Genomic DNA, 125,532 nt, shown 5'->3' with positions numbered 1-125,532 from the left:
CATAAACCTCATAAATAGGCTCACTAAATTGGTTTTATGGCAGGGGCAGAGAACCTGTGTCTTGAGAGATGTTTTTAGTCCGCAGCTCCAATCCCCCTTGACCATTGGTAGAGGCCAATGGGAACCGGGGTCCAACAACCTTTGGAGAGACATGGGTTCCCCATGCCTGCTTTAAAACAACCACACCGGTGGCTTATATGGCTTGTGGCTCTTAGGTCCCAAGGTCCTGTGACTGTTCAGAGACTGGCTTGTGCCAAGGGAGCCACAGCAACATCCTGCACAAGCCTCTTTCTGCTATGCTGCCTCTCAGTTTGCCCTCTCACTTTACGCACCTTCTAGATTGTTCCATGTGAGTAGAGATAAACCAATGGGAAGAATCATGCATAGCTAAGTTGTCTCAGGTCCATCCCTTCATCTTTCTTACTTACTGAAACCTATGTAACAGTTTGGCAAAACACTGATGCGCTCCTCCCGCCCTGCCACAAAAAAACTCCCTCAGGTAGGTGAACGTCAACTGTTTGTGAAGAAAACCTCCTCCTCCTCCTCCTCCTCCTCCTTTGCAGTCCACCTTCTTAATATGCTAAATGTAGTTCAAGTATAATCTAGCCACTTTGTGTTTATTGAGTATGTGGGAGAGCTTAGGTACTTTTGGCAGGAGCAACGTAATTGCCTCCACTTTTGCACTCTACCTTCTTTTGACGTGTTTCCCATTGGGGCACCCACTGTTATGCCCCAGCAAGCAAGCAATGCCGGATGCAATGGTGGATGCAGTAATGGCAAGGAGATTGATGTAAAAACAGATGCTTCTGTATTAGTTCACTTTCAGTGGAATTTATAGGAAGACAAAGATAGAAACCATTTTCCATTGTAAAACACTGAGCTGTTATGCTGGTGCTCATCTGGGAAAAGGTCCTGGAAATTAAATACTGTATTTTTCCGTGTAAGACTATATTTCCCCCCAAATTTTTTAAGCTTTAAATTGGGGGTCGTCTTATACACGGAATGTTGCAATTATTTATTTCTTAATTTTGGGCTCAAAAAATAGGGGTCATCTTATACATGGGGCGTCTTATACAGTGGTACCTCGGGTTAAGTACTTAATTTGTTCCCGAGGTCCATACTTAACCTGAAACTGTTCTTAACCTGAAACACCACTTTAGCTAATGGGGCCTCCTGCTGCTGCCACACTGCCGGAGCCCAATTTCTGTTCTCATCCTGAAGCAAAGTTCTTAACCTGAAGCACTATTTCTGGGTTAGCGGAGTCTTTAACCTGAAGCGTATGTAACCTGAGGTACCACTGTACACGGAAAAATACGGTAGCTAGGCAGAATCAGTTCTGTCTAGAGCTGATGTATGATCTTTCCCATTCCTAGTGATATCCCATATCTTTCATAGCTATTGAACATGCTGGGATCACTACTAGCAGGAAATGCCTCCTAGCTCCCCCTTGTTTGGAGAGCCATCTCCATCATCCATATTTAGCAGAAATACAGTGGGTATACAATGCTAATTTCTTACCTCCAGTGGTATGTAAACACCCTTGGGTCAGGAATTCATTCTTGGATTCAAGGCAGTAGTTTTCATTACTGCTGTGGGGCACAGAGAGAACGTTGCAATCGCTCACTGCCTCTCAGACGAAAATATCAGAGGGTTTTTGTGAAAATTCACTGCGGACAAATACACTGTGAGCTCTTGGAGGAAGAGTAATATACAAATTAACAAATACAAATAACAGTGGTGCATTGCTGTGTCTATATTTCCAAAGTGATCTCAAATAGTATTGTTTTTAGTTGCATTTCTGTAAATCCGTCAGCTGGATTTGCCACGGAATTCACAGGAAAAACAATCTCCTTGTTAGCAAATCTTTACAACTGTACAAGAACAGGAACAAGGGGTCAAAATTCTGCTTTTGTTCACCCTACACTGACGGTCACTGGCCATCAGTGGAAATGCTTTGTATTGATACCCTTGTATCAGTTGGCTCCTTCTAGTATAGCATTTCATTTTCCAGGCTGTTACTCGCCTCTCTCGGTGACTGTGACATTTTCTCTGGAGACACACATAATCCATATTAATAGCCGAAGACTTCGTGGTGATCAAGGCTGAATTAATTAATTGTCTGTCGCTTTAACAAACAAAACCTAGACTGGTTGTAGTCAATTATATGTGTTATTGGTGTACGCATGAGGAACATGAGCATGGTTTGCGCTTTCAGCACATTGGTCATAGTGACCCTGACATCTGGGCCCAGATTTGGGACAGAGGCATAATGCAAAGTGCAGGTGGAAGCTCTATTTGTTTCTGAGAAAACACAGTACAGTCCCATTTGTAAACAGGGGTGTTAATTTGCATTGTGGACAAGGATTCTTCCTGCTCTGCTGCCAATCTCCTTGCTGTTTCTCCAGTCGATCCTTCTTGGACCTGATGCTTACTGCTTGCTAGAGATCAGGCTTGTTAAACAAATATAAGCATCACCTTCAAGAGTACACCAGGATTCTCAACGCTGGACTTTCCCACCCTGTCTTCTCGGCAGATCGTTTAAATGGCAAGAGCTGCCCAGACTGCAGTAACGTCAGCAGTCTCGACAGTCCCCTTGATCCAGCTGGTGATAAGCAACAGCAGAGCCTCCACATGGCCCCTGCTGGCACGTTGGAAGAGGACATGATGAACTCAGGTGTCTGCCAGACGCAGAGGTGGATGCCGAGAGAGGGGCCCCGCATCTGATTCTGCTCGTCCAGTGTTCCATTAAAGAGCTTTGCAAACATCCGAATGGTGGAGCGCGGGCCAGGGGGGTTGGCTCAGCCGGCTAATTAGTGTCTCGAACCTTCTGCTGCCCTGGAAGTCCCAGCGTTGCTGGACAGAGCTGTCTGTTGTGTTCCTGGTGTCAAATGGCCTGGTTCCACATCTGTGGTGCCGGCATTTGGTCAGCTGGGCTCTCATTTGGCCTATAAATGCAAGCATCTGCTGGGGTGATGCTGGCTCCTTGGCAGATTTCAGCAGGGCTGGTGACCTGCTGTGGCACTTGCTAGTCAATCAGCTCTAATCTGGAGGTGTGCAAGAGAACAGGGAAATGATTTCTATTGCCCAAGTAAGTGCCTTAAAGAACAAGGCATATTGTGAAGTTAAAAAGCAGGGAGGCAGAAGGGTGATGGGATGCAACGAATATAGGAACTAGTTTGGGCAGCTGCCTTATGGGGAGTCGGCCCCATCTTGTTCAATATTGTCTGGCAGTGGCCCTCCAGGATTTCAGACAGAGGCCTCACGCACACCTGCCCAGAGATGCTGGAGACAGCCCCTGGGACCTTCTGCGTGTGAGCTAGTGTTCTGCTACTGAGCTAGGGCCCTTTCCAGGACCAGGAGCTCAACAAGAGCAGCTCCAAGTCCTCAGGCAGAACCGTCCACATGTTAATCCTTCAACAGGTGGGAAGCCAGAGAACCCAGAACACAACGGGACGCAAGCACATTGTAGATGGTGAGCAGCCTGCAGAGAAGCCAGATGAAGGAAATAAATGAACCAAGAGGCAGGATGAAATATTTGTTATGTCCTGTTTGAAATTAAATAAAACGTTGCCATCTGATGCATCCTCTTAGCGTGAAGAAAATGAGTATGTTGTGTGCTGGAGCAAAGCAGGGCTTCTGAAGAATGGCTACTATGATAATGGTGCACTGCACAGTGGACATCATCTCGAGGGTAGGAGTTCATTGGCTACCTCTGGGGATTCCTTCCCCAAGAAAGTGCACATTCCCAGGACAGTGTATTTCATTGCTAGCACAGCTTTCTAGGTGGTACCCACCTCAAGAGCCACCCAAAGATGAGGAAGGGGCTGGGGAAAGGGACTGAAGGAGCCGGGCTATGGAAGGTGGAGAAGGAAATAATGTGCATCCATTTTGACAGGTGTTGCACTTGCAGTTCTAGTATAAAAGGCATGGATACTGACATTTACATTCAGCTGTCTTTTTAAGCACAGCCAAGGATAAAGCATTAAATAGAGCAACCGAGCTGACCCAAAACATTTTGTCACCCGGAAAGGAGATCAAACGGTGGCCCTCCTTTCCACCAGGATCGTCGCTGAATTTTGCCACACCATTCAGACACCAACAGTGATCTTCATCGATCGTCACCACGCGTAAGTGCCAGAAAGGGTCACTTCAACCTGCTGTGTGGCAAAACTAGTTTCATATCGCACGCCTGCACTTCAGCAAGGCTTGTTGTTCACCACAAGTGTATTTCAGTCTGGTGCCTGCACTCACAAGGGGCTGCTGAGAAATGCTTCCATGCAGGTGGGAGTGTTTCAGGTAGGGGACATTGTCCGCACAGAACTGCATGGGAGGAGCTTCTTCAGCTAATGCCAGCTGCTCTCAAGAATGTGCAGAGCTTCCATGGAGGGTCTTCAGAAGGTGCCAGAGGCATTTAAGGCTGTGTGGTAAAGAAACAGCCAATCTGAGGAGATTTGGAGATTTAAAAAAGCTACAGTATGTACTGCAAGTGAATAATTCAATAGGGAAGAGAGTTCAGCTAGTCATTCATTCTGAGCAGAAATGTCAATGGCTCAGGTGTTAAACAAATGTGTGAGACTTTGGTTCTAACGCACACATTTTTTTGGCTGCAGCAGCAAAGTGTTTCGAGGCACCTTAAATACATTTATTATGACATAAGCTTTCATGGACTGTAATCCATAACATCAGTAGATGCATTAAGTATTATCCTGAGTCACAGTATTTACATACATGGCAATGGGGGGGGGGGGTAATTGTAAATGCTGAGGGTCAAAGTGAAATGAAACACAGGAACTGCAGAGAGTGATGATTACATTATTGACAGCAGCCAGCCATTCCTCTGAAACAAACAGAGAGCCAGTTCACATGTGCTCTAAATGTGTCACTCCAAGCCTGTATATTCAGAAGCAAGAACCTGTGATTTCGGTGGGCATCTGCAGAGAATTGGATCAAATCCCATTCTATACATATTTATTTATTCATATTTCTATACAAATGTATTTCTAATGCACATATGTTTCACCAGGCGGCTTCCATTGACTGCGCTTTGTAAGTGGATTTGATGGGGTGGCAGCAAAACACACAGAGTCTCAATCCAGACAAGAAGGCTACACTGGTTGTTGGTGGCAGGTGCATTGTCTGTTCTTTAGGTGTCGTTCAGTCTGCTTTGGGTGGAGTGGGACTCCCTCTAAAGGCAGCAGCCTTGCAGCAACCATTGACTCTATTGTTTATCATTTGGACTGCTTTGTATTTGCAATGGGCCTGTGAAACTCCCGGAGAGCTAGGTTGCTGTGGGTTGTTGTGATTTATATAGGTCCTTGTGGTTTATAAACACAACAAGTGAATATAAAAGTACAAGGACATCATCTGCAGTCTTTATTGCTTCATTGGCAAATACTGAGAGCAGTGTGGTTAAATATAAAGTAGTCTGTTTTTAATGTATCATTTAGCAGTGGCACTGCAAAAGGTACATTTTGATTTCCTCACTTTTACCTGAGACATTTCCGTCTGCCTGTCTACAATTTCTTAACGAAAACTGCAAAAATATGAAACATTTTGGAGTTCCTGTGTCTCACCCGTAGACTTTAGCATATGAAACATGTCATATCCAGCACTGCATATGTCCCTGCAGCAGTGATGTCCCTTCAAATCTTTTTCTTTTATCCACCAGCTGTGGCCAGCATGACCAATGGTCAGGGACGAGCCAGCACTCAATGGTAGAGCACTTGCTCTGCATGCAAGTCCCAGCTTCAACCCCCAATATCTCCAGGTTGGGCTGGGAGGGAAGCCTAACTGAAACACTTGAGAGGCACTGCCTGTCAGTGTAGGTAATATGGAGCTAGATGGGCCAATGCTTTGACTTATGTTTGTCTACTCCTATGCTGGGAGGAGGGGACGCGGGTGGCGCTGTGGGTAAAAGCCTCAGTGGCTAGGGCTTGCCGATCGAAAGGTCGGTGGTTTTGAATCCCCGCGGCGGGGTGCGCTCCTGTTGTTCGGTCCCAGCGCCTGCCAACCTAGCAGTTCGAAAGCACCCCTGGGTGCAAGTAGATAAATAGGGACCGCTTACTAGCGGGAAGGTGAACGCCGTTTCCGTGTGCGGCTCTGGCTCGCCAGATGCAGCTTGTCACGCTGGCCACGTGACCCGGAAGTGTCTTCGGACAGCCCTGGCTCCCGGCCTCTTGAGTGAGATGGGCGCACAACCCTAGAGTCTGTCAAGACTGGCCCGTACGGGCAGGGGTACCTTTACCTTTACCTTTATGCTGGGAGGAGTCCAAAAACATCTGGAAGGCTACAAATTTTCCCGTCTGTATTCTGCAAGAGATGCTCTGGAATAACAATTCATGGGCACCTTATTATGACCTCTCTCACTGAAAATTTAATCAGGAAATAATTCAGCCTTCTAATGCTCCGTGGACGACTGCAACACTATAATAAAAAAATACTGCACAATGATTATGGTGATTATAGACAGATACCTATTAGAATTGGGTTTCCCCCACCTTATCCTTAAAATCAGTGGGAAAACACAGTTCAGTGAGCAAAGGTGGAAAGAAACAGAAGTGTAATTTGTCTCAAATGGACACTGTCCTCTTTTTTCAATCTTGGGGGGGAAAGGCTTTTCTTTCCGTCATCAGTACAGTGAGTAACTGCAAATGCCTTTGGCTCTATGCCACCACCTAGTGGAACTTCTGAGAACCTGCCGCTGTGCGACTATGAGAGAACATTTCCACTGCCGATGGAAAATGCACACAGACAAACTGAATGCAGTAGCAATCAGCCAAGGAGTCTATATTTAGTTCTGAATTAAGCTAGGTCTGGCTTTTGCTTTCTCAGTCCCGCAGTGTTTTGAAGTGTTTTGCTTGAATTGTGGGAAAGGACAAGGAAAGTTCAATTCACAACCACAAGGTGGCAGCAGTGTGCTTGTGAGATGGAGTTGGAGAGAGAGAAAAATCTGTGTGATAATCTACGTTTCCCTCCCGGAATTCCTGGTGAACAGATTCCTGCTTGGTGAATGTGATTCAATCTGCTTGCTGTTGCTGTTTTGCATACTCCTGGACAAGATTTCCTAAAGTGGTCAATACTGACTCCGTGGGGGTGATGAATAAAGACCAAGGGGTCCAAAGGGGTCCAAAAGGAACTAGATGTGGGAAAGATATTTATAAGGAATAGTACAAAAATAATAATAAGGAATGATGAGCCTCAGAAGTAAAGGGCACACACATGTAAAGGGTAAACCTCCCTCATCAATGAGAAACCTCTGTATTTAGCAAGATAATTCCACAATACAACAGAATTTCTTATTCTTGGTGATTAATAGATGCTACTTATATATTGATTGTTTTTACTTTGTTTCATTTACATTCCTAAGAATTTGGGATGGAGTCGATGACAACTTGCCTGGAGAACTGCACTGGGAAATTCAGAGAAGCTCAGATTTCAAAGGATGACTATGTTTTCATTCACATATTGTTTTTGAAAACATGAATTGGGCAGGTAGGCTTTAAATGTGAACTATTTCGTATTTATCTCCCATCCCTAAAACCCTCTCCATGTTATGCAGTTTATTATACAGCCGTCGCTGGCACAGGTTCCCTGTTCTGTGTTTGGAGGGAAGAAGAAGAAGAATATTGACAGCCCTTTTATTAGCTGATTAAGGAAAATGTCAGCTCAAATGGAATAATCTGCCTAGAGCAACTTTGGGTGCCCAGAAGTTGTTGGCCTCCAACACCCATCAACCCCAGCAAGTTTAGCCAACAGCCAGGGATTATGGGCATTGTAGTTCATTAATATCTGTGGACGCAAGTTTGAAGAATACTGGTTAACTAAGCTGTAGCTTGTAGAACATTGATTTATTCCTTGATGCCAAGAGAGATAAGGCAAGGCACATTCTCTGGCATGTGCTCTTCCTTTTCCTGTTGCCCAGTACTCTTCTGCATATGCTGTGTGGTGATCAGGACTTCAGCTGTGCCCCAGAGCAGGCAGGATTAGGGAGAAGGCAGGCAATGACCACCTTGTTTCCCTCTGCATCAATATATCTGAAAAGGTTTCTATGTTGCAACTTGGCAATGCTGCAACTTTTCTAACTGAGTTCACATGCAATTTGGAAAAGAGCAGGGTTTGAATTATAAAGCTGCTTTACAGCAGATAGTAAGATCCAGGTCTGAGGTATGGGTGGGTCTGCTTTGCTTTGAACATTTTTATTATCCCTAAATCTATATGCTGCCCTTCCTCCCAAAGGTGGCCGGGACAGCAAGCAACAAGCAATAAAACAATCTTAAAAACCAATTCCAATACAGATGCAGGCTGGGAAAGGTCTCTGCTTAAAGTACTTGTTGAATATTGTTATGCTCACCCCCCAAGTTCCCCTGATTTTGTTTCTCCACATTACTGGTGACTTGTGGTGTTTTGTAATCCCTGAATTTATCTTTGAATTGACGAGTTGAGCATAGCTGGATGCATGTTGGGCAAAAGATTCCTGAATTGCAGGGGGCTGAGGACCTTCATGTTCCCTTCCAACTCTACAGTTCTAAGTAATTTAACTCATATTTCAATGTACCCACATGGAATGCAGGGGTGTAGGTTCTTTATGGATAATCCCACAGATTGAGGGTAACACAAACAACTCAGGGTTTGCTTAGCCATGAGAACTTACCTGTAAGAAGCATCCTGCAGCCCCAGCCACTGTGCTTTTGGAGCAGGTCTAGAACTTATATCCATGAGAGAAGAACAGCAAAGTGTCCCAGCCAGCCAACCCCACTGGAGGAAACCTGCTGATGAGGACAAGAGCAGACAAAGGGTCACATGGAACATTCTGGGGGAGGGGAGTGTATTGACGGATAACCAAGTCTCATTAAAACCAGAATGACTATACAGATTGCAGATTTTTCAATGAGAGTCTCTTAGGTCTGGGCACAAATACAAGCATTTCAAGTCACGTTGAGGGAATGCTAAAGATCAGAAGTTCAGATTTGTGCTGGCTCTCTACCTGCTGTGCCTAACCTCTGCTCCTGCAGCCGCGATTACTGCTTCCCATTGCCCTAAAAACCTTTTAGGTTCTTTGTGTGTATATAGAATACAATATTGCTATAGTGATATGCAAACCATGCTAGAATATGGACTGGTGATCCACCCTGCCTGTGTAGCTGGCTCAGTTAGGTTGTCCCAATCACAAAATACTCTTTTTCGGCAATAAATGTTCGGCCTCAGAGTTATGAAGCAAAGTGAAGCTAACGAATTCAGTTTGAATATTATACCGTGCACATGACAGTCAATAAAGGCCCAAGTGAGAAGTTCATTTTTAATGGAACCCATTACATGTCAGGATTCTCACAGCACACTCAAGAGATGTACACCCCAGGGCTTTTTATTGCCATTCTCAAGTGAATATAGCCATTGCCCTTCTGAGGCCTTGACCTAGCATTCCTCAGGGAGATGCAAATGAACCCACAAAGTATTGCTTAGTCTCTGGTGTGATTTGTGGAGTTACAGGTAGGGATGTTATACAAGCTAGTGTGGTGTGACTCTGGATGAGGCCATGGCTTGCATTAGCTCTCCTTGTTGTTCAAAGGATCCATGTGATTTCTTTTTTTAAAAAAAAAATAAGTTGGGTTTTAGAGAAGATGTACTTTGTAGCGAAACCCTATACTTCCCTGAGAGAAAGTCTCATTGAACTCCATTGAATAAATCCACATAGGCTTACTCTGCTAATGGTGCTGTTTTTATTTTAAATACTTTATTGAAAAATAAAAAGTACAAAAATTACAAGTGCACAGAGTAAGATAAGAAACAAAAAGAAGGAAAAAAACAAGAAATAGTACCCATGTAGAAAACAAAAGTGAACTAAAGATATTAACTGCTAATTCTGTTAAAAATTGTGAATTTCAGAGAGAAAGAAGCTAAAGCACATCATTTTCTTCTGCCATCATAAGTGAGTAAGGCACAATTTGGGGGGATATTTTAAAAATCCAATGATTATCTTAAGATATCAACTCTAATTAAGCTGTTCAGTTCATTTCCGCTGAAAGGCACTTTGTAGAAACCAAGGGAAGTCAATTGATTTAAGGATGCTGCAGAAAGAAGGAGCATCTAATTTTACAAGAACATATGAGATAAAAATATTGTGCATTTCTCTGTGTGTATATGCATGTACATGACTTTATATAAAGTCTTTCTCTTGATGTAATATTTATACTTCATCTTGCTGGGCATAAAATAACCACTGCTTTTCAAAGCTAATAAAGTTAATCTATAATTAATCTAGAATGGTCTCCTAGGGAAATTTTTGGGTATTGTTTCCCCATCAGAAACAGGAGACAGGATTCAATGAGCAATGCAGTTTTCATGTACCAAAGTAATCCCAGTGAAGCTATTGGGGGTAGGGGTAGGAGATGCTATTCATCTGAGCAGCTTTGAAATACTGTGATGGCTATGAAAATGTTTACATTCTCCCCAGCAGCCTCCTCTGGGCCTTCTTGCGTCCCTATGCACTTATATTTTTCAACTCATCAGTGAATGAACGGTGTTCCTGACAGTGAATGGTAGAGGAGCAATTATTCCCTTGGGTGACAGTAAAACCATCATAACTCACTTGCGGCCCATAAATGTATCAGGAACTACTCCGCAGAGAAAGACTGCTTGAGATAGATCACTGGTCTAATAATAAAATAGAAATCCATTTGGACTGTGAGCTAAGAAGAGCATTAATAACTTTTACGCCAAATGGCATGCCGCATTCTGCAAGGTTTTTGTTTTGTTTTAAAGAAAAAACTTCCTTCGGGGGGGGGGGAATCTGATTCTGGAAAGTATAATTCATCTTAACATTTCATCTGAGAAACTCAATTTCATCCAAGGATTATAATTTTTACAACAGTCCCAGCCATTCCTACTTAATTTAAGGCTGGACTACAAGTTACAAGTCAAATAGGAGATTCCCAACCCCCTGGATTCTCATAATGCTGATGTGATGAGGTGGGGAGGGAGGGGGTAACTGCAGGGAAGAATTGCTGGTCAGGAGGGAGGGGGCTTAATCCTTTGATTGCCTGCTAGGAGGGATGGAAGAATATGCCAGTTTCCACTCTCTCAGAGTTTACCCATGCTTACCTTTTGCCCTACACTTTCCAGGCATAGGTATGCGCATTATTGTTTAAACATTTCTACATTTCATTGGATGTCAAGGCTGGATAGCCAGCCTCTCTTCCATACTGAACAGGGAAGAGATGCAGAGAGCTTCTCTCTGTGAGTGAGCATGGCAGTGGCTGATGCAGCTGCCTTTTCCCACCTTTGATGGGGTGTGTGTGTGATGAGGGGCATAGCTTAACCATGTTGCGGATCGGTCTCTCTTTCTGCTCTTTTAGAGAAAGCAGCCATTTTGTGTTACGCCATGTCCCTGAGGCTGCCATTTTGTGATTGGTGCCACGGTACTTTGTCAACATTACAAAGGTGCCTACTGATCCCAAAAGGCTGGCAACCCCTGGCTTGACTTGTATATTTGTGAACAAACAGATCTGACAAGAAGTTCCTCCCGAAAGGAAATTTAACCTGCCATCTTCCAGTGGTTCATTTTTGGGTGGTCGGAGGGCAGGAGGAAGGACAGAAAATGGAAACAACCCATCCAGTGCTCTGAAGCATGGGCCATGCAGGAAGAAAAGACATGAAGAAGCACCTAGATCTTAAAAACAGAAAATTGCCCTCAAGCCCAAGAATGGGTGTAGATTTGGAATGAATTCTCTGATGGCTGTTGGACTGTTGTTTCTTAAACGGAGTTACTGAATGGAAATGTGTTGTTTGCCTTGCATGGCTTTATGAAAGCTTTTGTTAGAGCTGCAGATGCAGTTGAAGCCTGACGTTAATGTTTCTATGATATTGTATTTCCCAGTTACTGATCATTTACATTTTCCAGTCTTGTTTGAAACTCAGACCAGAAATCCTGTTTAAGTCAAAACCAGAAATTGTGCAGCTGTTTCAAAGGGATCCCTTTTTCTCTTTGAAATTTGATCAAGCATTACCATGAGTCCTCATCTGAAGACAGGGTGGAGAACCTCAGGCTGAAGGCAGCCCTCTGGGCCTCTCCAGCTGGCCAATGGACCTCTCCTCTGCCCCCCTCCCTCACTGGCCTGGTTTTACTCCCTGAACATTCCCCCCTCCCCAGATTCCCACTCCTGATCTGACACCAACCACTGCACCATACTGGCTCTTTCATATCTGATATAAGGTGCTCCGGGGACCTTTTTTGTCCAAAACACCACAACTTTAAACAAAGCAAAACAAACTCTTCAACTCTTGTTGAAAGCAATGGAATGGAACCCGTGGTGACTAAGTTAAATATCACTGATGTTATGACGTACTTTTGCTGTGCACACTCACTCTTTCAAAAGGCTAGAACTATTAGAAATATTGTTTTGTAATATGGATTTGCAGTGTTAAGCTCTTGGCAGTAAATTCACAATGCAAAAATTAATTTGCATCATACAGCTTTCATTAGCACCAGTTGCAGAGTGCCTTCAATGTCCTTATTGATATGCAGAGCAGCGAAATCAGCAGATCAGCAAGCTGCAGGAATTAATATATTTCTGTTGAACTTGTTTTATTTCTTACACCGGGGAATTAATCTGTTAACTGGGGGTGCTCATTTGGAAATATAATTATGACTAAATAAATGTGCTTCTCTATAATGTGAAAACTTTTACCAGTGCTCAGTTGATCTATTACATATTCAAAATAGTTATGCACACACCCTAACATTTGGAACAAATCCAAACAGGCTTTTGCCAAAAAAGATTTTATTTAATGAGACTTCTTGGAAACATAATCTAATAATGGTCCAGTGTACCTGTGATGACACCTTCTCCCATATGAGCCTCATTGGCACTAAAGTCTTTAGGAGAAGCTGGACTTCCATTTTTCAGGAAACGAAATCTTTCAACAACAGCAAGGTCTTCTTAGTGGTAGTACCACAGCTACGGTAGGCCTACTATTACCACATTACTTAGATGTGTTATGAGGACTTTTGTTTTGTTTTGTTTATACAGACATTTAGATTTTAATTGTAAGCTGCCTTGGAAGCCAATCTTTGTGGGAGCTGAATGAATGGATTTTGAAATAATCCTGGAGTGGATTTTTGCCAGCATGGTATATTATAATTGTATTGTATGAATTAGATCATTAATTGTTCTTAATCTTATTTTGTACACCACCTGCAGCATTTGTTGATAAAAACAAGTAATAGCTATTAGAAATATTCTAGATAGATACTGATACCCAGAGAAAGCAGTGTTCATCGAGCATCAGCACATTCAGGAAGTGACAAATCTGAGGTGATACACTTGAAGACAAGGACTGTGTCCTCAGAGACACTTCACTCAGCGCCTCCTCCTGCCATTTTGTTTAAACCAGCGGTCATCAATGGTTTGAGGCACATTTGCAAAGCAGAGAAACTATCATAGAGATCACAGTTGTACCACATCCACATTGAAGCCACTGCCTACAATGGCTTTTTCCAGCCTAATTTGAGCTTGGTGAGGGGACCCTCTGGGTGCCAGGAAAGACCCCTGAGAGCAAATGTGCCTCTGTGAGTATCATCTTGGTGACCCCTGGTGAAGAGCCTTTCCTCAAATTGTTTATCTCGGCGAGTCTTTATTCCTTCCTTCATTTCCCTTTCCCATGATATAAATCCTAGTTCTTGTGTCCCTCCCTTATTCTGTTAGGTTGCCTACCAGTTTCCTACGTACATTTTGGGCACAACATGCATTTGTTTTAGGGCCTTGGCATTTTTTCCTTCTTCATCCATGTAATTGCTTTTCAAACCAAAGTCTTAAAGTTCTCTCCACAAGGGATTACTGGTAGCAAAGTTTTGTTACTGGTGTAAGTGAAAGTCCCAGGGACTCTTTCCCTCAGAAGGGAAGCCACTTTGAAAGGGAATGATTCTGAGCAGAGAAGCAGCACTAAAGGAGAGGGTGAGTGCTTAACCCTTTTCTTGCTTCTGTGCTGCTCTCGCCAGCCACCCGACTCCCCATGGGTTTCCAAATGTGTCTTTATTTTCACAAGCATGAATTTGGAGTCCCACAGAGGAAAGGAGGGAAGGTTATTGGATGCAGAAAGAGAAGTGCAAAGAATCAAAGAGGCTCTGAAGCCATCTGCCTCAGGAGACAGGCAAGATGACAGTATCGCCAACAGTAATAGAGAAGTGTGAGAAAGGAAAACATGTTACAAAGTGGGGGTGGGTGGGGGTCGCATAGCATGAAAATCAAGGCTCCAGTAAGTTCTGTGTTAATTTGGCACAGCATGTCATAGAGAATAATATTGGTGTAATAATAATATTACAATTGTCTGCAAAAGGAAGCTGTAGATGTGACAGTGATCCTTTGGCAATGACATTTTTTTCACAGGTAAAGCTGTGAAAAATTCTGAAGCCATCTTCACTGGGCAATTTCTGGAGGGTTCACACATCTTGGTAAGAAAAGCAGGGGGAGGGAGGGGGAGAGAGAGAGAGAGAGAGAGAGAGAGAGAGAGAGAGAATACCTTTATGCTAAAACCTATTAGTATGTTAGCGGTTCATTGTATTATCTGTATACAAGACTTTTGTTTATCGTAGCATCTGTCTTACTTTTACATGGGGAAAGGAAAGATATCTGCTTTTTTATTTACTCAGAGCTGTTCAGCGACTATTCCTAGACACCAAACAATCACTTCATGAAGAGAGTGTGCCTTATTGCTGTGGCAACTGTAATTAGAATAGCAACGCCAGCCAGAGGTCTTTGGCAACAGCATTTAAGTACTTCCCTAACTTGCGATATGAGAGATGGAAGCTGACACATTTTGTGAATTCCCTAGGTGCAATTCAACATAGTTGCTGACCCAGTGGAACAAACTCTCCCCTCTTCTCCCCATATATTGTTCTGCTTCTCCCAACCCTCTAGAGTAGATTTGGGAGAGGTCTGTAGGGGCACATTGGGGGAGAAGAGGGGAGGAAACCCCACTGTGTTAGTAGGAGTCCTTCTGCTGGCTTCCACTGTCAGAACAGGTTAATTGTGAATCCTCTCACAAAATATTAGGGCAGTGCACCACAATGTAAAAATATAATAATTGGTTAAAAGCTGTACAGAACACTCATAAAAGCCTCCGGCTACTCAATAAATTTGGGGACAACTGCATAGGCTTGTCAGGATAAACCAGTGGCACCTGGTAGCCCCTGGACTTGTGGCAGGGTCAATGAGGTCACATGGGCAGGGCCAAGTCACTCTGGTTTTCTTCCCATCCTCCTCTCTTGTAATGGGGCAGACATCAAAGCGTTGCAGTTATAAAACTACTTTCTCCTAACTCAACTGAAAAGTGTCTAACCTTGTTTTAGAAGGGGATCCCTGCTGTCACAATTGCTGGTATGGCTTAATGTAACAATAGCCATGCATTACTCAGTATATTTAACGGGACTGGCTCCCAAATAGGACTAGAGCCTGAATTGTGCTACACAGAACTGTTAGTGAGTTCCTCCCTAAACTTTCTGCCCTATGGAAAAATATTTTTCACCACTCAAATTTATACACTTCTTTCCTGAATGTTGGGGGGATAGCAAATGGAGTAGGGCGTAAGAGACTAGGCTTAAGATCACCAGGCATCTATTCAGCTTCCAGCATGATCTCGGATTATTTACTGTGAGCCTATGAAGATAAAATGTGGAAGAGAAAAATCATGAATGCCACAAAAGGAAACCAGAAGGAAGACTGGACTATGGTTTTGAAGATTATGGGGAGGCTCAGAATCTTGGAAGGGTTAAGCCCCATTTTGCCCAAGAGAGGAGCTTTCACTCGTATAAATACCATAAGTATTCAAGAGATGCCTGAAAGTCAAAAGGGAGCATGCTCTTATCAACCAATCCAGCACCAGTAGTTTGCATGTGGGCTGAATGGATGCTGTGCTCAGGGCAGTGGTAGAGCAGGGAGGGGTGGGATGACACGTGATGAACTGTATCCTTCATCCCTATCCATGTGTGGAAGTATAAGTACAGCACTAGGTGTGTAGCATGTTTCCTTTTGTGGGATATATGTATGTTATGTATTCCCAAGTTGATGTAAAAACAATCCATGCATTGTCTATATTCAAGGGAGGAAGGCTAGAGAGATGTGACTAGAAGTGTGAATGAAAGGAGAGGAAATAAATCTGCATACATTTACAATGAGATCTCGGCCAAAAGAACCCCAAGCTCCCCCCAAGGTGGAATTTGTAAGCAGCTCTTACAGCAAGGAAATCAAAACACTTGCTAACCAGCAACAAGAAGAGGAAAAGCAAGCACAAGATAACATCAGCTGGCAACAATGCCAACATCTTAACTGAAAACATATGATCAATTATTCTGGATTGCTAAATTCTGAGAAAATCCAGTCCTGCTGGGACTTTACAAAGACTGTCTGGAAAGAATTCCTTACTGTGACCTTTTCCTTCCAGGCTACAAGCATCACTTTTTTGGGAAGAGAGAAGTTTTAGCACACAGAACATGTTGTCAGCCCTCTTGGGTGACTTATGCTTCTCCTTCTAAACAATGGTTGTCTTGCAGCTCTTTCCCACTGGGAGTATAAGCTTCCCTTGGCCCTTGTACAACAATTCCTGTCTGCTGCTTTCATCTCTTTCCACAGGGAAAGGTGGTACTGTATGTAAACGCCAAAGGAGGACTGTTCGGAGCTGAAATCCTGGCGCAACAGAGCATTCCTTCCAGTCTTTGGTATGGCAGAACACAACCAAATATGCAATTCATGTAGCCAGAGATGTATTTATTGACTCATATAATACAGACTATAGCTCAAAAAATTCAGGAGCCTTTTTTTTAAGTCCCTGTAACTCTGTGTATAAGTGGAACACACACACACACACACACACACACACACACACACACACACACTGTATACTGAGTGTTTTTATTATTATTTTAAAAATGATACTCACCACTATGAGGTGTTTTTTTTTGCTGACCATAAAAGCTATTTGTGTTGGCACCCACAATACTTTTATCAAGAGTATTATGAGCACCTCATTATTACTTTTATTTGATTTGGGGATAGATGAATCTGCCAGTTTTGGTTTCTCTGATTTTATAATATTACTAGTTTTAAGTTCCATTATCCAGTTTCATATCAATTTAAAGCCCTTATAAAATTTCATCAGGATTGCATGGCAAACCATTTTTACCATGTACACATTTTTGAATGCATTTTTGCCTAATATGCACATTTATGCAAAGCAATTTATCCAAATAGAATGTATTTTCATGCTACTTTCACTCGTGTATGTATTGATATGCACCCCTTACAGTAGTATGTGAACTTTTTTCATTTTAATTGGCTGGAGAAATGCATTGAAGAATTCAGAGCAGTGTGAATGTCAAAGTCTAGCTGTGCTTTGGTTTGGTTATTGTTCCACAAAGTGTGAATTAGGTCAACTCGCCTTTAGTTTCATAAAAAATAATGATAATAACTGACTTGAATTTCTCCCCAATTCCAACCTAAGAGAAGCCACTGTATTCTCAGCCTCAGCTCCCTGCCTGTAATTTTGGAATAACAATACTTCCCTACTTCCTGCTGCTGTTGCCCTGAGATATAGTACGCAAAGTACTTGGGGAGACAAGGGGCAGGATTTTCAGCTTCCATATGATGTGTTGAATGAGATGCTCTGTGTGGCATTTCCCATCTTGATGTACCGCTGAGCTTCTTTCAAGTGAGGAAGTTAAGTTTTGTGTGTTTGGCTGAACATGCAAAGAGTTTCCCACAACCAGTGTGGGAAAAATGAAGGGCAGAGCTGGCAAATGTGGGGAAGTTTTGTTGGGAAGAGGCTAGCGTGCATGAATTATAACATGGAAAGTAGCTTGGAAATGATAATAAGCCATCACATTTCAAGACAAGAAACAAGTAAATTGATCAAATAGTTGATGTATAATTTTACAAATGGATGCTGACCATCAATGACATTTTTCAGTTGTTCTCAGGTTACTTTTACCAGACTTTACTTTTTACCAGCCCTGAGAAATCTAGCAGGTAATGTGTGGCTCTAGCCAGGAGTGATGGTCTTATTAGCGAAGGGAATTTACTGATTAACTACTGTTAACAAAACATCCTCTCTGAGCGCATTTTGTTTGAAACTGGCAGATAGCTTGCTGGCTGCAGCTCTCTTTATTCCTCTCGGGAGAATAGTAGAGAAATATTTCTCATTTCAACAGCTTTAGCCTTGGCCTTTCAATAATTTTTACGGCCTCAACTAATAGGTTAACAATTAGTTAAGAGAAACTACCAGACAAATGTCAAGTCGTTCACAGGAAGGAAGGAAGAAGGAGAAAGTTCAAGGGGGAAAGTATGAGGTCTTTAAAAAGATGTGGCTCATTTTCTTTCCAACAAAGAGCTTCGATTAGTTTTAAAGGCCATGGAGATATAAATGAACACAAACTGTAAATCAGTGGAGGAAGTGGAAAGACCCACTTGCTTTCCACTTTACATGTATCCCACAAGAAAATGTCACATGAGCTGATGGAAAGGGAGGCTAATATGGAGCCATAAAAATAAGAAAATTGAGGGGCACTTTTTTCTGTCAGCATCACACTGACCAGGCCATGGTAGAAAGGACAGCAGCTGCACACACACACACACCATACATAATCATAGGAATTGTAGTTTGTAAAGAGTGCTGGAAATATATCTCTGTGAGGTGAACAGTTCTTGGGTTTGCGTTTTTTTTTAAATGTGTGTGCATCAAAAGTGTTCTTGTCAAAAGGGTTGCCAGCCAGTGAATCCTGCATTATTCAGGAAGTGCTGCCTACAGCTGGTCATACTCTTTTCATGAAGACTTGGAAGCAGGGCCGGATTTAGATGAAGAGAGGCCCTAGGCTACTCCACTTGTGAGGCCCCTCCCCACCCCCACCCTCACAACTAGAAGAAAATGGAAGTGTGTTGTAAACAAAATTGAGTGAAGCCAAGGATGGTGACGGGTATTTACAATTCTGCAATTCACAAATTCTCTCTAAAGGACATAAGATACTATTGTTAAATACCATGCATAAAATTAACACAAAAACTTTTGCAATAACTGAACTTTGTAAACCTTTTGTGGAATAAGCATTATTTTTTTAGGAAAATGAAGTTGTAATATTATTCTTAAAAATAACGGGCAAAGGCCTGGCCAGGGCAAAGGCAGTCATCCTCTTATATACCTGCTGGGATTGACAAGGCATCTGATCCTCACCTGAATCTCATAACTCTCCTGACAGGTGATTTGCTCTGCAGCCACAGTGTGGAAATAAAGGATGAGATTGCCCACCAGATACCAGGCACTCTACTATTCAAATTAGGCTCCAGTGTTTTTGTTACAATCCCCTTCTCAATGAAGTAATGCATTTTAATTTAGAATTTAAATTCTCAAAACTTTCTTATTTGTTAATTTGAACAAGTAAACTACTGCTCTCACTTCATTACAAACAGTATTTCTACCTGCAACACACTTGAGCAAACTTGCTCCTCTTCTTTTCACAGATATTTTGTTGCCATTTGCAGCTGTAGCTGCCTCTGATTAGTTATCATTTAACTCTTTGGGGAAATAATTAGCATCACACGTCATGTACATGGAAATTGCCGAACCAATTAACCAACTAGAAGGATTACAGTTAATAGCGCCAGTTTTCCTATAACTTGATATTGCTGGATAGTTTCAATGAACTGCAAAAGCATTTTTAGTTTGCTTTCTCTTGCCACCCTGGAACTTTTCTTTATTAGTGCCTCTTTGTTTTGCACGATTTCTTGCAAATGAAGGAAAACAACTTTTCTGCTTGTATATGTTGATAATATAATTTTGGTTACTGAGAACAAACAAGATTGTACAAAAACAAGATTGGGCGCAGGCCTGGCCAGGACATAGGCGTCCTGACTGTGACAAAGGTGACCTGTGTGCGTGCTTGCTTGGTTGCTTGGTTGCTTGCTTGATTAACAGCTGTTGGGAACTTCAAGGTCCCTGCTCTCCCTTCTTATGGTCTTTGTACTGGACCTGGAGACTCCAATAGAGAGTATTCCATGTCAAGTGGGCACCCTATCAAATGACAGGGCAGAGCAGGGCCTTTTCATTGGTGGTGCCCATTGGATGCCTCACTCTTCCCAGACCTGTTCTCTTTTGGCCTGTATTTTGGAGCTTTATAATTTAGGAAGACTTTGGAAGAACTGGTTGACAAGTCTTATCAGTCGCTGACGTATGAGCGGATTTTATTTGCTGCTATTCTGTACTTCTTGTGCACCAGGGTTTACACCAGTGTAATAGAGTTGGCCAGGATGCCAGAAGGGATACAATTTATGAGCTTTCTCCATTATCTGCACAGCAGGGGTTGTTCAGACAACAGTTGACTGAACACCCCCTGCCCTGCCCTTGCATGAAGTCTTGGGTTTGCAGTTTTGGGAGAGGGGAAGTTGCCTGCTGGGGAGCTGGCAGGTTGGCAAACCCCCCTAGATTTAGAGGCCCTAGGCGTCAGTCTACTTAGCCTATACATAAATCTGGCACTGCTTGGAAGGGACACTGAGTGTCACCTAGTCCCACCCTCTGCAATGCAGGAATCTCAACTAAAGCATCCATTACACAGTTTAGATGCCATTGCCTGCCTGCCTACCAACAGAATGAGTGCAGGGTATCTCTATTTTTGTTCCAGCCAAGTCAGAACTGCTTCTAGGAGTTTTAACAGGGTCACTGTAGAGGTATAGTAGTTTGAGGCGGGTGAGCTTGCTGCATCTTAATGGCAGAGCACATGCTCTGCATACAAAAGGTACAGGGTTCAGGCCTCAGCATCTCCAAGCAGGACTGGGAATCTTCCTGCATAAAAGAAGAAGAAAAAGACCCTGGTGACATACAACAGTCAGTGTTGATTAAGGATGTGGGAGACATCTGTTTGCATTTAAAACCAAATTGATGAAATTTGGGCTTTCTGAAATATTATGGAAGTCGAAACACAGCTATCCTTCAAAACTCTCACTTATCTGAGATTTGTGATGCACTACTCCAACCAAATAATGCTTACAAAAATGCATATATTAAGGGGAAAGGTGCATATAAATGAAGATAATAGTGAAAATAAGGTGCAGAAATGCGTTATATTATGAGAAATTGCTTGCAAAAATGTGTACATTTGTCAAATCTTCAGATAGATAGATAGATGATAGATAGATAGATAGATTCACACTAAAATGCTCAAGAATTTTCATGGGGATTTAAAAAGAGAAAATGTACTAATTGCTGCAGAAACGTGGAGAGCTGAAATGGAGTTTGGACAAAAGACAACCAGAGAAAGCTGCTCTGGGTAGCTCCTTCCATCCCTGATGTTGGTAATTCTCTAAGCTAGATGGTCCCATGGTATTACTTGGCATCAAACAGCTTCCCTAAATTCCTGTGTGGCAATGCATGGCTGAAAATTATAGGGATACAGAAGCAACGATGCCATTTTCAAATTAGCAAGCCTGCCAAAGAAAGACTGCTTGGCTTCTCTTCACCACTTCATGTTTGATGAATTGTGACTCAGAGGAGATTTATCAGGAAGATGACATTATAGATTCCTTGCATCCCAAAGGAGCAAAGATGAAAATAGCGCTGCCTGCTACTCCATCTTAACCACCAAGGTAAGCTTTTCCCTCTTGGAGAGCAAGATGGGCTGCCAGGTGCAGGTGGGTGAGCAGAATCAGGGTAGATTGCCTGCTCACCTCTATGTCAGCATCTCTGTGCAGTTTCTCAGATAGTCCCTAAGGTGACTTGTCTACTTATGGCATTCTCTTGCATATGGCTTCCTCACAGGTGAGCACCATGAACTCGGCACCTAGAACTCTCTACTGGCAAGATGCATGTGAATGGCCTATTTTCCTAAAAACCTTTTCAAGAGTCTGTGTGCACAGGAATCTACCCAGGAGCTTTTAAATGGACACTAAATGTTGCAGAGGAATGGGCCCTTTGGTGCAGTCTCGAAGGATATTGAACTAGTGGTGCTGTTGCCCATACATCACTGTCATGCTGTTTCTAGTTTTCCAGACGTTTTATCTCCGTGTTCTTTTCACCCTTTGGAGCAGTTAAACACTTCCCTCCCCACCCCCAGCTACCATCCCTCTGCATATTTATAGCAGGAATACAAAGAGAAATATTCAGTAGGATAGAATTCTCTGCGGTATGATAAGTGATGATTGTTAAACATGAATATCTCGGATGTTTTTATTATCTGAGATTACAATGAAGAATTAAAGTGTCTGAGCAATGCTTCCAAGGAAGAGTAAGATGGCTCTGCTTCACAATCAGCTGGAACCATACTTTAATGGCATGCCATAGACACTATAAATTATCTTTAATGAGTTCTCCTATTGCAAAACAGGAGAGCGCATGCATCCAAAAGGCACAGCCCTCTAACCTTCTGCTACTTCCTCAAAAGTTCAGTGAGCGATGCCCTAAAGAAAGCTTTGGATTGAATAAAACCCATCAAAACCATCAAGCATGAACAGAGCAGAAATCTCTTTTCACAAATGGAGCAAATACGCAGGATACAAGGCCATCAATGAAATGATAGCTAAAATAAGAGGATGCACACCGTCATATTGGAGAAATAAAACTTTGGTTCCAGACATCTGAGACCCCATTTACACTAGTCATTTGAAGCAGTATCATACCATTTTAAACAGTCATGGCTTCTCCCAAGGAATTGTGGGAATCATCGATTGTTAAAGTTGTTGAGAGCAGTTGGAAACCCTATTCCCCTCTCAGAGGGATTGATGGTTAAACCACTCTGAGAATTGTGGCTTGGGGGGTGGGGTGGGGTAGAATTGAGGTGCCCTAAAACCATGGGTCTCCTAACAGCTCTCAGCATCCATAACAAACTACACTTCCCATGAGTCTTTGGGGAAGCTATGACTGCTTAAAGTGGCGTGATATAGCTTTAAATGTACAGTGCAGACAGCGGCTGAGCCAGCGCCAAATCATACGTGATAAACTTCCGTTCCATTATTGTTAATGGAGCCTGAATATCTGACTGAAAGAGATGTGAAAGTTGAACTTTGGACACTACAAAGATACATAGAGAAATGAAAGAAAGGGCCATTTATACTGCCTGTTCCCCTGCTCCATTCTCCTGAATGTTGTTATATCTGAAGAAACTCTTAATTCAAGATTGATGGAATTAACCTTGCGATATACAAACGATAAAGATGAAATCAGCCTCCAAGTGTTGAAAAGTCAACGCATCATGAGCCAGAGAGGCTAAGAAGCTGCCCTCTGACGCAAGGAGGCCAGGAGGAGCTGAGTGGGTGATATCATCCAGAAAGACTGCTGGGTGAAGGGCTGGGGGAAAGGCTGACATCTTTCATATCATGGTGTGGAAACACTTCAGCTGAGGCATTTTCCTTGCGCGATGTTGCTAGAGTAAGCCTGGTTTTATAATGAAATTAGCCTTCTGGAGAAATAATCCTAGGCTGTGTACACACTACTTTAAATCACATTCGAAGCACATTCTCCCATCCAAAGAACTGTAACTCTGTGAGGGGTAAAACTTCAGTGGCCATAATTCTTTGAGGAGGAAAATGTGCTTTGAATGTGCTTTATAGGTATAGTGTATACGCAACCCCAAAGAACCCCAAAGTTCTTCAAATACACAAAGGCGCTGTCCGGGTCAACATATAAAAGTTGGGATGGAATTTTTCAGCCAAAGTCTGAACACAGTCAGAAGACAGAAGAATCAATCATTTGTTTAAAAATAAAACCAAAATTATACACACTTTACCTTAAGCCACAACTATTTTAGCCATTTGGGATCATAGTCCCACTATTACAGCACATCTGTATTAAAAAGAAAACCTCATTTATTTACATTTTAATATACACTTGGCAGTAAACACTACAAAACAACCCAACATGTAATTAATTATTATCCAATATAAATGCACACTAAATCCAAAAGCAAGGTTGCTGGAATTGTTGGCTTCATTGGACTTTGATTCATAAATATCAGTTCCCCTTAATAACTTGAGAAAACTTATTTTGTTTGTCCACAGATTGAATTGATGACTATGGGTTTATCCACACCCCTGTTTGCCCCACCACTCTCCCTAGTGATGAATTGGAACAAAGGGCAATTGGGCTTCCCAAGGATGACTGTTTGTTCTGATTTAGCACTAAAGAGCATGTTTTCCAGGGGAAAGCAGTGGAGCAACGGCAAAACCACTTGGACCCATGTCTAGAAACTGTGGGTGGAGCGGAAAACCACTGAGACTTGTGCTTTCTATGCACAGAAAAAGTGGAAGTGTGGATGAGCCCTAAGCCAGAGTAGCTCTGTTGAAATTCCATCATTTCAGGACTGCCATCACAGAATATTTAAAACTGGAGTAAACTCATTTTTTACAAAATAGTTTTTACTTGGTCGAGTTATAATGCTAGGCTGAGATAACACAGATTAATTTGTAAATATTGCATTTTGTTGTGAAAATGCTTGAACATACAACCCACAGAGCTTTGGTTGTATTTTAATATACTGTATAAAGAACCAATTAAAAGATGGTCTAGGGATTAACCACACATTACGTGCAACATGAGTAACTGAGTCCTGAATCCTGCTCCAGAGTTCCCCACTAAGTGAAGTGAAGTCGGTGATTACCTTTTCAGTACTGGCACCTTGAGTATGGATTACCCTCCCCAAAGAGATTATTCTGGTGCCTTCTCTGTGGTATTTTTGGCACCTAATTCAGTCAGACTTTCTAGATTAAACTGTTAAAAATCAAGGCTATAAATTTTATGCCTTCTCTGTTGCTGGTGTTTTTGGGAGGGAAGGGGGGTTGTTGTTTTTACTATCTTTGATTATTGACTTTAATTACTATATTATAGATGGCATTTTTTAATTTTATGGTAAGCTATCTAGGGAATATTTAATGATGTGCAACCATATATACATTTTATTGTCAACATCAACAACAACGATGCATTCTTCATAATATAGTGTCAGCATGGTGATGGAAAAGACCAGTTGTGCACAGACATTCACCAGATGTTGATCACACTTGTTATTTGTGCAACCACATGAGTAATGAAAACACCATCTAGCATTGCATTGCACTTGGCCAGGTACAAAGTACTGCTCTTTAAAATAAGGATTTGGTAAAGGCAGATAAGCCCCACAATAATGGCAAAACCTTGGGGGAAGACTATGAGGACTGTGCAAAACAAAATGTGTGTATGTGGGGGATATTCTATTGCACAATAACCTACTACTTGATCATATACAAAGGGGCCAAATTAGCACCACCAATGTCAGGTGGGCGAGTTCCCTTGCATCAGGTAGATTCTCTCATCCAGATCTGATTAAAAAGAAAGAGAATGCATTCATGTTTATTTTGCAACCAGCAACTCCTTGCTTAAGTTCTTCTTCTCTCGAAGACCACTTCCCTTCTTTCCGTTAGAAGAAAATGGCTGCAAGGGTCATTAACATACATCTGTGACTGAGAGAATCTGCATGTGGGAGAAGACTTTGGAAGTGCATCTTTTCTTGGCAGGAAATGTATGGCGGTTTGTAGCAGACTGCACTACTCAGGGGAAATCTGGGTGCGTGCACTCAGGCGTTCTAAAAGGAATGCTGGGAAGAGGGAGGCTGCCAAGAATTCCAGCCAGGCATATGCACTCTGGTTTCTCTTTCATGTACTCCTGGAAGGATTCTGGAGCCAAAATTACATCGGGGGTTCTTGCAGATAAGTAACTGATGCATAAACTATGGTTGGAGTTCTAAAAACACTTAATCAGTGAAGTTTGCCTGCAAGTAAATGAGCTGCGGGAACAGGGATAGGGGCAGTGCTTCCCCCTGGGGGTACTCAAGGATACGCAGTACTGGCACCCTTTTCTAGAATAAAAACACTGCTTAAAAGTGTGGCATTCACTGTAGCAACTTCATGGTGAGTACCGATACCCTTTTTCTAGTAGAAAAGCACTTGATAGGGTTATGTGCTCAGAAGCTAAAATGAATTCTGGTTGCTTCAGGTGCCTGGTTTGGAGGTGTTTGCTATCTCTTCCGCTTAAGCAATGAATGTGATACTTGAAGACACATAGCTAATGTGCTGTATCTGGAATTGCTGAAGCCAAGCCAAACAGAAAAGACTCTATAAGGATTTGCGGTGTGAGGAGATGCCCCAGCCCTGCAAACTCTAAGCTGCACACATATGTGTGAAGGTTTGTGTTGTGTATGAGACAGGGCAAAGAAACATTTCTCCTATGACCAACTTTGCCTACCTAATGCTGCCTTCTCCCTAACCCCACCCCACCCTCTCTCTCACACACAAAAATACATTCATGTACACACACAGTTTGTTTCTTATTCCTCTTAGGGGTTGGGGACCTGTGGCCCTCCAAATGTTGGCGGACTCCAACAACTATCTGTCCCAGATAGCATGGCCAATGGCTAGGGATGCTGGGAGTTGTAGTCCAGCAACATCTGGTGGGCCTCACCTGTGTTGTCCTCCCACACTATCTGCTTTCCCCCTCCACCATGGTTTTCCTCCTCTCTGACACTTCAGAGAAACCAGAACAAGCAAACACCAGAGCCTACTGTTTTTTGTAAGCCTAAATACATGAGAACACTTTTGATTTCAATGGGCCTTACATATTAATACCAATTGCAGTCTAAAGGAGTTCTTGATTCCCAAAGGCTTCTACTGAAGCACCACAGTCTCCTGCAGTTTGCTGGAGACCATCTGAATTAATGGAAATCGTCAAGATGGAGTAAGGTGCATGGACATACCAAGCACAGAATTTAGCCCATTACATCCAAAAAAGCAAACCTAGTTTTTACTGTTATGTGCTTTTTCACGCACACCTTCCTTTAATATACACATTTTTGTCATTTTTGTTGCTGTTGGAAAACTGCATCACAACATTAGTAGAAGTGCAAATTTCAAAGGGATAGCTCTATTTTGGTTCATATATTGCTTTGGGATGTGTGCAGGCTCACATTAAAATGCAAATAGAGCTGAATTTCTCCACCCCCGCTATTGCTGTGAAACAGGGACGCTTGGCCAATATGCTAGGTACATATTTTTGGACATTTCTCCTCCTTATCATTGTTGGCAGTTGTATGCTTAAGTATTGTTGGAGTTCATTGAGGGCAATGTTGCTTTTTGTTCAGTATTCATCCGACTGAGTAATGCTTTAAAAAACACTTTAAAAGGCATAATATACACAATATACCAAATACTTGCTTATTCTCAACATCTAAGAGTCAAGCGTATACTTTGCTTCTGAGAAGTGCAGTTTGTGCTTTTGGTTGTCATAAGCAGTTGTAATCACTGATGATCCATTCTTTTTGTATGCAAACTAATTTTTAAAGGCATTTATGCAAATGGCCATTTCAGCAATCTGTGGCAAACAAATCATCATCATAACCATCGGCTGATCAGGTACTGTACAAAGTAGTTGCATCTACTTGTGCCAAATTTGATGCTTATGAATATTAGTGATTCGTCCCTAATTTTTGTGTTGAGAGAGCACACACACACATAGCTGTTGGCTGCAGACTGGAGCCTACATAGATAGCATCTAAAGTCAGAAGGAGTTCCTTCCTAATCAACTATATTGTCAAGTATGTGGACCAGAAAAGAACATCCATCTTCTAAATTGAACATTTCCTAAATCTGATTTGGAGCTGAATGAATCTGTGGAATCCACACAGAGCCATCGGGGCTGTGGAGGAGAGAGAATCTCTCATATTTGCTCAGAACATGTGTGATAATACCACTGCAGCCACAAAAGAACTTGTAAGAGGAAGTCTCACAGCTGCTGCTTATTAGCATTAGCACAAATCTTACAAAGCAAATTGTAAGCAGACATGTTTCCATAATATTTAACTTATGCCAATGAATAAGAGTTGTGTGTTTTTTCTGTTAGGCAAAAATTTCTGGTTTCCAAAAGAATCAGTTTCCAATTGCCCGTGAACAAATCAGTATTACTCAGCAACATGTTGCCATTGCAGGGAATTTTGAAGGCTGCCTGGGCTGCCTTTTGCAAACGTCCTCAAGAAAACGAAATGGATTGACAAAACACTGTATTTCTTGTCATAGAACATAGAATTGCAGAGTTTGAAAAGACCATGAGGATCATCTAGTCCAACCACCTGCATGATAGGAATCTTTCACCCAGGGCGAGGCTCAAACCCATGACCCTGAGATTAACAGTCTCGTGCATTACTGCCTGAGCTGACCCTCAGGGGTTGTCATTAGCAAAAGAATTCAAAGAGCTGACCCTCTTTCTTCCTAAGAATTCCTTCCAACCAGAGGCATAGCACAGGGGGCAGGGGAGCTATGGCCCCAGGCACACATTTTTGAGGGGGCCCAATTACGTGCCTCCACAAACAGAGCCCTGGCAGCTGAGGCAAGATGGCAGGTGGGTTAGTCTAGATGGAGCCAGTGGGTGAGGAGCCTGTTGGAGGTAGGCTCTTTTCACCCTCTGCATGCTCCTCCCTTGGCTCTGCTTAGGATTTGTCAAGGACTTTGTCTTTCCATAGCAGTAAGCAGCTTGATGCAGCTACTGCCATTTTCACAATTCCAGAACCTAAATTTAAATGCCAGAACTTAAAATTTGGGAGCCTGTGAAACCAAAACCAAAAGCCAGCCATTTCTGTATTTCCCTGCCTGCTGCTAAGAAGAAGAAGAAGAAGAAGAAGAAGAAGAAGAAGAAGAAGAAGAAGAAGAAGAGGAGTTTGGATTTGATATCCCGCCTTTCACTCCCTTTAAGGAGTCTCAAAGCGGCTAACATTCTCCTTTCCCTTCCTCCACCACAACAAACACTCTGTGAGGTGAGTGGGGCTGAGAGACTTCAAAGAAGTGTGACTAGCCCAAGGTCACCCGGCAGGTGACATCATGAAGGCATTAAGCAGTGTTTGAATGGTGCAGAAAAACAAGTGCTGTCCCTATAATGTGTGTGTGTGTGTGTGTGTGTGTGTGCGCACACACACACACACACACACACACACACACACACAGAGGCTATGCTTCTAGCAGCAAACTGCATTGGGCTGGCACTACAGCTTAAATTAAAATTCACCTTCATTAACATATTGAATTCTCATCTCAGAAGCTTATCTGGTTGACTTTTCAAGAGTCCAGCCCCTTGATGTCTCTGCAATGCGTAAAATATTGATCTGTTGACATTGCAGGAGGTGAGTAGTTTCTGTTTCTGCAATTCTTGAGTGGTTCTGCCTACTGAAGTTGGTGATGGATTCAGGACTAAACAAGTAGTGTGCATGCACCGGGTGATGAGCCGAGGAGGCACCATCTCAAAGTCCTGTAAACAAGTCCAGTCCTAGAGTCCTCCACCATCCTTCCCAAAGCCTAGTTAGAGCTTCCCTAGCTTTGGGGAGGAGGTGGAAGGACTGCAGGACCCTGCCAGAGCCCTTGTGCTTCCTTTCCAAAGCCAGGTGCTTCCTTACCCATTATTGGCACAGGGGCTGGGGGGTGGGCAACTAATTTTTGCCTTGCACAGGGCGTCATAGTACCCAAGTCTGCCACATGGTTGGGTTTCTATGTTTCCTAGAAGATTCGTATTCCTTCCATTCTTATGCTTGCATAAGGCACACCTGGCTGAGCTAGAACTGCTCTAAGCTAGGAGTGGTCTAGAGGCCATGTGGTTAGAGTCATATCGGACTGGGTGAACTAAAAAAAATACAAAATACTTTTTGAAATCTGTAAGTTTAAAGAGCATAACTTGATAATCCAACATTTGTCTAAGCAATTCATACTTCTCTATTTCTATGCTGCTTTTGTCTGGTTCTTTTTTGTGACAAATAAATTGCTTTTTTGAACTAAATGGCTTATAACCAAGCAAAACATGGCAAATATTGTAATGAGAGTTCTGTCTATGAACGAATCAGTTTTACACACACATCTGATTAAACTGGTTTCTTGTGATATGCTTCTTCTTCCTTTAAATGATCTCTTTTTGAGACTCTATATCCCCTCCCCCACTGATAGAACTAAGAAATTCTGTAGACAGCAATTGAGAAAAAGTCCTTGCTAAAAGCTTCAGTTGCCTATAAAGGGCTTGGATGGATGTTTTACTTCAATGCAAATTCACCCAGGCGTTTAAAAGCACAAGAAGGGGGCAGGGGGAGGAAAAACCCTTACACTTACATGATTCCTTCTAGGCTAATGATGGGCAAGGAGATTTCCCATAAATCAAAAGCCACAAGAGAAGGGAGAGTGGGGTCCACACTGTGTAAGCACCCCATTTTACACCACTGTTGATCCTTGAAGCATAGACTGGAGGCTTCTGTTTGGACTTCCATTCATCAGTTGCCCATCCCTTCATTGGACAGAACAAAGATAAACAGCCCAAGCTTCTAAGACATGGGGGGGGGGGGGGGCAAACTAATCTCTCTTTTACCTGCAATGCCACAGATAGCTCACATAGCCGGCCCTGCTTCCCTCTGTACTAAAGTCCTAAATTGTATAGGAAATGGAATGTTCATAACATTTTAAATTTTGCTGCAAGCAACAGCTTTTGATCTAGCAGAGCTCTTTCATAAAAGAAAACAGGCACGTATAATTGCGTTGGAGGGCATATAGCTCTTTGGAACTAGTAAGAAAAAGAGAGAACTTGATTGGCTGCAGTCTGAAGTGAAAGTGAAGGGATGCCCTAACAAGCAATGTAATTTGTACAAACCATGTCTGAAATAGCACCTAATTTAGAAATGAATGGCAGGCCTTTCCCGACTCTTCAGCATCTGTTCAGAAGAAACGGTCTGACACAGTTTTTACACAACAGCAATTTAGCAAACGCTTGCGAAAGGAAAAATTGTGATAATTGTTACATTGCTACTAGAATTTTTGGTTCCTAAATGTCTATCAGTTCGGAACATACAACAAGGTGGATTCTGATTGCAGGAAAATCCATTAAAGGGCCTGACGTTTTCTTACCACCCCCTCTGCAGGACAAATATCATCTTAGCTGTTATAGTTCCACAGACCTTCACCGGAGATTAAAAAATAGCGCCATTAAATGTCTTTACAAAAGCAATTAAGGTGTGTAAAAAAATTGTGTACACAGTTATAAACTTTACTCGTTCCTTGTAACTCAGAAATCTTGTGTTGTTATTTTCCATTACCCTGCATGCAGGTTAGTTAGGGTGAAGAAAAGCAGATAGAAAAAGAAAGGAAAGAGTTTATAGGAGTATGAAAGACCGTATACCAAAGTTAATTAAATATGGACTAGTCACCTCTTAGCTCATTTCAACTACCCTTTTGTGCATACAAATTGGAAGGATTTGTTTCCCCTACTCTTTCAGTGCATTTGAGTGGAGCATTGTTTTATTCTGCACTGCTGATCATACCAAATCAGCAGTGCTGGGTATCCAGGATTTATTCATCCATAATAAAAGGTCGTGGCCTCATGATTGTTTCTTTAGTTAACACCCAAGAGAGCAGATGAATGGAAGTCTCAGGGTCAAGCTACATATTACATTTAACACGTAGTTACATCTTGTTTTTCTTAAATTAATTGCAGTCAGAGGAGAATTGTTCCCGGGATTGCAGCATATAGGGAGAGGCGGTTTATCCCTCCCCTCTGCAGTTGCAACCCCTCCTGAAAGTCTGCTCAGACTGTGAGATTGAGCAGATAGATTGTGGGAGGGTGTGTGCTTTGCAGACCAAGGCCCCAGCTTCAATTCCCAGAATCTCCAGGTATGACTGGGAATGTCCTCTCTGAAATCCGGGGGGGGGGGGGAGCTGCTGGTCCTTGTGGACAGTATGATGAGAGATAGACCAATGTTCTGAGAGACTGAGGCTGCATTTAAATCACATGACTTCCCCTAAAGCAGAGGTTTTTGAGTCCATGGCTCCCTTGACCAACTACACTCTTTCTGTGGCACTCCTGTGGGGCTCAGGAGCCCAGTTATGTCACCCCTTGCCTGCAGAGCTGGTAGCCTCTCACCCTTTTTCAAACACCCTCCCTTGGGGAGTGTTCCCTCAGCCTCCTTTCCTCTTCCCTCTCCTTGGGAGTCCTCCAAGCATCCACTGCTGCTGCCCCTGGTCTCTGAGCTGTCCCCCTTGCCCCAAGGAGAGGTGCCCCCTCATACTGTCCCACAGGGGCATAGGACATGTCTGTCCATTCCCAACAGCAAGGGCTGGTGGACTGGCTGACTGGGCTCCCTCACCCACTTGCTTGCTTGCTCCGAGACCACCTCAGCTCCTGGCAATCAGCACCGCCTGGCCAGCCCCAGGGACACCATTTGCCTGGGGAGCTTGTAGGCAGGGCTGCTGCAACAGCCGCACAAGCCTTTTGGAGGCAGAGAGGACATCAGAAGAAAGAGGGAAGGAAAAGAACAGAGATCAGCGTTGCCTGGGCCACCCCTGACCACCATTCAAGGCACCCTGGGGTGCCACAGCACACTGGTTGAAAACCACTGCCCTAAAGAATCCTGGGAGTGGTGATTGACCTTCCACAGAGGCACAATTCCCAGCACCCTTAAGAAATGACACTCCTGTGGATTTTGTGCCTTCAATGCATGGTGGGCATGCATCTTGTCTCAGTATAAGGTAGCATCTGATCTCCCTAGACATCCACTTAACTTGCAGCTTCACAGGGGGGTGGGTTTCACTTTCTATTTGTGTCATGGCTGGGATGGAAAGGGATCAACCTTCTCCCAGCTTATTGCTGAAATCCTGGTATCACTCTTATCTCTTTTGTGGTTGTAATTAATTAAAGAGAGAGAGGAAGAGAGAGGGGGAGAGGGAGGGAGAGAGAGAGGGAGAGAGGGAGAGAGGGAGAGAGAGATGTAGCTGCATACTATGGCCAGACCCATTTCATACATTCAAAACACATTATTCTGCCCCCACCAAGAGCCTTAGCCCACAGCAGCCCATGGAGCAAAAGAAAAACGCCCTTCTGAGGCATGATTGTAATCTCAAATTCTCAGAAAGTAATTGTTACTCTTACAGGAGAAAATGCCCACCCCTTTTCTAGAAGGACCTCACCTTACTCCTCCCTTCCAGATACTGCTATGAGGACAAATTCTTACAAAACACACTCTGCCAGACCTTTTCCTACATACATGTATTATATTCCATCTTTCTTACAGCTGCAGGACATGCGACCAAGAAGCTCTGAAGTAAAGGATTTGATTGCCTACTTTTCTCCTCATTGTGGTCATGCTTAGAGCAGCTGTACAACAGAGCTTGTGAGCCCCATGAGCTGGAAATCACAGGGGAACTTTAGGCATGGAATTCCTGGCCCAAGCTTCTGGTTGTGACTTCTACACACACATTACATCACTGCTAATCTACAGCTGTGAGAGCTCCTTGGGGTGAAGTGTAGGTAAACCTTTTTCCTGTCTTCTGGGGTTTCGTGCCAAATCGACATGCTCCTACCCCTTTCCTGCTTCACTTTTGTAGTACTGTATAGCTTTCTCTCACGCTCTTCTGAGAATTGATTCTCTCCTTAAGGTTGTGGATGTGGTTGAGTATTAGGTGGGATGCACAAGGGAATTTATGTTTTTTATATGCTGCACTGTCCTGCTGTTAACAAAGCAGATGCTCTAGTATTCAAACCTGAGTTTTGTTGGTGTGGGTGCGAATTCCTGGATTCTGAATTTCCTAGACACGGTCTCAGGTTGGCATGCAGTTGACCCATGTAAAAGATTCCTCCCTGATACTCCTGCCTTTCAGCTACAGTTAATTAAAATAGGGAAACGTTTCGAAATCCAAGGGTTGGTGGGCAGTAAGAATATTGACTTAGGGTTATTACTGAAGCAGGGTTGAGTTGTGCCCCTCACAAACACTTTGGAAGAATGCATGGAGCACCAAGTTGTGCACTCCTGGAGCTTCTCCACACACTGGCTGAATGTGCAGGTGCTGGGGTGGGGTAAGGTGGCTGCAAATGTGGCGACGGAGAGCAGCAGAGGGCAGGGCAGACCACCTGGGTCCTTCACCCATGGGGCTTCACTGAAGGCAAGAAGTGCACTGGCATTTGAGATCACAGGTGGCCTGCTGTTCTTCAGGAGAAACAGAAAACCCCCACAAGCAAGATAGTCTACATTGAAGAACATGTTGAAGACAAGATTGTCATAGGGTTTTCAAAGTACAATATTACAGCTGTATTAAACTCTATATACACCCAGGCTTTAAGAAGACAAGATACAGAACACCTTTGTTTTACAACAAACGATTCAGCTCTTTAAAAGCAACAATTTCAGATAACTGTACAAACATCCTGCTCATGTGGAGAAACTTAGCGCATTTTCAGTTGAAATGAATTGCCCCAATGTGCCTCCTTTGACACCGTGCGCTGCAATTTGACCTTAGTAATTTTCCAGTCATTTGTATTGTGATAACTTCATACACACATGTATTCTGGTTCAATTGACCAGACATAGGAGACCTTAACCTGGCAAACATGGGTTCACAATAATAACTTCAGCTCTGGGTATAATGGCATATGGCCCTAACCCAATGAGGAGGTGATCAGAACATGATCAATAGTTTCTGCATGGCAATTTCTTCCTTCCACTTATAGGATGTGTGGAACGCATCCAGCACTCATGCTGACAGAGGATAGATCCACATGCAGCAGTCTGTAGATGCTGCCTCCCTCCCCCCCAATGTTCTGCCTGTAGCACACTCCAAACACTCTTGTTTCCTTCTCCTGTAGAGAATCTGTTTAGCACCAAGGAGGAAGTTAGGTAGATCCAAGGGGACCTATAGATTGCAGCATAAAGGTGTAAAGCTTTTCATAGTTATAGTCAGGGTAAGACCGTGCATGAATTTGAATGCGAAGCTCATTCTACTACTGTACACCAATACTTTGTATAATCTCCAAGACATCTGGTATCACATTAATCTACACAGAAAGAGTGGAACGGTACAATGTAAAGGTTCAGGACTACATTCTCCAGATTATGACAAAAAACCACTTTCTTGTGAAAGTTACTTAGATACAAAATTTGAAACAAGAAAAGAAAACAAAGATAATATACATCTACCCCCAATAAATCTTTTAAAGATTTGCCGCCTGTCTTCCTCCAACCATGGCTTTGTTAGATGTAGGGTATCTTATATGGATTGGCAGAGGTTGTGCATTTCATTTTAATTGGATAAGATGCCATTTGAAATTTTTTTCCAGATTTTCTGCCAGTGCAGCTTCAGTTGCAAGAAAAACCTAGCAAAACCTTATGCATCGCCTAGATTTAATGTCATTGTGAATCTACAATGCAGCATTTAATGTTGTTGTGGGTTTTTTTTAAAAAAAATCCTTCCTAGAGCATTCTGCTTCCCACGTCCCCCACCCCCAAATGCATTACAAAAGATCTTCCAAACTGGACTGAATTAAGAAGAAAGGGGGAATAAAGAAAGTAATAGGTGTGGTCATGATTCTTGTTTACGTCTCTGTTCTTTACTCTCAAATCCTGGCAATGGGGCTCCTTATTTGTTGTGGCATGAAACCTGAAATGTTTGATTAGAGTCAGAGCTGCAATTCTGTAATTGACTGAAAGCAAGATATAGCTCAAGGGGAAGTTGCTATTGGAGAAAGCAACGATGCCACCATCACAGCTCAAGACTGGAGTTCATTAGCACCAGTCCCTCTAGTGGGGAGAAAAGGTACTTGAGCTTGCAAAAATCCCAATTTCTTATTTCTGTTGAAAGAATTCAAGTTTTCCAGATAGTGCATGTAAGGCATGGGACCTGTTTCCCCTGAAGATAGCAATGGCTTCTTGCCTCCGATCTCACCATACAACTGTTTCTGTGGCCCAAATATGTAGGGGAGGTATAAAGGTAAAGGGACCCCTGACCATTAGGTCCAGTCATGGCCAACTCTGGGGTTGCAGCGCTCATCTCGCTTTATTGGCCGAGGGAGCCGGCGTACAGCTTCCAGGTCATGTGGCCAGCATGACTAAGACGCTTCTGGCGAACCAGAGCAGCACACGGAAACGCTGTTTACCTTCCCGCTGGAGCAGTACCTATTTATCTACTTGCACTTTGACGTGCTTTTGAAATGCTAGGTGAGCAGGAGCAGGGACCAAGCAACGGGAGTGCACCCCATCGCGGGGATTCGAACCGCCGACCTTCTGATCGGCAAGTCCTAGGCTCTATGGTTTAACCCACAGCGCCACCTGCGTCCCTCCAGGGGAGGTATAAGCTTAGCCAAATAGCAACAAGGGCCACCCAGATGACATATAGCTAAAGGAAGGATGCTATTAACAATGGGCCACACTCAGATCTCCCCAAATGCAGTTGCCAAGCTCCCCACTCCCCAGAGTTCTTCACATATTGCAGAGAACATGGGGAAGGACTCTTCTGTCGCACTGAGCTTTAGAAGAGGCATACATTGATGTGTATCCCAAAGCTTTGCACAACTTGTGACTTCCTGCTCCCTCTCCCAAGTCTTCTGCATGTCCCAGAGGGCTTTGTGGGAATGGAAAGATTGGAGACAACCACAAAGAATGGCTAGCTACTAAGCCAAGCCAAAACCTGTGAGCCCCTGGTTCCAGTGATGCCACATTGAGGCACTGAGTCAAGCAACATGGAGCTTGCAACCAACCAGTTGACTTGAGTTGTTTGGCAGTGACCTTTCTTCTGCATCCAGCTTGAATGGTCTTTTAGTGTCTGATTTTCCATATGTGATACAAAAACAGGACAACAACAATAATATTAACAATAATAACCATATGAATAATACAAAATAATTATCATTATATTCTTTTTTGGAAAATTATTAACACAAACCAGCAAAACAGATTTCGCTCCCCACCACCCTCTGCATTGGATTTAAAAAATGTGAAGATGTACACTTGTAGAAAGTTCTCAGTACAAAAAGAGGGAGAGACAGCTGGCAAAACGGATAGCTTTCTGTAAGGCAACACGTTACCTTTCTCCTACTTTCTCAAGTTACATTGGGATTGTTTGGTGTTTTTAGGAAATGTCAGAACTTGGCTTGCTTCAGTTTATCGATGTGGTAACAGAGTTTCAGTGCCGGTCCCAGCTTCAGGCCCAAATATTTCATGATCATGTCGCTTTTCAGTAGCAACAAAGCATTGCCGTCAATCTCCTAGTTTAAAAAGAAATGAGGAAGGAATCAAAAACGTGATGTGATTTTGACCTGTGTTGAATGGTGGGGAAGCTACTATCCCAATGAGCTCAAAAGGAATGCCCAGCAGCAGCTTGGATGGTGTTGAGTTGCTTGAAAATTAGGTAATTTAAGATTTCTTTGAAAATCTGGAGAAATCAGGTGAACTGCAGCCTTCAAAATCCTTACTGTTTCACCTGGCATCTATCCAACTGAAGTACGGGGAATTTGTATTCTCCTAACTTTATCTGTTCTTTAAATACTGTAAGTCTAAAGTTAACAATGAGATGAGAAAGTGACACAAGTGTCCTTGCCTAGTAGTATATCAGAACTCTTATTCATGACTTGGTCAGTATTTGGTGACATTTTGAGTGGTTCTAATAAAAGCACAGCCCAACTATGGATTTTGGAGGCCCCCCCCACCTTGTAAACCAACCTGGCTGCCTTTGGTTTGTGTGAATTAATATCACTTAGGGCCACTTCAATGACTGCATGCACATCACTCTTGATGCAGGTTGACTACAGCCATCTTCCTCAACCTGGTACCCTTCAGATGACTTGGACTACAACTCCCACCATCCCACTCAGTACACACACACACACACACACACAGAGAGAGAGAGAACCTGGAAATAAGTCACCATATGCATTTGTTCTAAAAGAAATCACCAGTTGGCTCTTCACCAATGAGCCATCAAATGCTTATGTAATTCTTAGGAATGATGTTAATGCAGCTTTTTGTAGTTCTGTTATTCTGTATGCTGCATAGTGTCAATTATACTGATGAAGCTATATAAATAAAGACAACAACACATAGTACACGGGTGCACATATCAGGATTCAAAACATCCATGTGCCCGCATTAAGTAAGAAATCCATGTATTTCTTGATAGGTTATTTTGAACTCAGGAATTAACACTCAACTATAGAAAGTATGAGAGGTGCACCATATTATATTATAATAATTTCCTGATTGCTGCTCACATTTATTCAAAATGCTTCTATGCAGCTTTCCTCAGCTGAGCTCAAGGAGGCTAGCAACAATGAATTAGAACTATTTTAACAATTATAAAACAAAGGTAAAACATTAATAGCAGCAGTAAAACACTAGAATAGCTGTAAAGCGATAAGAACAACCTATTTAAAAAGGCCAGGAACCATTAACAATTTTAACCTAACAGACAGGTTCTAGTAAAGCTTTCTAATGAAGCCCACATAAGTTACTAGCCTTTGTTTTGTTTTGTTTTACTAAATACAGGGTTAGTAGCTTGCATTTCCATGTTGACAGCAGATGAAAGGAAGCCCCCCCCCTCCATAGCCAGCATAAAAATCCAGGATAATAGCAGCCTAGTTAAGCACAATGAAAGAAAGGCTCTTTTGACCAAGTGGACTGGCAGAGCGGGGTTTGTGTCTGTGTGTGACAGGACCAAGAGATCCATCCCTTCTTTGGGATCCTGCTCAGTCACCTGCATGGAAATCCTGGCTGCTTTTTGCTCCCAGGCATACTTGTGAAGTAGAATGATGACACAATTTTGTGATGAGGCGGCAACTAATAGTTTTCTAATCACCCGATGGAAGGCCAACAAAGAAGGGGAAAACCAAGCCACTCGTAAGAAGGAGCTCCAGAGCTTGGGCACAGACACGGAAAAGACCCACTCCCATTTCCCAGCTTAAATGTACTTCTAGAGATCCTGGGACTCAGGCAGGGCGGAGGGGAGGGCTCTTGTATTTTACAGAGAACCACATATTTTAAAGGAATGTGTGACCCAAAATACATTTATGTACAATTCTCTCATGAATAGGGTTGCCATGTCAGGAGCATCCTGGACCCTGCAATTTCACAGCCTGAATCTGAGGCCAAAGACCATTCCCTGGTTGGGCCCTGGAAATGGAGGTTAATTGGAAGAGGGGAGCAGAAGAAGACAGACCTCACCCCACCCCACCCCACCAATAGTGCCTTTGCTCCTGCTGGGCTGAAGTTTGCAAGCTACAGCCATAGCCTTCTTAAAAAAATGTTGTTGTTGTTGTTGTTGTTGTTATTAAAGACGCTCATCCATCTGGAGATTCAAGCCCTCCACCTGCCCCCTTGAGGGGGCAGGCAAACCTGGAGACTTCAGGTCAGTCCTGGAGGTCTGGTAACCCTACTCTTGAAGGGAGAACTCATGTGTTTTGCATTTAGGTATATATCTAAACCTACAAAAGCTAGAGGAAGTTGTAGTCCTAAATCTGGCTGTGTAGCATGCTCCCAATCCAGAATTTTGAGGTTAGGAAGCACCTTGTGAAACAGAAACAGCATGACATTTAACGACCTGCTGTGACTCCTCTGTCATAGGCCTGGTTCAATTATAGATCTGATCTGTAGTAATAATTTCTGTTGTGGTTTATAGCTGCTAAGGCTTATGACCTAGACTAGCTTCTCGCAGTCTGCTGGAAGGCTTCAAAAGTATACAGCATCTGGAAGTATTTCATGCTGCTTTATTAAGATCTAATCCTGTGAACACTGACTGTCAAGCTTAATATTTCAGGCTTAGTGCTGAACACTATGATAAGCCCACTGACCAATGCAAACGGATGCTAAATCTGGAGGCTTGGCTGCAGCGTGATGCCTTGGCATACAACACTGCGCTTGGTAATGAAAAATCCTTTCTTTTTGTTGCTACTGTTTTCAAAGAAGCAAAAAAGATGGACTTTGCCTGGCAGTAAAATCACTATTCAAGAAATACTGTAAAGGGAGGTAAGCTAATTGGAAGAAAGCTGAAATAATCAATACCAAGACGTATCAGGTCTATGAAACAATATGCGCTCTCAGTGATAATATCCATCATTGGAAGAGTCAGGATATAATTCTGAAAGAGCAAGTTTAATTGGCCTAACTCAAAAGCTTTACTCTCCCTTCAATACTCATTTTTCCAGTTACAGATCAGAGCAGCCCGTTGCATTACTTTGCTCACTCATCTTGGACTGGCATTCCTGCTGGCTAGTTCTCCTTATTCTGAATCTGAATCCCACATTGCTTCCCTTCACATTCATTCACGCTCCTTTCTAGGTCCAATCTCTCCTGAAATTCTTCTGCACCCTCCTCAGAAATGCCAAGAGGGGAGCTGGCTAGCCAAGAAATCACAACTACAATTTGGGCAAGTGCCAGTCACCTTCTTTTACATCTGGCCATCCTGGAGGAATGAGCCACAATTTACTCAAAAGTTTTTCTACTGACATGAACTAGGATTCCCTGCAGACAGTACACATGTTGTTGGTCTCTCTCAAGGCAAGCTGTTTCTGTCTTAGTATGAAAAGCACCGGGAAGTTAAACGAACAAAGGTCATCACCACCTCATTCTGCAACCCTGCGCTTGTCATCGGCTGCAAAAGCAAGGATTTGAGGTGCTGGTTGGGAATGTCAGCAGCATTCAAAGCTTCCGACTAAATTATGCACCTGCTCCTTAGAATCATTTAACTCACAGGAAGACATGGCTAAGGTTAAAGGAGTAATCACTTGTCTCTCACCTCTGGGGTCTTCATGCTAATCCAGTTTAGAAATGAAGGTTAAACAATTTCAGGGAAATGGGTTATTCAAAGGCATAATTGAGCAGGATTGGGTGATGGCCTTAATCAAGCATCAGACCTCTTGTATATATCTCTGTGAAGCTGACTGAATATAAGCAGCAGGTTAGTGGGTGCTTTGATATGGAAAATTTAGAGCCCATATTATGTTTAAACCACATCACCGTTATCAAGGACTGCAGCATTGCACAGAATGCTAAGTTGTCAGCTACTGAGCTGAGAACATAAGAAGCTTCCTGGGTCAGATCACAGATCCAAATGTCCAACACTGTATTTCCCAAAGTAGCCAATGAGATATTCCTAAGGAAGTCCACAAAAGGAGCATAGATACTCCTGTTGCAACTGGAATTCAGTGGCCATGGAACCCTGAGGTTCTCTTTAGCTACCATGGCTTAATCGCCATTGTTAAATCGATCATCAAGGATGCATCCAACCCCCTTTCAAAGGCTACCATGTCTGCTGAAAGCTTTTCTATTCCACTAGGACTAGGGCAGGTAATTAAGAATACATCCTTTCACAATGGTTTGTTGATGCCTGTATTTGACATTTTGTGGTTTTTATGGCATGGTTTTATTGTTGTAAACCCCTTTGCTATGTTTTTAATGGCACAGTGGTATACAAATATTTTAATCAGTACATAAATAGTAAGAAGCGTCTCTACACCTATCTTCCTGGGAAGGTCACTGTCAGGAAGTGACCTAGGTGGCCTCAGTCCCGGGTTTCTTGACATTTTGTGTCCTTAAAAAACATTTTTTAAGCATTGCTTACAAGGCAGCTGGACACACTGCAATGCACAGTGCAAGTGAGACCCTGCCCACTCAGAGGCATCTCTGCTCATAAATTAGCATATGGAAATTTTAAGGATGTGTGCCATGGACCTGTGCTCCAAGCCATTTAAGTACCAGGCAACACGTCTCATGTATCACGTAACAATTTCCCTAGCATTAGTGAGTGCAACCAACCATGATCTCTGGCTTAGGGCTAAACCATGATTCCTGGTTGGGATGCTTTTCATTCCAAACAAACCTCAAGCCAAGATTTGTTCTTGGCTGACCAATTATAGGATTTTTAGGGGGAGGGAAACTAACCACGATCATTGGTTTGGATAGATCATTAAGCTAGGGATTGTGGTTTGTTGCTCTCAGTTAGGGCCGGATTTAGGTTTGATGAGGCCCTAAGCTGCTGAAGGTAATGGGGCCCTTTATATGTCCAGTTGTCCTTTGTCAACAACAAATTGTCACTGTTTTTTGTGTTGAATATATGCTATATCAGGCTTCCTCAACCTCGGTCCTCTAGATGTTTTGGCCTACAACTCCCATGATCTCTAGCTAGCAGGACCAGTGGTCAGGGATGATGGGAATTGTAGTCTCAAAACATCTGGAGGGCCGAGGTTGAAGAAGCCTGTGCTATATGGTAATTTATGGACCTAATAGGTATCTAAAGCCATTTGCACATAACAAAATTTGTCTTTTATCAAAGTAATTGTTGAACTGAAATACAATTAAGAAGAAGCCTACATTGTATGTAGGTTTTATTTTATTTGTTTTTTATCTTAATTTTGGAAATGTACCGGTACATCCAGATTTTTTTCTTTAATTTTTTGGTTGGCCCCCAAGAGAGTGGGGCCCTAAGCTTGTTTAGCTTATATGTAAATCCAGCACTGCTCTCAGTCATGCTGGAGAAGGCGGGAAGCAAAAGAGGAGCAAACCATTAATTGTGATGTGCAAACTGCTTCTTTAGTTTATTACTAGCCTGTGCAAGATGTGTCTCAGGAAGCCAAATGCAGGCCATTGGACACATAAGGTAGCGTGCCAGGCACTTCACAATCCCGTTTTCACAGTCCCAGGTAAATAGCACACAATGTTCTGGTGGGCTTCATTGGCTTTGTGCAAATCGTGTTTATTCACTTGAACATTAGTCCTGGATAATGTAATTCCATCACAGACAAGTTCCTACATACGTGTTTTCTGAAGAGCTCCACGTGGGGTCCCAAAGCGTGAGGGTCGGCATCCTTTACAAACCAAACCACATCATCAACGGTCCAGGTCAAAGGATTCTTGCTTATGGGCCGAGCTGCATCTTGCCTTTCTGGTGAAGGACTTGAGGCTATTTGAGGAGGAAAGAAGCAAACGAAAGAACCCGGTTACAAATAAACACTGATTAACTTGTTTCTTCAGCAGTAGCATGGCAGTCATTACTTGCAAAACCAGCGTATTTGTAATACAAATGACCTGGGCTGCATTTGCATGGCTAGTAAGTTTCATAAATGTACTTTGTGCCATCTGCTAATCCTTGAACCATTCACATGAAGGGAGCAGTGAATGCCAGGAAGGGAGTATGTGACTGTCAAAGTGCATCCGCAGAGAGGATTTCTTATGCTGCAAGAAGCGGACCCAGGAAGAGCTCAGAGGATATCCATACATGACATCTTTGAATGGGCTTCTCCTGGTAGGGTGTGGGGAAAGAGCCATCATTACAAAGTGCATCTCTTTGGCCTCCAAGCAAAGAACAGTAACCTTTAAATTAGGTCAAACTACTGGTTTTGCCATGCTATTGACCATTCCTATTTAGGTTAACTTGGAATTAAGTCCTCCTATTAAGTCCAATGGGACTTACTCCCAACGTGCATAAGACAGCCACCTAGTATCTGAGCCTTTTATGGAAGCAAGCCTAAGGCAGCCTTCCCAGCCTGATACAGTGGTACCTCTGGTTAAGAACTTAATTCACTCTGGAGGTCCGTTCTTAACCTGAAACCGTTCTTAACCTGAGGTACCACTTTAGCTAATGGGGCCTCCTGCTTCCGCCACGCCGCCAGTGCACGATTTCTGTTCTTATCCTGAGGTAAGGTTCTTAACCCGAGGTACTACTTCTGGGTTAGCAGAGTCTGTAACCCGAAGTATCTGTAACCCGAGGTGTTTGTAACCTGAGGTACCACTGTACTATCTAGATATTTTGGACTACAACTTCCATCAGGTCAGTCAGCCTGACGAGAGTTATAGTAAAAAACAACATCAGCCACACACACACAGAAGGGCATCAGGTTGGGAAAGGCTGGCCTAAGAAGTGAGAAAGCAGAGAGAACTTTGGACATTTTGGATTTGATTGCTCAGCAGAAGGCATGATGGTTAACCCTGGGTTGTAAAAATGCAAAGGACTCGCTTTCCTGCTGGGAGAGAGAAAATATGCCAGCTGCCACAGTCTGAAGGGAACAACCGCTGCTATCATAACCACAGGCAGCAGAGATAGTGGCTCAAGTAAGCACCATCTTCCCATCTGGAATTAAAAATGTGAAGCTGCTAATGGAACAAAAGAAAAGGTAGGCAGGGACAAGGCAGGGCTTTGGCAAATGTCTCCTCTGAAAGCCTTAGACTGAGGGCTGCTTCACAGGAGATATACTTTACAGGAGTGTACAGTACCACCACCAAGGCCTAAACAGAAAGGACATGGGATGGACTGATTAGGTAGGCCTGGAAGCTGGAGCACCTGGCAATGTCTAGGTTCATGCCATCAGGGGAAAGGAGGCACTTTCCCTGTTTTCCATGCACAATGGGTGGACACTTTCCCCTACATTCCCACATCTGCATGCACACTTGCCCTACTTTTAAGAACACAGGAAGCTGCCTTATAGCGAGTCTGACCATTGGTCCATCTAGCAGAAGATTGCTTTCATTGACTGGCAATGGCTCTTTCTTGGGTTTCAGGGGTGTGTGTGTGGGGGGGGTGTTCTCCCAGCTCTCCCTGGAAATGTCCAGGATTGAACCTGGGAACTTCTATAGGCAAAGCAGATGCTCTACCACTGACCGAACAGCCCACCTGTAAATTTGCATTTGCTCTGTGTAGCAAAAACACATATTGCATGTGGGGCAGCCCTAACACTTTCCACAGGATCAGGATATCTTCCTGCTCAGTATCCTCCTAATCACCAGCTTTTATGAAGCAGTGTCCCCAAAGAACACCTATTTGGAGAGCTACTAAAATTGCACAAAGATGAACGTTGTGCATGTGACTTCTTAATGGCATCAAGGCTGAGATGATTTAAGGTCACATCAGCTCCTTTCAACATTAAATCAAGGCAATAAAGCACACTGGGATGAAAGTGCATTTATGTTTTTTATTCTTTAGTCTCTGCAGAATTATAAATCTCAGTCGCTATCTCTGTGCCGTTTCCTGCCCAAACTTAACCCCCTTTATTTGCTCCTCTCTCTCCTTGGCAGTGCTGCATTATGGCTGAACAAACAGAGCCTGTTTGGCTTTTAGCTATATCGCTGGTGTGTGTATTAAAGTGAGTGTGCACACATGGAGAAGCAAAGGCAAATGAGCTTAGAAGAGGCGGCACAATGTGAAATGAAGTTAGCCTTGATTTGACACTGGTTGCTCTATCACTCCTTGCTATAGTGCCATTAAGAAGCTGCTGAAAACAGCAAAAGCCGTTTGCACAGGAGGAGCTTCCCAGTTTGGTGTCTTGGCATGCAATTGAAAGTGCAGGAATGGAGCAGGGGAAAGATGCCACCACTGCATGGCCTTCTGCTGCGTCAACATCTTATAGTAGCTCTGCACTTTCTTTGGTCTGCTAGGTGGACTATAAAGAGCCCAAGAGATCAGAATATGTGGTATGTGGCTTATCAGATGCAGTGGAGCACCCAGTATCAGTGCTCTCTCATATGTAGATGTCTGACAGACATCTTTAGGATAAATTGGGACAGCAAGATTGAGGATGTCAGTGGCACGGAACACTTAAGTTGCAGAGTGTTTAAGACAGAGGTGGGCAGACTTCAGGCTTGGGAGATTCCCTTTGTGTTTTACTAGAACCACAGGATCCACTGAGTTGAATCAGTGCAAAAGGCACCCACCTAGAATTAAAAGAACATGGTGCCTCTGAGCTGCTGCTAAACACAGGGATATGTTCTGAGTATCAGAACTTAGCCAAGTTCATAGTCCTCCCACACACAAATCCATTACCCCCCAGCTTCCTTTACTTTGGCAGTCTAACTGAAGTGTGAGTATTTTGATTGCCACTGTTGTTAAACAATTGGGAATCAGAGATCCTTGCTCATCTACTACAAACTACCTAGAGATCAACCAATAGATCCAGATCAAACTTCTGCCCATCCCTGGTTTTGGAAAAGAGGAGCTAAGAGGTTCAAAGAGACTGGGAAGCCAGAATTCAAAGAGACTGGAAGCCAGAGGACCATGGAAGCATCTGAACAGGCTTGGTCTTCAGCCTGTTTATTGAACATTCTTGGTTTTCTTGCACATAAGTTAGACTCTATTGTCTTTATTGAGCAGTCACTGTGATTTGTGTAGGAGGCTGTTATAACAGTACTTTGATAGTGATCCTCAGGTATGAGAGCCAACGCAAAGAAGTCCCTACGATGTTCCATACTGGATGGTGCTGCATGCAAAAACGGGACTTTAAGCAGGGCCTTCCCAGCCAATCCTGAAGAGACGCACTCTGTCAGATACATTAGACCCACACATAACATAAGAGACTTAATAAATTAAAGCCAGCACTTTGAATTGGGCTCAGAAGCTAATTGGTAGTCAACAAAGCTGTTGCAAAATTGCTTGACTCCTCAGGTCTTGCATGCTTTGTTGGAGGAGCCCTACCTGTATATAAATCCTGCATTAATGCATCTGAAATTTATTCACACCAGGGATTAAATACATTAATAACTATCTCATCTCCCTCATGTCAAAGGTATCCTAGGGCATTGTGTCATCAGAATTAATCAAGATGATAAAGAATGCTCAGATTACAAAGAGAGAGGAGTCTTCGGTACCAATAATTATCCTTAAAGATCATAATTTAGGTAAAATCCAATTTCCTGGCTTTGGCAGGTGGCAAGAAAATATGTAAATGAACTGCGCTTAAAAACTCGTGACGCAGCTCAGAGGGATAATCAACCTATTTTATTTTATTTGTACTTATTTTTAGAAAGATTTATATCCCACCTTCCAGTGCTTATGCAGCACTCAGGGCAACAGCCAACAATTAAAACAAACAATAAATGCAACAGCATTCCAAAAATACAATATAATAAAAACAGTGACAGATGCAGCAGATAAAACAGAATCATTTGATTATATATACATATATCTTCCCAATAAAAGAAAACAGTTCACTGGAACTGTCTGGTGGTATCTGGAACTGCCTTTAGATTTAGGTAAAACACAATGTAACAGGACTGGTCACCTAAACAGACAGAGGGCTTGACCACACTCATGTTTATCTCAAGTGGTTTTACGTTTGTCTCACCACTTTCCCCAGGAAAACCCATTGTTTATTGCTGAATCAGAACAAATGTCAATCCGCATAAAAATGAACATTGATATTTGTTCTCATTCATTGGTACACAGCCGATTTTCTTGGAGGAAAGCGGCGAGACAAGTGGGAAGTATGGCTCTGTCTTGAACCTCAGTCACTCAGGCCACCCAATGGCTCCAAAGATGAGCTCAGACTTGAATTTAGATTTCTCTGGGTCACACTAACCACACTGAACTCAAACAGGAAAAAAAGGAAATAAATGTAGACTCAATAAAATAGAAGTTTAATGAGAATTATTTTTGGAGTAAAGAAAATAACCAAATGTGGTGTGAGACAACAAAAGGCCACAACAAGCTACAGCCAAGCAACAGGCTAAGGAGGAAAGTACCTCAAACAGTACCTCAAAGAGATTAGAAATATTAAGGGTTCTATTAGGCCCATTAATAAATTAGATAGGGAAAGATATTCATTACTTTAAAATGGTCAAGATACCAGGTTACTTGGACAAATCTTTCTTTAAAATGTAAAAATATATATGTGACATTTGACAAATTAGAAATGAATAAAGTTTTTGTTGTTGTTGTTGTTGTTTTAAAAAAGTTTGCTACTGGTCAGACCATGAACAGAATTATTGTATCCAAGTGCAGCAAGGGAATTACCGCAGGCTCATTTAATAAAACCAAGGAATTGTTTTTGAAAAATTCTAAATAAATGGAAAGATTTTCAAAACCTAGAAAAAACAGTATGCAATTTCATTTTTAAAAAGGAAACACATATTGTAACTGGAGTAATCTTGGGTTCTGTTAGAGTCTGGCACAGATCTAGGTCTTACGTTTTGCCATGGTTTTAAAAAACACAATATTCATTAATTAAGATTCAGTTTCTTTTCCTGGCTTGCAAAAATAAATGTTCATGTAATTATTCATAAACAGTTTAGTAAACTATTTTAATCTCAAGGTTTGAGCCTTTTGGAATACATATTTCAAATGTTTCTCTTCTTCGTAACATAAACAGTAAGAAATAAAAAGAAACTGCTTTTTATTGTAGCATATGCTTTCATCAGGCCCACACAACTTGTGATGCGTCAGTGACAATACAGCCCATCAGTATTGTGGACAAAGCCTCCATTTCAGGGTCAGACTATAGAAGGCTGCTGAGCTGCACTTGGTTGTGAGTGGCCTGGCTCATAAAATGATATCATCATGACAAGAGTTGGTCTTTAAGGAAGAATAGAAACACCACAGTATTCAACTTCACAGGTAGCAAAAGAACTCAACACATCATCAGATAAAAATTGAATGTAAGATGTTACCACTTCTGTTTCCTTCCATGTAGGTTCCATTTCTGGTTGGGCTTGATGTCTGATGCCTCAGAGCTGCAGCTGATGGTCCTCCAGAGGCCATCTGGCCAGAGCGATGACTGCAAGAGGAAGATGACCCTCCACCGTGACGTCCATCGCCAGAACTCTGCCTCATAGAGTACACGGATCCCATACAATTAAAGGCAGAATCAGAGGGGTCTACGCTGTAATGCTTTGTGTTCACTGGATCAACCAGGTAGTCTTCAGGTATGACTGTTTCTGTTCGAAAAGGAAGGATCAGGGGTTAATGAAATAACATCATTGATTTTCTACCGAAGTTAAATTACTTTAAAAAAATTTTTTTCTCTATTTTCACTCAGTCTTAAATAGCAGACAGGCAGCTAAAACCCATTAGCAAACTAAAGTGTGAACAGAATTAGAAGAAACTGCAGTATGTGGGATTTAATTTATCAATGAGGATTTATAATAGGAAATGGATTTGAATTAATTTATGGGATTGTGACTTTCTAGTTCTGAAATTAATAATATATGTAAGTCAACTTCACTCGAGGCTTTGGTTGACTACAGTGCTTGGTTTGCTTCAGAATGATTTTATGCAGTTACAGAAAGTATATGATTTTAAAGATGTTTATATATAGGGTTATATATATATATAGCCAGATATTTAATAATACACTCCAGGCCAAATAGTACAATTTGAGAAGACAGGGAGTTAACCGGACATCAAGTCCACTATTTACCTGTACTTACATGAAGGTGTAAATAAAAAGAATAATAATAGCACATGTAGCTAATTGATTAAAAAAAACCTGATTGCTTTCCTCTCAAAATGTTACATATAATGCATGTGATTTGTTTGTTTTTTAAATTGAGACCATGATTTTAAGAACAAGTCTGGTGTTTCTCTGTGTGTTTAACCTGTTCTCTATTGGTTATTTTCCATTCAAGTTTGTGTCCATGTGCTCCTTTCCTCACCTCATTTCCCTTCTGTTGCATACCATGAGAGAGTGATTCTGGGTTTTGTTAAGTCCTTGTTTCCTATTACATCTGAACTGGAAAACTGTGATTTAATCAATGCTTACTCTCCACAATCTGATCCTAGTTTCATATTCTGGTTTGTAAAAAAGAGTTTCTATGCTTGTACAAAGGGGACACGGGTGGCACTGTGGGTAAAACCTCAGTGCCTAGGACTTGCCGATCGCATGGTCGGCAGTTCAAATCCCCGCGGCGGGGCGAGCTCCCGTCTTTCGGTCCCAGCTCCTGCCCACCTAGCAGTTCGAAAGCACATCAAAGTGCAAGTAGATAAATAGGTACCGCTTTATAGCGGAAAGGTAACAGCGTTTCCGTGCACTGCGCTGGTGCTGGCTCGCCAGAGCAGCTTCGTCATGCTGGCCACGTGACCCGGAAGTGTCTTCGGACAGCGCTGGCTCCCGGCCTCTTAAGCGAGATGAGCACGCAACCCCAGAGTCGGACACAACTGGCCCGTACGGGCAGGGGTACCTTTACCTTTACCTTTATGCTTGTACATAATGGGGAATTGTGGTTTAATAAACCCTGATAGAAGCTGGGCTGAAGGTGGACACATAAGAAGAGGAGGAGAACAAGAATGGAACACAACAACACAAGGTTTGTTCTCAGTCTAATTTATAATTGTTTATTAAATTCAGATAGTTAGTGTCTGAACTGGTCCTTAAACCCACATTGGCATAGGTCAAAGTTGCAATCCACAGGACTCATAACAAGAAGCTGTTAGCAGCGCAATCAAACGCTAGCACAGTATTTGTGACAGTATTACAAGATTTAATTAGTTTTGTTAACAACACATAGCAGTACACAAATATTAGAGATGGAAAAAGAAGCCTTAGAGGCTGAAGGAGATTTAATATGGACAATATTTTGTGAAAATTGTGAGGAAGCCAATATTTCGCCTAAAATGATGAGTCCAATAAGTGGAAAGGGATACTACAGTCTCATGTATAGATCATCATTGTGGATGTCAAAAGAATAGAAGAGGGAGTGATGAGCAAATTGGGAGACATTAATTCCATTTAACAGAGTTCTCTGCCATCTAGAATAAGGGCCCTTGTTCTTGTTCTGCCTTCTCCTCACTTTCTATCATCATTCTTTTACCAGTTCCCTAGCTGGCATTTTTAAATGACAACCACTAGCCATTTCTGAACCTGGGAGTTGAGAAGGACATAAGTATAAATATCTTTACACTCTATAATATCTACACGTACTCCAATTTTGGTGCATAGATAATGCCCATTGAGTATACACACAATTTGTTTTGTGCCTGCAGCCTCCTAGGTAACTGTAATACTCAATACACACGTGGACATCAGGAGTGGGGCAAGTATGCAAGGCAGGAGATGCCAGGTGAGGAAAACCTGCCAAGACTCAGTTTTCACCCCACGCATTTGATCAGCTATGTGCAGAGGCAATACAGATGTTAGACTCTCACCTCACAAACTGGATGTCCAGATCTTTAGTGTAGGATTTCTCCACCACCATACACCAGGGCAAATGTTCCACAACTTATATTTTCATTTTTAAATACAGTATTTTGCACTATTTTTTGCAGCATTTCCTGATTTAGGCTGTCTCAGCTATACTGTATTTCTCATGAATATTCCTCAGGTCCACATTTGCCTCTCTTTCTCTTCCCATAGCTCATAATATTTCACCCCATGACCCCATCCCTCTACTTTTTAAAGTGCTATAATATTTTTCTTATAATGGGATGGCCAGATGTGGCCCATCTATTATCAGCCCTATGATCTCATGGCCACACAGCCCTGCCCTTCGTTTGAGCTATGCCATTGGCTCATCTAATTGTCAGTTTCATCTAACCGCCTTCCTTGGCATTGTTGGAAGAGATTAGAACAGCCTTAAAGCTGTATTCCAAAGACGGCCTCAATAAATAATATCTACTTTTATTTATTTAATTTTTTACATAATGTTGAGACTGATTTAACATCTGTGTCAGTTCTGAAGTCACCTTCAAATTCTTATTAGGAGATGCAATGTGTTGAAACAGATGGCCTTCCAACTCCATGAAACCAACAAACTTCAACCCCAAACTCCTTGTTATTATCAGACTAGTGCATTAAAAAAATGGACTGGAGCAATAGTTTTACAGGAAGATCTTTATTTTGACCTTTCACCAGATGCGTGGAGATAGATCCTGAGCCATTTTGTACATTCCACAGAAGCAGCAAGTTTGATTGACTTCCTCCTCCCAAGCACCCACCCCACAATTATGGGTTTCCTGGAAGAGGACAAGATGAACGCCTCTCTCACAGGGACCCAGGTATGATGAACATCTCTGACACAGGCAAGTGCAATGAGGATTACTTCAAAGTGTGACCCCTGGGAACATTATTCATTTGTTTGCTTGAAACATTTGTTTTCTGTTGTTCATCATGAATGATTCAGTGTGTGTGTGTGTGTGTGTGTGTGTGTGTGTGTGTGTGTTTCGTATGTTATTATTATTAATCATAATCACATAATTTATATACTGCCTTCCATTTCAAGAAGAAATACCAAGGCGGTTCACATACAAATAAAAGCCAACAGCAAAATAATGCAAACAAAACCAATTATAAAAACAATAGCTACCTTTAATTAAAATGCACAGTAAAACAACTACATTAAAACGTCCACAATTAAAACATAAAAAGTCCATTAAAACCGTATAACAGTTAAACAAAACTCAAAGCAGGAGATTCAAATCAAAATATCAGGGGAATGCTTGTCTAAACAGACACACTGCAGAACAGAAATTTGGAAGTATCATGAGAACTGGAGACCATAGCAGTTGTTGAATTATGGGGGCCTCACCTGAGTGACAGTTCCCTTGGCTACTGTTTCAGGATGTTCCGGGGAATTATGATAAAATTTGGGAAAGGGGATCATGGACTGGGGCTTTGAATTTCTTTAAGGACCCTCCTACCTCCCCACCCCACATAATTTGAGCTTGCCTGTTGCTGCTTTGTAATACTGCCACTCCTGCTCAGCATTAAAAGGAGGATCCCCACTTCGCCTTTCATGCTCAGATCTAGCCACCATCCTCATGCCCTGCCCCAATGTATGACAGCCTACACAGCAGTCTGTACCAGCCAGGTGATATTGACGTTTCTTCTGCAAACCATCCCTATCAGCAGTGTGAACTGCCATAGATGTGCACACGTTAAAGCCCACCAGTGTGTCTGAGCTATGGGGATCAGTTACTTGCAATACTAAAAATAAGCATTATGCCATAAGGATTATGGTTTGTGCTGCAAGCAAACCAACACATGGTCGGATATTAACAAGAAAAATACCCAGCCTGGTTGAAAATTTGCCAGGCAGCATCCCAGTGTTGTTCCACAGGGACACTAGACAGCTGTCATGAATAGAACGTAGTACAGTAAATAAATGTCAGTTTCTACTTTGTGCAAAGTAGATGTTTACAAATGGCATATTATGCTAATCTAATGTCCCCTTCACTGAATCACTGTCAAGCAGTGTCTGAATTGGGGGTGTAAAGGTGGCAGTGCCATAACCCCACTTTTGACTGCAGCTCAGCTGTCAAAAAGGATGAAAAATCCATGTATACAATCATCACATTCCATCTCATTTCAAACACCGAAGATAACATAATGACCTCTTCTCCACAAACCTTTTTAGATCAGGCAAATAGTTTTCTATTAAATTTTGTTGTGGTCGAGTGCATTGCACGGATCTCCCATTCCCCCTTTAAATCTGACCTTAATATTTTATTTATTGTTTAAGGGATAATGTTCATGGCAGAGGAATATATGAGGCAATAAATGGCTTGTGCAGGTAATTAAATGCTGAACCAAAGCCGAGACTACTGATAACCATAAAAACCATTTATTTTGACTATGTTCCAAAGCCATGTACTGCAGTTATTATACAGGGGAAGGCAAAATCAAGTCTGCCACAGGACTAAATAAGAGTAAGAATAACACAACACATTTATTGCTTTTGAGATATTGAACTCATGTTGTCTCCCTCCTCCCCTTCAGAAGATCACTTTGAAATCAGGCAGGAGACTCACATGTCTATTTTTTCTCAACATTATGAGGTTTTTAATAAAGTCCTTGATAGTCTAAAAATAAAAACATTAAATGGCATAAGCAAAATAGCAAATGACATTACAAAGCTTAGCTCTCAAAACACTCCACCCTCCCAGCTTGTATCAGTTGGGCATAACTGTGACAGTGTGACTTGAAAGAACAGTCCTCCAAATTCATACAGCAAGAGACAAAAAGCATGTTTTCGTCTTTGCAAAAGGAGGCTGGACTTACTGTCCAAGATTCAGGATACATCAAAGTGTCATGTGTGTACAGTTAAGTGGTATAATATCCACTTCTAATGCAAATATAATATCTGTCAGACTAATAAATCTGTGTGTCTCTCCAAGATCTCACAAAGGTAGAGGGAAACTAAACACTACAAGAGAAAAATTGGCCTCCGCGTGTTGTGTTTTCCTCATAACACTAATGTGGATCAGGAGGCAAGAATTTGCTGGAGATAATAGGTGGATAGGAGGTTTGAACCCTCCAACCCTTGCTGTTTCTCTCCTGCAAATCTCTCTTTCACTTTAAAACTCTTTCCCCTCAGCTGGGCTCTAAGATCAGAAGAGGTGTGGTTGGGAGGGAAAGCAGTATTTGCTGTAAAGAAAGAGTAAGCAGGAATTTGTGAGGAAGAGTTAACGTGTGAGAAGGATTAAGAACCCGCTGTCCCTGATTCTCTCTTGAAAATGGTAGTCCAACACACACACACATGGATTTCTTCAAATACATATTCAAAAGTCATAAAAAAACCAACTGACCTGATTCCATCCGTCCATTTTCATATTCTTCAGGGTTTTCGGCAGTGTTGTATTGTGGGAAAGGTTGATTGCTGAAAAGATTGTCACACAATAAGCTACGGCAAAGCTTTTTGAGGAACCGCAAAACATAACCAATGCTGTTCACTACTGGCAGGCTCAAGAGGTGCTGTTTTCCATCAAAAGAAGCAGAAACTGGGGGAGAAATGAGGAGGAATTAGGAGGTTCTCTAATATAAGCAGTAGTTCCTTTCATAAAGAAGATGGTTCTCTTAATAGAGCACACATTCTCTTTTTCACAAGCCACACATCTTTTCAGCAAATGCTGATACTGTGACCTCTTTAGGCCATTCACTAAATAAATACAAGAAGGATGAAAGTAGTACAGAGTATCATTGATTTTTGTTGCTTTAAATATTTCACAGAAAGGAAGAGTCTGAATCTCTCTTCCAGAGTCACAATGTGGATTACCTTCAAATCCATATACAAACTTCTCTGTTACTTCATCTCTCTGTGCTGAGCTAAAAATCAAATCACCAGACTCTGATGAAAGCTATACTCTGAATCCTAGATCACAGGACCAATTCACTACTTTGGTGAAATTTCTACCCACCCTAACCCCAATCTATGGTGACATATACTTTACAGATGACAAAGGAGCATGTCACTGCTAATTGTCTTTTTAAATAATTTGTAGTGGCGCCATTAACTGGAACCTTTGCAAAGAGGTAGCATACATATTTAGGTTGAGGTTTAAAGGTAAAGGTAAAGGGACCCCTGACCATTAGGTCCAGTCGTGGCCAACTCTGGGGTTGCGGCGCTCATCTCGCTTTATTGGCCGAGGGAGCTGGCGTACAGCTTCCGGGTCATGTGGCCAGTATGACTAAGCCGCTTCTGGTGAACCAGAGCAGCGTACGGAAACGCCGTTTACCTTCCCGCTGGAGCGGTACCTATTTATCTACTTGCACTTTGATGTGCTTTCGAACTGCTAGGTTGGCAGGAGCAGGGACCGAGTAACGGGAGCTCACCACGTTGTGGGGATTCAAACCGCCAACCTTCTGATTGGCAAGTCCTAGGCTCTGTGGTTTAACCCACAGCACCACCCGGGTTTAGGCCTATTCAATTTTGTTTCAGGTTTATTCAGTTTATGCATCGCTTCCCACTAAAGAAGTTCCTAAGTGATTTGCCACCAAAGTAAAAAACAAGCAAACAAAACAATTAAAATCACATAAATATTATTAAAACAGACTTAGCAATACCATGTCGTGTCATTTTAAGAAATAAATAGATAAATATATGGACCTGTAAAGTGGAAAATGTTACAACGGACTGGAGAAAATAGCGTGAAAAAATGGTTGTGCCAACTGATCCATAGTATACATTCAACAGATTGGCCCAAAGTCTGAATGGGGACCAACTTTTTTTTTTAAGTAGCATAGATAAAGCTTGTGCCAGAAGCCAGTGAAGTCTGGTCCACATGGGAAAATGGAGCTCTCTCCTCAGCCAGCCCCTCACCCCACCTGCCTTCTTACTTACAAGCAGTCCAGGGGTGTGACATTGCCTGCCAGCTTCATCCTCCCAGGTTTTAGTGTTGCCCTTGTAGCACTCAGCAGAGAAGATTATGGGGACCAATCTATCCTTAGTTGGCTCTACCTGTCAGTGGCTCTGGTGCCACCTGCTGTTGGCCTCCCTGCCTTCTGCCCCAGCATTCCCACTGCCAGAAGAAACGTGTCCAGTGGGGAGCATGCACAATACTAGCTTGCCGACAGCAGGGGGAGGGGGGGAGAGGTTGGTGCAGTTTGGGTGCACTAGCAGAGCCAATCTGGCACTCCGGCCCATGCATCCAGTGGCGTAGCGTGGGGGGTGCAGGGGGGCCCGGCCGCAACGGGCGCAACATCTGGGGGTTAGGGTTAGGGGGCGCAAATCCATGGGTTAGGGGGCACAAATTACTTGCCTTGCCCCGGGTGCTGACAACCCACGCTACGCCACTGCATGCATCCCCATCATCTCAACCTCCCCACCACATTGACTCTCCTGGTATGCATCAGCTCCACCATTGCTATGATGTAGCATTGCAGCTTCCCACAGAGGTGGTTTTAGGGGAGCACATTCTATGCTGTAAAATGGAGTGTGAGAGGCGGGGGCACCCAGTTTTAGCATCACACAGGGCGCCACTGAGAGTCTGCCACTGCTTCCCCCCACTGTGCAAGCTGCTTTTGGCATGTGCCACGTAGTGATGTAGGTCTATAGAAGTCCATCACGTCCATTTAGACCTGCTGGGAAGTTGTGCTGGAAGTTTACTAACATCTCTTTGGCTTGGATTTGCACTGGTAGCTTTTGAGCTTTGCCTTTTACTTCTAGCAGAGAACCAGCCAACGATCTCAACAAATATACTTATCTTTCAGCTTTAGTGCTTCAGTTTGAGTTTATTCAGAGGACCGAAGTCAAATGAATTACAGCCTGAGCCCATAAGGCTATCATCTCATTAATGTTAATAGGAATTTAATCATATCCATACAAGAAGAAATAATGGACTTTATTGGACACAACTGATTGGCATGCTTTCAGGAACAAGCTGAAATAATTTCTCAAACATGTGTAGCTTTTTGTTTCTTTCAACAAGGATGCAAACTGGGATCAGAGTGCCTCGGGGGGAAATGAAAGTGGAGACGGAATATAATTAAATGTTGCACAGCAGGATAAAGCTCAGGGTTGCACAGCATGGAGGAGGGTCCCAAGGATGCGGCAGCAATGGTATGGTGATCACTGCCAAACATGTTTTATCTATATCCACTTTCAGGGAACTAAATGGTTCTTAACGTGTATTTGTTCTTCACCTTTTCCTTCGTAAATTCAGCTAAAAATGTTAATGCCTAATTTCCAAGTAACTATTACATAGCTTAAAAACAAAAACAAAGCAAAATATCTTGTAAACGTTTGAGTCAACTAACATAGAGGCTTAAACATTTCCATTATTTCTCTCTCTATCCTCCTCACAGAAACTATCAGCATTCTCCAGGAGGTCCAAGACAAGAAAGAGTCTTGTGGCACATTGAAGACTGGCAAGTTTATTGCAACACAAACTTTGATTGACTAGAGTCTATCCTCAGCTGGCGGATACATATGGGTATAGAGCAGGGCTGGGGCATCTGTGGCCCTCTAGTTATTATCAAACTCTAACACCCATCCTCCCTGACCAATGGCCATACTGGCTGGGGTAGATGGAAGTAGGAGTCCAGCAAGATCTGGAGGACTGCAATTTCCCCATCCCCGGTGACATCCTCATCAGATGGACGTTAAATACAAAAACATACAGTGTGCGACAATTACCTTGCAAGCACAATGATTCAGAACAGCAGTAATTGATGCTCATTTAGTTACTCTACTTAGTCATTCAAGCAATCACTTCACCTACTTGTCAAAGCAAGACACACATGGCTTGGAAAGGAGCCAGGAAGGAGCCTGTGCACATCCGTAACTTCTTGTGGAGGTCCTGCCTCACAATATGAGGAAGTGACTGTACCCTAAGGATACATCCATATGGCAGCTGACTGCCGACTTGGTACTGCTCATGCACTCAAGCTTTGTGCAGCATCCACGCAACCTCATCCTCATAACAATTCCACCCTGTATTATTTTCTCTTTTAATTTCGAATTATCATTTGTGCAGAAAATCCAATACATAACTAAATAACCCATAGTAACAGTATATTATATTGGGTGGGTGGAATATGAGGTGGCATTTTGAAGAGGACTTCTTATGGTCACTATGAAAATGTTGCATGCATGAACAGTGCCGAGACAACAATAAACTGTCACGTGCAAGTAACCTTACCGGTGGATCAAAGTAACACCAGTTTGTAATTTACCACTCAGCATTCTGTTTGCTTCTCTTCTTGCTTTTAATGCAACAGCTCCATTGAACATTAAAATATTGGCATGAAATTTGATACATCTGGGAAACAATTATAATATTTCAAGTTTAAATCTAGTGCCACCCCTTCAACCATCACCAAGTGCAAAGTGCAATGCCAAGCAGAATAATTCGATCAAATTAGCCAAAACCAATGAAGTCTGGATGTTGATGCAGATTAAGGGGAGGATTTCAGCTCCCCCATCTCCTGAGCCAGCTGCCAGCTACATGCTGTGATCCAGCAGCAAGGCCCAAGGAAACTCCTCCCGCTTCGCTGCATGCTCCTTGGGTATAGGAACCTGACATGTGCACCAAGGCCCCATTGGCCAGTGTTCACCCCAATGCACCTGACAGGCCCAAACACCACTCTGGCTCTGATATTAGTTGGATTTCCCCCAAAAATCCACTCACCCACCTGGAACAAATGCCAATTAGCCATATTCAGACAACACCCAGAAGTGTGAAGCAGGAGAAAAAGATGTGACACAGGCCAATTAGTGTCTCCCCAAAAAATCCTTCTCAGTTCCCTCAATGAGGGAAGAGTGCAGGGTGAAACGGGCTTAAATAGCCGGATCTCCACTTCTCCCCTACAGGGAAAAATCACCCCATTTGGTTGTCCACGTTACCCCAGCAGCAGGGTCCATCTCTCCTCTTCTTGCAGGGGTGGAGGGTGTGGCAAATGCTTCCCTCCTCACAGACACAGGGAAGGAACAGAATTCCAAGGGAGCCATGCAATCCACTTTGAAGAATGCAACATAGAACACTTGGTGCATGCTTAGAAAGCTATTATATGTTTCATGTTTGAAGACCAGCTCATGCCCTGCCCAGCTCATGCTCAAAAAAGGTTGTGTGGCAGAGTGCAAAATTGTAATCCATCATCTAAAGTGAATCCCTTTAATCACTAATTTTTATCAGCTGGAATTAGACAAAAGACTGTTTCTAAGGACAGAGACAAGTGTAACACAACTAGAGTTGCCATATTTCGAAGAACGAAAAGGAGGACATATTTGCCAAATTCTACTTTTAACTATGGATCGTTATGACAACTCCCATTTTACATACCAGTGAAAAAAGAGGATGTGTGCTGGAAAAAGAAGACATATGGCTACCCTAAACCCAACATACATTCTCACCTGACACCATTTCACCTCCGTAGCCCTGCTTGACAAGTGAGAAGACGGTCTTTTGCTGGTGTGCACAGTCAATGCATGCCTGAACTGCCTGCTGCAGCACCATCGAAGGCCGCTCAGGTCCAAAGTGGTCTGGAAGTTGCTGCACTTTCTTTCGTTCAAGGTATGGCCCCACATTTGCTTGCTTGTTGACATAAATGCAGACTGAACAAAAGGAGAAAGATGTAATAATAATAATAATAGCAACAAGAACGCGTGAAGACCCCCAAAACCACCCCCAAATGAAGACACAATAGACACAGATTTTAGTTTAAGGTTTTTGGCATTAAATTTTGGCCACAACTTTATTGATTACAGCATGTGAGTGGTTGCTTAGGTATTGGTTCCATACTACCTGAACCTGCACGGTGGCAGGAACAGGACTGACACTGGGCACCACCATATGTCAGTAAGGGAAAGCATCCTGGGGGAGCGAGAACTCCTTTGATCTCACAGCTCATCCCAGATGCTCCCAGGGGCCCTATCCTGGATAATTTCACTGATGATTTCAGTGTATTTAATGTTTGCTCCCAATGTCTGTACAGAAGTTGTTTCAAGGCTGATTTTAAAGTTTACATTTTCAAGAAAGAAGAGTTTGCACAGTTCTGCATGGCAGATTTCTCTGAAATCCATAAATCCACTTTTTAAAAAACCTCTTATCTGAGAGTGAAGGAAACAGAAATTGACCTAAGCTGTGTTCTGAGAAGAGATAGCAAACCGTAAGGAATTAATTAACAGGCTGAAGGTTCAGTGTGCACTATATTTCATCATGATATCCTCTGTTCACTGGACATATAATTCAGACTGCAGTACTAAACCCTCTTTCCTGGGAATAAGCCCCTCTGAACCTGCTACTAAGTAGGCATAGGACTGTGTTGTAAGGCGAGCACTTGAAATGGGGAGAAATTAATGCAGTGGTCTACAGATAAGAATATGGTTAGAGAATACTGTCATTTGCACAATACAAAACTGAATTTATTGATGAAAGACTGTTCACCAATAAAAGAAGTTTATTTGTGTGTTTTTTTAAGTTACTTGAAATTCCTAGTATGTGAGAAATCTTCTTGTAAGAAAGCACAAAAGCTTTCTCCCATAAAGTGCTTTAAGGATACAGTGGTACCTCGGGTTAAGTACTTAATTCGTTCCGGAGGTCCATTCTTAACCTGAAACCGTTCTTAACCTGAAGCACCACTTTAGCTAATGGGGCCTCCTGCTGCCACCGCGCCGCCGGAGCCCGATTTCTGTTCTTATCCTGAAGCAAAGTTCTTAACCTGAAGCACTATTTCTGGGTTAGCGGAGTGTGTAACCTGAAGCGTATGTAACCTGAAGCATATGTAACCCAAGGTACCACTGTATAGGCAATATTCAATGATGTTCTCCAGCTTGCACACAGTTAACCTTCAGTTTCCCTCACCCCAACTCCCCTCCCCATGTGACCTCAATATCTTCTCTGGAGGATGCCCTGCCTGGACCAATGTTTTTGGGCATGCAGGGAGCAGAATGGAAAGCCCAACGGCATGAGTGCAAGCCTCAAACTATATTGAATCTCACCCTGCGGGTCTTTACTTTTAAGAGGTTTAATTTGTGGTATGTTGCAATTATATTATTTTATTGTAGCTTGTGATTTATTGTATTAGGTTTGTAAGCCACCTTGAGAGGACATTGTTGAATAAAGCAGCCCAAAAACCTTTTAGTTAGTTAATTAGTTAATTAAGAGGCCACTAAAATGAACTGCTCAGGAAAAAGAAAACCAATCTTTGATACTTATGCTGAAATCTATCAACATATATTTTATCTCTTCTCCTTGTACTTAAATGTTCAATAGAGGACAATGTTGAGGCTAAAAGGACAACCCAGCTTTTACATATTGTTGCATGGATTAATAACATGGTTTATAAGACGATTAGGCCTCTGTAGCAAGAGAATTCCTGTTAACATTTTATATACCGGAACCTTCTTGTTTTAAGGGATAGCAAAGGTTCCAGTCTTTCTGGCATGCCTGCTTATTTTATAGGATTGTGTGAGTCAGCCTAAAGTAAGACACATTGTTATTGCTGGCTGCAAGCGTGCTAGAGTTGTCATCTTTCAGAACATATAGCATTACCCTGTGACAGAAATCAGATAGGTGACAAAAGAAATTATAACAGAGCGAAGGACGTGGATGATGGCTGAGCAGTGTTGGGGATAATATACAGTTAGTATCACACCATAATGAAAATCTAGTGCTTGAAGTGTTAACAGCCACTCAGGCTGAACAATAAAAAGACTCAAAGCAATCTATTCTGGGTAAATAGGACTATAATGGCAATAATAGTTAGCATTACATAGCACTTCAAGCCATCAAAAGGCCATACAAACAAACAGGAGAAACCATTACAAGCACGAACGAAGGACATGAACTGCATTACGGAGATCTGATGACAGATTTATTAATACAAAACAGCACAGATTTTTGCTTCCTGCCGATGAGTGACACAGTGTTTCTTAAGGCAGAGCTGGGGTGTGCTTTGTTTATGTGTGTGCAGTTGATTTTCTATCATGTACAGACATGGTAGCCAGAAACAACATTGAGAACATGAAGAGAATGAAGAAGAAATCTGGATAGATCCACAGCAAACAATTGATAACTTGTCTTTGGAGTTCAAATATTTGCTTTACTTAAACAAGAATCACTAATGAACAGTACAGCTCAAAGCATGTATAGTATAGTGGATTTTTAAAGTTCAATAAAATAGTTTTGATGGAGGGGGGGTTGTATCCTTATCTTACCTAAACTGAGTATTTTGAATGCACTTTATCCTAATATGTACATTTTTAGAATCAATTTCCCCCAATTGAATGCATCTTTGTATGTTATTTTCACCAAAATGCATATTTTTGTGCACGTTTTTCCCCAATACACACATTATGGTACATTATTTAGGTTGGAGCACTGCAGCACAGAATTTGCAGAGGTGGAAATTGAGAACACAGCCACATTTTAGTTCACATATTATATTGGAAAGTGAAGTGAATTAAATGCCCCTCTATCCCTGGGATCTGGTTGAAGAGCAGGTTAGAAATCCTTTAAATAAATCCATAAATGAATACTCCTTTTCTGATGGACTGTTTCGTTTCACATACCTGTGAGGGCTTGTGGGGCCGCTGAGTTGGGGATTGTAGCTGCATCCTGTGGGATTGAGCTAATATCAGGTTCCGGGGTGCTTCTTGGTGGGGAAATCGCTAAAGGAGTCATTAGAACACGAGATTTCAGCTGGAAGACAGAACCAATTTGGGTAATGAAAACACATGCAGAATCTGTTTTATTATACTACATATTGGAGCTCTTTAAACTCCCACACTACAGCAAATTACCACAGTATCACATTCATTCTTAGACACATTAATGCTTTCAAGGAATACAGGGAATGAAACTAAAATGTTAATGTATAACGCAAGTGAAGTTGCAAAAAACAAAATATTATGCAATTCAAGGCATAGTTATTTACATCTTAGAAAAGGACTATTAAAGTATTGCTTATTTTTGGAAAAATAACTTTTTCAATGCAGATGTAAAAATTTCTTACATAAAGTGAAATTCTGGAATGTTAGACCATACAGACTACTTGAAAATTGCTGGTGGTTTTAGCAGACCACTTAATTATTTTTCTGCCTGTATTAGCAATTGTATCGCACTGTGAAAGATGATGTATTATTTTTAATTGTATTTTTTGCTTCTTTTACTTCTTATATTGTATTTATTGTATTATAATTTGCATTCTATAGATTTTGAAGTTTGCTACAATAAAATCCAATATAAGGGAAAAAATACTATTAAAAATCAATGTGAATATTTAATGCAGACATACCATGGACCATCTGAATGAAACTTGCAGACCACAAGTGGTTTATGGACCAGAGCTTGGGAACCCTTGACATAAAGTTGTCATTTACAATTTGACCCTTAGCTGCACACGTGTAACTCTCTTGCAGTTGTTGGTGCGTTGGTTTGTTTGTTACCTACCCTTTACCATAAGGTCCTTGAGTGGGTTACAACATTAAAACACAATATTTAAAACAGTTTACTGATTTAATCACAAAAATATACACCTCAAGTGTGAAAGTGTTTTTTATTTTGCTTTAATAAAAATGTATCCATATTTGCACCATATTAGCCCCATGCAAAAGGGAACCCTTAGGTAATGCAGTCATTGCACAACAAGCAGAGATTTAGACCCCCATCCAGTTTTTGGCATGTGTGTATTTTAAAAATCTGACAAATCAGATTTGTCAGACAGAAGGGCAAAGGGCTTCGTTAGTGTGAACTGATTATCCTTCCCTAGACACTTAAATCATGAATTATATTGGACTAGCCCTTGTACTGCCGGTCTTATATGAAAAAGATAAATATTCCATTCTGCAAAGGAAAGCCAACCTGTCCGGCTTGTCCCTTAATGACATGGATTTGATGTGTAAGCTTCTCCGCAATGGTGATGTCCCAGAATTTGGGACCACAGTAGGTCTAATTTACAATGGCTGCTTGCTTAAGCAGAGGACACTTTCTCTTGCGCCAGGAGAGAGCTCCTGATTTTTGCTAATTCCCCACTCCAGCTTTACCCGCATGCTACAGCCAACAGCATTCCCAGGGATCCCCACAGGAAAGTACAACAGAAAGAGAGACATGGGAAATTCTGTTTTATGAGCCCTCCTTGTTCTTAGGAACCAACGTATAATCCTAGCTGTTATGTTTAGAGACATAGACAAGCCAGAGTATCTGTAACTATAATAGGATCATGCCAGCATTGATAGTAAAAGCGAATGCTTGTGTTATCAAATGTCATTATTGCCTAGTTCCCATGAGATGTTTGATCTCCCAACTATGCTGGGGGTTCAGACCTACATCACAATGTTGATGTAGCATTCTGCACCATTTCTGAGAACGAACCTTACATTCCGGCTAGTAATTGGTTTCCCTCCATTTATTGCAAATGACAAAATAAAAGATGCTGTAGAACAAATGCGCACACAAATGTAGGTTTGCTGGGAAATTTCAGATCCATTAGCTTTTAAACGAAATGTTTGCTATTCAGCAGCTATCTCATGCATCGCTTTGGGTGTGAAAAGAAGGGGAGTCCCTACATTGTACTGAAAGCAGAGAACAACAAATAATAAAATCAACTCAGAATATCTGAAAGGGTTTGGTGTGTGTGTGTGTGTGTGTGTGTGTGTGTGTGTGTTCAAGAATGCAAATACAAAGCATTGGGTCTGCTACAGATCAGAATCAAACCCAAAAAAAGAAAGGTCAGGAGAGCTGCAAAAGAACCGTAGAAGCAACTACCTACTACAATTCTGGGCTGCATCAATAGGAGTATAGCATCTAGATCAAGGGAAATAATAGTGCCACTGTATTCTGCTCTGGTCAGACCTCACCTGGAGTACTGTGTCCAGTTCTGGGCACCACAGTTCAAGAAGGACACTGACAAACTGGAACGTGTCCAGAGGAGGGCAACCAAAATGGTCAAAGGTCTGGAAACGATGCCTTATGAGGAACGGCTAAGGGAGCTGGGCATGTTTAGCCTGGAGAAGAGGAGGTTAAGGGGTGATATGATAGCCATGTTCAAATATATAAAAGGATGTCATATAGAGGAGGGAGAAAGGTTGTTTTCTGCTGCTCCAGAGAAGCGGACACGGAGCAATGGATCCAAACTACAAGAAAGAAGATTCCACCTAAACATTAGGAAGAACTTCCTGACAGTAAGAGCTGTTCGACAGTGGAATTTGCTGTCAAGGAGTGTGGTGGAGTCTCCTTCTTTGGAGGTCTTTAAGCAGAGGCTTGACAACCATATGTCAGGAGTGCTCTGATGGTGTTTCCTGCTTGGCAGGGGGTTGGACTCGATGGCCCTGTGGTCTATTCCAACTCTATGATTCTATGATTCTACTTACCACATCCAATTATATTTTTTATCATTTATTAAATTTGTTAGTCAGTTTATTTTGCCCAAGGCAAATCAAAACGATTTCCAGCAAACAAAACAAAACCCTACATAGATACATTAAAACCAAGGGTGCAGGACATTGAAAACATCCTGCCCACTTCTAAAAGGCCACAGACTTGGTTATAGAGGAAAGTTTTTGCCTGGTGCCTAAATATATGTAATGATGAAACCAGGCAAGACTATTCCACAAATGGGGAGTCACCACAGAAAAGGCCCGTTCTTGTGTTTTTGCCCTCTAGACCTCTCATGGGGGGGACACACAAAGAAGGGCCTCAGATGATGGTTGCAAGTCTGGATTGGTTCATATGGCAAACTTTCAGGGTTTTAGGGAACCAATGAGCCATGGGGTGATCTACATACATAAAAATTATCCCAGACTATGACATTTCCCCTACAATTCCAGCCTTAGCTCAAACAGTGAATCTGTAGCAGGCACAAAGGGATATTCCCTTCCCTTTCTTTCTCTTTAAGAAACAGAACAGTGATCTGGTTTGGACAGGGACTGGCAGTGCAGATAGATCCACTGCTTCTTTGCCCTAATAGTATGTCTCCCACTGTGTCATTTCTAATCTAAGAAGGACCAACCCATCCTTTAAGGGTGGTCTTATAAAATAGACACCTTGGGCGCACTTCTAAGCACAAAGCCAGGGCTACTGTCAAACGCTTATGCAGAAAGCTAAATACTGTATTTCATCTTATTTCCCCCATCACTTTCCTGTCACTGCCTGACAACAAAATTTATGCCCCTATTTATTACCCATTAAAAAGTAATATGACAACAGATAATATGAAAAGGTACATTTTAAAAGTCAATTGACTGAAATCTACATTTTCAAAAGCACTTCTCCTGCCCTTTCAAATGCCATTCCTGGCACAGCATGTAAAGACCGCAGTGAATTTATTGGAATAGAAATATTCCACTTAGCTGAAACTTGTGTGCTTGAAGTGGGTACAGGTATAGACATATCCTTCTGAAATGAAAGTTCCCGTAAATATATTTCACCACCCCTTCACAGGGTCCAACATCAATACTGGGGCGAGGGGGAGAGAGATGCATATGTATTTAAATATCTCTCATCTTTACCATAAGAGCTACAAGATAGTTTTGTAATCAATAGATAAGGAGAACATGAAATGTGTTTAGCAAAGGGCACTTTGACTCACTTGGGGCTTGTAGTCCAAAACATCTAAGGTTGGGAGAGACTGGTCTAGTGTTTGACAGATGTTGAGGCTAAAAAATGGACCATCTGCTAACTAGAAAGCAGAGTGAATGGCAACAGTTAAAAGTAGAAATGGAGGGCGATAACTTAGGGCTGGCATATGTCTGGAATTTCCTGGACATAGCCAGGATTCATCCGTCAAAACTGGCATCCGGGCGGAATTTTATTAATCAGTTAAAATGTCGGGGGAAACCTGGGTGTATGGCAGCCAATATCAGAAGTGTTTATTTTTTTGGCAAATTCCCCCCAAAATAGCTGAAAAAACTTCATTTTTTGTGTGTCCATATGCATGTAAATACACATTTTTTGGTTGGAGCACCACCTTGCGAAATTCTGATGGATAGCTGTGTTTTGGTTCATTTATTGTTTCAGAGTCTGACCAAACTGCGGGAGGCAGTGGAAGACAGAAGTGCCTGGCGTGCTCTAGTCCATAGGGTCACGAAGAGTCGGACACGACTAAACGACTAAACAACAGCAACAACAATTGTTTCAGAAAGTGCAAATTTGGGAGGTTTGCCTTTAAATGCAATCTGAATAGAATTGCTACCCCACCCTTCCACAACACAGATCCAATGTAAGGGCTCTGCCTTCTGCCTAAGGCTTCTGTATCTCTTGAGCTCAGGAATGATTTGAGAAACCTGTGCATCTTTGCTTTCTGTGTAATAAAAATATATTTCTGTAATAAAGACATGAGTATACAACGCTGTGGGAAAACCTATCCGGTGTAAAGAGACTTTTCAAGAAGACAATCAAAAGCAATGGAGGAGAAAATTGCATGTTACAAGTCCTAATTTGGATCTGACGAAGACTTCACGGAACACAATAAATCAGTAAGTGAAATGATCCCTTTGTCTGAGGAAAATGGAGATCACCGGATATAAGTAATGTGCTTTTGCATGCTCCCTCCTACCTCTCAAATACTTTTTTTTAAAAAAAATCAAGCAGGAATAACTAAACAACTATTTTTACTCTGTTATGTTTTCTCCTTCCATCAACGGACATAAAGAAGAACCTATATGGATCCCTTTGGACATGAAAATGTACCTGTAGGCCACTTGAGAACTTATGCTGCTGCAACTTGTTACATGGGATTTCAGGCTCATTGTCATTTTAAGCAAGACTTTAGTCACCCCTTTGGGGGTTGCCCCAGTGACAGAACCCTGCCACCTCACACCAAGCCAGTACAAAATAGATGGTTCTTGAGATCTGGGAGCCCACAAGTCATTAGCACCAATAGTCTCTCCAGATACATGGGACACGGGTGGTGATGTGGTCTAAACCACCAAGCCTCTTGGGCTTGCCGATCACAAGGTTGGCAGTTTGAATCCGAACAACGGGGTGAGCTCCCATTGCTCTGTCCCAACTTCTGCCAACCTAGCAGTTCGACAGCTTATCAGAGCAAGTAGATAAATAGCTACTTAATCCTCCAGGGGTCCTTTACCTTTACCTGCAGCCACACAGTTCTTAACACTGTCCCAACTTTCTGTTGCAGCAAGGTGGAAAGGCCTTTAGGCAAAATTCAACCAGCAGGCAGGTGGCTGTAGGTGGGAGGAGACAATGGGAACCTTTACTGCCATGAAGTTTGTTAAGTTATCACAGGACCCAAACTTCATTGTCTCAGCTGTTCTCTTACATGTGCTTTATTACTCTGGTTTGTTCCAACCAATATCCTAACACTTCATGTCTCAGCTGTTCTCAGTCACTCACAGAGTCTGCCAAGCTACTTTGTCACTGCCACAGTGGAAGTGACAGCTACCCATAAAAAGCAACAGAGAAATCCAAGATTTTAGCACAGCTGTGATTGGATAGCAGTGTCTGCTCCTGTCAAACAGAGAGGAGTTTCTCTTGGTGTTCAGCCTGGAAGCTCCCTCTCCAGATAGAGAGATGAGGTGCTCCAAAATGTTCTTACCTCTATGATCTCAACCTCAAAGGTCCTGGTCCTTATCAGCCAATGTTTGGGTAGTATTATCCTTACTTCCTTTTAAATTTGAAAAAAATTAAGGATATCCCATGATATCCTTAAGGAATCCCTTAATCATGTAGAACCCACTCTTATTTTGGGGTGGCCCCATACAGCCCCAAAGCATGGAGGCACTTTATTGCAGCTCTAGATGGGAAGTTATTATGCTAGAACCCAAAGAGTCATTCCATGAAACATAGCTACTAAGCAAAACGGTGGGAGCTTATGTGGGAGTATCAAAATGTCCCAAGTTCAATCCCTAACATCTTCAGGTAGGACTGGGAGAGACTCTAGCCTGAAACCCTATAGATCTGCTGCCATTGGTGCAGACAATACCAACCTTGATGGACCAATGGTCAGACTCAGTATGATTTGCTGTGTTCCTAGAAACAAGGCTTCATAAATATGATGGATATTTTATGCCAGGGATGGGCAACCTGTAGCTCTCCAGATGTTGTTGGACTCCAACTCCCACCATCACCTTGACCAAAAGCTACACTGGCTGTGGCTGATGGGAGTTGAAGTGCAACAACATTAGAGTGAGTGGGGGACTTGAGACAGGCATCGTGACCTTATGATAAGGATCACAGGTATAATATATATAAGCGCTGTGAATTGAATCACACAGATCTGGTGGTCATAGCACATGTTAATGACCTCCAATTTGTCTGGAGCACTTATCCTGCCATTTGAAACGGCTTATCCTGTTTTTGTTTTCTTTAATGCTGATAGGATTTAACTTTTGATATGTTTATATGGTGAAGAGAATGACAGCACAAAAGACTACGCACAATACCCAAGGCACTTGCTCCAGTCAAGTGAAAGAGGCAATGTGGCGAGGGCAAGAAAATGACACATAGCAGAAGCCGTCAAAGCCAATGCATTCCTTCAGCCTCAGTTAAGAGAAAGGTTCAGGCAAGAGGGGAGGGGAGAGAGAAAAGTCATGAAGCTAAACAAAGGCAGACATTTACAGCGGTTATCTATTAAGCTAAACAGAGGCAAGCGTTTATAGTTGTCGGCTGAAGGAATCTTGATAAAAATCTTGTAACAAGGCTGGTGCCAAAATGAGTAAGTGTGGGTGCCTAATATACTGTGGCTGCTAAATAAATTTTAGCTAGTAGTAAGCAGCAGGTATAACATCAGAGGGAAGATATTGCAACAGCCGCTGCTTTCTGTACTGCAGAGGGAAAGAAACTTACCGTATTTTTTAACCTTTTTTCTTTTTTGTATGCTGAGACTCCTATTGCTCCATTTCTGTTCCATCTGCATGGGCTGCCTATTTGATTACGAGCCCAATTTATTGTAGAGGTGTTAAACATTAATGGTATAAAAGGCTTGGGGCCAGATTACCTGAGAAACTGGCCTTCTCCCACCTGGACTTTAAAAGCAGCAGCAAAGGCCCTGCTCTCTGTCCCAGACACCTGTGAGATCAAACAGGTGGGGAGGAAAAACAGGTCCTTCCCAGCAGCAGTGCCAGCATTATGGGATGCTTTGCCAGCAGAGATCCAGGACCGCTTCTTCCATCCTCTCCCCTTCTTCAGCTGTTCTTCAGCAACTAAAGAACACTGTTTTATGATCTAGGTTTTAAATTTATTCACTTGTTTATTAAACTTATACCCCAACCTCCATCCCAAAGGAGCGCAGGGCTGCTAGTGCTTTCAGATTCTTACCTATGTCTGTTTTAATTATTCTGATGGTTTTAATGCAGGGCTAGGGAACTTACTTTTTTCAGCCTGAAGGCCACATTTCTTTGTGGGCAACTTTCTGTGGGCCTAGGCCTAATAATAATAATAATAATAATAATAATAATAATAGGTACATTCTTCTCTCTATAAAATTTTGGTTAGTAGAAGGGGTTGGAGTGATGTTGATTTGGGGATAAATGCTGGCCATGCCTGCTGTGCTTGCTATTCTTCCCTGTAATAGATACTCAGCCTATACGTTTGCAAAATGGTTACAAAGACACCACCATGTACAATATTTTCTCCTTCGAAGGAAATTGATCCAGCAGTATCTGATTTATCTAAATGAGCTTTCTTGGAGATCAATTTCCTGATCGATCAGTCTCCATGGAGATCAGTTACCTGGCCAACTAGAAAAATATAATTATATGGATGCATTTAGCACCACATGTAACAGAGGGGTGCCACAATGGAACTGAAATGCTGAGTTGGGGCCATGGCTCCATTCCATGAGTGGGTTAGTAATAGACATCAATAGCCTCTATAGGCTCTGAAGTCTGTGTAGATCAATTGTTTCAATGCAACATCTTGCCTATTCATCTTCCACCAAGCAATAGGCTTTTAGGCTGCACTCTAGGTTGTCTAGATGCACACAACTAACTAGAGTAACCCACAGGCATCAGTGAGAGACCACTATAAGAAAAAATGGGGAGGGGGAACTAAAACTTCATGTCTGTCTTTATCTATCTATAACGTGCTAATTATTCCAGTCATGAAGGTTTAATGGTAACTGGAAAAGTCAGATCTATACAGGGGACAATAAAGATGCCTTTGTTGGCATCTATGGATTTATTGCAAACTTCCATCAAAATAAAATTTAACCCAGATTGTAAATTCATTTTTTTGTAACCTACAGACACAAATTGATCCATCTGTTCTGTAATAATCCAACATCCAGTTGCCATAAAGAAGTTGGTCGCCTGCCATTTGAGCATGCAAGAGCTTTTAAAAATGCACATAAAAGTCTCATGGAAGCAGGAACCCATGCTATTTGGGAGCTAATTAAATCAAGAGATCTACCCGTCACAAATGTATTCTCTGACTCTAGCAGCAAGTGCATTGTGATTGAGAGCTGTATGCTTTAGCAGTGGGGACCATATCCAACAGAAAGGCTTCTTGCTGAAATGTTGCTTCGGTGTACAAATCTTCCAATGCTAATGAAAAGCACAAAGTCAGATGTGTTGAGCATTACAGATGGCTGTTGTCAGCCTCAGAACCTGGAGCCATTGTTTACTAGAGAATGTCTTACTTTTGGTCTCCATTCATCAAGAAACAGCATCACCCCCGAACTTGCTATTCTTACAGGTTAGATGACAGAAATGATTGCATTAAACCAGTCCCCATAAATAATGAATGATCTTCAATTTACTGCCTCCCTTTTTTGGGGGATTTTTTTTTTGCCTCACTTCTATATTTGGTAGCAAATAAAAGGCTTCGCACATGAAGAAAAGGGCATGCATCTTTGTCAGGTTTCACTAAAACAATTATGTAAAACACCTCAAACTTTCCTTTTGCTGGAGGAGGTGAAATTTGACCTTGCAAAGATTTGTCCCAAATCCTATTGTTATAGGAACACAGAAAACCAAGTACTATTTGGAAGTGGCGATAGGCAAAGCTGTAAATTTTGGTTTCTCGTTTTTCCATTTTTCCATTCAATTCATCACATTTCCACATCAGCTTGCAATTTTTCAAAAAGCCTCATCAGAATTTTGGTGTGAATTTCTCCTAATGCACATATTTTTGTATTATACAATAATCACACTTTTGCAGAGTCATTTCCCTTTTTATGGTACATTTTGTACGCTTTTGCCAATAATATGTGTATTTTGATGCACATTTTACCCTAGTAGATGAACATTTGTATGCATTACAGTGGTACCTCTAGTTGTGGACACGATCCGCTCCAGGGTGCAGTTCGCACCCCAAAAAGTCCACAAGTAGAGCAGCGCTTCTGCGCAAGTGCGGAGCGCGATAGAGCACTTCTGCACATGTGTGAAGCGTGCAGAAAGCTTATGCACGTGTGCAGTGAAACCTGGAATTATACACTTCCAGGTTCGCCGCGTTCGCAGGCTGAAAAGACGCAACATGAACTGAACGCAACATGAGGTACGACTGTACAGTACTTGGTTGGAAAACTGCATTGCAAAATATGGAAAAGTGTGAATTATGAAAGATAGTTGTGTTTTCATTACCGTGGTACCTTGGGTTAAGTACTTAATTCGTTCCGGAAGTCTGTTCTTAACCTGAAACTGTTCTTAACCTGAAGCACCACTTTAGCTAATGGGCCTCCCGCTGCCACCACGCCGCCGGAGCACAATTTTTGTTCTCATCCTGAAGCAAAGTTCTTAACCCAAGGTAATATTTCTGGGTTAGCGGAGTCTGTAACCTGAAGTGTATGTAACCTGAAGTGTATGTAGCCCAAGGTACCACTGTATTGTATTGTTTCAGAAAGTGCAAATAAGGAAGGTTTGCCTTTAAATGGAACTGAATTGAATTTCTTCTCTATCCTTACTTGGAAAGCATTTAATAGTAGTTTGAATTTCTTGCGCCCCATAATGCGATGGACAGCAGCTTATACAGGACACATGAGTTGGATGCAAAAGTTCCCTTTCTCTCTCAGAAGGAGCCCTCCTTTGATAAATGGATTCCTTTCACTGAATGAAGGTCTCCCTTCTGTCAGAGGAAGCTGCTTCTGGCTGAGAAAGGTGACCTTTGGATGTAACCTAGCTTGTCAGCTGCTTTCAAAACAGTCTATAGTCTACACCAAAAATCAAATTTCTGCATCAGGCTGGATTCTGTGACCTGCATAAACTTATCAATTTAGCAGATTTAAAAAAACCAAAACCCAAATGCTTCTCTTCCATCTTTCCATCCTGTTGGGTGTTTACAGTGGCTCACAACATTTTTGAAACAACCAATCAGCTTCAATAAAAGTGCGCTAAAGTAGGAATCTGAAACCAACCACTGAACTCATTTATTCCAAGCAATATCTTGTTTGCCTTCTTAAGTTCACAGCAGATTTTGTACACCAGAAAGAACCCTGAAGTAATATTTCATGGTCTATCAGTTGCTAGAGTGGTTTATGCTTGTTGGATATGTAAGGAGATGTCTGTGAAATAAGAATGGCTCGGGAAACTGTGGGGTATTATGTAAATTGTCAAATGCAGGAGAATTCATTAACTAATTATAGAGCCCAGTAGTTGTTTTTAGTTGTTGTTTTTTAAAAAACACACCAATGTGAATAGTGAAGCCACATACAGAGGATAATATTCTGCTTATCATTAATTATTTTACCTTACAGGAGTACGGTGGTATATAAATTACCTAAATATGTAGGATAGTTTTAACTTCTGTGTGTTTTGATAATTCCCTCTCCTGAACACTTTGACCACGATTCAAAAGAAATTATTGTCTTAAACCAGAATCATATCTCGGCAAACAGAGCTTTCTTTGAAAAATTTCCACAATAGCCATTTCCCATTGCTGGACATGTGATCTCCTGTTTGGTTTAAAGCAGTGGTTTGGCTCTTCAGCAGTCAGAATTGCTGTAACGAAAAGGAAAAGGAAATTCTTGGTACCGTGACTGAACAGCAAGCAACCAAGGAAGAACCGGTGGTGGTGGAAGACTAGTTTGCTACACTGCATGTCCATAGAATCTTCTGAATGTCTGTACTGGCATGAGCCAACGAGGGTGTTAGCCTGAACAGGCTGCTAAGGATTCTGCACTACTGCCCTTCCTGCTTCTTAACCACACAGCAGCAGCAAGAAGAAGGAGCATGAATCTCCTTCCGCCATCTCACATTGGCACATGTGTTCATGCCACATGGATATATTCCAAATATCAAGGAGAGACTAACATGTGGCCTTCAGGATTTTGATGGACATTCCTGCCAGTGGGTCAAGCTGGCTGTAGGCTGGTGGAAGATGGAGACCACCAATATCCAGAAGGCCACAGACTAGCTACAAGACAAACATCATAGCTACTTAATGAGCCGGTAGGATGGCATACCTTGTATCCAGGTTTCCTCCCTCGCTTCTTTGGAATCTTCACAACAGGCAGAGAACCAGCTGGTGCAGAATAGAGGTTATGAACAGCCATTTTCATAGGTGTTGAATGGAGCGGGGGTCTTCCTCTTTTTCGACCTGGTATTCTGGGAGACTGCATGTCCACAGTATCCAGTCTTGGAGGCAGTGATGGCAAATGATTCATAAGTAAAGGAGCTGTAAATTAATAATAATAAAAAGTTATATTGTTGAAAATGGGGGTGGGTGGGGAAGAGAGAACCACAAACAAATTTTGTAAGCAAGGTAGAGGAATGGTCGCCATCCATCTCCCATAGTGGTCCCTCCCTCTCCCAGCTGCCACTGCAGGGGTGTCTGAAGGGCCATCTTCCTCCATTACATTTTAACGTTATCACCAATGTCATGGGGAAAGTAATGTGCCCATCCACAATGACAGAACACACTTCTAATCACAGTGGGTTCAATCCAGACTGCTATTTCTGAGCTGAAAGGCCCCTTCAGTTCACAAAAGTCTTTAGATGTAATGGAGGAAACCCACTGGAAAAAGGGATGAATCAATTTCCTCTTATTCCTCCCCCCCCCTTCTCTACAGTCCCCACCCTGTCGTGGGGGCATGCTTCAATCCCTCTAGACAGATTTTTGGAAGGACTGTGGGGCAGAGAAATAAGCAAAAGCCACTGTAATGTATGCATTATCAACTAAATACTTGACATATGGCCCCTTTAAGAGAAACAGCTATGACCCAGGGGGGCCAGCTGCTGGACAGCAGACTCACAGGTATGCCCTGGCTAGAGTGTTAGTTTCTGCTTCGTGCAGGCTCCTAGGCCTCATCAAGAATAAAACTCAATAGCCATTACCTCAGCTTCTGGTGTGTTCCTATAGAAGGACACCTGTTCCCCTTCCACTGCCCAGAGGATGCTCCTGCTCGTAGGAGCAAAACCTGAAGCCAAGCCACTAATCATGGAAAGGACAGCTTCTGCATGGCTGGAACAGAAACTTCTGTATAGACGTAAAACTCGTATCTGTTGCTCCACCCACTTTTTACTTTAGTCATGGCCACTTTTGCATTTGGCTGTTGACAGGTGGACCCAGGACAGTTGTCTTTGGGCTGAAAAAGGTTCCCCATTCCTTCTTTAATCTATGGATTAAGGACACACCTGTCTACAGCTTGCACTGTGAAATACCATCATGCCTCATAGCGTCCCACATCTTGGTTAAGTTTGGTGTGAATGCTCAGTTCTAGGGGATGCTTGCATAGTAGGTGTTGCCTATAGAATTGCAACTTTATCGACTCCACTTCTGAAGAATGTCTAAATGATTTCATCTCAAATCATTGTCCTCCTGCAACTTTCCTGTGCTTCCTTTGTCCAACTTTTTTTTTAAAGAACAGAACACTAGCGCAATCTCCACAGCTCTCTATCACTACCCTTCCTTCTATTTAAAAGAGGTGTCATTTTGATGTTTATAGGTTGAGCCGATCTCTTGCATCCATCCTTCAGCTGCCACTATCAGCCAGCACCATTTCAGCCATGCATTTCTTAAATCAGCACTTCAATTTCTGCTTATTTTACTCATTCTTTAAAAACTATTACAATATTGATGCAATTATGTGCTTTAGCACACACACACACAAAACACATTTTTCCGTCCACAAAGCAAAGAGTAAACAATCCTTAAATCTTAAAATGAGAAATACAACTGTTTGGCTTAACCTGGAAATTATCGCTTTTAGACCTAGATCTCTGGTGCACACAAGCTAGCTAAAGTTATCCAAATGGTCCAAGAAATGCGCTTTGCAAATGGCTAGAAAAATCTCCATGTTACATGAAAGTTCCCAGACTGATTGGTGGCATTAAAAACTGCTTTTGGCCTCAGACAAGGTGAGACTCAGACACAGTGACCAAAGGGTGGTTTGTAGCATGTAGTATTAATCCCCATTACATTGAGGTTAATATATTGGAGAAGCCAGAAAATCTGACATGAAATTATTGTAGATGACACCAATAAGGCTACCATAATTATGAATGTATTTACGCAAAATGATCCTTAGAAAAAGGAGCAGAGATGACTCCAATTTTGTGCTGAAGCAAATGCATTTGTTTTTGAAGCTACTCAATAATAGATCTTTTAAACAGAGTTACAGGCACTTACTCTGCTCAGATAGATCCATTATACGCTGTAAGATTTGAAGATTGGTTATAACACCATTAACACCAGCTGTCCAAAACTCTCAAACACATGGTAAAAGGTCTAACATCATATAAAACCACATGCTGAGTAAAGAAGGATGGTAAATACAAAGAGGCTAAATTAATAGATTGCCTAGAAATGATGTGATAAGGCTGCAGAGACAGACCCCACCAGTTTTTTACACACACATTCTATTGATATAATTTTTTCTCTTTCAAAGTAGAGATTTCCGATAATTGTGCAGGACTTTTCCCCTCCTCACATCCAGACATAGTCACAATAAGAAAAGCACACAGAAAGCAAAAGGTTGGTTCATAAGAGAAGATCAGCACACCAAAATCCACATTTGGGCAATACCTTTATCAGAACTAACAAAAATGTCATAAAATAAGCACAATTTTTCTCCAGCTCTCTTTGGCAAGAGGTTACACAAAGCAGGAAGTAGTGGGACAAGGAAAAATCCTAAGAAAAAAATTCTGGCAATTAGGGTTAGGTGCTATAGCCAGCAGTCAGCTTTCAGACTCATTTCCAAGATGGAAACTACATACCGAATAAGTCTCTGCTGGGTGGTGTAGATCATACAACAAAGATTCTGAGACACAGAAGCAACAGCTGCTCTCCATTTTTGAAAGCACAAAGATTACCCAGATCTGTGGCATGCCGTAATGGAAACCCATTGGTTCCTGGTTAGACAGAGAGCAGAAGTAAAGAGAAGCATGGGCCTTTGTGGACAGGTCTTACATGCAGGGGTGTCTGCAGGAGTTTTTCCAGAGGAGGGCAAGGTAAAATATGGAATGTGGGGAGCAGGCTAGCTTCTCAGAAAAAATGAGAAGACTATGCCAGAAACATACAAGAAAGGAAGGTAGGTAGGTAGGAAGGAAGGTTGGGATCTGTGGATATTGGAAGGGCAATTTCCCCTTGACCCTAGTCCCTGGATGGCCATGCTTTAATGTAACAACAGTTTCTTACTCTGCTTTTTGAAATGTCAGAGAGTGGTGCTAGAAAGTGTTGTAGCTGTATTGACATTTAAAATTGTATTTTATGCTTAGCTGTTAGAGTCACTTCTAAAGAGATTATTGTTTGTGCTTGCTTCTGTTCATACTGTTATCTAATGTTATGTTCAGATTGTTACTTTTACCGATTGTTTATTTGCTTATGTTGATTGGTTTATATTGTTAGTCATTTTGGGTTTCTTTGGAAAATAAGTTCTAATATAATTTATTGTCACCCTCATTATGATAAAGAGACCCACAGGGGCTTTAGAAAGACAGGGTAACAATCCTTATATAGATAAATAGTCCACAGTTCAATTCCAAATGGTTATCTGGGCAGGTAATATTTAAAATAATAAATTGAAAGAATAGCCATCAATATTAAAATATAAAGCAGTGAGATGTTAAAAACAGTGGCAGTTCTGAAAACCAAGCAACAGAGTCAGGAGGATTTTTTAAAGCACCAAAATATATAGCAATAACTAAAAAAATTCAGCAAATTAAAAAAATTAATTACCTGATACCAAAAAATAATAAGGAAGGTGGATATATTCAAAGCTGGTATTTAACTTGGTGGGAAGTCTAGTGAAAGAGATGGTAGTCTGATCACAGCCCATCTTTAGCTGTTACCAAGATATCTGGTAAGCACCTTTATCACGCTTCACACAAAATATCTAATCATATTTAGAGCTGGAAAACCAATGCCCTGAGTAAGTTAATAGGTTGAGCTCTTATTTCCAGGAAAACATCTTTATTATATATTTATTCATATCCCACCTTTTCCCCTGAAAGGATTCAAGGCTGCGTAAAAATAAGAATTGCTAACAACACAGGAAAAACAGTAATTAAAAAACAAATAAACATTAATGGGATTAATTAATGGAACTAAAATGATATACATAGATAAAGGAAAGCAAAGGGAGACCACCCTGGCCCCAACCATTGCTACACTTTCACCTAATCTACACATTAATTGGTAGGAGAACTGCATTGCAAAATTCAGGAAAGTGCGGATTTTGAAGGATGGTTGTATATCAGTTTGCATATTGCTTCAGAAAGTGAAAATTAGGTAAGGTTGCCCTTAATTGCAAGCTGAACCAAATTTCCCTCCCACCCCTTTTTTAGGCATCTGCTGAGTAGGGATTTGCTTTTCCATGTCATTCATTTTGACTCCTGTGCCATAGAGAATTCCTGATATCTCATTATTACTATTTAGATTCCCTCTGCCTTGTTTCCCACCCCAATTTGAAGCCACTTTACATATATTTGTAAAGCACAACCATTTTTCTGTTCATCTCATAATCTGGATTCTCTGAATGTTCCCAAGTCATGTGGATAAATGGGAAACAGAAGAGAAGAGCAGGGCCCATAATTCTACTGCTCATATGCATACATTTGGTTAAATTGTGTCATTTTTAAAAATACTTATTAACTCAAGGCTTGGCCCTCTGAAGCGGCATTCCTGCATTGGCAATTTATCCAATTCTTTGTAAGTATTAATCACTAATGTAAACGGAAGACACAACCAGATTGGAAATCAGCAATGTCCAAAGAATCTAAGTTCCTGTCTGCCTTCCACCTCTTGCTAAAAAATAATATGTAGTATGTCCATATAACATCTACCTGATCAACAAAAAATCACAAGCCCAAGCTAGTAAGGAGACGGCAGTTAATTTTCTGGTTCAGTTTCACAGAATAATAGTTTCCTATATAGTTAGCTTAGCAGAGTTAAAGGTTCCTTTGGAGGACAGGAAATTTGATATTCAGGAGATAATACTTGAAAGAAGCAGAGTTCCTTTCATGTTTCTGAGCCTCATGAATGTGAGAAGTAGTATATAAATTAACCTGTAGTAATAGGCAGCATTAATGCCTTTATGGACTTTTGATATCATTTGCAAAAGGTCAGGATTGCGGAGTTATAAATGAGTTATATTAACCTTCCACTGCAACTCGTATTAATTTCTCAACTTCCAGCTGTATTCCAAGGCACTGATTCCTAAATCGGGGGGTCAGAGCCAAGGAATGGGCTACTAGAACTTGCTTGCATGTCCCGCCCCCCCATCCCCCCGCAGCTGCATGTTGTTGGTATCCTTGTTAGCAAAAAAGAAAAGAAAAAGAAAAACCTCTCTATGGGGCTACTCTACAGGTAAACTACTTGCAGACTTGCAGTCCTTGACCAGTACAAACAAAATGGCTGCCAAACAGAAGCCATTTCAAACTTCTCCCACCATGACAGATGTCACCACTTGCATACAGGGCTCACTATGTCAGACAGAGCAATTTTTTATCCACATCTGTATTTGCACTGGGATTGGAAACATTTGCTCTCTCTGCATAAGACCCTTCTTCATTTTAACTGCTTACTTACTGAATGGAGACATGACTAGAAGGAGCCACAAAATGGCACACAGCAGCTCTTTTGCTTTCTACACTGTAACAATGAGTAAAGAAGCTGCCATTTTGTTGAAAGGCTATACTTGGGTACAAGAAAGTTATGCATAGTTGATGTATAAGCAGGGGTATTTTGTGTCTGTGGTACCTAAGGTTTTCTTCTTCTTTTTTGCAAGTTTTTCTCAAAACTGCTTTTAAAAAGTAATTGCAATCACCACCTCTTCTCGCAAAAATCTCACAGGGAATGACCACAGAATAGAACAAACTATATTTGTTTCTGTTCTTTCATTAATAGCATCCTACGTGCATTCATCTCCCTGCATTCTGAAGTTTCCACTGAGGAATTCAGTCAATGGAGGGGATGGCAGAAATGTTGAAACCAGTGATTTTCTCGTTGTTTCAACATGACCTAATTGACTGCATGTTTTGATATGTGACAAATGCACAGTGCGATTGCAACTTTCCACCTCCTGGCGCAAACCAAATTTCATAAATTTCTCAGGAGGTGGTGATTTTGATCTTGCCACACATCTCTGATATGTCAGGACATTCAAATCACTTGTCTCCATGCCCACAATTTTATCACAGGTATTTTTATCACGTCGCATACCACTTCAGCTGTTCACCTGAATATACCCACAGAAAATTCACAGTCCAGACATGGGAGTGGGGGAAAGGAAAATAAGATATTATTAATTACAGATGGGGAGAACGCATCCCCAGCGGCCTTCTCCATATCATTGTTTCTACTTCTTCTAGGCGATGTGGTACTTGCACAATGAGAAATGGGCAGATCTGAAAAACTATGACACTGTTAAATAACCTAGCACACATTATGCTTGCATGAATGACAAGTTACATGCATGTTGAAGCCACACAGAGAACTTCACGTCCTGCATGTGCACAGCTCCCTGCGAGGGTGGACTTGGGAAAGTGCAGCACATATAGACAGGACAGGGATGAATAATTCAGGCAGAGAGGAAAATATCTCTTACTGGGACAAGCTATTTTCGTTTGTTTGTTTGTTTGTTTGTTTAGGGAACTGGGGGGTTAAATAAAAGCAGCAGCAGGATAGCAACAGCAGGCAACAGGCAGAGAGGAACAATATTTCAATTCTATATATTGTTGCAGAGCACAGAGGAGCGGCTTCATATTGTGAACAGTTGACTTGGTGGCTGTGACAAAGAGCAACAAGATTACTTCACAAATTGAATCCACACTGCATGCACCTGGTTTGGGCTGAGCTTACTAGCTTTTCATGGTCACCATTTCACAGGATTTAAATTATCCCACCTGCGTTTGCATTGAAGCAGAACCCACAATTAAAGTTTTCTTACAGTCCTCAATTGCACCTCCATAGAGTCGTACTTAACTGAGGAGGATTTCTCCCCCAAATCCACCAGGACTTCAGAATTAGTGCTCTGACTGCCTTTGTTCTTTTCCTCACTTCGGGGAGGAAGGAGAATGAGAGTGAATGGGTCCTTGGTGTCATCTCACAGTACATTTTTTTAATAAAAAAGCTGAATTCACCAGCAGTGGCACTTTGCTGTCCTTTAGGAGATGTTTCTTTGAAGTATGACACTCCAGTGACAGAAGGAAGAGCAGTAGCTGAATACGCCTCTAACTCAGGTTTGGTTAATGAGCCAGAAGAACCTGAAAGAGTCTTTGAAGGAATGGGACCCAGAGGAGTAGAAGTGACCAACTTCCATTCCTACAGTCTTACCTTTCTTCATTTGGTCTGACATTTTTGTTGAAGACTAGCAGCCTATGGCAATGAATTGACGATGTAAAACTCTACAGGCAAGAATGATGTAGACAGGGGGGTTTTTAGAAAAAGAAGTAAATATATGAAAAATGTAGCTGACAAGGTCACGTGATTATCAGGATTTGTTAGGTAGTTTGAGTGCATAAAGAGAGAACAGAAAAAGAAATTACCAAATTCAGTTTTCAGACTTTAAGGGGAGGGGTTGATACACAGGTATATGCCCTATGAAAGAAAGAAAGAAAGAAAGAAAGAAAGAAAGAAAGAAAGAGACTAGAATTACTGTGAAATTTTAAAAAAAACCCAGATTGCTACAGCCAGTCTTTCAAGACACAGACTGAAGTATTTTCTTTATTGTATTTATTGAAATATATGATCCCCCCTCTTTTTTAGTGATTTTAAAGGCAAATCTCATTCTTGTGCCTTTGCAACACAATGACTAGTAGTGCTCACATAACTGTGAGTGGTCTCTCATAATGTTCAGTGAAATTAAAGAAAAAATTGCTATGAAACCCTTTCCCATTCTCAACAGCGAGGAACAAGGCCGTACAGTTAGCTGGTATGGACAAAGAGTGCTGGTATGATCCAGCCACAGTTAATCCAGTCACAAAATCACGTTGATTTCCATTTAATGGATGTAAGCATATGCTGGTAAATGTTATTTCCAAAGTCATAGAACTATAGACTTGGAAGGGACCCTGAGGATCATCTAGTCCAACCCTCTTCAGTGCATGAATATGCAACTGTCCCACATGGGGAGCAAACCAGCAATCTTGGCGCTATCAGCACCACACTCTAACAATCTTCAGTTAAAGTCCCTTTATCCAAGTTGAAGAAAAAGAAAACACTGAAAATATAGCCATAAAATGCTGGGAATTTTCCTTGCCTTTGTGAATATAATTGATTAGTTTAGCTCATGCACTGAGTTCAAGGCCAGTTTTGTTCACTAAGATTATAAATTTTATGTTATCATTGTTACTGCTGCCCACTAAGAAATCAGTGAAGTGTCTGGGGCTATGCAAGCTGAACCAGTTCTTGGAAGATCCCAGGCCATTTTAAGCCACATTTTCTTTTCATATTTCCTGCCCATCACTCAGATGTATTTAGTAGATTTGCATTTGCTCTTCCATGTCTTTTTCTTCCACCACCTCACAACTGGGAGGTTTTTTAAAAAACAATTAACCAACAAGTAAAAATAGCTGGTCACTCAGTGAGTTTCAAGGCAAAGGGGGATTTTGAACCCAAGAGTAACTGAGGTAAAAGGCAAATATTCTTGGTGGAATCCAGCATAGCAATCAGATAAACATTCTGTCAGGGAAAGAATTTCCACTTGTGCCACAAAATATTCTTCCCCTCTCCTCCTCATGAGTGTCCCTAAATCTGTTCTAGGGGCTCCCCCAACCCCCTGGAACGGTTTTGGGGAGGGTGCAGGGCACCCACGTTCAGAGGAAAGGAGAAAAGTCCTGTTACGCAAACAGAAATCCTTATGCTGATAGCAGAATACCACCCACTGACTACTATGCAATTTTGGCTCTCTCGTGATATTTGTCACATTATCTAAGAGCTGAACTTGCAAGAGTACATATTTAATAGTGCATATATTAAATTAATATATTAATGTATTTAAATTAATACACATATTAAATATATTAAGAATTCATATATTAAAAATGTGTTTCTTTCCATTTCTAGCCTATGTTGACAGTATTTTAGGTCTGTGGTAGAGAAACATGCATTGATTGCAAGATGATTGCAAGTTCCCTGAACAAATTGCTGGATACAGAATTATTAGCTTATGATCACTAGACTTATTTTAAGAGTTCAATGGTAAATATTTGATAAGTATTCAATAAGTACTTTGAGGGAGAGTAACAAATGCAGATTTCAGTATTTAAATGATATTTAATGGAGATAATATGCTTCAATACTCTGAATACATCTTCCAGAGGATTTTCTAAGCCTTAGTGGTTTGGCGAGATCCCCCCCCCCTTTTTTTTTTTAGCGGACTGTTAAATGGACGTTTTTGCATCACCCAAAATGAGAAAATGCTTCATCAAAAAAAAAAAAAAAAGACAAAGGAGGATACAGATTTGCATAAAATTCATATGTATAGGTGCAAGTTTAGAAATAATTACTATAATTTAAATAGAAACACAATGTGAGCAGGTCACCTGCATGCCTGCTCAGTCTGCTACCCAAAGCCTCACTGTAGACTGGCAACTTCAAGGTCTCTCCTGGGCTCCATTTTTATAGCTCATAATCTTTAAACCAGACTTGGATCAGACAGCTTGTTTAACAGACACTCTAAATCCCGTTTAGGGAACACATACCCTATCACGATAGATGGTAGATAGATAGATGATAGATAGATAGATGATAGATGATAGATAGATAGATAGATAGATAGATAGATAGATAGATAGATAGATGATAGATAAGACAGACAGACAGACACCTGTAAGGCTGTTGAGGGCAGTGTCAAAAGATTTCTGAGTTATTGTTCACTGGCTGTGCACAGACTACCAGCTTAAAATGCAGCCAGGACATTCTGTCTCTCAATTCTCTTTTCTTTTCTTTTTTCTCTTATGTCTTGTATTTTGTGTTTTTATACTATAAACTGCCCTTGATCTTCAGATGAAGGGCAGTACATAAATTTAATTTATTTTTAAAAATGAAATTCAGATTGAAGCAGATTTTTTTGCAGAAAAACACAAAAAATGCAGTATTTCATATGAGACAACAGGATAGATATATGGATTGTGGCTAATATGTGTACACCACTGCTCAAACCAGTGGCTAGTGTTTCTCTTCTCTTAATTTACGGTCTGCCTGAAGCATATGGTTAATATGTTTCTGCCCCCTTATGTAAGAAGAAAAGAGGAACTCTAAGTAAAAAGGCAGAATGCATTAGCAGGGTTAAACCTTGCCCTGGAGAAATGGCTATATATTTATAATTATTTAAGTTTATTTCTGCAATTTATATAACTGCTTGATGTACAACAAAAACTCTCAGTGCAATAAAAATAAAAGTCAGTTAAAATCATGAAATCAAATTTAAGCAAGATGCTTGCTGGAATAAAAAAAATACATTAAAAATGTCTATAGTAGGTGAGCAGCTCTTCTATATAAAGATGCACAAACAGGAGAGGTCCTGGCCAAGGAAATGACTGATTACATCTTGCTTACTTCAGGGCTGACAGCTGGGATAAATATCCCGTCCAATGAACAGATGAGCTGACTTCAAGCGCAGGCTACAGAGCCTGTCCTTTGCTGAGAGGAGTAAAACAGAAACCATTTACTTGTGCTAATCTGAGTACCCAAGATACTTACTTTTAATGAGATGACATTGAAATAAATGTGCTGCCCTGAACATTCCAAAGCGGAAACTCTTCTTTTAAACTTTAAGCTTAATTGATCCTGTGCCGTGAGAAATCTTATTGAAATCCGAGGGGTTTGTGCTGTTAAGCTCCTTTTCATGTACTCAATCAAGTGGCCGCGAGGACAAATGACTTTATTACTAATCAAAAAGGAAGATGTCTGTGTAATTTTACAAATTGCCCTGTTATGAGCACCATTCTGCCATTCATTTTGCTCAAGAAGAGACTCTCCTGCTGAAACGGAATCAGATTTGCAAGTTACCATTTTAAGCAAGAGATGCCCTAAGAGCTTCTCTGCACTCCAATCTAAGATCAGCAAATCATAAACTGGTGCTTCTTGAATGAACGCCACAATGCTGCAGGATGGCTATTCAAGGAAACAATGGCCAATGATGACATCTGACGGTCGAAATCTACATGTTGAAATTTGGGTTTGGATAGAAATCCTAGTTCTGTCTGACATATTTAGCAGAAACATTTCAGATTCCAACATAAAAAATGATTTATGTCCTGGGCTTATACGGGGCATAAAATGGCAAAGGGTAAAGCAGATGTTCTGAGCCAGGAGAGGAAGGAGAGTAGCGAGCTGGCTGGGCTGATGAGATTTCTTGCCCAAAACATCTGGCGGGCACCAAGTTGGCAATTGCTTCCATGGTGGTTTGACAGCGATTGACAGAGGGCTATCTAAAGAACAGCAGGGATGTGAAATACATTCTTAGAACTATTATTCATTTAGCAGGAGGTTAACTACAAGGAAATAGCTCTCATATTTGTCAACACAGTGACCCACCAACCCTTCTTGAGCTGTATCTTCATTTTATTTTGTCTTCATCGTCTGCCGCAGAAGCTGTCTCTCTGCTCCCTTCAGTCCCTACAATGCACCTGTCCTGCACCATTCAAGTTAAAGGACGGGTTGCCACAAAAGCGAAGAGTGGATCAAATTCCAAGAACACAGCTTCCGTCATGCTGATCCCCCAAAACGGGTTATAGGATTCACTGTCAGAATCATATTTATATGCCATCATATTTATAACCCAAAATTGTTCGTTAAACCTCTCTTCTCCCTTTCTCCTCCCTTGTGCAGTTTATCATCCCCCCATGCAGCAAAGATTTCTTAGCTCTTTTATCACCCTCAAGAAGGTTGGAGGAAAGATTTTAATCAAATTCTCATACGTCATTTGGACACCCTCTTCCAAAAAAAGAGAGAAAGAAAGCTGAAAGCCTGCAGAATCTGTGGCTTCGTGTGTCATCTGGATGAATTTTATACCATCCATTTTATTTGCATGATAGAATTCCTATTTATTTTTTAAACCCCTTATAGAGTATTTTTATTGACTTCATGCTTCTCGGTGTGCTACCTGACTCTATAATGCCACACATTCACTTCATGCTCTGCCTTTCCGTCCAGTGCCAGCAGATTAGGCTGAATGCTACAAATGAATCTGAAACAAATAAGCAGTAATTTGGATTATCAAATGCTGCAGATGAACTACAAGGGATGATTGCCCTTCCCATGATGATATAGTATTTCCTTGTAAACTTCCTAGAGGTATTTGGTTGGCTTGTGAAGATTCTAGTCTAGTGCTGAACAAGCAATTGAACATTAAACCCAGATGTGGAGGCAGTACAACTCCAGTATGTGTGTCTGTGTGTGGAAGATAGCACATCCCTTGCCTGAAGGTGGGAAAATTAAGGGCTCCATCACTTCCTGGAGCCTGTGATCTGGGCTCTAAGACTTCCTGTTGCCGTAACCTGCTGTGAAGAGCCTGTGATATAAAGCGGGCAGGTAGACAAAGGCTTGAAACAAAGGTTGCTAGCCAGAGGGTAGGTAGATCAAGGTGGCTCTCAGCATGGTAAGGAAAAAATATTTTAAGCCTGAAAGAGGGGCAAACAAGAAAGCTGCTACTCAAGAGCAAGATTCTTCTGAAAGTCTGGTAGGGAAAGGGACTGTTTAAGTTCAAGGTCTGCATTTTAATCTACTTTTGGTTTTTTGCTCTGTTGGGGAATTTGCTGGATTTCTCAATTATGTTTTCCTTAAAATTCTCTCTCATTTTAGTAAACTTTTTCTACTATTGTAAACACCCTTATGCCTAGAAGCCATAACCTTCTCTACTTTGCGAACTTCAGGCAGACCCCAGGAAAGTGGTTGTTGATTGATAAAGGACAGCCTGATAAGGCTCCTCTTCCCCTTTATCTTGTAGCATCAAGTTCTTGGAAGAGACAAGGTGGGCTGAACAGAAGGGCACACCCTGCATATCCAGGAGTGCCTTACCCTCAGCCAGCATGTGACCCAGGGTGGGTGGGAGGTGGCCATCGCTGAGGCAGAAGATCACGGGTGCAACTTTCAGATTCTACCTAGCCAGGTGCAGTCGGAGGACTGTACCCTGGAATTTGCTGCTACATCGCAAGAAATCTTGGCACAGAATTATTGGATCGCATGGCACAGATGATTGGGCAACAAACTGTCTTGAGCCAATGAGAGTAGCATCCCTGGATTTTTAGGCAAATTTGCATCCACATCAGAACAAAGTATAGATAGTCATATTGGTCTATAAAAATCTAAAGTATAGCAATGTTTTTATTAGGAACAATCAGAAAACCTACTATTTCATGCTATTTTGCTTGGTCCCCTAGTAAAGGTCTTGTCCTACTGTGCATTCAGCATCAGAGTAATTAAAGGCCAGGATCTCAAAACCAATGTTAAAGATGCCAAGGATTTGGGCATGACCAAATGTAATGTTTCCTTCCTTGAAAAGCAGGTCCCCATCCAACATCTGAATGTGGCTGTTTGCGAACTCAAGCACCAAAGCTCATTAGGTTCATGGAACTAGTTGCACAGTCCTTTGGATCCCAGTCATAGTTAGGCTGCAATCCTATGCACACTTTTCTGGGAGTGAGCCCCATTGAAAACAATGGGAATTAATTCAGAGTAACACCTAGGATTGCAGTGTTAGTCTACATAAATGGTTTTCTCCAGAGATGACTTTGAAAAATTAATTTAAAACACATACAAAGTTTAGATTTTGTACATTTTCTATGACAAAATTAAAGTCACCACAGCTCCTGTTGTAAAAAGCAGATAGTGCCCATAGCTCTTCTTTTCACTTGGATCAAAACACTCTATCAGAATAATTGCTCTGTTACTGGACTTGGGGGTGGGGGGAGGCATAGGCAATGCTTTTCTGAACTAGAAGGGAAGGAGCAGCAGTAGTTTTTTTTTTTTTTTAATCTCATAAAGTTGAACCAGAAAACTTAATCAAACCCTGCTTGACCTTGAAAACAAGATTAAGTGTTTAATCTAATCTGGAAACACAATGCTCTGAAGAAACATTGCTGGAACTGGAGACGCTTAAATCAACCTTTGATAAAATAGTAACCCAGAGGGCAGCTTCCTCTTCATTCTTTGTCTGACCAGTATAAGCTCTCTTGATTAGTTAGAAGCCTGACCACATACTGATCTGCTTGACAGAAAAATAAAATGGAGGTCGGGGGGAAACCACCATTCCATTTTGCTTTTCAATCCATGCAACATGTTTCGTTGCTCCCAGACCCAGGAATCAAGACACCTGTATTTAAATACGAATTTAATTGAGTTGCTGATCTACAAAAGTCCTTGGTTATCCACCCAACTCTTGAACTGTAAAAGTGGTACCTACTGAAGAATGCTTGGGTAACTTAACCCTGGTTCCAAGCCTTGATGAGAGCTGTACACTGCTCATAGCCAGCCAAACCTATCACTATCACTGTTACTTCTGTGTATATATACACACACACACTGCCCTTCATCTGTAAATCTCAGGGCAGTTCACAACATTGATTCCCCACTCCCTCGCCATAGTTTTGCCCTGTTGTAATTTTCTCTTTAGAAGGCTCTTCCAGGATAAGTTTAGAAACACCCTTGCCAACTGCTAATTCAGATCACAGAGCAAAAGGTTCCTACTTTAGGGAATTTCCCGGACACATCCGGAATACTGCAGCCGGAAGCAGTATCCAGCTGGAAATCGCAAAAAAGAAAAAAAAAAGGTCTGGAAAAATGCGGACGTATGGCAACCCATGTCAGCAGTTATTGCGAATTTGCCAAAAAAAAAAAGCTCAGCGTGGCAACCATACCTACTTAGTCCTGAAACAACAAGCTGGACCCAGACTGCCATGATCTGGCAGGAAGGGTAGTTTACCACCCATCTGCTGGAAATGGACAGGTAGACCTTAAAAGCCTCTCCCATTCATTCATTTTATTTATATGCCACAATTTTTTATTTTTTTAAAAAAATCATGCTCAAAGCGGCTTACGACAGAAACTAGATGCATTTCAAACAAATATAACAACATACCAGGAAACTGCATTCCAATATTACTAATATAACAAGATCACTTAAACAACATGCAGCATTTGATAACAAAAAGAACAAGGGAGCATCACAGTTCCACCTTGGTCCTAGAAACACTCCTCCCATGATGTTGCTCATGTGACTTCTTCCCATGTGACTTCTTATTGGATGCACGTCCAGTGCTGCATCTGCTTTTAAAGTAACACTTCCACATTTGGATGGCCACCTGTCACAGATGCTTTTGCTGAGATTCCTGCATTGCAGGGGGTTGGACTAGATGGCCCTTGGCATCCCTTCCAACTGTGCAATTCTATCTACAAATTTTGCCATAGGAGGCAAAAGGCTGCACTGCTGTACCCCACCCCTCCAGTTGTGAACTCCAGGCATCCAGAGTCTAGCATTTTATTTATAACCTGCACTTTCATAAAATATATCAAAGCATCTGAGGGAGGTGCTGGAAGTTTTAAGTAAGAAAAATGCAAAATAGTCACCCAAACTATCAGTGCAAAAAATCCGCTTCTCTTTCCTTATGCTTTTCTCTATGTGCCAAAAACTCCCTCCCTATCCTTATGCCTTTCTATGTATGCCAAGAGAACATTCCCTCAATTTTTTGGACACTGCCCCTACCTGTGAACTGGCACTTTGGTTAAGACTAGTGCTTTTTTGGGGGGACGCAGGGGTACGCATACCCCTAAACATTTTGTGAATCTAAGTTTGGCCTAAGTTTTTTTTTTTTTTTTTTTTTTTTTTAGAAAAAAGCACTGGTTAAGACTGTACATATATATCTCTCTATATAGGCACCTATCACAGAAGGAAGAAGAAAGACCATTTAATTAGTGTCAGTAAAGCCAAGGGCAATGTGTTATGGGCTGACCTAGCACAAGCACAGATCATGAAAGTGAGGCAGATGAGAAGCCACAAGTGCATTAGCAGTTACAGAATAATGTAATGAGAAAATGTTTATGGACTTGTGGAATGGTGCGTAACTGCACTGGGAATTAATGTTTACCATGGAAAGGAAGACGCACAATTCCACTCCAATTTGGTCCTTTTTCAGACATGCTGTGCCTTCGGCCATCTGTTTCAGGTCCTATTCCAGCCTAGATTTTATTTCTCCTGGTTTGCTGGGTAAGAAATATGCTTCCTATATGTACTGTTTATAATGGGCAGATGAAGATGGGCTTTCTGCCTTTAAAGCAACACAAGTTTTGAGGGGGAGATTGTTTGGTTTTACAACTGCTTTCACAAACATGTTAGAATCTTCTTCATCCACCCATTCACATGTAGCCTAGAAACCTCTTGAGTTATACCTGGCCTTGCCTTATACATCAGAGCCAGTTCTTCCCAGCCCATCAAAGCCTATCTTCCCCCTGCTCCACTTCTCTCCCAGATTCTATATGTACCCTCCTGTTTACATAAGCTAACAGAGTCCATAATAGCAAGGAGTGTGTGACCCTGCTCCTTGGTTTCAGAAAGTAGAGGTTATGAATGTGTGATGCAAACCTGTTGTTGTTTAGTCGTTTAGTCGTGTCCGACTCTTCGTGACCCCATGGACCAGAGCACGCCAGGCACTCCTGTCTTCCACTGCCTCCCGCAGTTTGGTCAGACTCATGTTTGTAGCTTCGAGAACACCGTCCAACCATCAAACCATTGCAGTAATATACCTGCAAATAACCCTTGGTTATTTGCAGGTATATTACTCTCCCTCAGCTTGTGGGTTTTTGCTCTCCCTTGCACACCTTCCCTGACTGGAAAAACATTACTTGAAGACCTTTATGTTCATTGGATATGTGGGCATTCCACAGTGAATAATGTAATTCAATGAGTCCTGCATTTTAAAAAAACCAACCCCCACTTCGAAACCTTCAGTCATATTCAGTATACTTTTATTCAGGTGAATGGCTCCATTAACATCACTGGGATAGGTCATTTTAGTCAGAAGGCAGCCATCACGCTGAATTAAGACATATCCCATTGTGTAACCGCTTAGTCCATAGCTGACCTCTGCAGCTGAAGCACAACCCTTGCCCATGGTATGTAACTTGCCATCTGACCCCTACATCTTAGCATCATTCAGGAACATACTGGGGAGGCGGGGATTACAAGCTGCAATACTGAATGATGGCAAGGATGAAGGAAGGGCTTCTTAGAGCATACCTGAAACAAAGATTTGCCTTAATCTAAAACCTGAAAAATCTGAATGCAAACTTTGGGAAATGGCTCCTGCCCTCCTTCTTTCCTTCACCCTACAATTCAGCTAACATGATCTTACAATGCTCCACTGTTCTGAAAAGAGAAAGGGTGCAACAGGAAGTGAGGCGTCAGGAGGAACCACTCAGAGTCCTCATTTACCTGCATTATTCTTGAAAAGCACAGTTGTGTCTGTCTCAGCTGGCATAAACCAGCGGGTGAACCCTACCTTTTTCAAGGTAGATTTATTACAATCCCATGTAGAATAGAGGCCCATATTTAAAAGCCTGAGATGTTCTCAAGCTAAAAATGAACTCATATAGAATTAAATGCTTACACTTTGGCAAATTACTGGCTAAGAATCTTACGAAAACAATTATGATTTTAGGAAGAACATAGAAACTGTGCTTTCCTGTTATCTTTGATCCCTCTAGCTCAATGCTATCTAAACTGACAGGCAATAATTTCTCAGGGTTTCAGACAGGGGTCTTTCTTAGCCTGACTCTGGTGTTTCAAGAGGAAAACTTGGGTGTAGTTCAAAAGGAAAAGATGGAAGATGGGCTAGATTAGATTCAATGTTCATTCAGAAAGAAACAGATATCTTAATCAGGGAAGCATGACTTTTCACTGTGTGCGGTTTTGGTTTTCCATTCAAGCTGGTTACAAAATTAAATATTTAAAAAGGATATTTATTTGACTGCCTCAATTAGCTCTGTCAGGAACACACACTGTTTTATTCTGTCTGGATGACAGTGTACCAGTAGTCATTTCTACATTTGCAGAAATGTCTGTCAGGCCCATGGTATTTCAGTGGGTCGGCTGTTAGTATTTGACCACTTCTACTGTGACCAACGTTGTAGTGCAGCCTGTTTCATAATTTACTGATGGCACAGAGTAGTTGTTGATAAGCCTTATTAGAATTCATTCATGCTTTTCAAGAACCAAAGCTAACTTTCACTTTGAAATTCTAAAAGTTCTGTGCTGGCATTCTTGCTACACAGGAAAATGCTGATGAAAACAACGGCTGCTGAAATGGCAATTATTTGCTGAGTTGTTCACAACCAGATGTGATGAGGACATCTCCAGTAGATGTTACCTACTGAGCACTTGATGAAACATCTGTGTGATGTCACATTTATTACACTGCTTACTGGTTCACTCTAAGGGCAAACTGGGTTCTTACCTTCATAAGGGCACAGTGCCTTCAATATCCAACAGGCAGGAGTGCTTTGTTCAGCAGGCCAGCAAATCTGCTGCTGTTGAAACAAATAAGAGGACAGCACAATGCACATTTGATGCAAGAAGTATAGATTCCCTGGGAATCTTGCACTTCAGAGCATCAAAATCTTCAATCTCTCTCTCTCTCTCTCTCTAACATATTATACAAATGATGAATTATGCAAAATGGTTTGATTTGTTTTTGTTTTAATTACCAGTGTATTTTTTTAATAAAAAAACTTTTAGTCTCATATACCTCCTAGCACTATTCATACCAAATAAAGTAGAATAATAAACAGCATTTCTATTTCAGCTTGTCTGTTTCTTAACATAAGAGAAACATATTTCTATGCCCTTTGGAAGCTGGCTGGTGAATGATGAAAGAGGCATAAAGAGAATAGCACTGGATTTCAGAATTAAGTTACCAAAGCTAATAGTCAAATAAGAATCCGTGTTGCATGGAAAAGATGGGCAGAGATGTGAGAAGCTGGGGTGAGTGAACCGTATGGATTTTTTGGCAATTGTTTTACTAGTTAAGATTAGGGATGTGAGAGAAATCCAAGTCAGTTTACACTTAAAGGTGATCTTATCTAATTCACACTTTCCAGACTATCCATGAAGCATAGCCATAATTTGAAATTTGCACTTTCCCAAATCTTGGAGTGCAGTTCTCCAGCCAAATGTGTACAGAAATGCATTTAATAGGATAAACTGTGCATATAAAGGAATATATTGGTGAAAACGACATACAAAAACACATTATATTAGGGAAAATTGCTTTTGCAAAAATGCATCCATTAGGAGAGATTTGCACTAAAATGCTGAAGTTTCATGAGGACTTTTTTTTAAATCCTGAAATGATGTGGAAATATGAAGAACCAAGCATAAGACTGGAAAAATAAGAAACAGAGAAAAATCAAAATAGACATGTTTGCCCAGTTAAGAATGAGAAAATCTCCTCCCTTTGCAATAATAAATATGAGAGGATAACAAATGTGAATTATCTTTTCCGAATGCTCTGGCAAATAAGTAGAGTCTTTTAAAAATGAAACAAGGATTAAAGGCCTGACATACTGATGTTAATTGAAGCACTGCTGAACGGACGTGCTTTTTAGCAGTGACAAATAATTTAGTCTTCTTGCTGGCTCCATACAGCTTGCTGGCTCCGTATGACTCTTCTAACTATGTATAAATTACTGGCTAAAGCTACAGAGTTCTATATCCCCACCCCTCCCATTTTGCAATAGTCTTCAAATTGAGCAGCTTTGGCTAACGAGGAATCATGTATGGCACCCACAGAAGGCAAATTTAATATAGGCACTCTGAATACCTGCCTTTGCACAAATGTTACTGTCTGTACTATTCGTGTCAATAATAATAAAAAGCTAATTCTAAAACACCTGTTAAAAACCCTGTTGACACTACAGTAATTCCATGTCCAGCTGCTTGCACACTGCAAGCACAACTTCATCCTAAGCCTTCTGGGGGAAAACAGAAAAGGAACTGCTCTCTAGCAGGTCTTTCTCAGATGGTGGAAACTGGGTTAGCTTCATTTAAATTAAGCCACTTGTGCCATGCATGAATTGGATCCCAGCTGAGGACCAGTTTACTGCACATGTTCAGTATAGCTACTCAATGGACAAGGTGCCTAGAAGATAAATTACCTGAGAAGAAGCCGCAGGGAATAGGAAGACTGACTTTGAGGAACAATAAAAATTCCTTCCAGTAGCACCTTAAAGACCAACTAAGTTAGTTCTTGGTATGAGCTTTCGTGTGCATGCACACTCCTGTTTAAGGATGCGGTCCAGTGTATGCTTACATGAGGTAATATTCTCCTCATTTAATTCCAGTTCAAGAGCCAACTTTGCCTCTGCCTTGCCCATCCCTCTCTGCCTCCTGGTAAGTAGCAGTGACTTATTTGACTGGTCTGGTCTACATATACAGCAGAATTAGATGAGTATGAAGTGATAGGTTGAATAGTCTTACCTCAGGTTGTAAGTGAACAATCACATTAAAAAAAAATGTTTCCTTGGCAAAAGAAAGAAAATAGAAAGAGAGCAGAGAAGGGAGTACAGTAATTATATGGAACAATTCTTCCTGATGACCTAAAATTTACCTGTAAGGGGTTTTTTTTGGGGGGGGGTCACAGGTGGGAACATTCAAAAGTTTCACATGCACACACAAAGAGACACACACCACCTGCAGCCTGAAATGGCATAGTTCCCTTCACCACCGTAAGGGGAAAGCCAAGCCCCAAATTTCATAAAAACATAGCAGAAGAGAAGCAGTATGTCTTTCATTATCCTTAACACAATAAGGCATTAACTTACCTGTCTGTAATCTATTTTTAAACCTTCTATGCCTACAAGAGATCCATGTTGAAACACACCAATGTGAGGTAACCAATTATCCACCAATACTGGCTGCGCTGCTAAAGAAAATGATGCCTTTTGAAATGCTATTTTTGCTAATGTAGGTGGACAATAAAAAGGAGAGCAAACTCTCAGGAATCAGCGGGAGTTTGAAATGTAGACAATTTGCTTTAATAGCAGTGTCCTCTTGGGGATATGTTCGAAGATCTCTGATCCTCCTGTCATTGATGTCTGGGAAGCATTTCCTATGGAAATTGAATTTTTAAAAAAGACCAAGCCCAATGAGGGAAATGTTGAACTAGATGTAAACCTGTGACAAACTCCACGGCTTTGATTATACAGAGACCGCTGGAATTTTGGAAATGTGGTTTTTTCATTGTGCCAGCCATGCACTCCAAAACAGACCCCCCCCCCAAAAAAAAAAATACTAAGGGACACCCAGTTTTCCTTTATACCATCCTGTAGGGTCACACTCAAACTCTGAATTCAATAACCAGAGCAAAATCTCTCCGCAAAACATTTTCTCTCCAGTATAGCTGACACCCAGTTAGTGAACAGGCATAGGACTGAGCTATAAGTCCTACAGATGTCAGTGGTTCTTTCTTCCAATTGTGCATAGGACTGTAGCCTTAGGAAGGAGCACCAGTTCAATTCAGTGGACTTGTAAATGAGTTAAAATGAAGGGTAAAATTTTCACTATACACAGCGAGCTTTTCAAAGGCTATTTAAGCTTGTTTGGCATAGCAGTGCAAGAAAGTGGCGCACAGCATTCTCAAGGACGTTTTCAAGGTCACAGAGCAACGCAGAAGCAGCCTTAAGGTTAGCATCCTTACCCATTGCTTCATTACCTGTCCAAGGTCTTGCCTATTACACAACACAGCCCTGCCTTTCAGGGGATAGTGCTGAGGTTTGGTTTTACCTCAAAAGAGTAGCGTGGCAATTAATACATTCCTGTCACTTTGAAAAGACATTGGGGTAACTCAGATGCAATCAAACTTACTGTCAAAGGGGAAAACAAATAAGGTAAACACCAAAGCCACTTGCTACAAACACATGACAAACCCTATCGAGCATGAGAATTCTCCTGAAACAACCATTTGCAATTGCCTTTATGAGAGGGGAAGGGAAGGGTCTCTGAACGCAGCATGGAAGCTTGGATTGACAAACCAACTTTTTGCACATCCATCAACTGGCTGATTCATGAAGCATTTCTGACTAGAAGGGACCACACAATGGTTCTTGCGATCACGCTGAAAGTTGCGAGAAATCAAATTTAATTTGCATTACAATGCACCATTTTAAAAATTGCATTACAAAGTAGTCCTCTCACAGGACTCCCGTGACTTCCTTTCCACTTATTTGAAAAGCAGACAGCAGACAGTGAATTTAAGCAGAATTTAAGAGGCACCACATTCATTTTTATCCTAAAATGAAGCCAGGACTCATGAAGTAAACACAAACTGGGGGGGGGGGGGGGAGAGTCAATATTGTGCAGACATCATAAAATTACTGCAATCCCACAAGTTGTAAAACTGGCATTTTGTACAGGAAGGAGAATACATGTGTAACATTTTTTTAGGGCAATGGTACTGAGCTTAAAGCACTATATTCAGTCCAAATGTACTTTTCTTCTCTAGGGTTGAGCTTTTGCATGGAGTATCAGCTTTGCAAGTGAGAATCAGAAACTGTGTAGGATTCTAATTGGCTGCATTCCTGTGTCATAACAAAAAACTGCTCTATTCTTTTTTTAAAAAAAGTTTCCTTTTAAAAAATTAATAAGGCAATGAATGAACAGATAAAATATGAATATTTCAGCAGCGGTTTAACATTTTAAGAAGGTGGACAGTTCATCTGAAGCATGATAAAGAATGTTTGTCACTGCAAAGCCATGAGGAACCATACTTATCCCACAGTTAAAGGATATGCAGTGATCTGTTTTTTATATTGTGTTTACATCACCCTAATAGGGTAAAATAATGACATAAAGTACCAAGACTGGATTACTCCAATGTGTTCTATGTGAGACTTCCCTTGTGCTTGATCTGGAAGCTGCCCTGGTTGCCGATTTGCTACTGGACCAAGTTCAAGGTGATGCTACTAGTATATAAAGCCTTCAACAACTTGAAACCAGTACCTGTTAGATAGATCACCTTACTCCAAATATGCCCACTATGCCGCTTTGATCTGCAGAACTGGCACTGCTACACTACAGGTATCATATCTTCATTTGTATGGAATCGATCTTTCAGTGTGACAGCACCAAACTTTGGAACTCCCTGTCTATCAAGCAGGTGCCTTTGCTGTACTCTTCTCAGAGCCTGCTAAAAACCCCTTTTAAAAAGCCTGCTGAAACACGTAGAATGTTGGTGCGTGTTTTAATTTGTTTGTTAGCATGCACCTTGGTGTGAACCTCCCCATGGCAATTCCTACTGGTTGCCCAGCAGGCAGGCTGGGTGGAATCCCAGTGCAGGATGTGGGCTGCCTAGAATAAGGTTACCAGATTTTTTTCAATGAATCCAGGCACACTTTTGAACTTCCTACTAAATAGATGGATTTTGTCAGAGGACTGATTTGTAAATCCGGGGGCTGTCCCTGGGAAACGGGGAAATCTGGTAACCTTAGCCTAGAAGCAAGAGAGGATCCTTGCCTTTATGCAAGATCAAACCCCAATGATCCTGTACCCAATGAAGTTTTGGCCTTGTTGATCTTGTACATGGTTCTAGTCTGCTTCCTGCACTTCTGCCTCTCTGCGCACAGCTATATTTTTGGTGCATAGACTTACATATTCAGATGGGAGTGTCAGGATTGTGGCAAGTGCTCTTTCCTTACGTTCAAGGATGAATATGCCAAACAATGAAATGATTTCACCATTTTTTAGGAGAAGGTTTCAGATGAAAGCAAGAAAGGAGAAAATGTATTATTTAATTTCAAGAGTTAATTGACTGGCTGAAAGAATGGCATTTGACTTCAGAAGCCCTTGAATCAGAGACTCAATAAAACAAATATTTGCCTCCATGATGGCCCAGCTTCCCGAATTCATGCAGTTATTTTCTGTTAGTGTTAAGGGGCCTTGGAAATATCAATCCTAGGCACGTTACTGATGAACTAGGCCCATTGTGAAGTATTTTGTAATGCTACACTTAGCTATGCCGCTAACTTAATATGCAAATAAATTCAAGTATTTACTGAGCCATGAGAGAGCTACTAGGCACATCTCTCATCGTCATTGATAGGGAAAATAGATGGAGGCTACCAAATGGAATCGGGAGATAAGATATATGCAAAATATTTCTCTGTTGCAAAGGCAAAGTGCACAGCTGCAGCAACATTAAGGATAAATAGATTTTTTTTTCCATGATAGTCTCTTATGAACATATTTTTCTCTGTGTGTGTAAGCAGTTATAAGCTGTGCCATTTTCAGATCATAGAGTCACTTGTACTGCAAATCTCTCTTCACTGGGCTGGACAACATCCCCACCCAGCTCCTGAGGTTTCAAAACACTGCTCTATAATCTCAGGGCTCATCCAAACTTCTGCTTGCCCCATGCCTAGAAAACGTGGAGCTCAGTGGTTTTCAACTTGTCCCATTCATTTCCCAGGAAAAACCCACTCTTTGGTGCTAAATCAGAGCAGACCTCAATCTAGAGCAACCCCAAATTTCCATTTGCTTCGATTGAGTGCTAAAGAGCAGTTTTTCCTGAGGGGAAACCATGGGACAAGAGGAATTGGTGGATAAGCCCTTAGTCAAGTTGCCTCTGCAGCAAAACATGGTAGTGTGGAATGCCTCTGCTCAGGGTCCAGCTCAAACACCCATGCCATCATTATTATTATTATTATTATTATTATTATTATATTTATACCCTGCCCATCTGGCTGGGCACCCCAGCCTTCTTCCAGGATATGCCATAGATAGATCTGAGCATTTCCATCAAATAGACAGCCGAAGATTCTAGTTCCACACCCCACAAGTGCACTAGAAGCCACTAATAGGCAGCCATCTTCTGATGCTTCAGATGCAAATTGTGCATAGAAACTATTTTTAAAAAATCAGAAAATTAATTACAGACCTGGAGATAATGTGATGACTTGCATTCTGTTACTAGTACAGTATAGTCACAGAAGCTTGCTGCATATCCTGTATGCTTTTCCTGTAATAAAGATCTGTCAATCATCTTTCACGAAACAATGAATGTAGCAATAGCTAATCTTTTTAAAGTTCCTTCACAATCTCTGGTTACCTAGGCGATACCTGTGATTAGAAGATTCCTCACAACATTAGCATTTTCCAATACTCAAAGTCCACTTGTAGCACACTGCTATAGACTTGACTATTTCTCTCTCAAATAGCATTTCTCCTCAGGGAAATTCCCACAGATGGTGCTGGGAAATGGCACTGTCTTATATATTTTATAAGAACTTATGGGATTAAATAGAGAAATCCAATCCTGGTATACCATGCACATGTATACCATATTCCATATACTAAGAATTATCTCTCAAGTTCTGTAGGAGGTGCCTTGCTATCATTTTAAATCTTAAGTTCCCCTTCAAATTTGGAATCTGAAAGGATGATTCTCTCACCTTTGTTTAGCAACCTTTTGACTCATTCTCATTGTCCACATACAATCTTATCCACCTGCCTACAAAAAAGCAGGGGGGTGGGGAGTTACCTATATCAGCAGTTGCTTCACAAACAGCAAAACTGGGGTGAAAAACTAAAAGTTCATACTCACATACCCTTAATTAAGTCTTAATTTACTGAAATCTGTAAGGGTTTAATTGATCCGCATGCACATTTATCCTATTTCTTTCCCCTGTACGGTTCTGTATTCTCACAAAATTACACACCAAACCATCTCATTCTGGATGACCAAGATATTTGTATCTTCAGAGTATTTTCTACATACACAGAAAAATCTGTTTTAAAATGTGTTTTAAATGGGGAGGTGAACAAATCACCGTTTCACTTATCAGCATATTAATACACCTATATATTAACAGCAACTTATTTCAAACATTCGTGCCATTTGGGCAAGGAAGTAAATAGATATTTTCTCTTCATTCCCATCTTTTGGAGCATAAAGAGGAGATATTGCAAAATGAATAACAGGATTTTTAAAAGACCTGTTTAACAGGAATACACCTCTATTTCTACCTGATTATTGTTTTTAATTATGGTTGTTAGACATTCTGGAAGTCTTCAGTCTGAAGAGCAAAATATACATTTATGTAAAAATAATATATACATATATACATATATACATACTAGTTATTCTGTTCTGCTGAGACACATATGAATGTTTGGCTACATATCCCTTCTGGTCACTAAATTCTACTAAACATCAGTTCAGCAGATATCAGGTCAGCAACTAGATTTTTTCTGGACAGCCACTCTGAGAAGGGAGTGGAGTAGCAGACATAAACCACCACCACCACCCCTCTCCAGAGGGCTGGCTTCCAAGGCCTAATGTCCCTGGTGCCTCTCTGGGTTTGTGAGGTATCCTCCTGGTCCAGGGGCTTCTGATCTCTGATCTCTGAAACCTACTGCTATGCAAATTTACTCTGCACCTTTCAAGTAGCCCTGTTTCAAGGCTACTTCATCTTGGCAAAAATAGCTGCTTGAGAATGAAGACTGAGAAGCTCCTTGAAGCCTGGTGTGAGCTGCTGAGACTGCTGTATATTGCAGCTCAACCCAAATTTAGCATTTCACCACTCAGCCTACAGAGTGGTCCTTTCTATCTCTTAAGCTGTAACTAAATGATGCAGAAGACATTCTATGCACCATATACATGTTAAGGAAGGAAGAGTAGAATCATAGAATCATAAAATCATAGAATCATAGAGTTGGAAGAGACCACAAGGGCCATCGAGTCCAACCCCCTGCCAAGCAGGAAACACCATCAGAGCACTCCTGACATATGGTTGTCAAGCCTCTGCTTAAAGACCTCCAAAGAAGGAGACTCCACCACACTCCTTGGCAGCAAATTCCACTGTCGAACAGCTCTTACTGTCAGGAAGTTCTTCCTAATGTTTAGGTGGAATCTTCTTTCTTGTAGTTTGGATCCATTGCTCCGTGTCCGCTTCTCTGGAGCAGCAGAAAACAGCCTTTCTCCCTCCTCTATGTGACATCCTTTTATATATTTGAACATGGCTATCATATCACCCCTTAACCTCCTCTTCTCCAGGCTAAACATGCCCAGCTCCCTTAGCCGTTCCTCATAAGGCATCATTTCCAGGCCTTTGACCATTTTGGTTGCCCTCCTCTGGACACGTTCCAGTTTGTCAGTGTCCTTCTTGAACTGTGGTGCCCAGAACTCCAGGTGAGGTCTGACCAGAGCAGAATACAGTGGCACTATTACTTCCCTTGATCTAGATGCTATACTCCTATTGATGAGGCCCAGAATTGCATTGGCTTTTTTAGCTGCCGCGTCACACTGTTGGCTCATGTCAAGTTTGTGGTCAACCAAGACTCCTAGATCCTTTTCACATGTACTGCTCTCAAGCCAGGTGTCACCCATCTTGTATTTGTGCCTCTCATTTTTTTTGCCCAAGTGCAATACTTTACATTTCTCCCTGTTAAAATTCATCTTGTTTGTTTTGGCCCAGTTCTCTAATCTGTCAAGGTCGTTTTGAAGTGTGATCCTGTCCTCTGGGGTGTTAGCCACCCCTCCCAGTTTGGTGTCATCTGCAAATTTGATCAGGATGCCCTTGAGTCCATCATCCAAGTCGTTGATAAAGATGTTGAATAAGACCGGGCCCAGGACAGAACCCTGTGGCACCCCACTAGTCACTCTTCTCCAGGATGAAGAGGAACCATTGATGAGCACCCTTTGGGTTCGGTCAGTCAGCCAGTTACAAATCCACTGAGTGGTAGCATAGTCAAGACCGCATTTTACCAGCTTCTTTACAAGAATATCATGGGGCACCTTGTCAAATGCCTTGCTGAAATCAAGGTAGACTACATCCACTGCGTTCCCTTCATCTACCAGGCTTGTAATTCTGTCAAAAAATGAGATCAGGTTAGTCTGACATGACTTATTTTTCAGAAATCCATGCTGACTATTGGTGATCACAGCATTCCTTTCTAGGTGCTCACAGACTGTTTGCTTAATGATCTGCTCCAGAATCTTCCCTGGTATTGATGTCAGACTGACTGGGCGGTAATTATTTGGGTCCTCTCTTTTCCCCTTTTTGAAAATAGGGACAACATTTGCCCTCCTCCAGTCTGCCGGGACTTCGCCTGTTCTCCAGGAATTCTCAAAGATGACTGCCAGTGGTTCTGAAATCACATCTGCCAGTTCTTTTAATACTCTTGGATGCAGTTCATCTGGCCCTGGAGACTTGAATACATCTAGACTAGCCAAGTATTCTTGTACTATCTCCTTAGTTATTCTGGGCTGTGTTTCCTCTGCTGAATCATTTGCTCCAAATTCTTCAGGTCGGGCATTGTTTTCGTTATCGGAGAAGACTGAGGCAAAGAAGGCATTGAGGAGTTCAGCCCTTTCTGTGTCCCCTGTTTGCATTTCACCATCTTCTCCTCTGAGTGACCCCACGGTTTCTTTGTTCTTCCTTTTGCTACGAACATACCCATAAAAGCCTTTTTTGTTGCTTTTAACCTCTCTAGCAAGCCTGAGTTCATTTTGTGCTTTAGCTTTTCTGACTTTGTGTCTACACGTGCTGGCTATTTGTTTGAATTCCTCTTTGGTGGTTTCCCCCCTTTTCCATTTTTTGTACACATCCTTTTTTAATCTTAACTCAGTTAAAAGTTCTTTAGATAGCCACCCTGGCTTCTTTAGGCACCTTCCATGTTTCCGTCTCATTGGTATTGCCTGAAGTTGTGCTTTTACTATCTCCCTCTTAACAAACTCCCAGCCATCTTGAACTCCCTTTCCTTTTAGTATTACTGTCCATGGGATCTCACCCAGCACTTCCCTAAGCTTTATGAAGTCGGCTTTCTTAAAGTCGAGAAATTGAGTCCTAGTATGCTTGGCTGCTCCTTTCCGCTGTATAGTAAACTTCAGAAGAGCATGATCACTCGCGCCTAATGATCCTTCCACTTCTACCCCACTAACCAGGTCATCAACATTGGTTAGGACCAGATCTAAAATGGCTGTTCCTCTTGTTGCTTCTCCCACTTTCTGGACAATGAAGTTGTCTGCAAGGGCAGTGAGGAATCTGTTTGACCTTATGCTCTTGGCTGAGTTTGACATCCAACAAATATCCGGGTAATTGAAGTCCCCCATTACTACTATCTCCCTTCCTTTTGCATGCTTGGCCATCTGTTCCAGGAAGGCATCATCTATGTCCTCCGTTTGGCTTGGGGATCTATAGTAAACTCCCACAATGAGGTCACTGTTATTCTTCTCTCCCTTAATTTTGACCCAAATGCTCTCACTTTGGCTTTGAGGTTCTAAATCTTGGATCTCTTCACAGGTATACACATCCCTGACATATAACGCCACTCCTCCTCCTTTCTTGTCTGGTCTGTTTCTTTGAAATAGATTGTATCCCTCCATTATTACATTCCAATCGTGGGATTTATCCCACCAGGTTTCAGTGATTCCTATTATGTCATATTTAGTTTGCTGTACCAGGAGCTCAAGCTCATCTTGTTTATTTCCCATGCTTTGGGCATTGGTGTACAGACATTGAAGTCCATTAATCATTCCCCCGTGTCTCTTATTTAAGGATTTTCTCCTCCCACCACTAGGTCTGCATGCTCTTTGCTCCATTCGGTCTATGACATTTGGATGATCATCTTCATCAATTGATAGACTCCTACCTTCAGGAGCACTGTCTCCCTCCCCCACATTAGTCAGTTTAAAGCCCTCCTGATGAGGTTTCTGAGATTTTTTGCAAAAACATTCCTCCCAACCGTTGTGAGGTGCAGCCCATCGCTTGCCAGAAGTCCATCTTCAAGAAACTGCATTCTGTGATCTAAGAATCCAAACCGTTCCTGTTTGCACCATTTGCGAAGCCAGTTGTTCACTTCCACTATTTTTCCCTCTCTCCCTGGGCCACGTCGTTCAACTGGGAGGACAGATGAGATGACAATTTGTGCATTTAATTGCTTCAATTTCCTGCCCAGAGCCTCGTAATCTCTTTTGATCTTCTGGAGGCTATTGCTTGCAGTGTCATTGGTTCCCACATGAACCAAGAGGAAGGGGTATTTGTCAGTGGGTTTTATGATTCCTTGCAGTCGTTCAGTTACATCTTGGATCTTAGCCCCGGGGAGACAGCACACTTCCCGAGACATCTTGTCAGGCCCACAGATCACTGCTTCTGTTCCCCTCAGTAGGGAATCCCCTATCACCACTACACGCCTCCTCTTAGGTCTGGTCGGGGTTCTTCTGTGAGCTGTCGGTTCCAAGGTCGCCTGGACATTCCCAGAGGACTGCCTTTGCTCCTCGTCTTCATATACCTGATCGACTGTAATGAGGGAGAGATCCTCAAATGGAGTCTGCTCTTCGTCTTCCATGCTAGGGGAAAGGACCTCAAAGCGATTGCGTATTTCTAAACAATCAGAGCGAACCCTGGGCCTCCTACTTCTTTGAGTCACGTTTCTCCATATATCTGGCTCCTGTGTTGGTGAACTAGCCACCTTCTCAGGGGAGTCCCCTGTCTCTTCCTTGGTGGAGACGGTGTGCTCTGTTGCTTCCAAGAAGAGTTCCAGCTCTCTAATTCTTTGGAGCGTAGCTACACGTTCCTCCAGTTGCTGGACTTTGTCTTTTAAGAGGGCAATCAACATGCAATTGCTGCAGGTAAAACTGCCTGCAACCTTTGGCAAGATGGCAAACATTGCGCAGGAACCACAGGCGACTGCAGCTGTTCCCTCACCCTCCATCTTGGGAACGTGTCGTTGGGGGTGACTACAGTGGTCCTCTATCATAAAAAGTGTGGAGACAGGACAAATAAATCCCTCCCAAAAAAACCTAGGTCTCCCCCAACAAATGTTTGAGACTAGCTCCCCTAAATCTAAAATATGGATCAAAATTCGCGCGCCGCTGTCCTAAAGCTCTGATAAGCTCCTCCCACAGCTAATCACCTACCTCAACAGAAGCCCTGCCCCCTCTGACCTTTGCCCAGAGAGAGCAGCTAAACAGCCACTCTTTGAGCTTTGAGATGTTGGACTGAATTGCACAACACTATAGTTTTCCAGTACACATCTGTGTGACTATATAAATCAGATATTGGGTGATATCCAACAGTAGTCATAGGGTAGATCCACTGAAATCAATGGAGTTAAATGACTTAAGTTCATTGATCTGAACAAATGTACTCTGAATATGACTAAGTTGGATATCAGCCATCGTTGCTAGTATAATGGAGAGAATGCTTAGTGTGACTGTTAGATACTGAGGATTTTATTCAGATTCCTGTGAGGTATATGTTTCCTGTCTTTGAGGAAAACTACTATAAATAACAAAATGAAAAATAACTTTAAAAAATTAAAACAGGCACATTCTCTCAGCAATCCTTATACCCTCTTTGTGAGTTACAGCAGTATTATTATCCCCACAAACTACATATTTGGGAGGAGGGCAGAGCAGACTGAGGAGTGGCTTGCCAAAGATTCCTAAATTGATAGCAAACATGATATTTGACTACACTATGTACATACTATACCTTTAAAGCACATTCAAACCATGTTCCTTCCCTCAAAGAATTCTGGGCACTGTAGTTTAGCCCTCACAGAGTTAAGGTTCACAGCAACCCTTAACAAACTACAGTGCCCAGAGGTTTTTTTAGGCAAAGAATGTGTTTCAAATGTGCTTTAAGAATATACTAGGTATACAGTCCATGTCTCTTAGCCACTATGTGACAATTGTTCTTACCGTTTGCCTAAAAGATACAAGCATTTTAAATATGGGCTCAAGCTTGCATGGTCTGTTCTCTGTTTTATATATATATATATATATATATAAAAACAAACAAACATAAAAATCCTGAAATATTTAAATACCATGGCATGTTGTCATGGGTCTATTCCTGTTATAATCTTGATCTTCCAATTGCTTTAAGCACTCCGAGTCAACAAAATAAAACAAAAATCCCAATTTCATAAGACAAAAGAAGGGACATGCATACATAAGAAAACTACTGCTAGATAAGTCCAAAAATCTATCTGTTTCACCATCTTCCACCCTGCAGTGGCCAAGCAGGTACTAAGATGTGAAGGCAACAGTCCTATCTTGTCTCTAGAATCTAATACTAATAATCAGAGCTACTGCATCCAAACATGGAGGTTTCATTGAGCTATCATCGCTAACTGCTGTTAATAGACCTATGCTCCGTGTGTAGGTCTAACCCCCTTTAAATCTACATTGGAGGGGGGGGCTTTAGTACCATTTTATGGTTTTACCAATGCAACCTGATATTAATTTATGGATAAGCAAAATGAATCCTGCGTAGTTGAAAATATGCAGGGGGGGGGGGGAGAGATGCAGGTTTTATATCCTCATAGCGTCTTTCTAGTACTGTACTGGATCCAAAACTTTGAGTGGATAGTGAAAAATGTAACTGAACAATGCAGGCTGCAGGCAAGCAAAAGGGTGGGGTGTCACTGTCTGTAGTTTCCTTATGCCAGCTCAAAATAGTATCATTGCTAGGGTTGCAAAGGGAGGGGAATTTGTATGAAAGCAGAAAGGATGCTATGCCACTTTCAAATAACTGTTCTCTATTTGGGGACAGTAAAGAAGGAGTAAGGGTCAAAATTAACTGGGGACAATCCCCAGGTAGAGGTATCAGTTAAGCTGTCTTGGTAAGTGCCTGAGGGGGTGGGATATCCCTTATTGGTTGTGTGGTCACCTTTTGTTCATTCACAGTTTAAACTGTTGCTGAAGGCTGTTCAAACTCACAGATCAGCTTGTAGTATTAATTCCGTTCCCCATGGCATTCACCTGTGTATTACAAAGCATTCTGGTTACAAATGCTTCAAACAGGTCTCTGAAGACGCAAAGATATCAAATCTATCCAGCTGCCACATTTGTACAAGCCTGTGTGTCAGGATTGATTCCGACAAGAGATTAGACTCAAATTTTTGATCTAGCCCAGGAATTTTTGATCAAGCCCAGGACATAGACTCATGCTTTTTCTCCAGGAGTGGAAATCTAACCACTCTTGACAAAATTGTATAGAGAAAACAACCACCGCAAGACAATTCTTTGAAACATACACATGGGAGTGAATAAGCAAGAAATATATTGAACCTAATATTGCCAAAAGATCTCTAAAAGCAGGTATTTTAAAGGTCAGCAAATCCTCTGCTGGAGGAATATGCTACTGAAACATTTTCTGCCTGGTCCACAGATATCAGTGCAGAAGCACAGAATTTATTGGACATAAACTCAACCTGTATCCAACTTCTCAAGCTCTGTTGGCTTCAGGATCAGAGCCACCAATTCACATCAGCATCAGATTTGTACCTAAAGACTTGTCCTAAACTCAAGATAGTAATGACTGAATCTCTGAGAAAGCTGCAAGCCATTCAGTCCAGCTAAATCCTCTGATTTTCAGGTTGCAGCTCTATATATGCACAGAACAAACACTCGGCATTTTCACTCCTGTTGTGTCTGCTTCCCCCCACCCCCCAACCTCTATTTTTCTGCGGAGCCAGCCTTAGAAGCCCAGAGCATATCATATTTTAATTTTATTTTTAAAAGCATCCACCCATCAAGAGGCTGCTTGACCACAAATCCGCAGGCATTTTGTTTAAAAATAAAATTTGAATTTCAGGAACATGTTACACATGAGCAGGAAACTCCATATTATTCCTCCTTAATGAGATGAACCTATTCACTGAAAGCCCATTCATGGACTCGTATTTACAAACGGGGGTGGGGTGGGGGGAGAGAAGCAACTTTGAGAGATGCTCATTGTTCAATTACTCATTGATAATCCCCTTGGTCTAAGGTGGAAGGTAATTACGTTAGGGGCATCGGAGAGGCTTTTTCATGCAACAGATGCATTTTCCCTGACTCAGACGAAGACTCTTTTTGTTTCTGGGTGTTCCACTCAATAGTCATCAAATACACATTTCCACATACATTTTAAAACATGTAAAATAATACAGTGCAGGTAAACACAGCCAAAGCTAAAAAAAAAAATGGTATTCTCTGTAAGTTCTATGTTTTACACTCTCCAAGTTAAAATCATCATGCTTAAAATATATACAGGGCTTCCTGTGAATTTCATTAAGGGTACATCAGCATAAATCTTCAGGTATAAATAGATCAGTTTTGGAGAGAATGTTTAAAGGGATTCATAGCCGTAACAGGAAAATCTAGGCTATAACCACACTGTTTATATTCTGGTATAAGCAGTTTTCAAAACACACACACACACACACCCCTTTACTTGTCAGAAATGGGGAAAGTCCACTTTGACAAACATATGAAAAACCTTCAAGCCATTCATTTATCATCAAAACCACAGAATTAACTACACACACACACACACACACACACACACACACACACACACACTTTGTTTGATACTGAAAAAACAAAACATGCAGAAGGCTTTAATAGGATGCCTTTCCATACGGAACTGTTCCAAAGACAGTACTGATAATTAGCATTAAGGTGGTTAAACTTAAGGCTTGAGTGTTCCCTGAAATTGTACACCAGGATATGTGCATATGCATACATGTATGAATCATATTAAAAGGCTGTAGAAATATTGAAGTCGATAGCATGGCATGCCGATATAATGACAGCTGATTTTTTAATAACGGGATGACCCAGCAGCAGCAGCAGCAACAAAGCACAGGGAAAACAACCACCACCACAACAACCCCCCTCCCCTTACCTATTGCTTATGTTTTAATGATGGATCAGCTTCTTTACAGACACCAGATATTTTGGCCCAGAGAGTAGAGGACTTGGAGCACGTGCACGCAGACCGTTCCACAAGCCATTTTCCCCCTGTCCGTTAGCACACCGTACATCTCCAGCAGCTCCGCTCTCCAGCTGCAAACATCTCATTAGACTAATGCATTCAGCACAGGCAGAAAACTCGATTTACCATAGCTACAGCAATGAATTTCCATTACGATGACAGCTTCAACCACATCATGTCCGGAAAACCAGCCAACCACTGCCTTTTAAAGAACACACACACACACATTTTACAAGCAGAAAATGAGGCCTCTGTGTGTGTGTGTGTGTGTGTGTGTGTGTGTGTGTGTGTGTGTGTGTGATGCTGTGCTGTGCTGTGTTTTCTTCCGCTCGCTGCAGCTAAACTAAAGAGGGAGGGATGTGTCACGTTATAGAAAGTCTGCATAAATAGGTAAAAAGCATTTGTACTTTTAAAATAATGTCCCTTACAGTAACAGGAATTCTTTGACAATGATTACAGTGGGTGTTAGGAACCTCTCTCTCTCAATCTTTTTCTCTCTCTCTCTTTCTCTCTCTCTCTTTTTTTAAAACTATCCCTCCTTTGTTGCCATAGTAACCAGACTGTATCATCATCTCTTTGTCCCAGTCATGCAGCAACGTGGCCCAGTATTGCGCTTTAGACGACATCAGCGACATGAAGGATCTGTCGTTCGTTCGACTGGCGATAACGACAGCAGGCGGCTGTGGCTTTTGACGCAACAAATGTTTTCCTCAGTTAATGGCACTGTTTATGCAGGCTAGCCATTTTATGTACTAACACTTGTGCTCCCAATCTAGGGCGTATCAGGTGCATACAATGCAATAGTGATGGGCACAAAACGTTGTCTACAAAAGTTGGTTAAAATAGCAGGTGAGGATGGGCAGGATGAGCCCAGGGAAGTTGCCCCCCTTCCATCTTCATCACAGACTCCCTCAGTGAGGAGGAGATCTTATCTTCATTCACCTTCCAAGGCATAGAACAGCCCGGTACCGTTTGAGGGAAAACTTCCTGTAAATAAAATTAAACAACAATCATCCTTCCATGTACCACTGCGATTAGATTAGTTTTTATTGTGACTTTAAAAAAGAAAACAGTGTGACATCTCTCATTCACTACATATGCTTATATATAATTTGCTGCATTAGATTTGTTATAAATTCAAAAGGCAGTCCCCAGTAATATAGGCCTCTTTAGAGAAAAATGTTAGACAAAAATGAACACAGCGTTGTTGGTTCAGACCAAGGTCCATATAACCTCGCATTTTGTTTACAACCAGATGCTTCTGGAAAGCTTACAAGCAGGACATGATGTTTCAGGGTTTCCCAAACTTGGGTCTCCAGCTGTTTTTGGACTACAATTCCCATCATCCTTAGCTAGTAGGACCAGTGGTTAGGGATGATGGGAATTATAGTCGAAAAACAGCTGGAGACCCAAGTTTGGGAAACCCTGTCCCCAGCATCTGATAATTAGAGGTATAACTACAACATGGAAGTTATATTCCTCCACCAAGGTTAACAGGCCTTGGAAGACCTATCCTCTGTGAAATTAATTGAGTACTTTCTTTTGCCTATCACCACCAGTATATTTACTGCTGCAGTAGTATATACTTATATATGCTATTAATGAACTTCATCTCTGAGAAAGCACACAAAAGTAGCCTATAGAGGTTTGAGCAGGCTCAGTAGCCACGATACGCTGAGTATTTGTCAGATGGACTGACAAAAAACTGGAGAGAAGGAGGAACAGAATGGAGTAACATAGAAGACTTTATGGCTGGCCGGACTGTACAAGTTGCAAGTCCCACTTGTGAACAACCATGCTGGTTAACTCTGAGTTCTGGACCTAAGAACATGGGAGAAAAAGAATTACATACATTTTCTCCACATTGTATACTGGTTAGTAGGGTTGCCATAGTTCAAAAGCTTTTTTTAGGAAGACATGTAGCAGCTCTACTGGTTACAGCTCTTGGTAAGTGTGGGTGGAGCTTAACCTTAAGTCTCAGTTCATATGGCATGCAAAGCCAAGCCTTAGTTTAGCTTTGCTTGACATTGCTGTGGGTTCGCAATGGGGGGGGGGGGGGGAGTGTGTTCCCTGAATGCCAAGATCAAAGTTTGGGGCAAGTACTCTTTGGTGAGAGTACCCATGTAAAATCACGAAATGTGCAGTAAAGTGTGGAAATATAGGATGTTAGATGTTTAAAATATGTCATCGTGAGTTCCTTCTGAAGTTTTCCTTTTCCCCTTGCATAGAAAAAGACCGTGCATTTAGTATGTTAAAAATGGTTTACTTACAAAGGTTTACTCTCCAAAGGTCAGGTTCATGTGCTTTTCCATACAGCATTCAGAAAATGTTGCACAGGCAGTAAAACTTAGCTTACTTAGAGTGGTTACAGTTCCTAAATTACTGGTATATGAATGCAAGAACTGCTCATGTAAGCCATACAGTTTGAGCTTGGAGCAAGTTACTCAGACCTCTACATGCTGAGCTTCTCAAGTAGACTGCAAGAGAGCAATAGGCTTTTTTACCTTCCTCCCAAAGTGAGGAGGGGTGACCTAGCTAAACCTGGCAGGACACCTTGCGCTATGGTATTAATTCCCTTCATGCCTTAATGGTTATATGAGGCTCATCATTCCACAGATAGGAGAGAACAGAACCAAGGAGGAGCAAAGTGGCTACAAGCTCATCTCCAGGAGCCTGACAAATTGTGCAGTTGGGCAGTCTTGCTAAGCCAAGGTTCAGCTTGGGGTGTTATGTGAACCAGCACTCTGGTTGGGCCTGCTCCTGAAGTATTTAAAGATGTGTATCTTTAGCAATTTGCTCTTCATATGCCTTCCTTTTCACTTTCACTTTTGCAAAGAAACCTTTCTTACATGTTGTATAAAATCTTCCTCTTAGGTTCTTCCACACTAGGGGTTGAGTTTGGAATTGTCATGCCTCATTCACTCATATTTACAGGAAGTCCATGCAACTCAATTGTCCATTGTAATGCTTTTCTTTTACCCAACCTTTTTCTTATCGCAAAAATATCAAGTTTTTCTAAAGAGGGGGAGAGCAGCACAATTTCCACAGATGTAGATGCACTTAGTGTGATGCTTCCATCATTTTTAAGAGGCACAGTTTTGATGTGAACAGTGACCTAGAAGGCAGGTTAGCCTCTCACTACATAGTACAAACTCACTATCACCTTTGCAGCGTGCATAACTCCCATTTCTTTTTCTTCTTTTTTTTTAAAAAAAAACTTTTAATCAGTGCTAAAATGCATTTCCAGATATAATTATTTAAAATATTAGGGAAATACAGCTTAAATGAATGAGTGTCATTGTGTTATAGCTAAGGGATAGAAGGACATGTCAATTTCAGCTCTCTTGGCTTCTCACTTTTCCAGTCTTAAATTCAGCTCTTCACATTTCTGCAGCGATTTTTTATTTTAAAAAATCCTCATGCAAATTCTTCAGCATGTTAGTGTGCATTCCTCGTAATAAACACATTTTTGTATATGGTTTGGACTCATGTACACATTTTGCAAGCAAGTTCTCCTAATATAATTCATTTTTATGTTATCTTCATTTATATGCACACTTTGCTCTAATATATGCATTTTGTAAGCATTGTTCGGTTGAAGAACTCTCTTGCAAAATTCAGGTAAGTGCAAATTTCAAGGGATACCTACATTTTTGTTCTCATACTGCTTTAGGAAGTGCAGATTTGATAGCTGCAGCTTTAAGTATTATATATGTTATACATGTTTTCAATTTATTATATATGTTTTCCATTTTACATCTCAGATTAAACATCTTTCATTATACCATACATTCAGTGACTTCCTTCCTTCCCCTTCCATGGTTATCCACCATTCCTGCACATTTTGCTGTAACCATCTAACCCAGTTCTCCTATCTTACATCACTCCAATATTTATTATACTGTTGAATTTACCCTAATACTGCCAGCGTTTTTCAACTGTGCACAATTGTTTTCTGTATACTCGACAAAAAAAATCCACTCCTCTTTAAATACCTGTTCTTTTTTCTCTCTTATTCTATTTGTTAGACCAGCTAACTCTGCATATTCTATCATCTTAAGCTGCCAATCCTCCTTACCTGGGACCTCTCTCACTTTCCATTTTTGGGCTAACAAATTCTGAGCCATCATTGTTGCATACATAAATAAGTCTTTCTGACACCTGGGGACCTCTGTCTGAACAATTCCTAACAGAAATGCCTCCAGGTTTTTTGGGAAGTTTGTTTTAATCATTTTTTTTCATCTCATTGTATATCGTTTCCAATATTCTTTAACTTTTTTACATGCCGACAACATATGAAAAAGTTCTTTCCATTTCTTTCCATTTCCTTTTTTTTTATAAATAATTTTTATTGACAGGCCAATCACATCACATTGTCACATTGATTCCAAATTATACAGCCAAATTTTTAAATTTTGTTGGGGGTACCCATACATTAAGCTCAGCTCGAGTCCTAAACAGCGTCATTTATCTTACTGCATTAATCAGACAGTTCTCTCCAGTTTGATCCGGAAAGTCCTTTATTACTTCTTTTCTCTTCTTGTTGTTATCATAAATTCCTTTCTTTGCAATCTCTGATGATTTTCACAGGCAGGATAACAGCTGGCATTCTATGTGGATTTTGTACTTTTCCAAAAATCATATCGATCCGGGACAGCCTCTGTACAACGCTTCTATAAACCAAGATAGTCTCCGATCTGTCCTTTATTTTTCTCAGGCTTACCCGATAACAAATGAGTCTGGGGGTTCTGTCAGGTCAAACTTGCATTCCAACATTCTTTACATTTCCAACACAAATCTGATTCTACTTTATACATCTTAGCCTATCTGCTCAGGTTTAAATACCATCTATGAATCATTTTCATGTAGTTCTCTTTCAGTGTGTAGCAAACAGTAAATTCCAAATCGTTCTTCCAAAGTTTCTCCCAGAGTTTTAATTCTATATTATCCCCTATGTCCATTGCCCAGTGGGTCATTAAAGCTTTAACCAGCTTGTCCTTTGTTTCCCATTCCAGTAATAATTTATAGATTTTAGACAGTAGTTTTTCCTTATTCTGTAATAACTCTCTTTCAGATTGTGAGCTTTGGTCCAAAACCCTTTTTTTTTAATCTAGTTTAAACATATTGTGTAGTTGGTGATACTGTAACCAATCCGTAACTTGGCTCCTTAATTCTTCCATTGGCTTCAATCTGGGTTTTAAAAATATTAACATATTTTTTAAAATATTAACATATTGGAAATATATTGTTTGAATGAATAATTTTGCTAGTAACAGTGGGGGAGCAGTGATTTAATATTGCTAACAATTGATTCTGCTTATTGTTAACCATGCTGCCATATTTATTTCTGAGGTGATTTGTCCCCTAGTTCATAGTTTATAAAAAAAAAATCTATTGCAATAGTTTTAAATAATCTCCAATAAGGATGGGCAAATCCGTTTATTATTATTTTGAAACAAAATTTAAAAATTCCTTCCAGTAGCACCTTAGAGACCAACTAAGTTTGTTATTGGTATGAGCTTTCATGTGCATGCACACTTCTTCAGATATACTGCATGCACACAAAAGCTCATACCAATAGCAAACTTAGTTGGTCTCTAAGGTGCTACTGGAAGGAATTTTTTTATTTTGTTTTGACTACGGCAGACCAACACGGCTACTTACCTGTAACTACTACTATTATTTTTTAGATATCTCTGCTTCTCATTTGTGCAATCTTAAGTTCAACTCAGTTCCACATCGGTTTGCAAGTTCTATTTTTGAAGTCACTGTGAAAATTTGCCTGCAGATTAGTGCCAATTGCTCCAATTGCACACAGTTTTGTATGCAAGTTTGCCAGACCCCTTTCTCATTCGTTGCTCCCTTCTTCGAATCCTAATCTTCTCTGCCCATGCTCCAATCTCTAGCTCTTCCATCTACTGTTCCCTGAGATAACTTGTCTGGAGCGCACATGAATGTTGCCACAGGGATGCCGTTGAAGGCAGCTACAGGTGATTTAAAAAAGTAAGGTCAACAAAAGTTTTCCATTCCATTTCTGAAATACAGATTTATCTATTGGTAATGCTGAACTACATTCCAAGACAACTATATCCAGTTCAAACTGTCAAATATTTTGAACGGAGTCAGTGTTCAGCTGACCAGGGACCCACAGCCACCTGCCCCGATGCTCTCATTGATTATTGTGCAGCTGCATGACCTACAAAACCAGCAGCCACGTAGGTACACATGCAAAGTTTGAATAATGGTCACTGATAAAACCTTTCTCGTATGCTGGAAATTACATTACCAGGTTGCCTGACCCATCAGCCTTTTGTCTGGGGAGTAACTCATTCATGTGAGTCAGTTTTCTTGATGGCTTCTTGAAGATGCCTTATGTGGTTCCTCCATCTCATCCAAATACAGTGGTACCTTGGGTTACATACGCTTCAGGTTACATATGCTTCAGGTTACAGACTCCGCTAACCCAGAAATAGTGCCTCAGGTTAAGAACTTTGCTTCAAGATGAGAACAGAAATCATGTTCCGGCGGCGCAGCAGCAGCAGGAGGCCCCATTAGCTAAAGTGGTGCTTCAGGTTAAGAACAGTTTCAGGTTAAGAACGGACCTCCAGAACGAATTAAGTACTTAACCCGAGGTACCACTGTAAACACTCTCTCTTGCTGCTAGATGTGTATGTGTTTTAGGAGGAGGGTTTTAAAAAAGTGTTCTCCGATGACCTTGAGAACACTGCCTGCTTCCTCCACTTCAGCCACAGCACATAATGGCTCCTTATTTTTCCCTTGTCTTGTGAGTTCCATTGCTTCACAGACCTCCGTGTTTCAACTTCCCTCCCTGAGTCTGTGTGAAAGTTTGGCCTGCCAATTCTCACAAGAAACTGCAAGCTGAAATTGTGAGCTCTTTTTCCCCGGAGGAGCCAGAATGTTCTTGAACATTCTGCAACAGCCATGGCTCACGGTATTACGGTGTGAATGTAAAAGATATTTTGTTGTGTAGAATAACATCAATAAGACTGCTCGTTCCAAAGCTCATGACTTCATAACAAATGAAAAAGTGCTAAATGCGCTAGTGCTTCTCTAAATAGTGTATAAGGATGTTTTTAATGTTTGATGCTTTGCTGTGGTCTTATGAATTGTTGGAAGCCAGAGTGGCTGGGGCAACCCAGTCAGATGGGTGGGGTATTATTATTTCCAAAGGCTTCACTTTGCTTAATTAATTGGTGCATATTTAACACCACTATGTGCATTATGCCATACAAACCAGGATCTGCTCACAAGCTTTACTCCAACATCCCCCTGCCCTCCTCTTCTGTGAGACAAAAATGCATTCCTCAACAGATTCTTACGAAAAGGTTATTCTTTTTTCTTCCTTCAGATTCTGTAAAAGTTTTTGACCATGATTCCCAGTCACCCCTGTCTTTTTGCATTTCCTCAGCAGATGTGTCATTGTTGTGGCTTGTCATGTCCAGTTACTTCAGCCTGTTCACACTATGTTACCAGTGTCATGTAACATGAGCTGGCTGACACAGCAGGCTTCTGCCTAGTGTTCATTAAGGTGCGGGGAAGAAATTACCCTTCCCCACTCCCCGCCACCACAATGCTCGCTATCCTGGTTTTAATTGAACATCCAATTCTTAAATATAAATGAACTGCTATCATTTCTTTGGGTGTCCAGGCTGCTTTAAGAAGGACAGTTTTAAGTCTCTTTGATTTTAGTCTTAATTTTACTCTTAACCATTGGTGGATGTGGTGTGCAAAGTATGCCTTGGCCCCCATCTGCACTATGGATTTAAAGCAGTATCACATCCCTTTAAACAGTCATGATGGCTTCCTCCAAAGAATCCTGGGAGCTGTGGTTTGAGTGCGCTATTCATCTCACAGAGTACAATTCTCAAAGTGGATTGGAAACCACTCTTCCCAGGGAATTCTGGGAACTGAAGTTCTGCGAGGGGAATAAGAGTCTCCTAGCAACTCTCAGCGCCCTTTACAAACTCATTTCCTAGGGTTTTGTGGCAGAAGCCATGGCTCTTTATAGTACAGAAAAAATATACAGCATAGAAAAATCATGTGGGCAGGCATGGGGGAGATGACCTCCAGCCCACAGGCCTCCCCATTTGACCCTCAGTGTCGTTTTGGCCAAGCCCCTCCTACCTGCCACACACCTGATGTCTTATATGACATCAGCTGTGGCATAGCTAAAGGGAGGGCTTAGATGAGAAGGGCTTTGCAGGCACACACTGGTGCCTGCAAACCCCCCTCCCCTGCTCATAGCGTCCAAAGCACCAACAAATCAGCTGTTAATTGGCACCTTCTGAGCATAAGGTTTATAGAGACTCCAACCTCTAAAGGAGCTATGATGCTGGCGGCAGCAAACACAATGGTTTGTGCACTTGTAAAGCAGACTTATGGGCGAAACTAAATACAACAAGATGCAACTGTGCTTTCTAAAATCCCAAACAGCGTGTGAAAAGCAGGAGTGAGATCAGCCCCTAATGCCTGAACTACAGTCACATTAAAAACTGAATGAAGTTTCTGGATAGACCTGTGCCACAGACAACCCTGTTTAACCATCCTTCCTGATTCCCAGAGCACCTGGGATTCTGGGTGGGGAGCAGATCTCAGCAACCTCATCAAATTACAATTCCCAAGAGTCTTTTGGGCAAATTGTAGCCATTATAGTGGTATAAGCTGCTACAGGTTTGAGTTGTTGTCACGATACCTTTTAGAAGCTGTGCTTTCATTGGGGTTTGCTTTGGGGCTTGCAAATCACGTTCTGGTATATTTGCACTGAAGGCCAAAATCCCGTAGGCTTTCTGCAAGAACCTATGTGCGCATCACTGACAAGGCTTAAAATGTAGCCCATCATTTATGGAACAAAGCCACAAACCCAAATCTGTGTAGAGAGTTCCTTTTGCCACAAATCTAGCCTATCCATAGCTTTTAGCAACAAAACACCTGAAACATCAATAGCACCTAGTGGAGTCTAATCAGTGTAAGCCTGCAATCATATGCTCCATCCTAAGACTGGGAGTGAAATGCAGGCTCTGTGGCTTCCACATCAAGCCAGCTTTTTCCCACTTTTCCCCACATTCATTTTGCTTAGCATCCAACCTAAGTGAAGAGCTCTGGAGCAATAAAAAGCTGCGTCACTATATACTGTGCCATTTTGGTTTGTCCTAGAGAGATATTGCTTTGCTGTGGATTTAGGAATTTTACTAATGGACCAACACAGCTTACTGTACTTTTTTGTTTTGTTTTGTTTTAAGTGAATATTAGGAAGTAACAGCCAAACGGAAGATAAGAAAATTCTATGAAATCATATATAATTTCCTCCAAAAGGCAGAGCAGCCTTCATTTACATCCTTTAATTCATCCATCCATTTATTTATTAGTTGGGGGGAAAGCCTGCTGTGTCAGTTAAACAACAGAGTCCTGTCTACTCATTTTATCACAACACATTGTGGTTGGTTATAGGGCATAACATTATCCTTTGCATTGACATTTATAGGTCAAGCTTTCATAAGAATCTCAAACCCAGCCTCTCATTTTTAATGTTCCACTGACATATTTACGGTTATACGCCTTTTGTGCAGTTTCACAATCTTCAAAAGTACACTTGTCCTTTCAAATATGATTTGCATGTGAAATGCAAAGCACCTTAGCAAATCTGGATAAATGTCAGAGTCCCACGATACCTTAAAGACAAATGCACTTATTGTAGCATGAACCTTCATGCTGATTCTTCTCTAGGTCAAATTTCATCTCTACCTGGCAGGGTGGTGTGATGTTTGTTCTAGAACTTGGAATATCAGTTGCCCACCAGTGAATGAACAGGCATCAGGAATGAGTGTGATTTCTAGCCTTGCACTGTCAGACCAACACAGACCATAGGAAGTGATTACAGAATACATGTACCAGAATGTCAGGTTCTGGTGTGCACATGCAAGGCACAGAGTTACTGGGGGATGCAGTGTCTGTCTCAGTTGCACATCACTTTCATGGGAATAATGCCAAGTTGTAGTGCACACAGTTAAAGTATTAATGGTAAAACACATTAATCCATCTAAATAATAATCACCCGCTCTCTCAATTCCATTGTCTCAGAAGCTTAACGTCTGGCAAGAACACCTAACCACACACACTTTTGCAAGAAAGTCAATGGCCAACCATCAATGACCGCTCCCCACATCAAATGGAGGGCACCTTTTGCATGGTCACGTGCAGCCTCCACGATCCCATGTGGCTCTCTGCAGTACAGCCTGGATTTGCACCCCTCCCCCCCAGGCTGGACACCTGGAGGTGGCCGCCTACCTCTGCCAGTTATCCAATCCCAGCTGGGAAGCGTTGCCAGGAGAGAGTTGGCCAGGTAAGGGGAGGGATTGACGTGCCCATACAATAGTGGGCGGAACTTACCTGGGAGTTCTCAGTCGGCTTCAGAGCTGTCAATAAATTTCCGCAGCTTTTAAAAAAGCCTTTGCCTTTCCTTACTTCTGTTTCTCTGCTCAACAGCAAGCTGTAAACATTAACGAGTGTGGCCATATAACGCTCTGTGAAATATTTACAAGTGGCTGTACAAAGACACATAATGAACAAACAGCATGTTCATTCTGTTCTGCTTAGTTGAATTACATTCTTTTCAGGTCTGCTCAGTAATATTGTTCACCATAAAAAGATTTCTTGCGACTTCTGAATGCGGAGCAAACAAAGAACAGGCATGTCAACGGCTATTAGTCAGTATGGCTATACTGGAGGAGTGGGGAACATTTTCAAGACTCAGAGCCACATTCCCTTCTGGGCAACCTTGCAAAAGGGCAAAAGTGGGTAGAACAATGAATTTAAAACTTTGTTTGTTAGGCAGATTTCTATACCACTCACACACCCTTCTCCAACCTCCTTCCAGGCAAGCAAGAATCCTTCTCAGAGTTCAAGGGCAGATTCCAGTCAGGCAAAAACACTCAAGGAGGATGTGAAGCAAGGCTGTTGAGCAAGGAGTGGGGAGAAATTTAACTCAGTTTGATTCAGATTTTCCCATCATTTTTCTTCATTGCAAAAGAATTAAGATCTAATTAAAATTACAATCAATGGGTTTTTTTAGAGGCAAGCAAGTTTGTTGTGCAGAAGTGCCAGACCAACTTTAATTGTGAAACCTGAATTTGCTGTTATCTGACTGAATCCTACCCAAAAAATAGCAGTAGCCTGGAACTACCTGTGAGAGCTTCTGCTTTTCAGTTATTTTCTATAGAATCCCCTAGTTCACTTCCACATGGGGAGCCCATTGACCTGATCTAACAAAGAATCCCACGAATACTTTAAATTAAAGTGTTACGGGGTCTTCGTGAGCCTTAAACAAGCAGGATCCAATGTACTTGATTTACTTTTTAAAACTTGCAATATAGTATTTTCAGAAAATCTAGGGCAAATTGAAAATTACATATGCATGTGAATGGCTCCATTGGGTTTATGGACCAAGCTGAATGTGTTAAACAGTTGTCATCTGCTCAATAAAGCCTCTTGCTGGAGTGGGCCTGGTATGCAATATGCAGACAAATATGTCAAGTTCCACCCAGATGACATTCCCTCACCACCATCAACTAATCCTCAGAGCAGATACACAAGTAAAATTAATATGCTCCCACAGAATGTCGTTTTACATCAAACGGTACCCTATAATTTAAATAATTTAAAAATTTAAACTAATTAAGTCAAATTATCATAAGCTTTTAGTAGAAAAATGAAGCTGTCATATTCAGTCAAAATTCAACGTATAACTGAAATCAGTCTAAGGAAGGACTGAGATCTGGGGCCAAAGCAAAAGTGTGTCGTGTGAAGCCCTACATAAGTCAAACATCTTTAAAGAAGTACATATCATCAGGTCTGTGTCAAAACTCCCATTGATCTGAATAGCTCACAGTTTGCCTTAAGGCTGCAATTGCGATTTGGTGGCTTGGAAGTGAGCCAGACATGCAATGAAGTTCAGCTCTTTAAAATAGAGTGGTAGTTCTGAGCTGTGGAATGCGGGGAACTATCTTTTGACATAAGCAGGTGTGAAGCTAAAAGTCCAGAACCTGTTTTAGCTACAGATTTGCAATCATAGGCCAATGTACATTATAAAATTGTACGCTATGCTCTCAGTCTTTAAAGGCAGTTCTCCCTCATGATCCATCACCAGGTTATATATATGCTTGCGGCAGAGCAAAGCAACTGCATAAGCCACCCACACATGTTGTATGGATAAGTCTACGGGACTTCATATCTCAGGCCATGCTTTCATCCACTCAAGATCGAGCATCATTTCAGTGAAGAACTACATTGGAAGGAATGTCCTGAATTTTGCTTTGATTAATTGGATTTCTAGCTCGCTTCCTCTCTTAGAACCTAAGTCTTCTGAGGGTCTTGCTAGACATAAACAGGCAGTATCAATGTCCAAGAAAAATAAGGTGCATTCCAGTTAAAAACTTCACCCTTGCCAACAATGGTCTATCAAATTTTAAAAGTCTTATGCTACTTCCCAAAGTGACTGTTGCTTTTACAAGCTTCTGTAAAGAAGGAATTGTTTAACTATGGGGCAGCCATGAGTGTAATACCTCCATCAGGATGCCCACGTCATCCAAAATTGCTCACATTCACTGGTAAACATCAGTTTCCCCCTAAAATTTCCCTCTGGGTTTCTTAAGACTTACCAGTAGATATCAACATTGACCAAATTATTGGAACTTACTGACAGTAGACAGCAACATACCTATATCAGATGAAGTACACTAAATACAAGACTGAACTTACACATGTTGGCATGTGCTTTGTATTTGTACATCTAATAGCACTATTCATGCATAGAATCATACTTCATAAAGGAAGGTCCAGAAATAAGATCAACATATTGCAAGGTCCCACTCTGTGCACAAAACACTTATAAACAGAGGAGAGGAGAGTACATTTCCTCTGCTACTTCTTGGAGCAATGCACCACACATGGTCTGGCACACATCCTGGCATTTTATTAGCCATTAAATACCTGTTCCACAGAATGTTTTATTCTTGTATTTAAAGGCAATTCTGTCTCGCTGCTAGGGTTGGCACAGTATCTAGAGGGGTTGCTTTTACCCTCCCGGGGAAAATGAATTAGGCCTAGTTTAAGACATTTGTCTCTTTCCAATTATTTTCTATTATCGCAACTGTTTTATTACACAGTAGGCTGTAGCTGATTACCACAGAGGTAAGGTTTCATTTTATTTTTAGGTTGTGATGGTTTAAAGGCAGAAGATTCAGGAATAAACTTCTGTCAAATAAGAAAGGTGCATTTCAAGGGTAATACTTAAGGGCGGAAACAATTACTATTTTTGAGAAAGAGTTGAAAGTGGCATGACAGCACCATCATTGCCCAGGGTGTGCTCATTCATTTCTTTTGTTCCACAATCATTTCTGGTAAAACAGGGTTTTGTAGTGTTTTAAAAGCCTGCAAAAACTGTTGACTCCAGACAATAGTAGAATAAAAGGAAGGAGTACACACACACCATGGAAAATGATATATCTCGCATATCATTTTCAATTCTCTGTCATCTCTAAGACAAAACTATTGTCTGTCTGCAGCCCAACACATAGCTTAAATTTCAAGCACCAATGCATTTTTTTTAAAGTGGAAGATATGCAAACCAGCATACAACAGCAATACAGAAACTTGCAGCTTAGCACAGAAGGAAGACTCACTGTTTCTGAGTAAATGTGTTTAGAGTTGTATCAATAGACTTGGATCCTGTGGAAAGGCCTTTTCCAATTCCTTTTAAGAACATAAGACCCTACTGGGTCGTGCCAGCCCTTTGTGACTTCTGAAAATCTACTCCAGGGGATTGGGACATCCAGCAGGGGATAGGGGAAGCAGCAATAATTGCCTTCTTTCCACTTCCACCAGTAGAGCAAAAGCGTTCTGTGGACAGAAAGTAGAGCAGGAATTCTAACACAGATGTCCATCTTGAGATCCCCCCCCCAACAATATTGTGCCATCCACATGTTTTTACAGAATTCAAGCCATTAATGCGTTCATCTTGTATGACCAATCCCTGCTGTGTCGCAAGTAATGTACATTTGCAGCCATTACAACATAATCTCTCCAAACTTGATTTACACAGAGTAATTACAGAAGCCTTGAAAGCTAATAAATCAGTCATTCCACATGAATACAAATCATGGCGATTAATTAAATTATGAAAGCATATATTTCAGTAGCACAGGTTGACTGTAGAAAATAGAAGCAAATAAAAATAAAAGTGCTAAATTAAATGCACCAACACCCAGTGGTGATCATGAGAGATGCTGGTGCTCCCCCTCCTCATTTAATCCCCACAATGACCCTGTGAAGCAGGTTAGGCTGAGAGGCAGTGATTGGCCCAAGGTCACCCAGTGAGCTACATGGCTGAATGGAGATTTGAACCCTGGTCTCCGAGGTCCTATTCCAACACTAACCACTACACAACACCAGCTCTCATTTTGCCTTCAGGGCCTTATTTCTGCATTGATCCTGCAAATAGCCCTTTGGGTTGCAGAGAATTCTAATGAATTTACTAGGGTTTATGCTCAATTGAAGTAGGGTACTGACCAAGTCAGCTGAACCTTACTATCTGAAATCAGCAAGTTCTCTGGAAAACCACAGTCCCTTGCAGCTGTATATTGCAGAGGAACATAAGGCACACTGGCCAAGTTGTTTTTCAGAGAAGCTTGTCCGTTATTAAATCTTCTTATCCAAGGGTACCTAATAAATTCCAGGTGTTATGACAGCTGGAATTGGCTCTGGGCTAAGATTGCATACAAATCCCTGTCAGCACGTACTAGAAAAATACATTTCAAAATAGTCCTTGGTTGGTACCTAACCCTAAAACAAATTTCATTTATGCACTTGAGTTATCCCCGAATGTCGGAGAGGATGTCAATTACTAAGTACAAATAAACATATGTGGTGGGCCTGCCCAAACATTCAGCATTTGGAGGAGAGGGAAGTATTTCCTGAAACTGTCCTAAGAACTAAGCAACCAGTTTCACCCTCTCCATATCTTGCACTTTTAAATCTTTCTATTGACAAGGATAGAGGTGTTAAAATAAATAATTCATTATCCATCTGTGCCACAACTGCTAAATTTGGGGAAAAATTTAAATAATCTAGATTATTAGTACGGCTAAGTGTGGCAAGCTGCTCTACCAGAAACGATTTCTCAGAAGTTAAGGGTTGCCAGAGGAAAACGCATACATGACAATTTCACTGCAGTATGGTTTGACTTCATTTCATCTACAGATAAGGCAGCAGCAGTTGGTGAGGTGGTGAGGATGAGGCACCATGGCTTCCCAAGCTTCCCAACATGCGGTGATGGAACCAATCCAATGCTCCTGCCACGGAGCACCAGGCCAAGCTTCCTTCACCTCATCCCTCCACTCTTCCTCTCAGAAAGCGAAACCAGGAAAGCAATGGTGATACAAGTGTGCCGCCTCACTGAAATATGGCAGAACATGGTCATTTTCTTCCCACAGTTTTTGTAATCATTTGGTTCCAATGATCTCATTGTAGGGGTCAGGATGTCTCCTTCCATAAACCCTGTTGTAATAAACACAGAGAACATGGTTTCTTTCCTTCTGTACTGTATTCCGTTCATGTGTTATAAAACTCAACATGGAATATAATCTGAAAACCATTGGTCTATCAAAACTCACCGTGAGAGTGCCCCATACCTCAGTGAGGTGGTTTGCATGTGGGGAAGCAAAGGTAGAGCCTCCATGGTGGAATTCAGGCAGGCAAATACTGTAAATGTGGGCAGCTGCTTTATCTCCTACTAAATTCATTGATTGCTCTTTTTATGCCAGTCTCCCCCATCTCTTGTAAAATTCAAGGGTAATCATAAAAGTTCAGGCCAATGACTCCTTCTGGAAGTGTTAAGGCAGCAGATAGTCAGCTAAAAGGGGAATGGGAATAACTTGCTTCCTCTCCTTCTCCCACTACAGCAACTAGCCAAGAAGTTGGAATGGTTTATCAAAAAGATACAGTGATGTATTGCAAAATTATTCCTCAACTTTACTGGGAATAAATCAATATAAATGCGAAGGAGTATCTTCAGATTTTACAAAGAACAGACAGCACTGTTATTTTCAAAGTCATAGCAAACAATTTTTTTTCTGAATTACAAAATGTTGTATGGAGCACACTTGGTTTCATGTGCACTTTAAAAAGGCAAATAGGGATTCTATTCAAAATAGGGGAATAATGCAAGTGGATGACTCAGACTTTGAGATTTGGTTACTGGCACCCTTTACCTTCTGCAAAAGAGGAAGAAGAAGAAAGCATTTACCACACACTTTTGAAAGAATAAATTATAGCCAAAGCCAGTGCATGCAATTTGACAAGAGAAGATTCCTAATACCAGCTTTGAGCCCACTGATGCTAATTACATAAAATTATACTTCATATTAAACCTCATTGTTGCAAATAGCTCAACCACCAAGGAGGAGTAATTAAATTAAATCCAGTTGCTTAAGCATTTAACTGAATTGCAGAAACCAGGTTAGTATGGCAGCAGATTAGTTCACATTAAAAGCAGGTTATGCTGTAGTAGATGAATTTTTATTTTTTTTAAGCAGCACAACATGGGTGAGGATTAGGGTTTTACAGTTGTCAGGGCCTACCAATGTCACTCAGGCTCAGTTATCCACCTAGACCTTTCAGCAACTTTCAGTACAACACACAGTTGTATCTTTCTAGATTGCCTGTTCAGTCTGGGATTGGAAATACTGGACTGTAGCAG

General features: G+C 41.5%; 1 protein-coding gene across 1 annotated transcript; it reads right to left on the bottom strand.

The window, feature by feature from the left end:
- Positions 1-34,066: 34,066 nt before the first annotated feature.
- On the bottom strand, positions 34,067-109,269 carry SCML4 (Scm polycomb group protein like 4). Its single transcript, XM_028723096.2, has 8 exons — positions 108,672-109,269; positions 74,029-74,240; positions 62,246-62,375; positions 59,087-59,287; positions 54,045-54,236; positions 48,194-48,460; positions 42,577-42,722; positions 34,067-37,038 (listed from the first exon to the last, which is right to left on the bottom strand). The coding sequence occupies exons 2-8, from the start codon at positions 74,227-74,229 to the stop codon at positions 36,913-36,915; spliced, it is 1,263 nt and encodes a 420-aa protein (XP_028578929.1). The 5' UTR covers positions 74,230-74,240; positions 108,672-109,269; the 3' UTR covers positions 34,067-36,912.
- Between the last annotated feature and the right edge of the window lie 16,263 nt (positions 109,270-125,532).

Source organism: Podarcis muralis, chromosome 3 (assembly GCF_964188315.1).
Source record: "Podarcis muralis chromosome 3, rPodMur119.hap1.1, whole genome shotgun sequence".
Taxonomy (NCBI): domain Eukaryota; kingdom Metazoa; phylum Chordata; class Lepidosauria; order Squamata; family Lacertidae; genus Podarcis; species Podarcis muralis.
Note: the sequence above shows the minus strand (reverse complement) of the source record. Positions and strands in the feature narration are given on the sequence as shown.

What these genes read in the sequence shown, in the direction of transcription:
- SCML4 (XM_028723096.2), bottom strand. Translation starts at nt 74,229, where the DNA reads ATGAATCATTTGCCATCACTGCCTCCAAGACTGGATACTGTGGACATG. An exon ending in AAATGGACGGATGGAATCAG is followed by an intron (nt 48,461 to 54,044) that starts GTCAGTTGGTTT and finishes CTTTTCGAACAG; the next exon opens with AAACAGTCATACCTGAAGAC. An exon ending in TGGAGCTCTTCAGAAAACAC is followed by an intron (nt 37,039 to 42,576) that starts GTATGTAGGAAC and finishes TTTTTAAACTAG; the next exon opens with GAGATTGACGGCAATGCTTT.